Genomic DNA, 140250 nt, shown 5'->3' with positions numbered 1-140250 from the left:
AATGAAAAGAAGAAGAGAATGAATATGTATATGCACATGTTCGTGGGTATTGTTGGTATCATTAGCAACATATGCATTTAAATATCAATGAACTGTGTGTGCATCTTTAAAGAGAATGTGCTTTAAAATTGCATGACAGATTTCAAGCATGGCAATTTCAAAGTATAATTGGAAATATTTCTGTGGGTGTGCGTGTGTCTGTGTGAGAGAGAGACCGACAGACAGTCTGAGTGTGAAGGTAAGTGGTTGATAAACACAGTGTTGTTGCGGTTAGAGATAGAGATGAAGAGACAGGTGGAGTGTTTCTCTTGTCTTCGGAGTGAACTGTATATTAATGAGCTTCTTCGACTAACCTTCCTCTGCTGCTGCTCAGGAATATGCACTTCTTATACTGAAATATATACACCTGAGAACATAAATAGGAAATCACCTGACTTAAACCAACTGACCAGTTATAAGCAATATTTTATGTTTAAAACATGTTTTAAAATGTAATAAATGACCAACCTAATTGGAAATAAACCACTTTAGGCTATCCTAAGGATATGGTTAAGATGTCTGCGCGTGCGTGTGTGTGTGTGTGCGTGTGTGTGTGTGTCTAGTCTGATTAATCCAGATGTTGTGTGGCAAGGCCATTGATGAATTTAGGACGGATGTCATTTAATGGCTTTACAATGGATGCTTGACAGCTCTCTCCATCACTGAGACATTAGATTGAAACCTTTCTTCACCTGACTGGATGAGTGCACAACTTGCTAGGCTGTTTAACGAGAAAAACATGGCAGCTCTTATGGAAATCTCTATAACCAGTGTATCTGTAATACATAGATATTATAGCCAAAGATAATACATTTTTCACCAAAACCAGAATCAAAATGTAATTCTCCTTCATTTTCTGCATAGGAGCATAAATTAAACCAACCAATTTAATTGTCTTCAACTAAATTTGCATTATGTAGTTTGGCTACCACCTCTAAGCAAGAGAGAATATGTGAGTTAATAAGAAAGGAAGCTTTGTTGTATCATTATAAAGTCAGGCAGTTTGTGTAGTTGTGTGTTTGTTTCAAGCATCTTCAGATTCATTTTACTGTAAATCGGGCCACATGCTATGGAAGCAGGGAAGATCATTTTGAGGTCATTTTGTAGAAATTGCATTCTCTCATTTTTTCTTCAATTTATAGTTCAACACAGACGTTGCTAAATCACTGGCAGTTATTTTGACAGCAGAATTATATAATATTGAGACTACCTTACAGCACTCATTTAAGTAACACTACATTTTAAAAAAGTACACATACACACAAATACACAGGGTAGTCTGTTCCTCAGTGATACGCTGTGTGTGGCTTCAAGGCTGTACGAAATCAAGGAAAGAACAGCCCTGAGGAGAAGGACTTTGGGTTGAACAGAACCAGTGCAGCTAGAATTAATATAGGTGCGTGTGTGCGTGCGTGCTATTGTATTAGTTATATTGCCATGGCCCATGCATGAACCTATATCCAACATTCATAAAAAAGTGCAAATAGAATTGCACACAGAAAGAAATACATGCTAACACTCTCAGGGAATACTAACACCTACACACCAGCAGACACTTAAAAAAAAAAATCGAATTAACACATTCACTTGCTCTGTGACACTTGATTAACATAACATTACCAGTGAGAGGGAAAAGGGAGAAGAGAATGGTAAATAAAATAAAAAAGGCTGAACACAAGAACACATATTCTGCCCAGTCAAAAGTATTTTACGAACAAATTACAACGTTACTCAAACGTATTAAAGACTACAATCAATTTTTTCTCAAAAATGATATTAAGCAACCAGTCATGCCAAAGTTTTTTTTATTTGAACTGTATTGTCATACTATATCTTATATATTGTATTTAAGTGTATTTGAAGTGTACTAAGTATTCGTAACCTGTATTTAAATCAGGCTTTATAATTATTTGAGTGACCGAGATCATGTAAGTGTATTTCAAGTGTACTATGTATTAATTTATTGAGCTGTAGCCTACTTAAATCAGAAAAAAAAAAAAAATGGTCAATGACAATCATTTCATTTAATCATTTATTTGGCAGGGACAGTAATGTATACACAGTATTGAACACTTAAAACATTAAAATGTGTCAAGCGTAACAGTGCCAGATTTAGCTTTGAGCTAATTTCCATCCGCAATCAAAACTTGACCTATGCCGTAAGTAAATCAACCTTTCTCTATTTGTTTGGTTGGTTTATTTACGTATAAGAATAATGCAAGTGTCCCACTCGTGATTTTATAAGAAATGTTATTATGTTTAAACCGTAAAGAGAATGAATCACACTATGCTAAAAAAGAACAGACACATTGTGTGGTAATATTGACATTACTACAGTAGGTCATCTTTTAATGAGGAATTAGAAGACTGACGTTCCCTTGGTATTGTATTGTAAATGCCAGCCACTCAGTCAGTGTGAATCACAGTCTCTGTAATGATAAACAGTAGCACAGCTTAAGCATTTGGAGGTGTGTGTGGGTGTTTTCAGGGAACAGAAGGAAAGGTTGGTAGAAAAAAAAATTATGAAATGAGAAAAGTTCAACTCAAGAAAAGTTGAGCAAAAGAAAGAGTTAGGAACAACTAGTTAGTTGAGATAGTGACGAAAGGTTAAAGTTTTATAAAGATAAACTGAGAATATTCACACATGTTACTGGCATATTGCCCTGTACAGCCTCGCATAACATTTTCTACTTCCAAAAATAAGTTTGCAATTGTATTTTGCTCTGGAAAGTCACGCCATGATTATACTCTAATGGAAAAATAAAACATTGCTTCATAGTGGATGTCACGATCAAGCCCGGCTTTATTGTCTTACAGCAAAAAGAACAGCTGTTGATGTTGCAAACTGCAGAAGTTGCCTGCTGGGCAGAAGAGTACAAATTCATGTTTATTCAAACCCCCATTATGAGGAATAACCCACACAACTAATGTGTGTTCATTTAATGTGTGTCTACATGCACTGATATACACACAGAAATCACTTGATATGCTTAAGGCATTCTAATTTGGCCCATGCAGACACTAGGACACATGCACTCTGCTGGAAAACTGGAAGATAACAAGAGTTTGATGACCACCTCAGGATGATTAAAGGCTCGCTCACACACATGCACACACACACTTCCTCCTGTAGAGCTATGGTTATACTCTGTCAGGTGCTGGAAGGAAGCAGCACCAATTTCATATAATCTAAGTAAGGTTTTATCGCTAATCTGCAGTCGGTGCAGCAGGAATGCAGAATTAGTTTGGATAGAAAGTTAACTTTCTTGTCAGCTAGGATAATCTTCTTGGGTACGAGTTGGATTAAATATATTTTGAGTTTTGCTTGGGAATGTGGTTTCTTGATTGAAACGACATGTTTATATTTTGCTATATGGAGTTTAAAGAGCTATACGTGTATTGTACATGACACATTGTTTTGACACATGAGCTATGCATTAGCTCTCAGTTTCATGTAAATGTGTAGGAGGCTGTGATGTTCCTTCCACACTAATTTAAACAGATTTTCCATGAGTCCTTGTTTCCACTTCCTTCTTTTTAAACCTGACTGAGTAGGATTACTTAAAGCCCTAAATTGAAGATGATAATGTAATAGGAATGCCTGTCGTTGTTGTTCCTCTTGTAAATCCGTAAAATTGCTGCTCAATAAGTCGTTACATGTATTTACTAGATCATGTAGTACTTGTTTTAAATCCTCTAAAGCCCCAGCTGTGTCAGGGGAGACTCAAATCAAAATCCATGCTTCACAGTGATATAGAAAGTTCTTTATCTACATTAATGACCCATCTTGTATGTTAAGGGAAACAGATCTATTTACACCTAAATCCAAATATTACATTTCAACGGTTACAATTTGTCATTTCGCTATGAGCAATGTGTCCGATAAGAATATACACCCTGTGTTCCCTTCAGCCACAAAGTTTGTCCGTTGAATTGTACTAATATTGGAAAGCAACACAATCTCATTTTGAATGCACTGTTCACAAATTAACAAGACAAAAACAAAACCAGGAGATGGCATTTCAGAATAAATAACATTTCCCTTACGTGCCTTTGGATACTTTGCATACTGTGTGTGTGTGTGTGTGTGTGTGTGTGTGTGTGTGTGTGTGTGTGTGTGTGTGGTGTGTGTGTGTGTGTGTGTGTGTGTGTGAGTGAGCGAGAGAGAGAGAGTGTGTGTGTGTGTGTGTGTGTGTGTGTGTGTGTGTGTGTGTGTGTGTGTGTGTGTGTGTGTGTGTGTGTGTGTGTGTGTGTGGTGTGTGTGTGTGTGTGTGTGTGTGTGTGTGTGTGTGAATTCACAGGGTAAAGAGTGGCCTTCCTAATCTACTTTCCCCTAATTAAAAGCCTGTGACTAAATGGACCAGCACTGGAGCCGTTTGCCGGGGAAATTAAAAAACGAGAGATGATTAGAGGACAGAGGAAAGAGGGAGGTGGCAGAGCACAGCGGGATGGAGGGGCGGAGGATGAAAGGCATTGTGAATAGAGCGTGACAATGAGAGGGGAACGAGAAGGAAGGAAGGGATTGTAAAAGACAGAAGCAGGGTGAAAGAAGCAGGATGAGTAAGGGGATGAAAGGTAGGGAAGAAGGAATGGAGGGAATATAGGAAGAGCATAATGATGAGTTGAAGGATTGGGTAGTAGAATAAATGAACATCCATCTAAAGAAAGAGAAAGACGGTAGAGCTGCATCCAAGGAGCGGTGTTAGAGTCAGAAAGAGAAGCTTATAAAAAGAGAAACAACTCATAAAAGGTCTTAAAGTCTTCCGTCGTGCAAGCCGCTTTGAGAGGCTGCGCTTAAAATTTCGTACATCAGCATTTACGATTTACCAGGTTTACAATCTAAGGGACCAAAGATAGGGACATACAGTACCAACCATGCAATCTTGCTTTGCTAAATAGAGTGTAAGATCAAAAGTAGATAGTATTTTTGAATAATAACCAGCTTCCATTTTAATAAACCGAATTTTACAGTTACAAAAAGAATATAGATACTACATTACATTAAGAACTTAGATTCTGATTGGATCAAAGACACATAATAAGTGCCCTCTGGAGTTGCTGCAGAGAACTTTTGGCCTGCAGAACATTGATCTGAATTCTGAAGGATGCTGTCTTATGTATTTACTTTGCATCCATAAAAAGGGATAGAGGGGATGAAAGAGAAAGAAAGAGGTGATGGGAGAGAGCAAGGGATGAAAAGACAGACGAGATAAAGACAGAGAATCTGTGCATGCAAGACAAGTGTTTGATCATCCCAGCTGAATCAGCAGCGTACTATGACTGATGAATGTAAATATACTCGATGCTTATACTCTTGAGTTTGCAATTCCTTTATATTCATCACTCCCTCTTTCTCTCTTTCACTCAGACATGTCTTTTCCCTCTCCTCATTTTGTGCCCTACAGTGTCTTCCTCTCTCTGAGCACATGCCCATCATCTCCCTTGTGGCTTACTACAAAGAAAGTCAACCCTAAAATTTGCCAAAAAATGATTTACCCCACGGCCTTGACTTTAAGAATATGAAAATATACTGTAAAATGTAATGCCCACTAAGTGAATGTAAGTGGTTGATTTCATTCAAAGTGCCTGAAGGTGCAGTGAGTAAAATGGCAGGAACAGTCAGACACTAGCATTTGGACCAGAGAGCAATTTATCTTTTTCAGTGTGACCGCTTGCATGAAGGATTTCACCATCTTTATTTACAGTGTGTGTTTATTTGATGCCAATCATATTGCTCTACAAGCCTGAGAGGAATGAATAATTAGCTGCTAAATGATTGGAATATGAAAACTAGCAGTTGTTGCCCAGTTTGTTTGTCTCAGGGGTGGGACACAACAGAAGAACATAAATCTTTCCCATTATTCAGCAACAGTTTAGGCTTTGGCCAAGAAAGAAAACTCATTCATAACATTACAAATATCTAGCAAATCACATTATTCTTCAGGAAAGAACAACAGAAAAACCATCCTTATTTGGTCAAATAAATCATTTTTCAGGGACGACATTTGTATGGTGTTTTCAAGGGGGTGAAGTGGCATCATTGTTATGAAACTATTTGTACGCTATATCCTTTTACATTACATTACATTGCATTTAGCTGACGCTTTTATCCAAAGCGACTTACAATAAGTGCGTTCGTCCAACAAAATACAACTTGAAGAAAACAGAATCATATAAGTACATCAGGTTTCATAGAGCCAAAACATTTCAAGTGCTACTCAACTGGCTTTAGAAAAGCCAGTCCTTTATTAGTATAAAAGTGCTTCGTTAATAGTTCTAACCTTCTGCCTTTTGTAAATCCTCTGCAGGTGTAGAAAATAATCACTAAACATAAATCGTTCAATGTGTTGTTGTCTTTTGACGCACAGTGTGTAAAGGAGCCGTATAACATTCAAATCTCTTTGGGAATGATCAAATGTAACCCTGCAAAATGGTGCAATATAGGCAGGGGTGCACATAACTTTTTTGCCCTGGTTCTCAAAGGAGCACCTGGAGATGTTGCTTGGTGCTCATCCATAAAATGAAATAAATCGTAACTTTTGAGGGGGTCTTGACTTTATTTGCCAGACACACGGCACTGAACACAAATGCAGAGGTGAACACAGAACACACATACAGAGGTGAACACAAGACAACATTAGCACGACCAGTAATCCTACAAGCTGTCATCACTACCCTCCTGACTGTTCTCCTCACTGTCTTCCTCTCTGTCAGACATGGTAGCTGATGATGTAGGCCTACTTATTTCTCTCTGGTTGAGTCTGCAATTAGCTGCTTGCATCCACAAGTCAACAGCTGGTTTTGGGTAAGTCTCTGTTGTCATCTTAGACAAGTGGATGTAATCAAATAAGTATGTGAACATAACCAATAACCTACCATAGCCAATAACAAATGAATGTAACTTATTTTATTTGTGTTGTTCATTCATATCTTATTTTACCTTAACATTTATTTATTTATGCATTTTTTATCTCTCCAGTTTTAAAAGGATATTTTTGGTTACTGTCCTATAGTATACATTGGAATGATTTCAAACCTGTTTATCCCAATAATTATAAAGGAGTGCCTTGGAAATATGTGTTTACATAAATTGTGACCAAACCGTTTGAACTTAGACTAAAGTTAACTATCTAAACACTCAGAGTCCTTTACCTCACTGAGCTGTAGTATCAGCCTCTCAGTCTGACTGGAGAGGACTCTCCCTCCACATTATTGGAGACACATCTTCTTCTTATATCCGTTAGAGCAGCTAGCACCAGATTCTAATAACAACAGCGCCGGTACCGGTGCACCCTCCCTCTCTCCCTAGCTCACTCGCACTTTGGCTGTGAGCTGCGGGCGCCAGATAAGCAAACATCCCCCATTTTAATCACTTACAGCGCCCATCGTACAGGGCAAATGAAACGTGTAACCGGGGTGAAAAGGGTGAAATGACCCGGTGCTCTTTTTTTGGCGGAGGTGCGCATGCGCACCTGCTATGTGCAGCCCTGAATATAGGCCTAATGGAGGCTTATGGAAGGCAGGTCAATATAAAATATGACTCCATTTGCTATGATCTATCTTTTGATATTACATGTGGGTGCATTTAGATTATCAGTTTAAGGGGGGTGACACATACTCTTTAGAATTGGGTATGGTAAACACTGGCCATAATAGCTATAATCAAGAAAATGTCTTAAGGAGATCAGGATTCACCTGTTTAGCTTGTGTCCTTCTTGATGATGTCCATATATGTAAAGTCAAACTACATTGTGCACTGTTCATTAACTGAGTACCTGCAATGTTTGTTTATATGGGAAATTTAAATAATCTAGACATTAAGGATCGGCACTTAGAACACAGACACCCTGCCATGGTAAAGTTGTTATCTGTTTGGGTAGCGGTGGCCCAAATGTGAGAGAACGATGCCTTTCAGAAACGGATCATCGGTTTGATCTCTTGAATTGGCAAAAAACAAGCACAGTCATAAGCACAGCATTCAAACCCCAAACTTTCAATAGAGCAGCCCAGGGGTCAGCAGAAGCTTCCTGTTGTGAAAATACAAAAAGTACGCTTATGAATGTGAAGTAGGGCAGAAGAATCTCCCTGGATATATAAAGTTTAGAGACATTTTAAACTTAATGCAAAATAAGGTCACTGACCTGTATCCACTTAGCCCCAAAAGTGGAATACAGGATTGAAGAATAATTAGCGAGGATGAAGGGTTGGTGCAGTGTAGTCACTTTTCCTTTGCATATTTCTGCCTTTAGTTTAGTACTTCAGCCACACAAGATTAGTGGGTGCCTTGGTTACTTAACATACTGTGTGCTGTGGTTCATTATAATCTGTATTACTTACTGTAAAATATGTTGTTTTTAACATTACATTTTCTTTTAAACTTTGATTTATGCTGCTTTGATTTCAGTAGCATAATGAATTGAATAAGTTATTGTTAGTCAGTCAGTTAATCAATCAATGCCACACACAAAATGTTATGCACTATGGGAAATAATGAGTTTGTGGCTGCGTGATCAACAGATCCCAGCTGCTCCTTCTGCTGCTTATACTGCAGAGATGTTGCCGTTCACTTTCCTTACTGTAAAACTGATTCAAAAAGGTGGAGAGAATATAGCATTGTTGTAAGTGCTGGGTTATTAACATCCATACACTAACACCCGCAGTCATAGCCTACATGTAATTTTCCACACTATAATTAAAATATCTAAGTTATTGCATTTCTGATTGCAACATATTTTTTGTTTAGAAAGAAATACATAACACAGAAACGACTGTTCTTTTCCAGAGAAAACGATGGCATTGCAGTGTGTTCCCTCCCTTGGTTTAGGTATCTTGAGAATGAGATAAGCAAACAAAATAAGTGTTGACAGCCAGTAGCACGATTCCATCAAAAGCTACATGGTTATATTGAATTGAGTGGAAGCCTTTCAGGCTTGGCTTGATTTTGGAAATGTATACAACAGGGAATCCCGCACTCCTTAATCTAGACTCCGCACAGATGCATTTACAGTTGAACAGAAATCTCATAAACTACAGAGAATAAGGGAGGTAAAAAGAAAAGTGAGGAATGAGTCCTTATCTGAATGCATGTCCTTGTCTGAGCCGCTTCATTGTGTGTGCGTATGTGAGATGTGTGTGTGCATCAGGCTATCATGTCACGTCACATGCTAAATATCTGTGCAGACCACCAGTGAAACACAGGGATTAACGGGCCCATTGGAGACTACTTGACATTTCGAGAAACACAACCTTGGATGCACACGCACACACACACATACAAACAAACAAACAAACAAACAAACATGAATACACAAACACGCACAAACTTGCAGACAGCGTAGGAATCCTCAAACATACACTGCAGGGGAATATACAAAATACTTTTTTTGCAAACATGCTTCACTGTTATTTAGAAACAACACATACATATACACACAACATATATATATATATATATACTAAGATAAAAATACAAAATAAAATTGGCCTAAGGAATAACAGTAACAGTCGACTAATTATTCAAACTTCTCATCAACTCATCTTTGCAGTTTATCAGACACACACACGCATACAGTCCCATTTATTAATATACTGTAGTAGGCTAGACTATCATTTATAATGTCAACATCAGTTGGAAACTCTTTCAAGTCAACTAGATTATGCACAGTGTGTGCACTTTATAAATCATGATGATACACTGGCTGAGTTAAATTAGACAAGCTAAACTTGTAATGGAACAAACCATAATTGGTCATTCTTACGAAACCTCGTTCATCTTCTGCCTGTAGTGCAGGGGTGGGGAACCTTTTTCCTCTCAAGGGCCATTTCAATTTTTTCAACATCCTCCGAGGGCCGTACAAATTATTGACGTCTGCTTAAAAATACTAAAATCACAGCCCATTCATTTGGCCTTTCTTTCATGCTGTGCAAAGAAAAAGCAACCTCGTAATCCAGATAGTTTACCATGACACGCGCATGCATGCACGTGCACGGTTGTGGCATGACCACCAAAACAGAAAGATATGGACACAAGATGTGTGCAATTTAGTTTCCTATCCATGTGAACATGATTTAAGTGGGGGGGACCTAACTTCCTCTCGGGGGTCCGGGGGCATGTTCCCCCGGGAATATATATTTTTAAATATTGAAGTTAAAAGCATCAATCTGGTGCACTTTGAGAGCAACATTAGGAGCTCTATGGATACATCTCTCAACACCCATATGAAACAGAACTGGAAGCAGATTTTCTTTATGGATATTTTACAAATCACTCCCCTTTCAAACTGTATTCTTGTTTATTAATAACAACTTTTTTTACTGTCATATAGTATTTTATACCCGTTTACTTTATTCTCTTATTTTTTTATAACTATAATGATCATATAAAGATGTGCCTTAACCTCACTGGTTGGAGAAAAAGCTTCTTATATTCGTTAGCATAGCAAGCTAACCAGATGCTAATAACAACAAAGTTATTGACTGTATGATCAGTATGACAGATGAACAGATCGCCACTGGGCTTTCAACTAAAGACACAGCCACGCAAAAACTGCGGCATGTGTACGGCTCCTTATGGGTAATGACATTTGTGAAGTCCCGGCCCGGAGCGGCGTTCTGGTGCTCTGCTCTCCGGCAGCTTATCCCTGTCGGACGAGACGTATACCACGTGATGACACGTTAGGCTCGTGTTGTGTTCAAGGACCCTGACCTTGGCCAGGAAAAACAGGCACTCGCTTGTTTAATTATTTTGCGGTCTAGATTTCTTAATTTTGTTTCTTTTTTGCGTGTGTTACCTCGAGGGCCGTATCTAATTGTCTCGCGTGCCGTATACGGCCCGGGGGCCGGAGGTTCCCCACCCCTGCTGTAGTGCAACATAACTGGCCATTCAATCTATGCCACCACTCTTTAGTATGACTAGAATGTTAAATGGTCTTAACACAATAAAAACAACTATTTAAATAATAATGTGTCTTGAGATAGTTCGAACATTCAAATGGGGGAATCTATCAAAAGGAGGTAAAAGAGTAAATTCACGTACAAGTGGAGCTACTGTCCTTTTTAACATTTTTGGCTTCAATTTTACGGTTTCAGTGTGTATTTGTAGTGCCGTAGCCTCTGGTGCCGTATGAATCAAGGCAAGTGGCAACTGCACAATGGTTGAAATATGTGACAAATACGCATTAAAAAAAGAAAAGGCTCATTCTGTATAGTGTCAGTATGCAGAATCAGTATAAATATCCCATCCATTTTACTTCTATGAAACCAACTTTAGTGTGTTTTTCACCATCTCTGCTGTAATACTAACAATATTAATAATAACAGATATTATGGGTACCCGCCACATGCTTCAGAATTGTATATTTTGTATTTATATTTGTCATCTGAACTATTTCCCAAACACTTAAAAAATACTTCTGAATCCGATCCTTCTTTATTTATAACCCCCTTTTTCACATGTATTTCCCTGCTTTCGTCTATTCAAAATGTAAAAATTATTGGACCTCCTACAAGCCTCAAACTACCTTTCCCTTCTGCTACCCACACTGAAACCATTCACCTAACAGCACACTTTTCATTAAAACCATTATCTGCCCCTGTGAGTGTGGCATGCCACTCCTAACCTATACCCTCTTTTATATACTCACATTTGGATCTTAAGAATAGCAGGACCTCCTTGGTAAAACAAGTAGAAAGTGACAATGACAAATTATCTGATTACAGTGTTATAGATTTAGACATGATTAAGTTTCAGAAAACCATTGGAAATGTTCCATTTTAATGCACAATAAATTGAATAAACGTCCTGTTGAGAAAATGGTGTTGTGTTTTATTGTGGGTTTCAATGCTTAGACACTGAAAAAGGTGTTTTATTTTCTTGTAATGACCATAAAGGGTTTAGTTTAACATTTTATGACTCTGCTGTGTGCTTGATAATCAGGAACGAAGCCAATTAGTTATGGCAGGGACCGTTTTACTTGGTTTGTTCTTGTGTTGAAGTGGTGTATTAAACCATGTTTTGTTAATTTGAGAGTGTGTGTGTGTGTGTGTGTGTGTGTGTGTGTGCGCGTGTGTGTACTTGAATGTTTTCTATGTGTGTCTCTTTTTTAATGCAAGGTTGTCTCATTAATTTCTACAAGGCCAGCTTTTGTGCACTGCTGTTGTTATATTCATGTTGCTAGAGCATGTGTTTGTCCTGTGTGTGCACCTGCCTGATCCAAAAATGTATCTGTGTGTATGAACTGTCGTATGTATGCATGCCTGTGTGTATGTCTGCATGTAATGCCACCAGTTGACTTTATAAAGCCTAATGCAAGCATGTGATAGTAACCTGTAGACCTTGGAACTGTGTCGGTGGATCATATAGGATATCAGAGGACAGATAAGCTTGTCATAATAATCCTTCCTTTGCTTTGTGTATCAAGCCAGCTTAACACACAGACCCAGTGATAAACTGCCACAAACACATCAAACAACAGACAAGCACAAACACAGACAACCACACACTAAGAAACATAACTAACTGACAGAAATTCACAAGAAAAACCTGCAATTACCAAAAATATACCGATTACTTTCATCGTAAGTTACTTCTTAAGTAATATCATTTTGCTGTTCTACTGAAACAGCTGACAAGAGGATCCAAATTAAAAAGATAAACAAACAAAGCATTGTTAAAAGTGATTTTATGTTCTTAATACCCTGTAGTTACTACAGTAACGACAGATTCAGTTGCATGACAGCAAAATAAATATATATATCAATCAAAATGCACTACTCACCCTGAATAAACAAACAGATTTTGTAAATGCTTGGCAATGCATTTTATATAGTAGCAAGTTCAGGAATAATGATTGAGATGGAAATAAAAAAAAAAATTAGAATTCATCGGAACTATACTGACACCTTAATATTTAGATGCAACAATTAAAGCTGCCTTGTACAGTATGTGTATGTTATGTGTGTTCATGGTGAACATGTGTCACACTCAGATGGTCACAGGGTCACATCCCTCTAGACTACAGGATGCCGTAACTCAACTTAGAGATACAGAATCTCTAATTACTGGCGGTCGGGAGGACAACACAGCGGAACGTGTATAAAGACACACACGCACGCACCCACGCACACAACACACACACACACACACACACACACACACACACACACACACACACACACACACACACACACACACACACACACACACACACACACACACACACACACACACACACACACACACAATATGGTAGCAAAGACAGTCTTTCCAATATCGTCACAATTTGGCAAAATAAAGCAAAATCACATGTAAAGTAATATGATTTATTTTGCATTCATTTGCAAACTGCGCTGCCACTGAAATGGCACACACACGAAGACTGACATAAACACATATACTCCACAGACGTGCACTCACCTTTCTCCTCCCCTTACACAGCAACATAATGCAAGCCCAGCACATAAAACCTTGAACTGCATGCCTCATTGCTCATACTGCGACAAACATACATGGGTAGGCAAACACTCACGTGTTCCTACACACACAGATGATGAGCTCATTAAGAGATTCCCAGAGGGTAGCCAAGAAAGACAGACATGGGAACCTGGAGGAATCTGCCCCTCTGACCTGAACACACACATTCAAGACGTACAAGACGTACAGGAAATTAAACAATAGAAGAAAGCAATATGTTGTGTTGAAAATGTAGTCTTAAACTAAGTAAATTATCGGTTATTTTAAATAATTTGGAAATAGAGCCACGTCCTAATGTCTATCAGAGCATATTTTTTTAATCTTTCCAACTCGAACAAACCATTATTATTTTTACTTGGAATCAACATAGGCCAAAGCTTCTTACAACATTGTATCTTAGAACGAATAACATACAAGCACACACAAAATCAAATTGCATGGGGAAAAAATATCTGCCATATACAGTAGGAGCAAACATTTAAGGATTTGAGGTGGTGCTAGCCCCCCCAAAAAATATTATTTTAGTATTAAGGAGCAATTTCTGGCAAGCTTTGATGTGCCTGTTAAAGTTAGAGTTTCTCCCTTGAATATAATAGCTGTTGTGGTCAGCTCAAATGTGTGTTACTTACAAAAGTATGCAATACTAACAACACCTGTCTGAGTCCAAATAAACAGCTGTGGGATTTCAAGCATAGGAAAATACTGTAGTTTTACTATGCTTGAAATGCCACAGCTGCAACACTTGGAGTGCATATATTGTCCCTTTCACTTATTGTCTATTATTTTCGATATTGATTGCTTCTTTTAACTTGTCTAAAAGAAACTTCTTTGACATGGCTCTCAGGCTTTTGGTTAGTACACTTATATATGCCAACACACACACACAACAATCCATACTAAAACACTGCACACGTCTCCCTCTACCGAAGCTAATCCCCCCTTCATCTGACATTAAGCCAAAGGATGGAAGGATGAAGAGGTGAGCAGGGGATGAGACAGGGAGGACAAAAGAATAAATAGGCAGAGACATTTAAAAAATAAAATAAAAGAGAACAATGGTCTTTGCCCTGTCCACCTTTGACTTGTCTGGGCTATTAGTGGTGGTGCATATCTGAAATTGAGTGACTGCAGAATTAGTTTATGTTTTTTTTAGACTTTGTCTCTCAAGGGAAATTCCTCTCCACAGCACTGTAAACAACAGAAAACGATACATACAGCAGCAGAAAATATACAGCACAAGATGAAAGACAACTGTGGTGAGGTGGTGATTCAGAGCAGGGGTTCCCAACCTTTTTTCCCAAGAGCCCCCCCAAATGACTCCTGTTGGAAGTTGCTCCCCCCCCACACACAAGGGAGGGGGGGGCGCAACAGCGGTAATTAAAGTTTAAAAGTCTCAAAAATGCTACAACTACTGTCACAAACTGGATGAATGTGAAGTATTTTGTTAAAGGAGGATGAAAGCGGAATTAAGGAGCACTATTGGAGTAACTTTGATGGTTATTGGACTCAGGATTAATTCATTTGGATTACCGCTGTATGAAGAAATTAAAGGACGGCGCAAGTGGAAACAATTCACAAAGGGATTAAACTGTTTAAAACACATGCTCAAAGTAAACCGGATTTTGCCGATGTGTTTATGTGGATTCAAAAGTCGTAAATAATCTAAATGGAGGAGACCGATCTGATCGGAGTAACTGTGACAAATAATCCAACTGAAACCGTCATGGACAATGACTATGTTTTAAAAATGCGCTTATCGAGAAAAGCCCGGTTTGGACACTTTACGGGCAGAAGAAACATTTCTATTAAAGAAAGAATTATACATTTCTGTCTTTTTATGCCTTTAATAGCTACTAACTTGAATTGTTATTCAAATTAATTAATCAATTATTTTTTATATTTTATTGTAATGTAGAGACAAGGCTTTTAGTGACAATCATGTATTGCCTTAAAAATGTCTGACGCCCCCCCTGCGATCTTTGGCGCCCCCCCAAGTGGGGCGCGCCCCCCAGGTTGGGAACCACTGATTCAGAGGATGTGTGATTCCCTGTTCTATTAAGGTTGCAATGTGTAAAAAGGCCTTAATGTTTACCTTTACAAGGTTCGAGGCAGGGAAATCTCTTGGAATACATCGGCTATCGGTCATACAATATTAAACCTCTGGGTGCAGGGGATATGTTTTTGGTGTTCTGGTGAAGCCAGTGGATATCAATGCCATGTGCTTTACTGTTGTTTACAGTCTGATTAGCAACTTGAAGCAATAAGGGAGTTGGAGTTCAGAAACCACTTATATGAAAAGATTGTATAAATAGAAGCCAGTTTACAAGATCATTTTTAATCTAATGAAAGCTGTGTCATTGTCAGATAGCTAATGGGGTCTGTGATTGCATTTAGGCTAGTGCCTTCTGCCTCTTTTGCTCTCTGCATTGACTGTTTGCTTGCATTTAAAGAAAGCCCACTCAAATATGTTCAAATCTTGTCCCCTTGCACATTTGGGGACTAATTATCCTGCAGCCCCTGTGTTGGTTATGCTTGTTACTTTAGCACGATGGCAGCGGATAAGACATGATTTTAACTTTCAACTTTTACCCACATTTCTCATCTAAAAACCTTTTAACACTAGCAGTTTTCATTCAAATATACTGCAAAGCAAATGTCTTACACCCACACTCCATCTGAGTCATTCTAGATCAAAAATAAAACCAAGGTTGAAGAATTAATAAAAAAGGAATTTGCATATGTATTCCACACAGGCTTGCATGAATACAAGGATTTAAGGAAATGTCCAATTCTTATCATGTCCTTTCATCCTACGAACAAGCGAGATACTCAATTTGATTAGTATGTGTATTTCATTACTAGATGTATCTTTTTCCTACTCTGTTAGCCAAAGTCTTCCTATCATAGATGAAACAGACTGTCGTCTAAAACAGTACCTGAGGAGGTATTTTATTCATATAATAAGTATGGCTTTAATCAGTCTCAGTCTCAGTCTCAGTCTCAGTCACACACACACACACACACACACACACACACACACACACACACACACACACACACACACACACACACACACACACACACACACACACACACACACACACACACACACACACACACACACACACACACACACACCACACACACACACACACACACACACACACACACACACACACACACACAGATATATCATCAGGACCACACTAATTCTGGGAAACCAGCCCGTTTGGGCCAAAACCAGAAGCTGTATTATACAGTAACAGCATGTTTGTGTGAGTGTGTGTATTAAAAAGAGAGAGAATAACATAGCATATACAGTATGTCTCTAAAATATGCCTTGTTTGTGTGAAATCAAAACAAAGTTTGTGAAGCTGTGTAGTGAAAGGAACATTCCTTAATGGATGAAAAAAAGATATACTATATTAAAGGAACTTTTCACGAAAACAAAAATGTCCTTTTTGTTTGTATTACCCTGAGTGGCATATTGTGATTCCCATAGTCTTTTCAAGGTATCTGTTTTAAAAATGTGACACTCATGAGAACTGTTGAAAGTGTATTATGTGGAATAACAGGCCTCGGAAGAGGTCTGCCCTCTTCACCTTTATTTTTCAGAGTCCAAATGTTTTCCTCAGACATACAGTATACAATAATACTGAAAAATTCATTTTTATGACGTTATTAAATACAAATACAGTGCAGCTGTATATCAACCACCATTGTGTTGCATTGTTAAAGTTAAGGTTGGAAATACATAAACTATTTAAGATGCAGCGTAGATCAGTTGTCATACCACAACACGAACCATCATCATTATAATTGTAGCCAGTCTCAACTCAAAGAAGCCTCAGACACCTGCCATGTAGAGTTAGTTTACCATGGGATTAGGCATTGACTATATTGATCTGCTTCTCCCAACATCACCTTGTTAGACAAATGAAAACTACACGTTTCTGTCACGTAACATGTCTTTCAGAGTATTATTTATCAAGCAATATCGATTTAAAATCGTATTCGAAATATTCAGAAATCATATTATTTTCTATAGTGCTGAGGTGTCCTTACACCAACGTACTGTATACTGTGTAGAGCCCTGTTCAAGGGAACTTCAGCAATTACAACAGGTCTATGAATGATGGAGATCACACCAGCGCCTTTTAATTTAATGGTTAACATTCTTGCCGAAAGACAAACCTGCCGTCCCCATATGCACATACACACACTAGACATTAAGGTTACACTGCAATACATCTATTAACTGTGGAGTCTCTTCAGGGAATACAAGACTAATGCAAGATCATTCAAGCAGGAATATGCTGCAACCCACACACACACGCACCCACACACACGCGCACACATACGCACACAGAAAATGTTCTTCCCATTGAATAGGCAAGGCAAGGCAAGTTTATTTATATAGCACCTTTCAACACAAGGCAATTCAAAGTGCTTAAAGACATTTAAATACACTAATTTAAAGCAAAGATATAAAATGGCATTTAAAAACACTTATTTAAAAGCAAAGGTAGTAAAACATGGATAAAGAAGGTACATGAATACAAGTTACAGCGCAGTGTGAGATACACACATCTGAAATGTTTAGGTCTGCATTGCTAACTTTTTAGCAGAAGTAGTTTTCTATGACCTCACTTTCTTTCTACTTCCTTTTTTAACTTATCCTTGAGTTATTTCAAGTGTTTCACGCTAAACGAACCCCCCTTTGGAAAATTCTAATCTGACCCCATGGTACCTTTTAGTTTTCGTCGAAACTATTCCTCTTTTTTAAATGCACATTAGTTAAGTTGACCTTGTCTTTCTAGGCTAATACTCCGCGAACCAGGGTCTTGAAACCAAAACGGATTCCTGTACCCCATGGTACCTTTTAGTTTTTACCCAAATTACTAATAGTATAGGGGAACGGAAAAGCAGTATCTGTACATCCACAAAACTAATATGTTATATACAGTATTAAGAAGTATATTTAGGATAAGAACAGACATAGAGCAGAGAGAAGTACTCTAAGTACTTTTAACATTTTGTTTGGTGCTTTAATATACTCTAGCATTATTACTTGTCAGTGTATTACAGTGTCAGTAGCAGATTACATCTATATCTTACCTAATTTTCCACTTGTTCTGCACTTTTGTGTGTGTGTGTGTGTGTGTGTGTGTGTGTGTGTGTGTGTGTGTGTGTGTGTGTGTGTGTGTGTGTGTGTGTGTGTGTGTGTGTGTGTGTGTGTGTGTGTGTGTGTGTGTGTGTGTGTGTGTGTGTGTGTGTGTACACATGGAGGTGTGTTCATGACCGGCATTAATGGCATATGATACATCTGTGCCCACCAGTGATCTTTATGTGTACTTAGAAATTCACTCCTCGGGTGCATTATGCCTTTGAAGCTCACCAGGGTGGTCTAATAGCTTTTAATTATAATTAATTTCCCCTCTCTATTAATAACCTATATCATTCCCTAAGTGGTTCAGAGATTTAAAGGTGCTGCTTTACTCATTAGCCAATTGCTGGGTAATGGGATGGCTTTTGCTGAGTCAGCAAGAACCTAAAGTTGGCAAGTTCAGCCAGTCAAAATAACTCTTAGAGCTAGATGTGATGAACCACATGGACATGATTGACAAGAAAGGAGAGTAAAGGTGAGGAGCTACAGTAAGTGTGAGGCAATGAGTGACCAAAACAGAAGACAATATGGGCGATGAACACATATTGCTGCAAATATTGCATGTAAACCCTTGACATTTTATAGTTGTGGATAAAATACTCACTAAAATGATCCCAAATGTTACGACTGTCGGAAATGACTTTGGCTTACACAATCCTTCCTATTTAATTATTCCCGGCAATTCATTTCACATTATCAGAATCCTCAACAAGTGCTATCATGTCCTCTGTGTTGTGTTAAATGAGTTGGTTTATAAAGTGGGTGATTTGAAGAAGAAAACAAATATCAGTGTCGGAACAGACAGATGGACGGCTGCATTAACTTTATTCATTTAGATTAAATTCATCTAAAATAGGACTAATAGTGGAATGCAATGGCCTCCCTTCTGTCATTAGTTTACAAGTGAAGTCATGCCAGCTGTTTCCTCAGCTCTCTGTGTAATGACTACCAGGGAAAAGCTCACTCCAGAGACTTCCTCTCTCCAGAGTTGAGCTGTAGTGAACCTCCCTGTGCTGTCCTCTGAGGGTTTCCTTTAAAAAATGTTCCCTCTGTAATGCATTTCCTTAATCAACTCTAAAGGAAAAAATATACTAAAGTTCTTATTTTTAAATATATATTTAAATTGATAATATGAGTGTAATGATTTTAATAGAATCGTTTGTTTCTCCATGATTCCCGTGCTTTTTTCTGCCCCTCTAAACTCCTGCAGCAGCATCTCACTCAGTTACACGTACCCCTCCTCCCCCCATTGCACACAGACACAACGTGAGCGCGCACCACTGAGTTGGCAAAGTTTGACGCGCCGACTTTCACAGCACAGACTCGTCTGATAGAAACCAGAAAAGTATTCGGGATATTTTCAGTGACTCAACAAAATGTATGTACGATAAGAAGTTCGGCGCCTGTAAGCTCATGTCTGGCCGTGAACGGATCTATATCACCCCCCCACCTGCACTTAATTGTTTTGGAGTTCTGCTCTCGGTTTCTGTGGGCGCGTAACTTTTTTAGACCAGGATAAAAACTGGGATTTTTGTGGGCACTTTGGCAGGCGACAGGACATCGTGTGCGCCAGGCAGAGAAGTCAACAAGTGGCTCTCATTTACGGTTAGAGGAGAGAGAGTATGAGAGCTTGAAGTTGCTGAATGGAAAGTTAGTGGCTACTTTCTTGGTCGCAGGGTAGAGTAACATTTAGTTTGAACCACTGGAAGTTGAGGAGGACATTTATTCTTAAGACGTTTACGAGTTTGTTATCACAATGAACGGACCAGTGGTTTTCCAGATGTGGACGCTTTTACTGTTGGGGACTATCACCGGGGTCTGCTGGGCTCAGGTCGCCACCACCAAAGTGCTGAGAGGAAACATCAGGAGAGACGGTGAGTTCATTTTTAATTTGTTCTATATTGTTGCTTGTGTGGTTAGTGTGTCTTTACTGCTAAGAGTCTCTACACCATTCATCAATGATATACTGTAGTAGTGAGCGTTTGTAGGATAATTATATAAGAGGTTTTGTTTCTACAATATGTCAGTGTGTACAGTAAGTTATTGTATAGGCTAGTTGAAGCCCTATAGTTTATAAAGCTTAGATGAATTTTATGTATTCATTGGATCTATGTGTAGCCTTTTTATTTTCTTCCTAATCTTTAATACTGATTTGAAAAGATCAATGATATTTTAAGATATTTTATTGACAGGAAATAGTCTTCTTACAATTAAGTATTGTCTTAGGGTGGTCAATATCATTACTTAAATATTCAGGAAGGATCAATTGTTTGTACAAGAGTATCAGTTAACTAGCATGTTTTGCTGTAGTGAATGATGCAAGACAGAGTGGAAATGCTGGTGAAAGAAGGAGACAATGTAAACGATGTAAAGTGGATACAAAAGAAAAGGAAAAGCAAAGTCTTTTAGATGACAAGCTGCTTCACATTTTCAGACTTCAAAACTAAAAAGGTAGCATTCATATTTCAGACAACTGTACTAAGAGTGAGACTCCTGTCATCGGTGCCGTTTGAGTTTCTTGCATCAAGCTTTAGATTCCCTTAGCCTCTTGCCTATCTGACTTCCTGCAAGTGCGCCATGCTTACTTTTAACTTGGCCCTGAGGCTAAAGTTGCAGTGTTAACAGTACCTTTGAACACACCCACACACACACCCACATATACACACACACACACACACCCACATATACACACACACACACACACACACACACACACACACACACACAACTGTAGGGTTGCTTTTGGCAGGGAAACATGAAAATACCACTGTATTAGGTTCTAACCTGGATGACTGCCCCTGAGGCCGGTCTCACCTCTCACTCCTCTGTGCGTGTGCGTGTGCGTGTGTGTGTGTGTGTGTGTGTGTGTGTGTTCATAACAACATATTAAAATGGAGGTCATGACTTCCAGTCTTACTGTTTACACATAAAGTAGCTCCGGATGAAATTCCTCAGAATTTTCTGAAGTTCAAATAATGTTTTGCTACTGCAGTTACCTTTGATCAATAATGTTATGAACCAAGGCAGCTATATCATGCATGCAATTAGCATATAGTCAGACATGCTATGATATGTTATAATCTACAGATGTTGATTGCAACCTGCCAAATAACAGTTGTGGGTCTTTTTTAGTCACAACAGCATCTAAAGTTAGAGTATAAATCACACAATTGAAGCCGAAAGTGACAGCTGTGCTGCAGCACTTAATGTAAGACGGGATAAAAAAGCAACAAGTGATGACAAATAAACATCTAGTTACAAAATAAAAGTTGATTAGTTGTTAGAAATGATAATTGTTTTATTATTTATAGAGACAAATCTAAAGTGCATCTCAATCTTAAAGAAAGTCTCCAAATTATTATCAGTTTTTTTGAACTTTCACAATAAAATCACCAGATTTCAAATTATACACTGATTCTCATTGTGTTTCAAACCCACACAAGGCCTTAAAGAAATACTTTTTTGTTATAAACACATAGTAAAGTTTTATTAGTTTGGTTACTTTTGAACTTAAAGAGGGAAACTCACTGCAGCACATACAGTATAACTGAGCTGTTTATTCTTGCCATCTGTCAAACTAATCCATACTGAGGGAACTCCCTGTGATGATGTTGCCAGGAAATGATTGGTTTAGTGCACTCACTCAAGGAAAAGATGGCCATTAACATCAGAGAAGAATTGTTCCTCACAAGCAGTCAGTGAAACTCATAGTTTTAAAGATGAGATGGTATTTTCTTCAACACTGCACTCTGCTTATTGTTCTCACAGAGTTTTCAAACCACCTTTATGTCCTGTTTCTAATATCACATCAGATTGCTTTTATCTGTGATCTCCTATGATCTTTAGTTGCACAAAGGCTATGAGTGGCTGTGATAGTTGCTATTGAGACAGACTGGTTGTTATATGCTGCACAGCCTTTAAAAATCGTTTTAATCCCCTGCAGTCTTACAACAAATATACTGTGCTCAGAAGTTATTTTTATGTGTGTGTTTTTTTTGCATTACCAGGCGGCTTATGCGGAATATGAGAGCTTAGTTCCCTTGTTTGATTGACTGCTGCTGATTAGCTTGAATTTCCGTGTGCAGGGGTGAACCTCAAGCTGATAGGGGCTCTGTAGCTTTCACTCATCCATTTATCATTGTGGATGTGTGTGGGTACAGTGTAACTGTATGTGTATGCATGTACAAGAGTGCTTTGACAGAATGTCTTAGCTTTACTTAGCGGAATTCCCCCCAAGGTTTCTTCTGCCGTGTTTGTTCAAAGATATACTTATTTTGTTGTTATAGCATTCAATAGGTTTTTTTTTGGGTGGGGGGAAGTGTGTTCTTGTAGCATTGTAGCATATTTACACAAACAACAAAGTAAACAATACCTGGCCAACAATACCTTTAGTTTAAAGTTTCAGGATTTTCCATTGGATTGATTTATGTTTAGGACCAAGTACAGGGATGCTTGCATTATAAGTCACAATCAAAAACAGAAACTGTCAGCAGTCCTTCCTAATTAGCTACAATATACTATTTAGATGTTGTATTATCTACATATATGGACACATGCCTTTCAACGTTTAATTCCCTGGTACACTTACAGTAGGCTACACAGTGTTTCAAAATGCCAAGACCAAGATCCAGAGAAAGGTGTTGCACAACATTCTTTGTCTGAATGTGTGAAATACTTTTGAGATTTGAGTGCACTGTTATCTTTGTTTTTGTTTTGACCCTGTTGACTTTCAGATGAACTAAAGCTAAGCAGAAGTAGTACTCCCACAGTATATTCTACACACTCACATGCATTTGTGCGTTCTCGGCTCACAGAATAACGAAGTTCAGGTACACAAACACAATATATTTTAGAAAGGCCTCTTTCTGATTCCTCTTCTTCTTTCTTCCAGTACTCTTATCTGTTGCCTTCCTCTCTCATTGCTGTCTTATCAGTCTTTGCCTCGCTACGTATCACTCCATCGCTCCAGATCCTCCTCTTTCAATCTCCCTCTTTCTCATTTCTTTCTTTATCTCCCCATCTCCCCATCTGTTTCAGCTGTTTTTAATCAAAAGCTTTTTCACCCTGTCGGCTCTACGAACAAATATAATGCGGCAAACATTTTCACAGACACGCACGTCAACACATCTACCTGCAAAAAGACAATACTTTTAGTCACCCTTTCTGAACCAACAGAAACTTTATCATATATCATGGATACACTTAAAAGATTGACATTCACACTACTGTAAATAAAAGTGACAAAGAGAACTAAAGGAACAAGTATGTAAGTAATACACACATATATAAATGCAGACAAGTAATATATGATTGGCCGTGTTAACAAAAGCATGTATGTTCTCATACTGAGCTAAGCTAGGCGTTGGTGCTATCAGGCGGTGTGATGTCATGGTCCTTGACTGTGTCTGAAAACTCAAGGTGGCCTTGCCTCTAAAAAAACACACACACGGTCCATTTATTAACAGAGCTTTTGATCATATCAATAAATAAACGTATTATATCACACCACCTCTTAAATTTAAACTGAGACTTAATGGCAGACATTAAAGTATTGTTTCTCTGTGTTTTGAATTGAACATACTGTATATTTGCTCTTGGGATGTGTAGAGGGCCATCACCCTGGTCACTCCATCCAGCAACCTATGATTAATTGTAATCAATGAGTCACTCTCAGGCCACCCGACATGGAAGTACTCTCCACCCGCCCACCCAGGCCGACAGACACAATTACAGGACCTCCCTTCCAAGGGAATCCCCAAATAAACAATGTCCACACACACACACACACACACACACACACACACACACACACACACACACACACACACACACACACACACACAACACACACACACACACACACACACACACACACACACACACACACACACACACACACACACACACACACACACACACACACACACACACACACACACACACACACACACACACACACACACACCACACACACACACACACACACCACACACACACACACACACACACACACACACACACACACACACACACTATCCAAGCAAGGAACGAGCCAAACTTACCCCACCCCGAAACATTTGGCAGACAATGTTTTCTCCTGCAAAGAGGAAAATGGGGTGGTGACCACTTGGACAGGAAAGCAAAAAGTGAGATGATGCCTTGGAAATGAAATGGAGTTAGGGGGAAGCTCAGTTGTGCTTAGGTTTAAGGAGGAGAGGGCAGCAGGACAGAAGTGAACGTTTAGAAGGGATCTTAGAAGAGTTAGAGGGCACAGAGGAAGAGGATAGGGAAAGGTGTTTTGAGAGAGATATGCCAAGTTGAAAGCCCTGTCCCTTCACTTTTCTGCCCTGTCAGCTCAGAATGAGAGATAGTAAGACCAACGGCAAGCTAAATGGACAGAGTATAAAAGAGGAAATGGAAGAAAGCATCACTGATAGAGGAGTGGAGGGGAGGAAAGATAAGGTATTTCTGGAGAGGGAGAGCGGACAGAGTCTAGTGCCGAACATCAGCAGATTATCTGATCTCCGTATCTGATCAAAGCTTAAAGCATAAAGAAAAAAGCAGGACAAAAGAGGGCATGACCACAGCTCTATCAGCAAGCATTACTGCACCACTGATGTACGCCCCAGACAGATCTGGCTTCCAAGATGTGGAGGGTCAGGCTACATGTGTGCACACCCAGAGAAGTGGAAACATAATTAAGCTTCTTCACCTCATGCCCCAAATGTGATTGTACAATAGAACAATGAATTCCTCAAGATTATCCAAATACACAGAAGATCCTTATTCAGGAACACTTTGAATCTTTAATGCTGAAGCAGTTAATTCATCTAAAGCCATCATCAAGTGTGTTCTCCTAGAATAATTATTATAATAAGGAGTTATCGATTGAATGAGGCAAAGGCCTGACAATGGCACTGTGAAAAATGATATTGTTCCCAAAAGCTTTGTGCTTTAATTAACTGCATGTAAATAATTTAAAAGCAAACTACCTCAACATGACCACAACATCTTACACAATTTGATTTAGTAGTAGCTAAATCAACTGCTTTAATTACGGGGAAGCAAGGGCTGCTTAGCTCCCCCCAATACAACAAAAGATCAAGCTTGGGCAGACTGGCAGTCGTATTTTGCTGCCTTTGTACAGAGCCATCTTTGTGTGTTTATGTTTATGCTAACTTCTGTAAGCTGTAGCATCTTACAAACTGATGTGACAGTAGATCTTCTCATTCAACTATCAGAAACAAATCCAAGAATTGTAAGATTTGCTTTAGGTTGAACATGGCTGTGTAAGTTAACTTTGTGGGTTTGTCTACTTTGATATTTTTGAGTATGTACTTAAATTACAAAGTTTTCTTTAACTTACACTGAAAAAACTGAAGCATTGATTTGAATGAATTATTATTTAATTATTGGCATTCAACTAACCTCATACAGTGATGTGACAAATGTTGACATAAAACATGTAATTAAAGTCAATACTTCAGCTTTTTCATTGTACTTTCGGTAAAGATCATTACTTTCCTCCAATGTACCATTTTCTTTTGGCTATACCAACTCAATGTGTAAGGCAACACATCTCTTTTTAACTTGAGCTGAGTTGGGGACACAGTAGAGGAGAATTATAGGGCTTGCTTGATAGAAAGAGAAAGGGAGACAGATGTTTAGCCATTGGACAGTGGGCAGTTTTGTAGCTCTGCCATCTGACTTGCACAGTAGATGCATGGTAGATAACGTCAGCAGAGACAGAAAGAAAGAGGATGCATGGATAAATAGATAGAATAGGAGAGAGATGCAGGGAGAAATTAGGAAAGAAAGTGGATAGATAGAATAGGATACGATAGGATAAGATAGTGTAAATGATAGTCTTGGAGGAAGGTAGCAGAAAGCTTGTAAGAGAGAGAATAATGAACAGTGGTAGAAGTAAACAAGTCAAAGTTATAATTGAAGGGGAAATTAGAGGTCAAGAAGGATAAGATGGAGGAAGAACTGAAGGGATGGAGAAGAGAGATGGTGTGGTGTGCCAAAATGTAATTTAAAACAACAACAGCTGACAGGGAGGGTGAAGAAAGAGTTGGAGAGGGAGAGAGTGTGAGAGAGAGGTAAGATGAGGCAAAGTATTATGAGAAGAGATGTGAGAAAAAGAGTGATCGAGTGCATGGCACTGCATAGCAGGAACAGGAGTGTGCTGAATAAGCAGTGACTGTGAAATAAAGCACATCAAAGTTTAGAAGAAAAGGTGAGAAGGTTTGTCAACACAGCCAAAAACTGAAGGAAACACCTATGGATTTAAATGAAGGGTAATAAGGGGAGAAAAAAAGAGTGTGTTGATGACCGTATCGCGAGCTACGTTTCCTTTACTTTTGGGGGGTGACTCAATGTGTGTTAACAAACCTTCTCACCTTTTCTTCTAAACTTTGATATGCTCTGTCTTAGTCCTCCACACACAGAGCTATTGTCACTTAACATTAAGAAAAATGAGAAAACGTATGATCCATTTGTGTAAATGTGGTAGAAATATAGAGATATTCATTTCATTTCAAACCTTTATTTATCCAGGTGTATCACATTGAGATCATTGATCTCTTTTTCAAGGGAGACCTGCTCATGTAGGTTCCACATGAAACATAAAAACATAAACAGAACAACAAAAAGGACATTTTACAGCATCATTACAGGGATTACAATTTACATAACTATCCACATGTGCAGGTACAGCTTCCGATTGAGTAGCATCCAACCGAGCTTTAATATAATAATAATAATATAAAATAGATGTGTGCTTGTGTTTGTGCAGGAATGAAAGTGTACTTTTGTTTGCAAATGAAAGTGCAGTTATATTTGAACACTGAACTCAACTGTGTAGTAACACAACTGTGAGTACTAACATTAGCCATTTCCATGGTATACGTTCATCACGCTAAATTAGCAACTTTTGGAAGTAATACTGCCAGCTACTTTGATTGGAAATGAGTTGGAAAATTAGGCTGGGTCTTTTCATTTGAAACGGTTTGTTAAGCAAAGCAATGCGCTAAAACATACAGGTTTAAAACATACCTGAAAAAAACTACTCGGCTGTATTAAATACTTTCAGTTCAACAGTTATTTATAATGTAGCCAATAAACACTTAAACATAAATGGACCCAAACAAAGTCACCCCGGAATCAAATCACAAACATTTGGGTGGCAGGCAACATCAACGTTAAGTAATGGTAAAGTGTTGGACCACCAAAAGCGGCCAGAAAAGCTTCTAGTAATTATAACAATACACTTCATATACAGTACACATACAACTGGTGTGTAGCAATGCCACTTTAGCTGCAGCTGGTGGGTTAATAACATTGATATCCCCTCAGGCAAGGTGTTGTATTGAAACAGGACTTCCAAGGGGACATAAGGGAAATTAAAAGGATCTCCAGTGTAGCTATTGGCAGTTACTTGGATTTAAGTTGGATAATAAAAGAAAGCCAGCCAGCTGATCTTTTATCAAGCTGCAGGCACATTATGTATACAACAGCAACGGATTGGTGTAGCAGCTACATCAAAAGAAAGGGTGTTCATTTCGGAATTTGCAAACATTCTCAATATGGCAGAAAATATCATTTTTCTGAGCCTATACAAACTGAAAATGTGTTGTCTGTTTGTGCCAACTGATGGTAGCTTTGCCAATATGTCACAATTTGAGAAGAGATGTATCACTTTTGTCCTCACATGACTAGAAAATGAGTTGATGGTTAAACAGATGCTGAAAACAATCGTTAAGCTTGAAGGTATTGATGCAGATAACATAAATGCACTGCACCTCACACATAACTTACTGCAACATAAATCTAATGAGTTCTTTCCAATAGGGCTGTTTATGCAGGCTGGAACACCTGCTGCTGCACTAAAGCTGCACCACACATTCACAAGAAAACTACTGTAACTTCTGCGTTTAGCAAACATCGCTGCTGCTGCCTCCAACTACACATCCACCTGTTGCATGTCTAGGTTACCCTGGGAGGGAAATTACCATTGTCACTCTGTAATACCTTCCATCAAATCCACCAAACATCTGTCTTCAAGTAATGCCTGTTTGTACAGACCAATCTGCATCCTCTATGGAAGTTTATATTCTAAGTGTGTGTGAGGGGACACCGAGAGGAAACCGTTCATTCAACCCAAAACTGGCCAGTGCGCGTTTCCATTGAAATGAATGGAAAGGAGCGTGCAAGAAATGTTCACGTGTATGGCCCCTAAGAGGTTAGCGTAGTTCAAAAACCTGAACTGTAGGCTTTTATCAATGACAAATATGTTTTGTGCTTGTGCTGACTGGCTTTGACAATAATTTGATTGACAGATGGTTAATTAAATAAAGTATTTTTTTAAAGGTACCTGCCCTATTTCAAAAAGTTTCAAATGACAGCTTATAAGATGGTTATGGGAAACCTATCTTATGTGTCATGTTGTTGGGTGTATCCATGAGGAGTTTGACAAGGTCAGAGCCACAAATCTATTCTTTATGAATTATCTATAGATATACTATACATATACTATTCTGGGTTTTGACTGACAGATACAAAGTTATAATAGTCATTTTAGACTTTGCCTTGTCTCTTGTAACTTTTGCAAGCCTCTTCTTTCATTCATAATCCAGTCCGCCAAGAAAAAGCAATGGGAAATAGGCCAGTAAATAAAACAAAAGCCACAACACTATAGAAGTCTAAATTCTGCACTTCTAGTGGAGGATATTTAGGGTGCTTTTGCGAGAAAAAGACAGCAAAGAATCAAGTGCTCCAAATGTTTTAAGTGCCTACTAAAACTTTTGAAGTACAAGATACAGAGTGTTGAAAAAAGAATGTGTGATGTCAGTGAGTTTCAGCCTACACGGGCTAAGTGAGGGTGAGAACATGACAAATGTCAGAAGTGACACTGCAGAAAGATGAGAGCAGAGCCGCTCTCACCCCAGGAGATTCGCCCCTGCTGAAAGAAAAAGATAAACGCTCTGTGTATTTATGTTGTGTGTTTTATACGTGTGTGTGTGTGTGTGTGTGTGTGTGTGTGTGTGTGTGTGTGTGAGAGAGAATTCCTTTAGTGCACTGTGAGAGCTATGTCTTTGTTACCCTGACAATGGTGCTCTGACACAAATGAAAAATATTATTTTCCTCTGTCAAACACTTTTATCTTCCCCTCTCCAACTGTCAGCGTTTCCCCCCATATTCCCCTCACCCTCTCTGATTCTCCATTTGTGTATCTCAGCATTTCTCCTGCTGTCTCTCTCCCTCTCCTTCTGTCTCTTCTTGTCTTCATTAGCTTCCCTTCTCCTGTTTTCATTTAATAATGTTCCCTTCCTGAATTTGGTATCCGGGCAGCAGAGGGTGAGGAAAAGCAGAAAGAGAATTAGAGAATACAAATATAGAGGAGAGAGGGAGAAATTGGTGTAGGGGACATAAATAGGAGCATACAGAGTAGGCTTGTGAAAGGGATATCAGAGGAGAAAAAATGCAGCTGAAAGAAAAGTTAACAGTCAAAAAAAGAAGCAGAAGAGAGACAGAGCATAAAAAGGAGAAGTGAAATGTCAGGAGGATGGTGCTATGTGCAACTGTGGAGCCGGCAGCAGGATAAGTGATCCCAGTGGTAGATGGAAGGTCAGATACACACTGACAGTGAGACCACTGCGTAACCCTGCGCTCTGACCACACATGCACACACACTGACTGACACTGGCACATATACACAAATGCACACTTCTAGACACACACAGCTGATGTGAGGCAGACAGACTGAGAGCAGGATGGCTGTCAAAACATCAGCAGCTGCTCAGCATCACACACAACGCTCAGAGCGAACACACAGACATACATCTAGCAAACAGCGTCCGAGCAGCCCTTAGAGACATCCAGGCTGATATTTGATAAACTTGTGCTACCCCAGCTGGAGCTGAGCAAAAACACACACGCACAGACACACACACACGCACAAACTCTAAGACCAATACACACAAACACAGAACCACAACAGCCAATTTCACCCAGTTTTTTCTGAAGTTATGTAATGAAACATAATAATAATAATAATGAATAATTCCTTATATTTATTATAGCGCTTTTCAATGACTCAAATCGCTTTACAGATACACATACATATCATACATACATGTAATGGTCATGTACTGTGGACAATACCCACAGGAGCAAATAAGGCTAAAGAGATATAAGGGAATTTGTATTTCATTTGTATTTCATTATATTGAAATGTTATTTTGAATGTTTATGTACTTATATAATATACTATATTGTAATATAATATTGTGATATATTATATTGTATTTTATATATACAGTGTGTGTGTGTGTGTGTGTGTGTGTGTGTGTGTGTGTGTGTGTGTGTGTGCGCTAATTGATTGTCCTCATCAGCCCTGCTGTTTAGACTGCAGTAACTGTCAGCAGGAGCCAACTGCTACTCTAACAAGCCTTACAAAAACACAAATGTGTACACTCACACACTTTCATACAGTACTCCCTCACAAGCACACAAGCACACACACACACACACACACACACACACACACACACACACACACACACACACACACACACACACACACACACACACACACACACACACACACACACACACACACACACACACACACATCGCAGTAGCCCTTAAAAGAAATGCAGTAACACTTGAGTCACCTGTAGAGCAGCTCAATACATCTATAAAATGCGTGGGGGGTGATTGCGTCTATGATGGTTTTCTTGATAATTAGCAGTTTGAATGACAGATGTTTGAACTATCCAAAGAATCCCCTGGCAGTTCTTGGTACGAACAGAAATGCACCCTCCATTGGTTTAACTAACAAACTCAGTTCATCTGATTATTCACATTCCTAAAAAAAAGAATGCACACGCAATGCAACACTCTGCAACAAGCCCCACATATTTTACAGCCACACACACGCACACGCACGGAGGAAATTGCTAATAAAGTGTGGGTAAATACACTCCATCACAGTGTAGGAGGTTACACAGGACAAGCCCCTCTCATCCCTCATCCTATGCTGCTCTCTATCCTTCCCCTCCTTTAAACCCGCCTCACAATCTGTTGTTACAACTTGAGCCGGCTTCCTACACACACCTGCTCTCTCCTCTCTTCTTTCCTGTCTTATCAATCCCTTCCTTGTCCCACCTCTTCGCTTTTTCCTCTAAGTCTTCCTGTCCTCCTCCCTGTCCTTTTTTTTCACGTCAACTTCTCTCATCAATTGTTTGTAGTAATTTGTTCTCCACCTTCCCATTTAGCCAGAGTGAGCTTTCTGTCAGACTCTGTCCTTTGACGCCTCCTTCACATGTCCCTTAGTGCAACACTGTCGCTGTGTATGACTCATGAGCGCATGTGTGCCTGTAAGGCCGTGCAAGCAACAAATTAATGAGTGTGTATATTAGGACTGGGCAATATATCAATATCAAATTGATGTTGTGATATGAGACTCGATATGGTCTTAGATGTACAATATTGTAAAGTTTTTTTTTTTAAGATTAAACACACCAGACATTTTTCTAGCAGATCTAATATTTGCCTCTTGCCTCAACATTAGACTTTACTTTGTAACATGATTCGTTATATCTCCATCCATCCATCTTATATCTTCCATCGTTATATCTCAATAACTGATATTATATCTTGACTGTGCAAATATATGATAAATATATAGTAAATACTACATTGTCAATATAAGTATTCATTGGATGAAGTTAGCTTTTCTCCATATTGCTCAGTGTGCGTTTATATCTCTGTGACTGAGAGAAAATGCGTATATGTGCTTGTTTGTTGTATACTATTATTGCGAATGTATTTTATTATGCATGTCACCATTTGTAAAAGTTGGTTAAAACCATATAACATGATGTTAAATCATCATACCTCAGACTACAGTATGAGGCATGCTGTAATCTGCATTGATAATGCATTTCCTCTCCATCTCTTTACCTTAAGAGCTCAATACTATACGCAGATCTCTACTTACCTGGTATGTGCCCCGGGCTCTTTCCCTTTCCTATTGTTTACCCCTTTCTCTTTCCTTATATGTGAATGTGCTACTGCTTTTCAGTTTAACTGACACCATGAATATGTATACATTGACTTATAAGCAGCCATGTATCTGCTTGTGTGTGGGCCACCCCTCTATTTGTGTTAAGGCTGCTCAAGCCTTAACCACAAACCACAACGTCTCCACTGACCTGTCCTCAGTGCTGACTCAGCAAGTGTTGGTCCCCTCTGCATTATTCAGCAAGCTTAGCCAAGGCGTTAAACAGGAGCACATCACAGCAGAGGACCGGAGCATGCTAAGTGGACTGGCACAAGAAAGGGGGAATGTAGATATGTTAGCATAGTGCGATACACAGATTAGCTTGTAGAAACAAGCCTTAAACCGTGTCCCATTTCCATTCACAAATGACTTTGATTTGAGAATGTAGTGTGGAGTTAGTATACATACTAAATGTTATTGATGTTTGAGTGTAAATGCTTTGATACCCACTAGTGTCCCATAATGCAATACACAATAAATTAATCGTCACAGTCAAGAAACATTGATTAAATATGATCCAAGTCCATTATAGAATATAGAAGAACTGTTATGCTTTGAACAGAATTGCAGTAATGTAAATTAATGTGTGGCTAACATGTTCAAGTCCATGGCATGGTCTTTTAATTGCAGTTTAAAAAGGTGTGAATATGGTTTATGTGTGTGCATGAAGAAAAAGGCATGTAGTTGTTGAAGTGGAGAAAAAATAGCATTTGAATGCTTTATGTTTCCTAAACAGAGGATTGTTACAAAGTTAGACTTTCATCTATTCTATGTGTTATATGCTGGGGTTAATATTCAATGTTATCAATGTGGTATAAAGGTTAAGGAATGACTTGTGGATATTATATTTTCAATTTTTCCAACACAGATTTTCCACCCGAGTTGGCAGAGAGTTGTTCATCCCTCTTCTTTTTACCAATTAGGGTGATTTGTCCCCATCAACAAGTGTTGAGTCATAGATGCCTGAGAGGCACTCGTGGAAGCTAAGTGGATGCTAATGCTAATCAAAGGCCCAACAGGACCATTGAAACTCGATGGTAATGATGTAAAAGCAAAAAATCTCCACCACCAAAGAAAATGTCAAGTTTCGCATTCCAGACACATAAACTCACACATGCACGCAAAGCAGTTATAACCTTCTCTTATTCATGATTGCAACTCAGACATTCCCTTTGTTTGCCTAAGCTGTGTTTGATGTTTTCACAGCACAACCTGTGGCATTTTCTCTGTGTCTTTCCACTGCTCCCTTTTGTATGTATTGGCTCAGTTTGTACATGAAGTTTCTCTTCCTGTTTCCCTTTCATTTCTTTCTTCTCTCTTCTCTGTCCTCCTTACTTTACTAAATATATCCTCCATTTCTCTCATCCATTGCACCCTCCTTCATCTACTGTATGCTTGAGCTCTTGGTTCTCACCTTCATTTTTGCTTTCTCTGTATTTTTGTCAACGTGTTTTTTCTTCTCTGCTTACACTGAGTTGTGTGTAATCAAGAGGAAGGTAAGCCCAGTGAACAGTGTTTTGTCATGTCTGTGGCTGTTTGTCTAACCTTCTGTGTCTGTGTCAGAGAACATACCTTTGTGTAGCTTCAAAGGAACACACACACACACACACACACACACACACACACACACACACACACACCATTTTCTAAGTCCTTTCAAAGTGGTTTGCTCATCCAAAAACCCACAGAGCACACACACACGCTCTCATGCACACTGTCACATACTGACGCTTTTACAATTCATTTTTTGTTTTATATACTTGTGGGTGTTTTTTTATGCAAAGTTACACAGGTTTGCATGAAGTTTTCTGAAGAGGATTGCAGTCCGAGTGTGACTTGTCAATATGTCAATATTGTGTCAATATCTAAACCTTCTTGTCACTTCAGTCAACTAAAATCTTGAACATTCTACATCATAAGGTCGCCTGGCAACCTAGATTTATTTTAATTAGATGTTTTAAAGGAAACCTCATTATACAAATAGACAAGTAAGATAATTGGAAGTGGATAGAACAAGTGATAAACAAATATAATTTCAAGTTTTAAAAGAGTCTTTTTTTAAACAACCATCCATCATTTTGCAAAGGGAGTTAATGTTGTGTGTTTTTAATCTATATCTTCCTTGTGGTTTTTGCTATTTAAATAGATTTCCAAAAGTAATTCAGATATGCATTTATAGTCATGTTATCCTGACACTTTTCTTACAACAGCTCTTTTGCCATCAAACTATACAGCAGCTCTTTTGTGTCCAACTGAAGGCACATGATGCATGTGCTGAGTTCTTGTCTATAATTATATATACAGTCCGGCTGTTCTCTATAATTCATTGGGTATGTAAGCTCCAGCTGCCTCTACACGTATGTAACACTCCGATGAATGCCTATGTGGCCTGCCTAATGCACTGAACACACTTGTTCTTAAAACATGTATTCTGCTTCCTAATCATCACTTCAGTTAGTCAGACTGGAGAGTGACTGAAAGGTCCCGTCTGTCTATCCCTTTAATATGCTACTGTACATTCCCCTCCATGCATTAGCTACACTTCATAATCCCAATTCCCCACACTTTTACGCTGACTGCGAAAAACATGCTCTCGTGCATAAAATAGACTGATGGAAGTTAATTGGATGCAGCAAAGGTGGGGCTGCAGCAAAATCGTAATCTGAAAGAAAAGAGTAAGATATCAGAAGGGGAAGACGGACGCAGTTGTGGCTATTGCTCCAACATTTACTCCAATTAAATACATTTTCACACATTTCATTGATTAGTGGTTAAATCCCAGTTACATTGAGACATCACAAAAAGAGATGTTGTAAAACATTTGTATGCCATAAGTCAGAGACAGGTATATAATATATATCTTAGTTTTTACCCTTTACTCTCATTGCATGACTGCATCCCCCAATGGCCATGTATTCAATCTGCTGTTTTTTTCTTGCTGTAGCAAAAGACAATTTCAAAAAAGACAAGGAATACCCCTTTTATTAAATAAAGCGCTGTAAATATGACCATTTTGCTTTTATCTTTTTATCCAATGAATAATCGATCAATCAAATGAATAATCTTTTACCAAATAGTTGTTAGTTGAAGCCCTTGAAGTGACGCACTTGTATTTTTGGATTATTCTCAATGAATTAATATTTAGCGCTGCAGAGAGTAAGTTAAACCTTGGGGTGTGTCTTGGTCCCTGAGCTGTGAAATATTAAAAAACATGTGAAAATGTAAATCAGGGGTCAATTTGATGTTAACCAAAAATAAAAATTGAGCTTAAGTGTTTTTGTCATGGTCAAAAAGAGAGGGAAGCAGATGTAGAGAAGATGGTGCAGGATGGAGGGATCAGAGGACGTGAAGAGAGAGGAGCAGAAATGTGGGGAGAGAGCCGATGCTGACCAAAGCTGACACCCCTCGGAATGCAGTGTTCACCTCCAGTGTGTGTGTGTGAGAGTATTTTGCATGCCTCTATGCTTTTGTGGGTGTGACTGAGAAGCAAGGGAGAATATTTAAAGCTGGTTTGTCATGAGAGAGTGGTAAAGCAGTAGAGCCAGCACAGGCTTGATAAGGATGCAGCATAGTGATGCACAACACACACACACACACACACACACACACACACACACACACACACACACACACACACACACACACACACACACACACACACACACACACACACACACACACACACACACACACACACACACACACACACACACACACACACACACACACACACACACACACACACACACACACACACACACACACACACACACACACACACACACACAGTGTTCAGCAGTCGTTTTGCTGCTAATGGGCATTGTTTTACAATCTGTTGCCAAACACAGATGAATAAACAATTTACCAGATAACCAGGGATGGCAGCAAATGGGTCCGTTATAAAGTATATGCAATAATAACAGCAGTAGTGTTGTTGTTAGTAGTAATGATCATTTATTAGAGAACTGTTTAAACTACTAGTCTCTTTTTTTAAGGAGGGTATTTTTGTAGATTATTGAGGTATTCCTCAAGGTTTTTGTTGTTTTTAATTGTCTTGTCTCGTACTCACAAAAATGCATTATCTTCACTATAAACTAAAACCCATTGACAGAGCCAGTTACTGTCTCACGATATGAATTCATTTGAAGTAATTAAAAGTTGCATACAATTACGAAAAGTTTTTCCCTTGACTTGTCTGACTTTTCAGATACCTGTGTTTAATATCAAAAATATTCCCCCCTCAAAGCATTCATTTAACATTTTGGAAAATACAATTAAATCCTTTGGTTGCCAGGCAGTAAGGAGACTACAGGTATAGTTACTGCTCCCAACCAAGAAATTCTTGTTTTCCTTGAATTGGTAGATTACATTATCTGTGGATTTAGCCAGAATAGCTGTTTCAAGTCATTGTGCTAAATTTAGCCAACCATGAGCAGCAGTAGCCATATGGTGCATTCACACCATATGCAAAACAGTCTTTTGCGAGTCGCAATTCAAAAAGTTAATGCAAAGGCATGGAAAGCTAATCGTGTACCCAGAACATGTATGGCACTTTTACAACATGCCCAGCAATGGTGCTTGTTTTGGTCGTTATCTAGGCATCTGCACTGAGATAAGCCCCGCCTCCTCTCTGGCGCATTTAGTTTGAGTGACACGAGTAAACACAAATCATGCCGCAGTCAAACAGGCGAGTAATGAGGTCAATCTTTACCCCGGTAGCACTGTTAGATTAATCGGACATATACGAGTGTTTCCAATCTTTTATCTAACTCTCTGCCAGAATGCAAACCAGCCTATTTCCTAACATGTCAAACAGTGACAAGGTAAGATTGCTTGCATCTAACTAAACTGATGTTGTTACTTCATTTCACCATTTTATAATTCCTAAAAACAGGAATTCCCAATTCATGATGGTTTAAAACACCTTCTTTTTAGACAGAATCTGGGAATGCCACCAAAATCGAGAAGAGTAACATTGCATGTCTCTGGGGAGTTCTTCACAGCTGAGAGTGAATGTATTATGTCTGTCCTGTTAGGTAGTGTATGGGCTTATGATAATTCATTTTGAGAAGATGAAAGTCAAACAGGAGATGTTAGACGGCATGGTGGATGTAGGAAATGGGGCTGCCTTGTTATAGGTAAAGTCCTGTGGGAGTGTGTCTCTGAGTGAGAATGTGTCATAAGCAAACTGTCACTCAAGATGCAATAGTTTGGTTCGGCACAGAATGGAGACTTGGATTTCAAAAAGTGAAGTTTAATATTGGGAGTGTTTGCACACCTGTGGCACTTTTAATTATGAGAGAAATATTAAGAATAATATCTCATCTACATTGTCAGATCTTTTCTCCTGAGTTCTTTGGTTTCTCTTCACTGGTTGCTGGGTGATTAGAGTGTGATTGGCACTTGGATCAGAAATAGATCTCAGAGCCATGAAGAACATCACACCATGGTACTGGAGGTGGGAGAGACACGTTTAATTTGTGAGAATGTACCCACATACATCCAGGCAACCGTGCATCTATACAAATAAACCTTAAACACACAAGACTCACACATCACACAGTCACACAGCATCATTGTCACGGTTATTTAAGTGTCAGATCAGGAGTCTGAAGGCTTAATTGCCAGTGTGAGACATTGTGTGCGTGCGTGTTAAAATCTAGGCATGTGACTCAGACTGTCAGTGATATTATTATCGTCACATCTGACATAATTTCCTAAGAGACTGCAGAACTTTCTGTTCAGAACAGATCTGCGTTATTCGACTGGTTTAAAACAGGTTTTGTGGCTTAGATGGAAAACATTTGATATCCTTTTATGCTAAAATGGTATGTTTCAAAGGATTAAAAAAGACCGTGAATCGATCAGGGAAAAGAAGGATCAAACATATAGAATGAAATAAGTTGCAGCAGTACATTCATAAACAGTGGTATTGCATTTTTCCAAAGATTTCTGACTATTCGTGCAGATGTGCCATCCTACTACTTTTTTTTTTATCCTAACAAATACAATTATAATTGCATTTATTTAAAAAAAACACCTAAGAAATACATTGTAAAACATCAATGAGCCATTCAAAAATGCATCAAATTAGCTTGAGCTAGATTTTGTAAGACTTGTTTTTTATCAATTTCCCATTGAAAGCACCAGATGCTGAGACCTCATACATCAGAGCAGCTGGGATAGTTACTATTTGGAAAAACAATAGCAATTTAATTTAATGTTATAAGTGTGTGTAACTGACAACATGAAGGGTTTAAAATAGAGATGAAAAAGAGAGAAGAAGTGATGGGTATAAAAAAAGACATATTTAATTAGATTTGGTTCCATATTTCGAAATGATTTACTGGAAGAACATGTCTTCCCTGAACAGTAATAACACTGTCTCATGAACTCAAATGTGTTATTCTCCCTGTTCCCACACTGCATTGATATAGTTTGGACAGTATCACTTTCTTTATTTTGTATTGGTTCCTGTGCTCCAGATAATTGGATCTGAATAAAGCCTGGCATAGGTTGAAGTGCTGACATGATGGTGTTCACATGTCATAAACAAGTAGAGCATTCTTAGCCTTTTCTCCACTTACTGCCTTTTAGAGACATTTAAAACATAGGCTAAATGTAAAAACTCCAAATATGTTTTGTATTTTGAAGATTTTTTTCAGTCAGTAATTGTCTTAAGTCTATAATCCACTGAAAATAGCTTCCCTAGTGAAGCACTGTCAGGCATGTACCGCTGGCATCTTCGCTGCTGTCTAATTCCTGGCCTTCAGCTGTGAACACACACATTTAGGTGACATGCACAGTTAGGTACATGCCACTGTTTTTCTCATTGTTATGGTTGACTCTTCTGTATGCTTAAGACAATCTGCTGTATTGTGCTTAAAATTGGAAAAATGTAAAGAAAGCTTTTGAATCTTGCCCTTTTGAATCGATACAAATTTGAAAACCTTTATACACTCAAACAATAAGTCAGTTTAGTCAAATATAGGGCAGTAAAGAATCAAACAGAAAAAACATAATGTGTCACTTTCCAAACTGCACAGCATCTCCCACTGCGCCTCCAAAGTATGTGTTGGATCTGGGATTCTGCTCTAAACCTGATTCAATATCAGATTTTACCCAAAATAGTATCATTGCACTTGTTGGTATAATGAAAGCCGGCACAAAGCTGTTGATTTCTCTGGAATTAAATTGTAATGGAGACATGTTTTTTCGTCATTGAATCTATCATTCCCAGAAATGTGCCATGGTCTATGTCAATGCACACAACCCTGTGTTAATGTTTGAACTCATGTTAATTTGTTTGTTTTTTTATTTTCGAGAACATTTGTAAAAAAGTTTAAGCCCACCTGCTGTTTTTATCCAATCAGCAAACAAAGCATTTCGGGAAGATGAAACCATTAATTGTATGCCACAAAACTTCCCAAGGACAAATAAATGAAAGAGAAGTTGGATGTGTCCCTCATCCAGCAGGAAATATTATATTTTTAGTGTCCTTTACAAAACAATTAAATTGGCAAGAGCTAGGCCAACATAAGCAATCAAACCAAATTAAATGTGATGACCCGGGATGGTTGGAGTTTGGCTGTTAATCCACAGCTGGCTTCCACAAATTCACTGTAATACAGAACTCTCTTATTCCAGCTTTTCTTTCCACTGGAAATCACAATACATGCAACAAATGTTTAAAGACAAATCTAAAAGACAAATGTGTCTATTGTTCCTTTGCTGCAGGTACACTTGTCATTATAGAGGCTACAAGGGCAGAGATAGGAAACACTGAAACAAATTAATTCAAATGCAAGTGACAGCAATTATATATTCTCTTTTGGCTGTCCCAATCCAGGGAAATCGATACAAAAGCAGTACAATTATAAATATCCTGCAATTTTCAAGCAAGATTAGTATGAATTAATATGACCTTTTACTCAGTAGAACAATTATCATTCACTAACCCTCCACAGCCAGTTAAAAGACAGTAGACAGGACGGCAGATAGCTTGCACATCTTCCGGCACAAACTGAAAACTCATCTCTTTCGACTCCACTTCGAGCGTTAGAACTATTAACGAAGCACTTTTATACTAATAAAGGACTGGCTTACCTAAAGCCAGTTGAGTAGCACTTGAAATGTTTGGCTCTATGAAACCTGATGTACTTATATGATTCTGTTTTCTTCAAGGTTGTGTCTTCCTGGTCGAATGTACTTATTGTAAGTCGCTTTGGATAAAAGCGTCAGCTAAATGCAATGTAATGTAATGTAATGTAGTGTAGAGAAGGGCAGCATAGTTCAAAATAAAAAGCCAAATTAATGGATGTGACATTTTGAATTAGCCATTTCTGTTTGCCTGACATTAAAACATCTTTGCATTTCTGGGGAACACAAGGCAGAGGTTATTGATTCTTTGCAGAGAACATAACTGCTAACAACTGCTGCTTTGCTGTATTTTTTTGAGGGAGTCCCAGATATAGTATGACCTACTGTGTGTGCTAGGCAATGAGCATTTACCCACAAAAGCCAACAAGAATGTGTCAACATTGAAACTAGGGGATTTGGACAGTTGTTGTAGCTGTGCTATATCAGTCACAATTGCACACTGTATAGATTTGAGATGAGATTGCAGTGGCTGCATGTGGGCTTTTATTTTTCAATAGTTGTGTGTGGAAACAATAGAGTCTGAATCTAAGAAGATGCAGTCACCTCAGACGCATGTGTGTGGGTGTCAACATGGCGTTATACACTTATATGTTACCCAAGATCTCAAATAAAGGTGCATCTCTAACACTAAACATGCTTTTAAAAGAAGTGCTATGCATATTTCTTAATATTCACATGAACAATTGATAATTGTCAGTGGGAAACACTCTCATACAATGTTGACTTCAGATCAATTATCCACCCACTCCATATGCAGAGAATTGATAATGGTTACATAAATATGTGAACACAACCTTTCCACAAATATGCAGGTACTATGCGACACTCAAGCATGCGCACACACACACACACACACACACACACACACACACACACACACACACACACACACACACACACACACACACACACACACACACACACACACACACACACACACACACACACACACACACACACACACACACACACACAGTGACCTTAGTGGGTGAAAGTTCCTGACACATAAGCTGAATGAACCTTCACACACAGGCTTCTGATCATCAGAGTGGAAGGATTCCTTTACAAATAAAGCCCACACTCACTCAGAAATGCACATGCATGCATTTTGACATTCTCACACAAGCATAAATGCTCATAGGTGAAAGTACACACACACTCTCACACACCCATTCTTACACAGAGCCCCCTCCCTCTATCTCTCTCTCCCCACAAACAAACATAAACACACACTTAGGGACAGTGTTAATTGCTGGAATGACTGATGAGACAGAATTACTGACTGAAGCAAAGAGGAAGAAGGGGAGAGACGGGATAGGACCGGTGGAGGAATTAAGGGTTTGCAGTGAAGAGGTGGAGGAAGGGGCCAAAGCTTCATCATCATCTCCCAGGGGTGCAGGCTGAAGTGGCTTGATTATGCATTCAGCTATTTTTGCAAAAACCACACACCTCTCAGAAAATACAGCCCTGTCAGCCTACTGCGGCACACAGCCTCACCTTCAACTATAAAATGTGTTGTGTAATTCTAATTTACAGAAAGTAGGCAAAGGAAAATGTATATATTGATTATTAAATATAAAAACGGTTTATTAATTGAGTTGATCCATTATGATTTGACATCTGGTTGATTATGATATATAATATTGAACTTAAAACGTGACTTTAAACATGTTTATAGTTTATAGTAGCCAGTACAGCAATGAATCTCAAAAGCAGATGTTAGGTAGGAAGGTACAATACATGCTGTGTTTTGTGCACAGTAACAGCAAAGATACTCTGTTTCAGCACAGCAGTGCAATAGACTTGAGCATATAGGCAGACACTGTTATTTACACACACTTCTAAGCATCCTTAAACAAAGCACACCGTGTTGTATGTGCTATGTTCCTTGTATAGTACATACTGTACCTTACACACTACAGTATATTGCCTTTGTTAAAGACTATGTATTACTTGACATGGTTCTTGGGCACCAGAGAATTATTCCTCAAGGTTTTAGTTAATCCTTCATTCCTATTTGAACGGTATGTTGGTCCATGACCAGATTTCCTCTCATATTTGCTGTTGATATTCTTGATCATCATAGAATGAATCTGACCATACTCGTTGATACCTTGACCTTTTCACTAGTACCCCAGTCAGGATAAATGTGCTACTTGTACACAAGAGGTATCAAAATCAAATGTGTGATAAGTTCAGACTTGTTAGACACAGTTACACAAAAACACGAACAAAACAAAATCAATGATAATTTCAAATATAACTCTACCTTTCCTAGAATCATGAAAGAAGTGAGTTTTATTTATTTTGTCAGCTATCAAATATAACTATTTCTACAAACCGTGCTAGAATGGACTAGAATGGTAAAGGAATAGCTCATCCCTTTGCTCTCTCTAAAGATTGACGAAAAAAAGCCAAGAACCATTCATAAAGTTTTGAATCAACACATTATATTTTGTTTGTCTTATCAGTACATAACATCAAACTGATGTTTAATGAGGATCTGTTTACCTTCTAACGGAGCCAGGTTTGGCGTTTCCAGTCTCACAGTTAAGCTAAAAGGAATTATGGCTGTAAATTCATATTGAGGGGACATACCGTATCTAAGAGCTGTATCAACCTCTTATTTAAATCTGAAAAGGGAATGTAAATAGGCATGTTTGCACAACTATTTTGTTAGGTATGTCTTTATACATCAGGCTGGAAACTCTAGAAGTGCCTGAGGAAATGTGCTGTCTGTGTTTTTGTGCTTTTGTCTCTCTTATCTATACATGTATTGTTGTTTTTGCATGTAGCATTCTAATTTGTGTCTGTAAACAATCTGCTTGAATTGCTTTTACTTATAATTGGACTAACTAACTGATAAGTTGTAACCACTAACAGACAGCAATCGCCTCACCACAGACTTTTACCGCAAAGAGGAAAACATCACAGTGACGCCGGTGAGAGGAGCCATCTACAGCCCACGCTACCCCAACGCTTACCCCCGCAATCTGCTGTTGTCATGGAAACTGCTGTCCCCACCTGGGAGCCGCATACACCTGGAGTTCGACGGACACTTCGGACTGGAGGAGGCTGAGAATGGGATCTGCAGGTAAGACACAGGATGGAGGGAGGGATGATCTCAGCAGAGATGATTCGAGCTTAGTAGCAAAACAGACAGAATGAGACACGGACAATGCCTGAGTGGAAGTTAGAAGGATAGAGGTACTAAAGAAGAGCAAGTATTGATGAATGACAAGCTACGGTAAAGGAGGAAAGTCAGATGAAAGTAACTAATGATCCAGAGTGTGAGTAAAGATATGATGGATTGGACTGTTTGGAAGATAACAGGAAAAGTTTATGGAGCAGAAATCTCGAGTTGAAAGGCTGTACAACAACAACAACAACAACATCAATACAATATGTTAAAATGATCTGATGATGTATTCACATTAGTGCACCAACTAAGGATGTAAGGGGAACTAATATAATGAAGGTGTTGGGAATGGATGGATAGTTGAAGTTTGCTTTCTTGGCAGGAAGAAGTTTGTCCTTGAGGTTTGAGGGTAGGAAATAGACTTTTTAATCCCCATATGCAACTCAGCCGTCTTCGTAAGCACCTTGCTGAAAAGACAATAGGGAGCAGCAGGGGGGAGAATTTGGAAAGGGTTAGCCTTACCCAGTTTTTTTAATCTTGTGTGTGTGTATGTGTGTGTGGTGTGTGTGTGTGTGTGTGTGTGTGTGTGTGTGTGTGTGTGTGTGTTGCACTCACTAATTGACTGTAGCATTGATTGCTGGAAAGTTTTTCTCACAACCTTTCCTACAAAAGGATTGTTTGCCAAGGTGGCTTTTAGTGATTTAACATTTTGATTACCATAGTTGAAGTATTAAAGACAATACAATCAACATCAATTGTGCTTAGCAGTGTCAGAATGAGCTGAACGCACACAATAACTTTGAGGGAAATTAGTTTAACAAAGTGGGTCTTATTTTATAGTGCACATTTTTGTTTTTGTAATTGTCCACTGAATTCCTAAATGTCACAGTATTTTATTTTCAAAAGGGATACAAAGTACAAAGATAAGCCCCCTGTTTATAAGCCAATTAATTTCCCTCAATGTTAATTTCTTTATTGGTAAAGACACATTCATGTTTAACCTTTTCTTTTTGTTGCGATGTGACATTTTCATCATCCATCTTTTGCTCTTCCCTGCCACACATTCATCTTCTTCTCCATCACCATCTCTCGCTCCAGGTATGACTTTGTTGAAGTGGAGGACCAATCAGAGACCAGCACTATAATTTGGGGTCGCTGGTGTGGGCAGAAGGCACCGCCTAGTCTCAACTCCAAAACCAACATGCTCAGAGTCACCTTCAAGTCTGACGATTACTTTGTTGCAAAGCCGGGATTCAAAGTCTTCTACTCCCTGCTGGTGAGAACACACACACACACACACACACACACACACACACACACACACACACACACACACACACACACACACACACACACACACACACACACACACACACACACACACACACACACACACACACACACACACACACACACACACACACACACCACACACACACACACACACACACACACACACACACACACACACCACACACACACACACACACACACACACACACACACACACACACACACACACACACACACACACACACACACACACACACACACACACACACACACACACACACACACACACACAGACAGAGTGATGAATCATGATTTGTTACATGGGACACAGCTTAAAGGTTTTATTATTATTTTTGTCACATCGGGTTCAGCCCAAGTACCACTGTAATGCTTGAGGTAAAGTACTTCCTTCACTCTTTTACCTCCACAATAAAAATGAGAGATGGGATCATGGGAGCAGATATGTCGATGGGAGAGGAGGAAGAGGGAGAGGGAGGATCTAGTTACACTGTCAGTGTAATGCCAAAATGCATTAGCCAACTGTTCTTTTCTCACACGTCCACTCAACAGTAGAGGAGAGATGCAGTGATAGGGGAAACGGGGGAGGAGGGGGGGTGACGATGAGAAAGTGTTCGCTTAAAGGTTGTCAAACAAACGGATAAGGAGATTAACTTTGTCTTTCTGTCAGGGAGAGAAAAGAAGAAAGAGAGGGACTGATTTGAAGATGTTCTCCCACTCTATAATCCAAAAGAAAATGGGGAGAGAAAGAGCAGCTGTTGTAATGTTCTCCGGTTTTCTCTTTTAGTGCAGGAGAGAGAGAACGGAAGAGACATAGAAACACAGACAAGGTTGAACCGGTGGCATCGCCTATTATCTGAGAAAGAAAGTCGAAAAAAGAAATGTGTACTAAAACCTCTACACTTCCCCAGCAAAAACATTTATTTTCTCTCACCCGAAATACAAAGTTCCAAGACTTTTTACTTGAGTGATAAGCTGTCATCATTCCTTGGGTTTTTGTTTCCGACAGACCCAATAAAAGGACGTGTTTTTTCAACACTTTATAAATTCCCTACCCTGTCAGATAAATTCATTGGTTTCTGTAGAAGATGTTAACATTAATATACTTTCTTTCTTTTGTTTTTAAGCAAATGCCACTCAAACTGGAGTAAATCATTCATTTTTGGAGGATATTACAACTGCAGATCAATACACATTTGTAGTTAACTAGTATTTATGGCAGAAGGGCGGTAAGGGATGAGGGATGTAATCACCTACAGTCAGGGGCGGACTGGGAGTAAAAAGTGGCCCGGGGATTAATTGACAGACAGGCCCACTTAATGCGCGGCATGTATCGGCCGGCCGGCGACGAAAGTATGTTACTTAACAAAAAACCCTATGCATTTAATGTTATTTTGGACCATTATTCATATAGTAATCACATTACCTGAGCCCTTGAGTTGCCTAGAGCAAAATAGTTACAGCATATATTTAATGATTTTAATGTTAACAGATAATTGATGCAATAACATTTGGACCCAATTTGCCTGACTTGACGCATGGAATAAAACATGGGCGTACTGTAGGAAGCATCCTCAATGTGGGTGTAACGGAGGTGATCTCTGGGCCTATAGATCTCGGCCTCCGTTACGGGTAATATAGCACTAAAAACATTGCACAGGAAGCATGGGAATATATGCAATTTATGTAAGTTTGTCTGTCTCTGTTTCCTGGTTTCATGTTAAAAGTGTTCCCCTTCCCCCATGTCTGTGGCTGTTGATTGTGTGCACCTGGTGCCCTGTGTTGTCTCCTCCCCCCCACCTATGTCGAATTGCTGATTAGTGTGTGTATTTAGGGTCTGTTGCCCTGTCTGTTTGGAGGCTGGTAGTGTGTGTGAGATCCTGGTGGCTGCAGGCTGTGCCCACGTGAACAGCAGCAGCAGGATTGAGGCTGTGTGTATTGTGTTCATGCTGTAATAAATGCCCACACCGGGTTATATTTGGGACGTGCTGCCTCTGCCTCGTTGCTTGGTCTGGGCCGCTCAATTGTCAGCTTCACAATTGGTGTCAGAAGTGGGATTGACCAAGTGAGGAAGTGAGAGTGATGGAGGAACTGCGGGAGATGATGAGGTCACTCCTGCAGCCGGTGAGCAGCAGTTCGCACGGGAAGAGGAACGGAGACTCCGGAGGCAGGACGGCAGATTGGCTGGAGGCTCGACGGGCGCTGGCTCTGCCGCTGAGGCATCAGAGATCCTGGCGGAGAACCAGAGATTGGTGCAAGAGCAGAAAGAGGAGCAGCTCTGGTTACAGAGGGAAGAAGAGAGGAAGGCAGAAGCATTGAGAATGGTTGGAAAGATGGCGGCGCACACTCAGAAGAATAACAAGCCAAGGAAACCTGGAGGAAAGGAGTCGCAGCTTTTGATAATTGCCAAAACTCCGGAGTTCGTCCGGGAGGTGATGGGTTCCAGCGCCGGGGCGGGCAGCGGGGACTTCCACGTTTACCGGCACCTCCGACGCAGGAAGAAGCGGGAAAAACTGAAGCGCAAAATGCGGATGGCAAAGATAGCCGAGAAGGTCCGTCAGGAGAGAGAGCGCGTCAGACCGCAGAACCAGCAGGAGTGCATGGAGAGGAAGAAGGGAAGCTTCTTTTCGACTTCACGGCCCCCCCTGAGGAAGCCAAGATTCCTAAGACATTGTATTTCCTGGGGAGAGGGGTAAGAAAATGTAACAGAGGTGATCTCTGGGCCCATAGATCTCGGCCTCCGTTACGGGTAATATAGCACTAAAAACATTGCACAGGAAGCATGGGAATATATGTAATTTATGTAAATTTGTCTGTCTATGTTTCCTGGTTTCATGTTAAACGTGTTCCCCTTCCCCCATGTCTGTGGCTGTTGATTGTGTGCACCTGGTGCCCTGTGTTGTCTCCTCCCCCCCCCCACCTGTGTCGAATAGCTGATTAGTGTGTGTATTTAGGGTCTGTTGCCCTGTGTGTGTATTTAGGGTCTGTTGCCCTGTCCATTACAAATGTGGGCTGGTAGGATTTAGGCAAAGAAAAAAAAAAAAAAATCCCGATATTCCCAACTGCCAGTCCGCCCCTGCCTACAGTGAATAAGCCTTTGTAGATTTTAAACATCAATATCAGAGAATAATAAGTTACTTGTATCACGCTTAGCTAACATAGTTATGCATTCTCCTTTAAGCAGAAGTAACAATTCCACAATGTAAAAATACCCAATAGAAAGTCTTCCCAGTTTTAATTAACCTAAGAAACAGAAGTATTGGATGACAACCATAAGATTGCTATTTTGGGTTAATATTAGTGCCTGTATTTCCCCGTATGTATGTAGTTCACATAATTTACAAAACATTAAAACAACAGCAACAAATCCCTATAGTGTATTCTTAACGATGTCCAGACACCAAGATTAAGGTGGCGTCCCTATTGAAGGCAAATCAAATCAAGACAATCACAGAAATGCAGATGACCTCCAAAGCCCCACACCACAACAAATTAATGGTTTGCCATAGCAACATGGCACAAAGTTCTAAGGGCATCACAGCCACAAATGTGTGTGTGTGAGACAAATGAGAACGTGTGTGTATGAGACACATGAGAATGTGTGTGTGAGATAAATGAGCCCCCAAAGAACCTCTGCTAAAACCACCAGCAAGCAACTTCACACTGTTCAACCCAACATGATGACAACAAAGTAAAAGTTCCCCAAACTATAACTCCCTTATCTCTCTCTCTCAGATGTTCTCTCTGCTGCCTTCTCGTCTTCCCTCCCTCCCCTCCTCACCCTTTGTTATTCCTCCTCTGGTCAAATAAACGCAACTCTGTGTAGAATCCAACTCCTGAGGTTTATCTTATTGGATCCGTTTTACCCATTTTTCAAAGAGCCCCTGTTTTTGAGTATGTGTTTATATCTTTCACACACACACACACACACACACACACACACACACACACACACACACACACACACACACACACACACACACACACACACACACACACACACACACACACACACACACACACACACACACACACACACACACACACACACACACACACACACACACACACACACACACACACACACACACACACACACACACACCCTTTAGCTAGACTGGAGCTGTATGTGTGGCTTAATTTAGCAGGTCTAATTTGTTCTCTCCAGACCTGTCGAACAGATAAGAGGGAGGAGGAGAAGAGGCACCTAGAGGAAAGGAGGAAGAGCGAGGCAGAGAGAGAATGAGCAGAAGCAGCATTGGAAGGAGAGAACAGGTGTCTAAGATGGTATCAGCATGTCAGCTAATCACTGAAACAACCTGAACTGAGAGCGGCAGACAGAGAGAGGCATGTGTGAGGTAGTGAGATATGGAATAGACTGTCGTTGACTAAAGAAGAATACATGAGGGGAAGCAAAAAAGTGTCAGTGTGAGATAAAAAAAAAGAAAGGAGAGTGGAGTCACATGAAAGCATACGGGGAAATAAGAGTAAACCCTTGCCATGTCAAAATGTGTTTGGGTCTTGTTTATTTTTAAACCAGAGCAGCCACACTATGAACTCTTATCACGGGTGTGTCAAAATAAGAAAAGTGTGTTATTTGAGGCAAAGCGGAGGATGTGAAATGCAGTAAAAATGGCGTTTATTGCTGCCGTTGCTGACTTTTGTGGCTGCTTTAAGAGGAGCATCGTGTCACCGGAACCGTTTGCTTAGAAAGGCTCAATGAAACCTCAAGACTGCACAAAAACATTATATTTATTGTGTAGAGAAGTTGCTCTCAGTTGATCTTTGTAAGGCTTCACAATTGTATAGATTTTGTATTGTGTTTGTTTGTCTCCCATATTGATTTTGGCTGTGTTGGATCATACAAGTAACAGTAATGTATTTTTGATGGGTATTCCAGAGAATTGCTGCTAGCCAGGTGCAGCGGGAAATTACTATTGATCAGGAAATAGGATCCAAGCTAGTTCCCGGAATCCCATAGTCACTCAACATGTGTGATTCTCATACTGAATGGAGATTCCTCAGAATTTCACACAAAATGATACCAACAACACCCCATTGTGTGAGCATCTACTAACTTCAATGTCCTTTGGCACTAAGTGAGATAACCGGTCATGCGGAGTAAAGTGGACAGGGATATGCTCTTGCCTTCCTCCCCATCTACCCCACACCTAATCCTCAGACGCACAAGTGTCCAACTGTACAAAATGGGGGTTGAAAAGGGCAGCTCCCTGGTGTCCCCTCCACTAGACTGCAACTGTAAATAACAATCTATTCCCTCACCACCGGAGAATATGGCAACATTGCCAGCAATATTATTTTTCAGCCTCCTAAAGAAATATTATACATGATATTTTTTTCAAAGTTGATTCAAAAACAATTCAGCTACAGAATGAGCTTCTGAGCAACTTCATTGTGAAAGCACTAGGATGGGTTAAATGCAGAGGTCCAATTTCACTGTGTGCTGTGTGCATGGACATGTGTGTGACAATTAAAGAGGGTTTTATCCTCCGATTCTAATCTAATCTTCATAAAAAATCCATTTATGACTACTACTATCTAAAATATCTAAATGCTACATTAACATTTATATACTGCTTGGTTTAGCAAAACTGTAAGCAGTGAATCTGAGGTTTAAAAGGGTTTCCTCACTCATAGCCTGTTTTGTCTGAAAACTCTGCTTCACTAAGGCTTGTCTATAAACCTTAAGCCTCAGACAGGTAGAGAGCGGCTCAGGCCCAACCCATGCAAGACAACATTTCCATTCAACTAGAACTAGAGATAAAAATGTGATTGTAATTTGAGAGGGAAAAAGTTTGGTACTGTAGCTGGCAGAGACTTCAGACTGATTAGAGGTTTACAGTCCTCCCTCTTAATGTTCTGTCTCATAAACCTTTTTCCAACCATAAGTGTCCCAGATGTGCTTGATGAAGCATTTAACCTTAAAAGGAAATGAGACAAGGAATCTGTAAACATGCATTTACTCGCACACACACTTAGGGGAAACCTTCTGAACTCAATCACAGCTGGCTTGGATGTACACGTGCATTTATCCAAAGGCTACATGGGAGAATCTGTTTAACAAAAACTTTCTCACACACACACACACACACACACACACACACACTGAGGGCACGGTGTCTTTGAAGTGCATTTGAGAAAGATTTACTGTTCCATATTGACCGTGGATGGTATTTAAGACTCTAAAAGAGATTGGAGTGCCAGTTGAGTTGATGTACTGTGTGTGTGTGTGTGTGTGTGTGTGTGTGTGTGTGTGTGTGTGTATGTGTGTATGTGTGTATGAGAGAGAGAGAGAGAGAGAGAGAGAGAGAGAGAGAGAGAGAGAGAGAGAGAGAGAGAGAGAGAGAGAGAGAGAGGGCAATGGAGACAGTAAGAAAGAGATAGAGGAAGAAAGAAAAATACAAATAATGTGTGCATGTGTGCCAGATATGTAATAATAATAATATGTCAGTCTGATGTGTTTTTATAATCTAAACATGCTTTGACCAGAGTCTGACTGCTTCCACAAACACACAGAAAGGCATGCTGGGACCAGCTTCACTGGAAATTATTTTATGATCATACTGACAGTCAGTCAGTCAGCCAGCTACAGACAGATACCTGAGAACCTTGGATAACCGTACATAACATGTTGAGCTCCACCCCAAGACAACTATTTTTGAGATAAAGGGAAAAGGAGCATTTGAGTGATATATAGAATTAATTTGCCTTAGGCTGCACCTTGGAACTTTTTACATGTGGATTCATTTCTGTTTTTTAACCTCAACGTCACTCACAGTAACTGTTATCAAATATTATGTACCATATGAATGCCATGTCTGAGAAATGAAAAAACAAGTGGCTTAATAACTCAAGTGCAATAATGTTTTTGCGTCAGTGGGCTATCTAATAGAACAGATACACTTTTACTTTCAAAGCAGTTTCAGCAACAACAGGACTTTTATGCATAGCAGAGCAAAAACCCGTAGGTCACTACACCCTAACACAGGATCATGATTATATTATTCTCACCTAAATCATATACACAGTTGCTTTGGGAACTATTGGCAAAAGCTTTATTTGACCTTAAGTCGTCAATCAATCATAATCTCAAGTTATCTGAAAAACCACTTTAAGGTACTCAATTCATTTGGTGGCCCTGAGTAGAGACCCCCTCACCCCATACTCCCGCAGCACCTCCCACAGTAACTCCCTGGGAACTCGGTCATACGCCTTCTCCAAGTCTACAAAACACATGTAGACCGGATAAGCGTACTCCCAGGCCCCCTCCAGGATACAAGCGGCCGAGATGGGTTTTCTCCGCAGGGTGGCTGGTGTCTCCCTTAGGGATAAGGTGAGAAGTTCGGTCATCAGGGAGGGACTCGGAGTTGAGCCGCTCCTCCTTCGCGTCGAAAGGAGCCAGTTGAGGTGGTTCGGGCACCTAGTTAGGATGCCACCTGGGCGCCTCCCTAGGGAGGTGTTCCAGGCACGTCCAGCTGGGAAGAGACCAAGGGGTAGACCTAGGACCAGGTGGAGGGATTATATCTCTTTGCTGGCCTGGGAGCACCTTGAGATCCCCCAGTCAGAGCTGGTTGATGTCGCCAGGGAAAATAAAGTTTGGGGCTCTCTGCTGGAACTGCTACCCCCGCGACCCGACCACGGATAAGCGGGAGAAGATGGATGGATGGAATTCATTTGGTTTGATTTCTTGAGTGTCTCAATGTCTGCTCAATCGACCAACTGATGAATGGTTATTCCTGTGTTCCTCTCCTGCAGTATGAATCTCCCCGGCCTGCGTCCAACACCAACTGGGAGGCCGTCACCATACTCATCTCGGTGAGTCATGCACATTCACACTTTATAAATAGTTATATATTAGAATTAAAATTTTAAATGCATGATGATCTCAGCCAAATAGGAGATATTTTTTCGGCAAAAAAAAGAGCCATCAAATTAGCCATTTAAAATACAAATAAATATATTGATATAAATGTGTCTTTAGTAGTTATATAAAAACATAAAAATAAATGTACAGCAAGGAAAATGTTATCACCCTCTTAAGTGTTTTTTGAAAACCTTTCATTCATTTGTTCCAAACTATGTTTTAATAACTGCATATATTATTATAGAAAAAATAACGTGATATTTCAAAACCAACAACCTACCTGCCTTCCAACCATGTCAGCTCACATATAAATGTGTTCTTAAGCACATCAGGGAACAATGGCTTTACCAACAGAATATGACATAATGCCATTTGCATAGGCTAACCCACACAGAATGCATTAATACACTTGAGCATGAAGCCTAAGATTTAAAATGGCATGCTTCTATAGTCTAATGTTTTTATACATCATTGTAATCTGTGTGTGTTCGTGTATAAGAGTAGTGGGGTCCAGTGACATGTGACCGTAATAATTAGTATGCATTGGGCTGTGTGGGTGTATGATTTCCATGTTTATGTATGTCACTGCCAGTAGAGATGGGAGTCACATGTAGTCTCCTCCATTTTATATTCAAATGGCCCTGAACTAATCTGTAATCATGGGTTTCTCCCTGGGATTTGTGACCATTTTACATTAGGGTTCGTGGTTGCAACTTAAATCAGAAAATACAAATAGCGATATATTAATTTTTTCATCTCTTCGCCTCTCATTGGTTTTCAAAATTCCTGACTCATAATGTAAAAACAAACAAAAACATTTAAAATTTATGGTGGAAATAAAAAATAAAAATTGTATCAGATGGCAGTATGTCGTTTATTTGAACAATAATCTAATTGAGCATTTGACTTGTCTTATGTGGTGCCATAACATGGTTTACATACACACATTTATTGCAAACAATATCATAAAACGTTCATTTCAATGTATACTTATTAAGTCCATGTATTGAAGCTCTTACAATAAATGTTAACTTTGAAACTAAGTCGGAGTAAACTTTAGTTTTCATGTTAGTTCCATCTCAGCTACATCTGTGTATACAGCTGCTGCGTGAGTTGTCCCCTCGCTGTCCAGTAACTTTTAAATGAGGTTACACTTTATTTCTATAAGCATAATAATGGTGGAACAAACCAACACATTTCAAGGAGCTTTTGACACATAGCTCTTTCATATGTGCTGTTGGTATTAATGTATGAATGAACAATTGCTAAAGTAAGAATGTACCTAAATGAATATTATAATTGGTCATTTTGTCTTTGACTTTTGTTATCTGCAGGACAATGTTGGAGGGCAGATGCCAGTGGCAGTCACCGAGGTTCCATTCTCATTGGAGGATTTGGACCGGACCATTGCTGCCTTTGAAACTGTAGAGCAGCTGTTCAGGTCGCTCAGCCCAGACACCTGGAGACAGGACCTGGACAGCATCTACACTAAAACACACATACACTATAGATCCAGGGCCTATCATCTGGCAAGCAGACATAATAAAGGTAAGATATACTTTATATCTCCAAAGTTTATAAGCCATACATTAAACTGTCCAACAAATAAATATAAATAATCTTGAAGAGATTCAGTTTAGACACAATGAAAGCAAACATACACTGTCCTTGCATGACAATAATCAGTTTAACCATCAATAATATAAGTGCTAACACCAGAATTAGCTGACACATTACAAGATAGTTTAAAAAACCAAACTGAAATTCAACACTATGCAAAAAAGTACACATTTGTTGGATAATATCAAACTATAAACAAATACAAAGTCAACATTTAAGGAAGGCTCCAGTTCTGCAGCATTTAAATAGTCATAAATGTACCATGTCCCTACAATATGTGTACATCCAGCAGATTTGCATATCACCTACTATACAAAAGATGAAAAGGAACAACTAATTATGCGAAATGTAAAATATGACCTAAATGGTGAAGTGTAAAAAGGCTGTAAAATGAGTGAATGCAGGTAATAACGCAAAATGTGGCTTTTAATGTGATTGAAAATCCCAAAGATAATACCAGGGAGAAAATTGTTCAGACATAAAAATGTAATTTGGGGTTTTAGTTTTTCACTTGATCATATGCATCAATCTGATTCTCAAGCACATGCAGAGATTTTTTTCTTTGAATGTAATGAGACGTTCAATACAAATCCTGACTACAGGTCCAGTATTCACACAAAGTCAGTAAAGTTCATGCAGGACGATTTAGAGTGGTGTCTTTGATCCCATTTTATTGTGCTACAGATGGTGATCCTCCACAACTCTGCTGCACTCACAGTATTTCGCTGCAGACTGGTACAGTCACTGGTACAGTAGCTGGTGTAATAGAGGGGGGGAGGGGGGGGGGAGAGCGTGATGCCTCGTGCTGACCAAGAATGAGCCACACAACATGAGGCCCATTCTTACATATTGCGCCATACATAAAACTCAGTTGTACAACATTGCAGCGGACAAAGTTAACGGCTCTGTAATTTTAAGGGAATTATGTCTGTGATGGAGCCATATTACTGCTTTGCGATGAAACATTTACAGAAATGGAGAAAGAAAATTGACTTAAAAGAACATTCAGATGATTCTGGATGTGAAAGATAGACATATATAAAAGTAAAATGTAAATGTTTGCCCTTTTTCTAGTATGTAGAAATATAAAACATCAATAGTAAAAAAAAAAAAAGGAAGGAAGCAGCTCCTGCTGAGTGGTGATGCAACAACCTACTGTAGCCTGACTGCAGTCGTTGCGTCATCAAATGAGCAGTTTGCCCTCCTGGGTTGAAAAGTGAGTCACTGATTGATTTAAGGTGACACGGAAACAGCGGGTTCAAGGCAAGTCTGGACCTGGAGTCACTGACGCAATAGATGTTGCCTAGAAATGCACATAGTCTTCGCACGAATATGCTTATCACACACAGACGTCACACAATCATGGGGCATGAGTGTGTCTACAGTAAAATAACTATAAAGCTTTTAATCGAGTGCTTTTCACTCCGTCTCTCACCTGTTCCTCCGTATCTCTCTCTCCCTCTTTCTACCCAGTGGCCCTCCTGTACCTTAGTAAACATTTGTGCCTGACAGCAAATCTATTTCTATTATCAGTGCATGCGTGTGCTGGCAGGCATTAAAAGGTCTATATATTGGGAGTTTGTGCGTGCTGCAGCACTACAGAAAGGTGCATATGGTACAGTAGGTGCTGCAGGTATTTCATCCACTGTACGGCGTAGCTTTCTCTAATTGGAAATTCAACCTGTGCAGCGAAGCAAAAATTTGCCTCAGTCAGCAGCTTAGCTTTGTTTTCATTAGGAGACACACACAGTCGCTCACGCCCACCTTTGTTCCCATGAAGGACAGTAAGCCTTATTATAATAGGCTCAGTCATTGGTACATGTTCATTTATAAAGCCATGTTGGGTAAACTACCTTTTTATATCTGCTCTCTGATCTCTCGACGAATTGAAAGTACATATTGCCTTAGATCTCATGATGTTGTTTTATTAAACGTGCCAAGTGCTAGGATTGTCTTAGGGAAGAAAGCTTTTAGTTGTGCAGCTCCACTAACTTGGAACAGTCTGCAAACATGTTTAAAACTGAGCACTTTGGTTCCCCTGCATCATTTTAAAACTCAGCTGCGTGACATGCTGTTTGATACTCATGGTACCTGTCACTGTAAATAGAGTTTGTAAACTGTACCCTGTACATTATGTTGTTTGTCATCCTTATTGTTGTTCTGTTGTTTTTATGTTACATGTGTAACTAATGTCCTGGAGGTCACCCTTGAAAAAGAGATCTTTTGATCTCAAGGGGCTTTCACCTGGTTAAATAAAGGCTACAAACAATATAAATTGGGACACTTTTAAGTCCAAGTAACTAACACATATATAATTCATGAACAATAATAACACATACCCTTGTCGACAACTTTAGAGCAGAAACTTATTTGATAATTTTCCCTTTTTCATGTTGGTTGCTGTTTGAGCAACATAGCACTTTTTGCAGTCTTGCTTTCTCCTGTCTGTCGTTTCTCCTCCACACTCTGACAGGGTTCCACGCCACTGCCTTTCTGAGATTACACTTATTCCCCTTAAAGAGACACAAGCTCGGCCAAGCAAGCGCAGGAACATGAACAGTATACACCCCAACACATTCAGGCATGACGTGTGCCTTTGTCTTCACTGATACAGCGTACAAATGCATCCTCCACCACACACAGACAGACACACGTACCTGTTGTTCCCTGCATTGAATGAGTCTGTCTCGATGATTCAACGCTCTTTTGAATCTGCTTCTTTACATCAAGCCTTTCATCACCTTGGGAGAGGTAGGCAGACATTACAAAGGTTAGAAACACGCGTTATGATTTCTGCATCACAACTCTGCCATCAACAATATAACCGTCGCTTGTTGAAAGTCGGCTATTTTGCTTTTCACTAAAATCACAACAAAAACCCCAGCAAAGATGGGTCCACTGCCATCTATATTTTTCACAACAAAGGAAAAAGCAGCAAACAAAAATCTAAAATTTGTTTTTGAGCCAAAGTATTTCGCTGCATTTGCTGTATTTTCAAGAAAAACATGCATTGCTATTCTATTCAACATTCAAATGTCTTCAAGCCTATAAGGTTGTTACGGTGGCCCTGAAGTGCAAGACACCACAGCATTTCACAAAACACAACAGCATTTCAGAAAACACAACAGCATTTCACAAAACGCCACAGCATTTCACAAAACGCCACAGCATTTCACATTGGACGGAAAGGGTATTCCTTAGGGAGAACACTTCTTGTTTGTGAATGGACAGAGCCAGCCATAGAAGCACTGCTGTGATTGGTTGTTTTTGCTGCCAGTCAAGAAATGACGCCCAACACATCAGCTGTTAGCTGTTAGCACACACTCAGAGCTCCTCATATCTGTTCAGAAACTGGACAAAAGTTAAACCTATACAAAACACAGACTGTCTGTGTCATGGCGAATACAGTCGCTGCTTTATTTATGTCTGTCTGTATGACGTTGTTGTGAGTGTGGACGGAGCAGCTACAGGTTCGTTTAGCCTGATCGATCCGATTCCGATAGGATTTACATGGAGATACGGCCCGCCCCCTCTCCAGCGTCTTGTTTGAATGACAGGAGTAAACACATAATTAATGCTTTATTAATGCATGGTTTTTAAGGGGCTTATCTCCATGTAAATACTATGGTAGACTACCCAATATTCGCATCGCTCTAATCGCTCGAGTTTCACCGGCTGTCAGCTGTGTTTGCTCCTGTCATTCAAACAAGAGGCGCTGGCGTATCTCCATGTAAATCCTATGGGAGATACCAACTACAACAAAATGAACATATTTGACCGTGATTTAATTGTAATACACGTTTCAAAGTGGTGCCGAAGTAACAACATACTGATAACGGTTAGTAAAAAAACATGAATTAACGCTTTGACAAGTCTGCAGATAAGACGGCAGGCGAACAACTTTTAAAATGCGTGTTTTCTGAATGGAATCGGATCCATCAGGCTAAACTAACCTGTTGCTGCTCCGTCCACACTCACAACGTCATACAGACATAAATAAAGCAGCGACTGTATTCGCCATGACACAGTCTGTGGTTTGTACATGTTTAACTTGTGTCCAGTTTCTGAACAGATATGAGGAGTAGTGATGTGTCGGTCGCGAACAACTTTTAAGTGAACGACGGGAGCCGGCTCGCGCCCGCGAACGAGCCGGTTTTTTATTTTTTGCGGAGGGATCTAGATCGGCATGAAGGGATGAAGGCACATTATGCAATGTGCACATTATCCCGCTTATTACATGGCCACATTCTCAACAAAGTATCGACATGACTCCCAATATTAATTGAAATGCTTTTATCGATTTAGAAAATGATTTTATTGATTACAAAATAGTTGTATGTATTTATTTAAATTGACATGCATCCGCTAAGAAAAATAGTCCGTTGTTACTGTTTGAACTAACGTAGCAACGGCAGGAACTGCTTCGATAGTGTTTTTGAGGAGCTTTTTGATTACAGATTTGAAAACATCCTTGCTTGCTTTAAAAGTAGCACAATTCATTATGTCAAACCTTGGAAAGTATCTAGATATCCCTGCCCTAATGCCAAAGTAACTGGCAACTGAATATGTGTCGCCGTTTGATGTCTATGTCTGGACCGCTGCGTAAAAAGGAGGGTTTCTGCCCCATTACTTCTCTTCTTACTTCTATAAGAATAAAACACGGAGGACGAAGATCTCTTTTTCTCCCCCTCTTCTGAGAGCCCATCAGCTGATCTCAGAGCACGCTCCCCTCTCATGCAGGGGGGCGTGGTTTCTATAGCTAATAGTTACTGAAATAGAGCCCTGCTGTTTTGTCAGGACCTTTTCTTTAAATATAATTTTAAAATGTCGATACAGTAGCCCCTTTTTTTAAATAGCCTAGTTTTTATAGGTGTTGCTATCTGTTTTGTGTAGCGTGCTTCTACAAGCAAGTCAGTGCATTCATTGGGTGGTATCAGAGAGTTACAAGGGTCTGTAAATGCATTGAAAACATTTGGCCACAGCAAATCATTTATATTAAACATGTAATTTTCACTTTTGAATACTTCAGTACAAAGGATGTATTGAATAATTTAAGTGATATATGTGTACACATATACATCATTAATTAGTCAAAACAGGGCTACATTTGATTTAATTCAAAGGTATAATATGAGGTAAACTGAAGAGCCGTTTGGGAGCCGAAAGAGCCGGCTCTTCTTGGTGAGCCGAGCCAAATGATCCGGCTCACCAAGAAGAGCCGGAATTCCCATCACTAATGAGGAGCTGTGAGCTCTGAGTGTGTGCTAACGGCTGATGTGTTGGGACATATTTCGCTGTTGGGTGTTGACCAATCACGAAGCGTCATTTCTTGACTGGCAGCAAAAACAACCAATCAAAGCAGTGCTTCTCTGGCTGGCTCTGTCCAATCACAAACAAGAAGTGTTCTCCCTAAAGGAATACCCTTTCCGTCCAATGTGAAATGCTGTGGTGTTTTCTGAAATGCTGTGGTGTTTTCTGAAATGCTGTGGTGTTTTGTGAAATGCTGTGGTGTCTTGCACTTCAGGGCCACCGTAGATTGTTGCCCATACATTGCATCTATCTGTTGCTACAGTATATGATGGAGTTAAAACCAGGTCATACAGTGGAGTTTCTACATTACTAGAATAGTATAGCAAAGAGTCAGTATTTTCAGTTTCTCTTAATATTATTTAAAATGACCAGATTGATATAAACTCAAAAGTGATATTTTTCCAATTATCCAAGTACACACCGATAAATCCCCTGATTTTGTTAAACCTGAAAAACATGCTGTTAAGTATCAGTTGTCCTTTTTGAACCTGTTATTACTCACACAGATGCAGACATGAACTAAAAATGTATTTTCTATCAGCCCATTATATCTAATATTATTTGTTTGTAATCTGCCATGCAACTGTAAAGGGCTTGAATGAAACACATGTTGTAAACACGGGTAATGTTACCACTGAGATGGAAGCACAATCAATGATGTTGATAAAAAATAGTGCGCCTTTTACCTTTATCTCTTTATGTATTACTAAAACAAATGATTATATTGCCTGCTCTTATCTTTTCATTGTTCACCGGCTTCCCACATGTTTTATGTCGTGAATTGAAAACCCTTCAGCAAAGACTTCTTTTTGTGAACAATTGCTTATTGATTATCAATGCCATTATGCTCCCCTTGACCCCATTGCACTTCCCTTTGGTTCCTTACGCTCACTCTTATTATACTAATGCGGAGGATATGCGATTTCTAGGCAGTTTCTATTGCATGACTGATCTTTATTGTTGCAGCAAAGCTCAAAAGCCAATGCTCTAGTTCACCTCAAATATCGATCTAGGCAAGTCTTTATTCTCGTATTGGGTTATAAAAGCCCTTTCCACTTCATTGAAGGGAAACATTTAGCAATGACCAAATAAAACCTAATTCATCTTCACTTCAAATGAACTCCTGTGAAAAAATATTTAACTTGTTTCAATAAATGAATATCCCATTTCACACTATTTAGCTCTTTGCTTGCTTCAAAAGAGAATCAAACAACACACTCCACCTCGTATCTGCAGTACAAATGGCCCTCATTTACAAACCCTGCTTTTCTATTCTTTCAGTCTGATAATGCTGAAATGTCTCAACACTGCTTACTCCAAGCCAAATTACATCACATACAAAACAATTGGTGATGAAGCCACTTGCACCCCAGTTTTTGTGAACCTACTGAAATAAGAAGATACCATTACTTGGGAAGCCACACACACACACATGGTATGGGCACTAAATAGCTTCAGACTCAAAATAGCATGTATTGTAAATTGACACAGTCCACTATCAGTCTCTAAAGGACAAGCTCTACTCACTACTCTGTTCAAAAGTCTAGCGCCATTGACCTATTCTCTTGAACAGGGGACACTTGCATTCGACCATAACGGTAAATGCATCAGCAATTGGTTTTCTTGTTTCATGTTGCTTTTGCTGAGAGGTTGTTCAGTTACTCTCTCCTAAAGTGAGGCACCAGAATGAAGTCCAGTGGATGTCTGCCCTGGCCCTTAAAACTGTCTTTTATAAACCTCAGCAGACCATTAAGGGAATATCCTTGCCTTTTTACGTGCTTTTTTATAAGTGCAGTAAATAAAACAAACGAGGGGGAACAAATAGAGCTAGAATCAGTTCTGCTTACACCGAAGCTTCATAAGTAAAGCACTGTGATCAAGGGCTTAGAATCAACCATTCATGTTGACTAATGACTCTACTCACAATCCACCAATGTTTTGTTATGTTTTTCTTAAACTTAACACACATCAAGTTTATTGTGATAGACATAATGTGGCTCACGCCTATATTGATTGTGTGTTACTTTGTCATCAAGCTGTTTTGAGTCCTAATGGGATCCTCCTCGAAAAAGTCTGTAGAGCTTATTTGTAGAACAAGCAGGGATCAGGAATACCTATCATGGTTAACGTAAACTTTATTCCTCCATGCAGCAAATGAGCAACTTCACAGTGATAAACAATGCTGTGCTTTCACATAAGTAATTCCTTATTATTGGAATGTATGCAGAAGTCACTACCGAATATAAAATCATGTTGTTTAGAGTTTCCAAATTCAGAGCCGGATGCATTTTGTTATAAAAAAATGCTGCCATTTTGCATAACTTATATATTTATTGTTCTATCCACAGATGAAACTAAACATCTTAAAGCCTAGAGGTTTAACTAGTATTGTAAAATAACTTTTACAATGGCATTGTGTGATCACCACCCATTTTTTCCCATATATTATTTATGCCCTCTATTTAATTTATTTTCGGTCTCCAAAAACCCATTTCTCTTTTAAACCACCTGAGCAACAATATGTAATTCTGCTGATATAGTTAGTGGTCTCTAATGACAATCCTAGTAACATAGAATCAGGACATATTTGAATCAAGATGATGGTTCAGGAGCTCCTGCTTTCCCCTCTAGACTAGTGTGGACTCTCATAATCCCCTTCAGCTTGTCCTGTAATCCTTTCGGTTCCCTTGAAATTAGTTTTGCACCATTACAGGAGGCCAATGAACAAAGGTCCACACACACACAGAGTAATTTTCTCCAAAGTGGTGACAGGAAGACTGCGGTCAATACATTCAATGTACTGTACAATCAATTAATGACCCCTGCGTCCTTCTATGGCTTATGTTCTCTCTTTCTGCATCTTTGTGTCTGTCTTCTCTCTATCTGTTCCTGAGCAGTCAATTTCTGTTGCAATTGTACTCGTATCTAAAAAAAATTCTCCCGCCTTTCAACCATTTTCATTCAATCAATGCTGGCCATATTTTCTACAACAATTACTGCTACTTTGCTTTCCTCGTCCGTATAATCCTTCCATCTCTTGCTCCATCATGTCACACATTTGTATTATTGATGATGCTAAGCAATTGGCAACCAGGAAATAAATCAAAACGGCTTTTTGTCTCCTTCACACTTCCTTTAGTGGAGTCCAAAACAGACTCATCAAAAGGGAAACTTAATAAACAAAAACTGAACTAATTGCCTTATCTGCTCTCTTTTTCTGACGCACTGTCCAGTTGATCTGAACCGCCTTTACGACGACGTCAAGCGCTACAGCTGTACGCCTCGGAATTACTCTGTGAACCTGAGAGAGGAGCTGAGGGCCACCAACGCCGTCTTCTTCCCCCGATGTCTGCTGCTCAAACGCTGTGGAGGCAACTGTGGCTGCGGAACGGAGAACTGGAACAACGGCTGTACCTGTCAGGCCTCCAAGACGACTCTCAAACTACACGAGGTAGACACACACACACACACACACTCACACGCTTCTGTCTTGTGTCCTGGGGTATTTGGTACATGGTGTGCGAAAGGAAGCATCATCAAATTCTCCAGCAGAAAATTAGAAAGTAATGAAATGATAAATGAAAGAACATTACCAGTGATTCTGTAGCTGCTTTCATAATTAAACAACATTGTGAGCCTGGTGGATCCCTGACCTTGCTGAAGCATAGGAAACAAGTACAAGATGTTAGGTTGTGACCTTTGCTAATTCATATTTGCTGACAAGAACGTGGTTAGGATGCATGATGATTATTCCCTTTTTTATCCTTCGCCTTGATAGGGACAAATAACCTCTGATCAACTGATCTGGCATGAGAGCATTAATTCAGTCAAACAGCCTTGCTTTTACAGAAGGTAGTTACTTTTTGCTTTAGATAGCACTCCCGACAACTGTATGCTAGTGCGAGCTGAGGCCCTTTCATTAATGTGCCAGTTTATAGTTGATTTGTGCTGGAAGCGTTACAGAAAAGTGATGCGTGGGCTTTTTCCAACATGAGCCTTACATGTGACATTTCTGGCACATTTTAGGTGTACTTGAAAGGGGCTAAAAAGATGGTGTGAGAGTTAGTGAGTGAGAAGGAGAGAGATTTTTGGGTGTGCAAAGGAAGGCGCTGCATCAACAATGAAGCAGCAATGCACCAGAAGCCTCACAAATTCTCTCTCATTGCATTGTTAGCATTGTATCACTCTCTCTGTCTCTCTAGACTGCCATCATCCTTTCATTTTCCCCAATTCCCATTTTCAATTTATCCCTTTGCAATGCACCATTATTGTTCTTTAAGCCTGTCATTCATTCTTTTCTCACTCTTCCCTCCATCTCTTTGTGTCTTTGTTCTTGTATAGCTTCATTATTGAAACATGGTCCGCAGGGTTTCTCTCTCTGTCTCTCTCTCCGTTGCTGTCCATACTAAATAAATGTAGACAATAGTGGGATTCGGGTTGTAATTGTATGTGTATGTAAGCCGGTGTGTATGTAAGCGTTGAAAATAGTGTTTTGTATATATTGTACATGCGGAAAATAGCTTACAAGTTTTTATGAGTGTGTGGTTTTGTGTTCTTGTGTGTGTTTGTAAGAGATTTCCGTCCTACTTTCCTCTCCCCTTGTAGGCTGTTAGATCTGTACCTGCTTCCTTCACTGACTTCACTTCTTAAGAAACACATTATTACTCAGACTATTGTTTCAGTGCCGGGAAGCTCTGACATAAATCATGGGCAGTTTTGCTTTCACTGAGCTTTGGAGAACAAATTGACTGCATCAGTTGTGGAACAATGTGTACTTCTAGCCAACAATATGGCCATCAACACAGTCAGTAAGAGGGAAACACTTAAAGACTTATTCTAACTATAAAATTAACTCCCTAGTACGTATATAGACTCTCTTTGCACAGAGAGCCTTATAACCTCTAAGGTTTGTTATGAAAATGCCAACTTTTTGATATATTGTAAAACAGCAAACTGTTTGTTTGTATCCGTGATTCCTGTGCACACTGTAGCCTACATATGTTTGGTGTGTTATCTGAGATACTGCAAACCATTTTCTATTTCACAATCAGCAGGTTCCTTGGCAACCTGTCCTGCATTTTCTCCCAATGGGAACAAGTCCAAGTTTCCCTGATAAAAAATATGAAGGAATGAATGTTGAAATAGTACAGTGTGGTGATGTATGATTAACAAGATAAAGGGTGGATGTGTAATTGTTGTCTCCTGACCGCCACTGTTTCACAGTACAACAATGCACTTTAGAAACCTTGCCTGCTATCTAATCTGTATTTTACTTGCTTCGGTATGAAGTTATTTGTTCTTATTTTCATCAGCATTTCTCATGTCCTTCGCTTTTTCAAATTTGATTTTTTGGCGTCAGCTACAATGAGCTGATAAGTATTGTCAACGCCTACCTACCCACCGACCCTTCCCGTAACACTAACCCTCCAGGCAAAAGTAAATCAATGTCATCACCGCCCCTCTTCATCCTTGCTCTCTTATCCCACTCCTTTAGGTGCTGAAGTACGCCCCAGAGGTCAGTCTGCATCAGCGCCATCGGAGGCCGGTGAAGGTGCGCTGGGTCATAGATGAGATCTTCCTCACACACCATGAAAAGTGTGAGTGTGCGTGTCCCTCCCAGCCCCCCCGCTGAGACACCCAGCCTGGGAGGAGCATCAGGAAATGATGGACAAGTTTCTTTTTTATACATTTTTGCAAACGGACTACTTATAATTACAGCAACGCAGACACACATGCAGCAAAGAAGAAGGCAACAATCTGACTGACAAACGCTGCTCGCATCGTAAACAGGGACATTTGTTCGTGCATGTACAGTTCATGCATTTACAGCCACATTTGTAAATGTTTTTAGACAAATATGTTCTTATTTAACTTTCCTGGAACTTGGAGTCTTAAGTTTTCCCTATTGTTTCCTCAAAAAAATGTATAGAGAATAAATACCATACCAAACTATGTGAAAATACACCAACACTGCATCAAATTTACATTCTGATTTACGAGTTTAACAGATGCCAATTTGATCGAATTTAAATGTAACTGTATGCAACTGCTGTGTTAACAGTATTCATTCCTGTTTCATGTTTATGTGTGCATTTCTGCGTGTTATCAAAAGGGTATTTGCAGAAACTTCAATCCCTCTGCCAGGAGCATGCTGAGATGAGTGAGCGTAAAACAGAAGGAGGGAGGGAGAAGGGTTGGAGGAAGCATAAACCAAAATAACACTTTATCTCAATGTGAAATAAGGCTAACCACAACCCTCCAGAACCTACTTGCACTCTAGCACACTCACACACTCCAGGCAAAAGTATATTATTTTTACTGTATTCTTCACTTCACATTTCTTGTTTTTTTGTGCATACATTCCTGACTGCATACATTCAGGCTTCTCTTTGTCTGTCCTTCCATCCATAGGCTCTGCTCCTCGTGTTTCTTTCTCCATGCACACACACTTTCTCTCCCTTCATTCACAACACATCAAAGGAGATGTCAGATGAAGCTGCTGCGCTTTTGCCTACTTTTCTATGCGTTCCTGGCATTCCCACTGCTAACCGGAATTCTGCTAACACGGATAAAACCATGATCTTCAAGCTCTGAAAACATGAGGGGAAAGAGCTATTTTTTTAAGGAGAGGCTGCTCACAGAAAATAGACAATCAAGCCAGCTATTTGTAGATTACCAGCACTTCTGGATGAGAGATGAGAGCGGAGCCACTTTGCAGATGCAACATAAAAGATTGCAGCTACTCTAGGTGTTTCAATCAGCATGTTTATATATTCAGCTAGCCTGATTTGAACCTTCTCACAAAGAAGCTAACATGTATCACAACCTGATTCACTGCTTTGCAACGGCACCACAGTGAAAAAGATCTGTGGGAATTAGACTAATGTTCTTGGTCTCTGCTGAAAATATATCTTGAGTGTGGTGGTGAGAGAGGACTGTGTGTTACCGCTCAGGAAGAGGTCCTTTTGTTTAAAGGGTGGGGGGTTACCAACAGTCTGCGAAAGCTGGCAGCCGATACAAGCAGGGGAATGGTGAGCATGTGACCGTGTGCGCAAGTGTGTATGTGAGTGTGTGCAGGTAGCTGGAGTATCAAAGCAATAGAGCAAGAATTCAAAGTAACTGCTTATCATTTCCAAACACATGATCCAGCTGTGCGGAATCAAACACAGCGGCGTTAGTCATCTCTCCATCATCATCCCCCCATGTGTCACACGCTCAGGCCCCGCTTACAGGACTGAACTACTCCGAGAAAATTGGATTTTACACACTTCTTTTGTTCTAAAGAAAGACACTGGACAGTGAGACAATCCCTCAGTCACAGTGAAACCCGATCAGCTGTGTGCCCGTGCCACTTTTATGTGCATGTGTGTACTGTAAGTCACGGGTATTATTCGGCAGGTGTGGGATACATAAACGCTCTTAAATATTCCAGATGTTTTTCGGGTTGTGCAGTAGTTACATTACAAGTAATTTGGCCCAGACATCACACACACACTTGTGCATTGTTTTTGGATGTTGCTTCCCTTTGTTGTAAAGCTTTTGACTTTTGTTCTCATGCAAAGTTTGATTTCAATCCTCTGGGTTGCATTTTGAAACACAAAGATAAACACACAGATAATACAGAGTTGGCATGAAAATCATATACTGTTACATTTTTAGTAGCTAACAAACCAAAAATGAATTGAGGTATTCAGTCATTTTTCAAGATACCTATTGCGAAATGCATAGTTACGCTAGTATTTTATGAAATCTGCTGCAAACGTATTATTTAGTTAATTATTATTTAAATATGTGTGAGGAGTGTGTGTGTGTGTGTGTGTGTGTGTGTGTGTGTGTGTGTGTGTGTGTGTGTGTGTGTGTGTGTGTACTTCCTGTGCCTGCCAGTTTGTTGGTGTTATCAGCACATTCCATTGTTGCGTGCTCAAATGAATTTCCTCTTTTACTTATTTTCTCCTCTTGTCTTTGCAATAGAACCGCATGTATTTCAAGTTCATACTTTCAATCCTGCTTGTGTAGGTTTTTGGATTTCTCATGTGCATCAAAAACAAACATTAGACCTTTGAGAAATCTTCTGACTATCATGCTTTGGATAAGATCAAATCCAGAGTTTCACCTCCCCTTCTGAGGACTGTGGGGATTGAGGAATGTTTGTTTTAGCCAACAACGTGCTCTGCTGTTCAGAAAAACATTCATGACAAAACTGTACGTGTGCTTATCCTTAATAATTTATTGTGTCTTTCTCTATTGTTTTATTAAAAGATATTAGCCGTTTGATCTTGATAAATAAAATGTTTCTAGACTTGCAGTACTGTCTCCATTGCTTTTCTTTATGACCTAAATGCTTTTTCAGATATTTAACTGTACTCCGTTTTTCTATGATGTGGATCAATTGCTTTTGTAGAGTGTTATAGCAGATGTGTTATGTTTCAGTGGATATTGGAGAGTAAAAAGAGAGAGATAAAGACCAACTGGGACAAAGTAACTAGGTTCGACACAATCCTGGGGTGCTTTGCTCACTTTAAAAAGCTTCATATTCAAGATATTGACATTTAAACATTTAGATTTCCATTGATTCTCTAACTGAATATGTTTGCATGAATGTAGAGTTTTATGTCAGAGAGTTAAGACTTGACTAAACGTCTTGTTTAAACACATTAGTTGCTTTGGGAAGCTTTACTTCGCCACAGCAGTGCTTGAAGCTAGACGCTAATGTCAGCTTGCTAACAAGCTAATGGCATTGTTGATATGCTGATGTTAAGTGTCTAAAATGTTTACTATGTTCAGGGTCTTAGTTTAGCATGTTATTATGCTAGTAGTTGTTAATAGCTCTAAACACGAAGTGAATATCACTAGCGGAGAAGTCAGGGGATCAGCAAGGCAGAAAGCTCCATCCTCCGGATTATCGTGAATGCCAGCACTTCTGCATTTCTGGCATTTAACAATTTGTTCAGATTTCACAGTCAGTACAGACATTATAAAACATTTGCAAGATCTGTCATTGATAATATGGGACAACATCTGTTCAATTCATGTTTAAGGACTTTTTGCTATTAATAAATGCTAAGTTAACATAATGTTCCTAACAAGTTGTCCTCTCATAATAATATCAGAAAATAATGTTAAAAAAAAGCTACAAACAGGTAATTAATCCCATAAGATATAAACACATCACTAGTCCATAGTTAAGAATATGGTGATGACAATGATCATTTTTCTTTAAAAGGGTTCACTGTATCAAAGGAATATATGTCTTTTCATTCAAGTCCTTTTCTATATCTCTCAAGGCTGTTTCCTGTCCCTGCGTTGCTGCGGCAACCCTTCCTGTGCTTCTATCATTACACTGCAGGCTCCCTCCTACAGCAGCCAGTCACATCCCGCATCATCCATCCATCCATCCATGGGCCCATCCTTCCATGCGTCAGTCCATCTATCCTTTTATCCAAATTTCTCCACTGACTAGTTTTTGCATTATTCTAAAAGAAAAAGATGCAAGAAAAAAACAACATTCTCTCAGTCCCCCGTGGAGTTGACAGACACTCAGAAACCTCCATCAAAATAAACAAGAGTGAGAAGAATTAAGATTAAGGTAAAAAAAAGAAAGGGAGATATAAAGAGTAAATGGACTATAAAGAATGCAGATCAATCATAAAGGAGAGAGAGAAGGTGAGAGAGAGAGGGCTTGCTTTTTGTTTAAACCCAAATTCCTACAAGGCTGTTTTTATGTCTGTCAGCGGCTTTTTATCTTTTCCTTGCAGGGCAAACACACACACACACACAAAATGTCAACTCGCTATGTTAAAATATGTCCTCATTTTGTATTTCCTTTTATATATATATATGCATACATATTGAAGATATTTGAGGATAGAACCACTTGTTTTTTAACTAAGTTTTGCGGTCCCCTCAGTCCCTACTGTGCTTCTCATGTTAGTCTCCCTCGTTCCTTTTCTTCAACTTATGTTTCACATTTCTCTTTTGCATTATTTCCTTCTTCTTTCTCTAAACGCTTCTGTCCCATGATGTTCTTTATCAGGACAAATCACTTCCGAGCTGTTACCCGAGAAGCCAGGAAATTAAACCATAAAGGATGGAGGGAAACCTCGAAGGACATTTTTTCAAAACTTCTGTCACAATATCTCTCTCTGTTCCTCCTTATATCTTCTTCAACCCATTTGTCATTCCCCCAATGTTAAGGGGACTTAGTATAAATCGTACTATCATACATTAGTCATGGGGATGGCCCTCACTATGCTTCTCTAACCATTTTCATATCTCTTTCTTTGGTCTGTGGTTGAGGGCAGAGCTCGACATTGCTCAGAGGGACCAGCTGCACATTAGATGAGCCACAGCTGAGGCAATATTTGAAGAATTATTTTTGAAGAATAACTTATTTTTGTTAGAATACCATCGGATTGCCATATTCAAATTTTAAAGCTTCATTAATCAATATTTTGACATAAAATATAGATCGATTTATTAAACGTAATGAGATAGATGACGCTTGTTGTGATGAACCAAAAGAGAAAACGCCCACACTGGGACAGACTTTGTTATTTTGGTTCACTCTCATTGCTCTTTCTATACTGTTATTTATAGATTAATCAGGGAACTTTTAACATGAAAAAGGCTCTGATAAATCCACAATATTCCATCATCCCAGATTAAAGGGTTATACGAAGAAATAAAGTGACTAAATGATACACTTGTTGAGCTGAAAAAAAGTGAAAAAAGTCAATAAATAAAACACATGAATAAATATTTCAACTAAATAAATGAGGGACTCACAAAAACATTTTAAATGAATGAATTCAAATTAGAAGAAGCAAAGACCAAGATATCTTAAACCTAGTTAAACATAAAAATGACTGAAACATAATTAAATATACTTTTCAAATGTCGGAAATCTTCCCCCAGAGATATGATATAACTGTTTTTGTTTTTCATAGACAGGCTTTTCCTTCTCATGGAGAGTAGATGGACCTTTAACGGTGAAAATCAGTGATACCATTTTCTTTTTGAGAGTGTGTAGTTGTAGCATGGATTGTAAGGACGACAACACCTTTCAATGAGACTGTAATAAAACAGCAAAGAAAGGGAGGGAATTCAATTAAATGTGAAATGCTGTCTCTAGTTTGGGTGACCTGACGCTTTAACCACAGCTTAGCTCAGCAATTGTTCAATTTAGATACAGCTCAGAAAGAACCCTCGAGAGAAATCTATTTTTATTCTCCTCTTTTCAGTCATCCACGGTCTCTGCAGTTGCTTTAATATGATTTTCTTTATCATACACCATTATCAAATAGTTAAACGCTGGTACAAATATGAGCTGTGATTGAATTTGGCCAAGTTTAGCATGTTACCAGCAATCGAAAATGAAAACTGGGTCATCTTTTTTGGCAACTGGCGACATAAAAGTGCAAAGAATGATCTAATTTAGGGTGTAGGCTCATCAAACTTAAACAGCCAGGACAATATTTGGGATGGGAAGGGTTGGACGACAAACAGGCACAATTGAGAAGGAGGAACTGAGAAAGACAGGAAGAAGAATGACACTGTGATGATGGAGAGAAGTAGAGCCAAACACAAAAAAATACCTAAAAGACAGAAAGAGGGTTTTAGAGAGACAGACAGGCGTAGAAAGAAAGCGACACACATACAGATGATGAGGAGGTGGAGGAGGGCTGATGAAGTCATTGAGGCGTGTAGGAAAGTATGGTGAGAATATGACCCATAACTGAGACATGATGTAGCGAGACGGCGCTGCCCTACATCACACTCTGAGCTGAAATGTAGCAGAAATTAATATGAGGAGCACTGTCAATCTGTCCTTTCATTTTTCTCAAGCCAATGTCGAACACAAGATAAGAAACATGCTTTACCGTGACAGCAACCAATTGAACTATTTACATAGTCCCTCTAACATGGTTATTTCTTTCTCCATTTGCTACGCTGTTTGAAACACCAGAAGTCTCCTAGGATGAGGTCTGAGGAGTTTGTTTACAAATGTGTGGGTGAAGATTTGACTTCATCACTTCAACCTACTGTAGCTTCTCTCACTTTTGGCAGATTCTTCTCCAGTTTTTGTGTTTTTTCTTCACTCATTCGCAAAATTAATTGAACACATAGAGAATAAAGACCCAAAATACACCCACACCCACCCCCACACACCATCATCATTTCTCCGTCCTTCCCGACCTCCAGGCCCATCCTTCCTCCTTGTCCCTTGCTCCCATCTTACCCGGTCTTTCACACTACATTATAGAACAGCTTTCATTTAGGTATGAATATTAGATATTGCTTTTGAATAATGAAGAAAGACCTTATGTGAGGAATCTGCAGACATAAGGAGAAAAATGACAGTGGTACTTGTAGGTCTTCACTTGCACATTTAAAATAGTCCAATACAAATGACATTCTCAGATCCAAACTGTTCCATTAAATAAATGATTAACTTAAAGTGCAAGTCAAGAAGTGAGGTGTGTGTGTCTGCCTTCGTGTTAGGAGACGGAAAGATTCTCCGTATTATTATTCCAGGAACTACTGCAAATCTGAAATACTGCAGAAATGAGCTAATGTTTATTCAAAGTGACACATTTGCTTTTAAAATATAAAGGCCTTTTTTTACTTGAATGCGATGTTATTAACCTTCTTAAACGGTGGTGCTTTGACGTATGAGACAGCAGTTAAGGTTTTTAAATGTTCCACGTGACTTCCACAATAGTGGAGACAAGCACAAACACATATATGATGTTTTTTCTTAGTTAGTTCATGGAAGGTCAGGTTTTGAAATGTATATAAATAGCTGTGTCATATTGAGAGATAACAGGGTAGAGGGAGAAAGGAAGGCTAGGTTGAGGAAACAGGAAGAAACAAATAACAGAAGCTCTGAGGTGCCGGAGTTACTTTAATTTGATGGAAGTGATTCACTACTGTGCGTGCGTGCGTGCGTGTTGTGTCAGCTATACAATAGTTTGTTCTGGAAGCATGGAAACCTCCTGGCACACTTTATACTAAAAGACTATTCAATTACCTGAATTACTTGGTGCAGAAGCTGGGAGCTTATCTACACACAGTCACACTGCCGTCACAAACAAAGCATGCAGAGAGCGTTACAGACCCACACACCAAACATCAACAAGTCCGAGAAAACACAGATTTGAGTCGCATTTAAATAAGATTAAGAGCTTTACTTCCCAAGTGACTACTGTAGTAGGGTTTGCTTTGTGAATCTAGTGGATCTTCTCTGGTGTGCACAGACACACAATGTTGAGTCACAGCTATGAATGATTGCAGGCATGATTCCTGTTTGTACCCTGTGGTTTTCGTTCCACATATACCAACATGAATATCAAATCATTCACTAGAATAACCTTACTTTCCTTTCCCTAAGCTACGCCTCACATTTCCATTTCATTACTGTAGATTTCTTGTCCGGTCTTAAAGGTTGCCTCTATTTGTAGTCTATTTTTAAATTACACTCAACAGTTACCACCTACTGTATGGGTGCAGTCAGCCAACAATGATTACCATGCAAACAGTTTCTAAGAGAATGCACTTGTATCTGTAGCATGTATAAACATTATATACAGCAGGGATATTTACTATATGAATCAACAGATCTATTGTAGGACTGAATAAGATTCTTCAGCACAAATAGTATTAGCACTATTAAATAACTGGACCAATTTTGGGATGAAGACGCTGAGGTGGTACTTTTCCTGGGGAGGAAAAGGTTCCAATTTCTGATTGTCTGGGTGAATTGCAAACCACGCCCCGTAAAACTCTGAAAAGTTTTGTGAAGCCGCCATTTTATTTGCTCGCATTAGCATTATTAGCATTAGCCCAGCGCACCAATGGAGAGAGACTAACTTATGGCAACACAAAAGAAAACATGGGAGCGGTGGAGCGTTGGAGTGATGAGGAGGTGTCGGCGCTTCTGGCGATTTACTCGGAAGGCTTCGGTAGAAGCTGCTGGGAGTCCCAGCAGCTTCTACTGAAGCCAGTCCCCAACTCCGGGGACATCCGGCCGGGGATTTCGGGTGGCAGTATACGTCGTGAAGTTGTTTGCGGCCTGCCAGTAAACCCAAAGCAGAAGAAGAAAAAGTGACGTCAGCGGCTTCATTTGCGTAATCCTCCCTCAGGGACTTATTCCGGTGTGAACGCGATCTACTAGATAGTTCCGAAACTAAAGATTTCCGGGGAACTAAGTTCCTGGAGCTATTCCTGGGAAAAGTACTCACACTCAACCCGTGCAGCAAATAAAGCTTTACGCAAGTTCAACCAGGAAGACCATCCTCCGTCATTCATTAACATATTCCCATTTTACTACTCTCTCTCCTCTCAATCAGTGATCGGGGGCCATTACATGCATCTGTTTATTCCCGGCAATACAAATATATCGTTATATCAAAGGAAACGTGTCTCTCCTGATTGAAACAGAGTTGGCAGAGCTCAGCAACCATCATGCCCTGGTCTCTGACTCGTACAGGTTGATCAGGATGCCTGGTCAGCAGGGACGGTGCAATCTGCAGAGAACAGCATGAACCTCCCAAGGTGAGCCTCCTCACTGTGTACACAGGGAGGCAACTGGGGGTTTCCTGGACCAGCCATGGTTTGGCAGTGACACACACTGCATACACAACGTGGAATTGGCAATGAATGAACAGTCTGGCATATCTTTCTTATTCCTCTGCCCTCTTTTATCAATAGCTATTGAATTTGTGTTTTTATGTACCAGTTCAGGGTGGCTTTTTTTGTATGAAGGGACTGCAGATTAAAGATAGCTATGTGTCTAACCTTTGCACATTTGTACTAGTAATGTCTATTAATGTTCACTGTGCCCGTAACTCTATTTTCTGAAATAGGCTCTATTAATGAATACAAATATTATTCTGATTTGAAAATTGTTTTAAAAATAAATTAATTAATAAGAATAAGAATAATGCAACAAATACAACATTGGAAAAGAAAGGTTGATACATCTTAAATAAAATATCTACCCATTCACATTTCTCATATCTAACCCTCCCCTTCAACAATTTACCACTTTTTGCTTGCCCAACTCCTTACAATTCCTACGAATAATAACAATTAAAAAAACAACTGATGTCATATATTTCCCAAAGCCTTTAAGGAAAAAAAGAAAGAATACCATCGAAGAAGATTGATGGAGGAAACACAATAAATCTATAAACAGCATGAGTAGGAAATAGCAGATCCTGGAAAACAGCATTACAAAGTGACATATTTACTGACCGCTCCAAGCAGGAAAGTGTGTCGTCTGCGGTTTGTCTCTGAAGTATCATTCATTTTGTGTGTGAAAGAAACCTGTCTGGGAGATCTGGGTTTAGTCAGAGCAAAAAAGTGCAAAAAACAGGAAACACATGGTAGAAAGGCTAAAAAGCTCACCTCAGACCAACACACACACACACACACACACACACACACACACACACACACACACACACACACACACACACACACACACACACACACACACACACACACACACACACACACACACACACACACACACACACACACACACACACACACACACACACACACACACACACACACACACACACACACACACACACACACACACACACACACACACACACACACACACACACACACACACACACACACACACACACACACACACACACGTTCTAGGGTTATTAGAGTTGGAGGGTTATTATTATTATTAGCTATGGGGTGAGTAAGTTTGTTATCACATAATTGAATACCAAAGTTTCACTGGAGCAGATTCTACATACATTATTTACTTTGAAAAGGTACGTTTACATGATATATACTTTTTACCGAATGATCCCAAATCAGATCAAACAAGCTGAAATGTGAAATTCTGCGACCATCAATTCAGATACAAATTTTTAGAAATGTTTCAATCGCACTAACTGATATCCAGTAAACTGATATAGCAAATAGATTTGTTCTGTTCCACAACAACAGAACAAGATATTTCCACAGACAGTTAACTTTATGACATTAGCCCCAACAAAAGACTCATATCTTCAGAAATCATTCCAATAAATTCCTGCAGCAGGACAGGAAATCTTATTGTCTACTGGGTCGTCTGCTGTAATGCGATATTCATAAGGTAAAATGTAGGTTAGCCTGTTAGACTGCTACATTAGCAGATCAGTGAAAGTTATCCTCTGGGGACCATGAATGTCTGGACAAGATGTTGTGCCAAACCATCCAGGTGGCTTTAGAAGGAAGATTAAGGAATGACGAAAGTCATTACGATTTATCCTATGGGCAACATGGAAATCTGTACCAAATATGATGGCAATCCATTTAACATTTGTTGAGATACTTCAAATTGGACCAAAGGGGTGGACAGGCTGATTGATGATGACGAAAATACAGTTATTCAACTCGTATTTTAATCCTAAGCACTAAAATAGTCTGTCCTATTCAAGATTCAAGGCTTTTCTTGCCATTCGTACGTAGCTGCAGTGTAGTTATGTCAATGAAATATGGACAGAGACAAATGATTGTAAGGATCTAAGAATAACCAAAGAAGTATGCGCTGTATCCTTAAATCCTGAAGCATCTGCTCTGTTTACCCAGTGGCCTCCGAGTACTGTACAACTCATAAAGCCCAGTGAGTGTGACACTCATAATAAAACCTGAGCAACTTGTAAAAAGGAAACAACATCTACCTAAACCACAGCTGGGGAGGGATGTCTGTGGTCTTTGCACAAACACGCTTACCATCACACTTTATCTGTTCATTAGAAAACTTTAGCATTCCAAGGTTGTTTCCCTGAATTGCTGGATAAACACACAACCACTTATGTAACGGGAATGTGAACCACACTAAACACAATGTTTAACTTCAAGTTCCCCATGCTGGTGTTTAAACAGCTGCTGAAACCCCTTAGGGCTCACTTGTAGCTCAATAATAACTGCACTATAAAGTTTTAATGTAAAGGGAAGATGTTTGTAAATCTGAAGTAGGAAAAATCTCAGACTGATATTATCAGACGATCGAGGTAATACCAAAATAAACCCTGCTTGTGTCATCCAAAGGTGCACCTGGGTTACCTGAACACTGCATTTATACAGCAAAACTAACAATATTTGTAATGAAAGATAATATAGATGTTACTGGGGTAACTTTCAAGATTAGAGTATTGTATCCTGTATGAGTGTAATGCCTTGGTGCATTGCAGATAAGGTTTTTTAAGTGTTAATCTGTTACACCAACTGGACTTCCTGGATTAACATCAGACCTCCAGCATAGCAGTGTGGCGCTGTGCTGGGCTGTTTTCAGTCTGAATCTCCATAACATAAATATAATGTTCTGCACCCCACATTGTGTGGAAGGGTCATGTAAGTTGCAATAGTTAGGGAGACGAGGACAGTGTTATTCACCTTGATAGAGTATCTATTCACACGCAGCAATGACACAAGGTCATATCACCATCATACATACCTCTCACCACTGTAGAGCAAGAAAATATGCAGAAGGTTGAAAATTGAAAGTTTAATTGATTCGAAACATACTGGAAAATATTTCAATTTTCAATTTAACATAACAAAATAGTTTGCAAGAAAAGTCTACATAACCTTATTCACCCAAACATACAATCCTTTTTTAGAAAATCTGAGGCTTTCAAGGCCAAACAAATCAGACATGACTGAGCAAACAATCCAGTGTGAACCGCTAACCTCTGAGCAACATTTCCCTCTGCAAAACAAACCGCTCATACAGATTATGATTCACCATCAGTAAAAAGTATTTTGACAAGGAAAACTCAAAAAAGCAGTCCATTAGCTAGTTCTTACTGGAAAAGAAAGTCATTTTAAGACCAGCACAAGTTGGGGGAAATGCATTTTGAAGACAAGGACAGAAGAAAAGACAAGGAGAAAAAAAAAGTTATTTTCTTTTCTGCTTGAAAAGATGCACACGGCAGAGAAGCCTTTTAACATCTGAAATAGAGTCTGAAAAGCTTGATTACCTTACGTTATGTAACCATCACTTGAGGACAATTTCCTGAATAGGTAAAGTGGAAAACATTTAGGTAATAACAACTGTTGAAGGTCTACCCTGTACCACATGGGGTCACATCATTGTTAGTAAATAAAGATATTAGAATCCACAAATATATGTCTTTAAATGCATTTGCCATTTCATCAAAAACATATTTGGAAAGTGTAGCTTTTATTTAAATCAAGAAACACACTACGTCTGGATTAGAAAATAAATACACGATAAACATTTGTGAAGCGAGAAATGTACATGTAAATCCTGAATTAAATATGTGAATCCTGCATGGGCATTTGGTGTATTGAAACTAATCCAACCGCATAGTGACATGAGTGGGACTTTTCTGTCTTTTTAATTGCATTTAGAGGAATGTGTGTGCATTTTTAAAAGTGTGATCGGCAGTCCATCCTTCCACAGTAGCAGACACACACTGACACACACACACACACACACACACACACACACACACACACACACACACACACACACACTCCCTAAATGAAGTCCACACTGTCTGCCCTGATGGCCCTCAGCTAAATATTTTAAAGCGAGTGTCTCACAACATCTGACCTGCTTTTTGATGATGTTGGTGGAAAGTTTCAGACCATAAATGAAGTCTGAGCAAAATCCTGACTCAGGGATACACTTTTTTATATATTAGTGTGACTTTGCTGAAGGTGGGGAAAGGGACAGTTTGGCTCTTAGCTGCCTATTTATTGCCTCTAATTTGTTTTATAAGACAAAAACAGCACACAGCTGATTCTCAGTTGTAATCCGCAGTAGGCTACTAACGAATACACATACGACATATAATTGATGTTACTTTAAGACATTTCACTGTAAACATGTCATGCTTGATATATAATGTAAGCGTCCTCTTGGGGAGCAGTGACAAGATGCATCGTCTCTCCATATTTTATGAAAATTGCAATTATGGTGAAGTCACAGTGTCATACTTTTCACATTGACAGTGTGTCATACAGTTTGTCAAACAAACGTCAGATACTTGACATCAAAGCATCAGAATTACTTTTTTATTAATAATATGGTCAGGAGGATATAAATGGATTATGATTTAACTTCACAATAATGTTGCTCGTCTATGAAGCACTGAATGGCCTTTCTTTCTACTTTTTAATAAAGCATAATCTTAATAATTGAATACTTTATCTAATAGGTCAAGCACCATGAGATCTGAGGGAGGCAGGAAAAGTATGTCTAATCTTATATCATTTAGAAATATGGGAGGGACACAGAAAGCCTTGTAAAATAAATGAATTGGGAGATCTAAAATATGCCTTTTTGTGGTGTCTTTTCTTCTGTATCTATAATTTATTTCGCAGTTTACGTGTTTCAACTTTGCACATGTTATTGGTACAGTTTGATGCATATAATAAAAAGGAAGCTTATCACCTTTAAATAATTAAGAGAAGCATTTATCAATAAGGTTGTCAAGTAGAAGTCAATGCAAAGTGGAGGCTTACTGTAAGTTTTTGTCTCTGAATAAACACTGCAGCTTCTTAAAACTAAAGAATATTTTCTGTGTCTTGCTTCCAAACTCCTGGGTAACATAAAGGGGAGAAGAGAGGATACACTTTGGTCCTCGCGAGAAAAAAGCAAAGTACGCCCTGTCAATCTGGGAGCTAAAGCAAACACGTGGACTCCTGTGATGTTGTATTTGCATTGCCACTTTACCTCAGAAATGTGTTACTATGCAGCATGTATTACCGAGCATTGGGTGTGGTGTTTTCAGCTGTTGGACAAATAGTGTTTTCAGTGTTTCCATAAAACTTACATGATATGACAGTGTGGTCATGTTCATAGTTGTTATTGGATTCAACCCAGGTCTGTCTGTTCAACAAACGCAAGCCAGGAACTGTTCACTGCGAGTTGCCTCTTTTGAATTTGTGGGCGGTGAGCAGTTAAGGTTAAATCCTGCAACAGTTAATAGTTATTTTGTGCTTTCCAACAATAAATATTTACATAAATGTATAGATAATATACATTATTGTATTATCAGTTCATGTGTACAGTACCTTCCCATCCAAAAGCCACGGTTTGATTCCAAACACTGTCTTTATTCCACACGTGTTAAAGTGAGATCACATAAATGTCAATGAACATAGTTTCATTTAGTTTAGTGGTTTAAACATTATGCTGGGTTTTCATAAAATGTGTAAGGTCTAACCTGTCTGCATTCACAAATGAGGATCAGAGCAGTATCGGTTTTAAGTGGTTTACATGCTGCGGGCTTTATTAAAAAATTGCATCTTAATATGCCCGCTAATAGACTCAAGCCCATACCCACCACCCACCTGTTTATATATTTTACTGTCAATGCCGTTTACACTGTATATATTCATCTGTTTATAGCCTATTTATAATTATTCCATTTATAATAATTCCATGTATAATTATTCTTATTATGTAGACTCCTGCACTGCTATTTTGCACTTCTGGTCAGATGCCTAAACTTACATTTCGTCACTAGTACATGTACTACGTATTGACAATAAAGTTGAATCTGAAGCTGAATCTTGCCTGACGAAACAAACACTAAATACACAAACTGTCAATGTGTACAAAAAGAAGAACCAAAACAGAGGTAAAACATACAGAGGTAATGTTCAGCTTTCTATAGAAAACCTATTTGCGTATCTGTCACACATTTCCAGCGACCATTTTGTGCAAATGCTGTAATTGGACCAGTGAAAGCAAGATGGAGAAGGTAAGAGTCTGATTTGTGTGGGTGGGAGTGTTAAAAGCCTCTTCGAACCGTTAACGCCATTTTCTCTCCTTTCACAGCCTTTAATAGCAATGCAGTGTGACAGTCTCTTTCAGAGCAGGGCGCTTTGACTGTGGATCTGTCTCTCAAAGAAAAGGGTGAAATCAAGTTGGATGAAGATTAGTTAACCTGGCATTCCTCCCTTGAAGAAGTTCCATTAGAAGAGCACTCTCAGATAGGTATGGGCTGGTTTAGAAAGCAATAAAAACAAATAGATGATCACAGTAGCTTTATCGTAATGGATTAAGATGAATATCCTCAGGAGTGATTTTAAAAAGCTGTCTAGCTCGCGATGGTGGTAGTAAAGTGAATAATGTTGCACATTTTGTATCTATATTTATGCAGGGGGACCATATGACTATCAATAACCCCATTTGATTGTATTTGACTAAAAGGTGTCCACAAAAAAATTCCTATCTGTGATGTAATGCAAAAATAATATGCTCTTTTTACCTGCAAACCGTATTTCAGTTTCCCTTTGAAAATGAAATCTCCAGCTCTCCTTGTAGTTGATTCGTCTTTGTGTAAATGCATTTGTTTATATATTTAAATTTCTCTCTTACTTCTCTCCACCTACAGTATAATCTATTTTCTTCTATTCCAAACTCTTTTCCCGTCTCCATCAGTCTTGCCTTTTTCTTTACAGTATGGGCTTTTTTCTTTAATATTCGGCCAAAACAAACACCTTGGCTTTTTATCTTCCTCCCTTTTTAATCTCGGTGTCCCATATTTTGGTCTTTCCTTTTCTCCATCTCGTCCTAAGCCTCTTTCTCTGCCGTTCTAATTTTACTTTCCCTACATTTCCCATTTCCAGAGTCCTGTCTTGAGGGCCCAAACCCCAGCTGCAATTCTGTCGGCTTTTCTATTGAATTTACTCTCCAAACATTTTCTTCATACCATAGATTAACAGTCAAATGATAACATATATGGACTGCACACATGCAGCATTACAAAGCTTATTAAAAATGTAGAAATGTTGCTGCTAAGGATTAACTGACCTTATCCAACCTTCACCTCACCACCTGTCCCCCTCACATCTCGACACACTCTCCATTTGTTCAGCTGTTGTGTCTTTCTGTCTGACTGCTTGGCTGACTTCATCTTTACTAATGAAGCATGTTAGTGAAAGAAACACTGCGCTAATCCTGCCCTGGCTGCAGCACTTAGTAGAATTACACACACAAATTAACAGACAAACCATCCAACAGGCATTCAAATATACTGTAGACAATGTTCCATTGAGTCACATGAGAGCTGGTATGATGTTGGAGAAAGTGTGTGTCCAATTAGGATATTTAGTTGTTTAATTTCCCCTTCCGAGGGAAAACAAAATCAAAAAGTTAAAAGAAGCCATGTTGCATCAGCTGTCAATCTTTTCAAGACACATTATTTTGACGGCTTAAACACATTTTCATCATCAAGTATTTACAAAAATTCTGATATTTCCAGACCACTGGGGCCAGAGCTACAGTTGTCTGTTCCTCAAGACGGAGGATTTTGAAGAGCTACTCTGAGTCAAACAATCCACAGATCTTCTGATGCAATGCTGATGATATAGAGGAAATTCAAAGATAACAGTCTCTCTTATAGGCAAACAAAGAGGAGCGTACACAAATGTTTCACTGCAGGAACATCATTTGTTTTTTCAAAAGTCCTCAGCCAAGTGAAATGAAAATGGGCTTTGCAGAAGTTGCTGAAGCTAAAAGTTGAGTTTTTTTAGGTGTCCGGCAAGACACTTCATTCGTTTTGCCAAAAATATATACTACTCAAAATAATCTATGCGACAGCAATTATCAAAATATTCTTGTGAACACAGTGACGGACTAAAAGTGCAACTGTTGTTTGAATCTAAAGAGCCTCATGCGTCTTTTTAACAGACTCATTTGACTTTTTCTTTATTTTATTAATTAAAACATTTCTGTGAGATTGCAAATTGCAATTTATCCAAATATAAATCATTTTGGGTTTTAAAGCAACATATTGGTAATTTTTGTATATGACTAATCAAAAATCTTCACTTGATTCACTATAAAAAGTTATTGTGCTCTTTGAGTGAAGAATAGTTTAACTTTTAGTTAATATACTTGTGAAAGTGGCCTGTGTTGAAACAGTTTTTGATTATGAAACACATTTGGTGCCACTGAATGGTTGTGTGGCGAAAGCAATGTTTTAACAATGATAAAAACCAGCCGCAGCTCAAACTGATCATTCACTGCCTAATATTCAGGAAAAAAACTGCCTCTGGGTTTAGGATACTGATGCTTCTATTTGAAAAATCAGTAATACCAAATGCATGGAGTAAAATGGTGAATTTTGGTTCTCTATTCTTCTTACGAATTTATGCGAATCAAATTGGCCAGTGTCAGCCCACACATAGTCTGAATCTGAAGCAGTCGCTGCGTGATTGTTACTGACACTTCCCGACTGCGCCTCTCCTCCCACATCAGTGACGCCAAGGTCATGATGAGTCATCGAAAACAAAATGGATACAGGTGAGAAGAAACTGATGATAAATGCTATTTTTCTGAACCCTCACCATGAACAGTCACACACACAAATCCCCTTTAAAAAAAACCAATTCCTGTCAAAGCCTTGCACTTTTATCTCAAATCCACAGAATTATTAAGTTCCCTCTTTTTCACCAAAGCTTCTGAAAGTGCATCCCTTTCAGCTGCAGAAACAACAAAATGAACTGCAAAATACTAAAAAAGGATCTGCACTTTCTTCTCTGTATTTTACACCTTAAAGCCTCTGGGGCTTCAGATGCCAGTTATAACAAAAGCTCCGAGATGAGACATCGCGCTGTCAGTCAGGACTACACAGCGCTCTGCATGTAAAAGCAATTCTGCAGAGATTTGACAAAAAAAGCTGCATTTGAATCATCTTTAAATCTGACAGTGTGAATGTTTTGTTCACAGGTTTTAGTAATCTGAGGTTGGATGCTAAACTGTGATTGATAGCACACACACACACACACACACACACACACACACACACACACACACACACACACACACACACACACACACACACACACACACACACACACACACACACACACACACACACACACACACACACACACACACACACACACACACACACACACACACACACACACACACACACACACACACAGAAAAGTAGGGAATTAGATAAGGACTGTATAATGAAGGTTCCACTCGGAATGACGAACGCCTTGGGGTGTCGGTAAGAACACAGGAGTCTTGGTAGCGGTTAATTCCTTTTACTGAAGATATCAACACAACAGTCACAGTATTACAGCCTTGGAGCAGGTGTAGTGTATGTATATGTGTGTGGTCTATAAGAGAGAAATACAAAGGTACAAGTATAATTAGAATCTATTATTCCAATATATTATACAGTGAAAATAGGCATAACTTTCGCATTAACAGTACTAAATGACATATTCTACCAGGCTAATTGACTGCTCAACAGGCAGGTTCTAATATAACCCTTCCACATAGAAATGAAGTATACTGCACGGATAATTCCTTTAACTTACAGTATAAAAGGTTAATATGCCATCTAAACATTAGATATTGCCAACAGGGTCAAACATAACATTTCAGATGGAGAGAAGTACAGCTACGTAGTGCTAAGTTAGCTTTGTTAGCTTAGCTCAACTTGTTGCTAATAACCGGAGTTAGCAAACTCCAAAACAACTAATAGTGAAAGGCTTAATACTGTCCAGTCCCATGCGAGTAACATTAACTTACTGTTGGTCAGAGACCAGGGGCGGCGCTAGGGGGTGGCTACTTGGGCTCAAGCCCCGGATGTTTTCTGAAAAGCCCCGGATGTTTCACTTAAAAAAAAAAAAACGTCTCGGGAGTAATGTGCAGTACCGGAGTCCACCAGAGAGGCAGCCACTGTGGGACATTAGCCTGCGTACTGCGTAGCCTGCCCTGAAGAAGAAGTGATCCTTCCTAGTGCCTGACGAGTTTTAAGCTAATAGCCTATAAAGTTATGGATATTAGAAAGTTATTGTCATTGAAGCAGGCGCCACAAGCTGCGGCAACAGCAGTATCAGCAGCTGACAACAATGTCATCACCAGCAGTCAAGAAATGGATGATATTTCAGGTTTGTTAATCTAATGGTGATATCTGCACTCTGGCTGACTGAGTAAGAAGTGAAAAAGAGTGATGTAACGTTAATGTTATAGCTAGTAAACATGGAGTAACCACACTAAGTATACCCTTATATGTTAGTATGTATACAGAACATGACTAAAAATTATCCTAAGATGTAACGTTAACCCTTCATAACTCAGTCTACTTTTAAGACACTAAAATAATGTATTCCAAAATTATTTTGTTTTCACGCGTGGAATTATACCGGCACTCGTTTCAGTACACATAACAACAGAACTGACAGGCAACCCTCTGAATCAGACTCCGATTGGCTGTGACTGCATCCACTCAGAGTGTCCGATTCAGAAACGTGACTCTTACGGCCCGTCCACACAGTGGCGTGCGTTGAAGCTTCCAACGCTTCTGCCCATTCACTTTGAATGGGGTGACGTCACTTTTAGCCGAACTGCATCGTGGGAAGCGACGCCAGCAACGCTCCGCTGCAAAAGTTGAGCAATGTTCAACTTTTGACGCCTCGACAGAAGCGTCAGCCAATCGAATCATATGCCAGTACAAGCTCTAGCCAATCAAACCGCTGCTTGTGTGTCAGGGGCGGGAGATTCATGTGATTGGTTGTTGGTCGAGTGTCAGACACGCCTGCCGGCAAGCGTCAACGCACGCCGCTGTGTGGACGGGCCGTTACACTCTTTACGTCACAAACAAAGATGGTGGATGAGAATAGATCTATAAAACGATAAGCAATGCGCCAGAATCAAGGTGAGACTATCCACATCCTTTAAAACTCTACGCACATTCGTTTCACCTTAATAAGTAAACGACTATTTGAGTGAGTTAAGGCATTAATTTGCTTCATTAAAGGGTGTTAATGAGTGTTCTCCAGTGCCTTTTGTCCGCTTTAAGGTGTTATTAAGGTAGGGTGTTGCTCTCAAAGTGCACCAGATTGATGCTTTCAACTTCAATATTTAAAAAAAAATCTTCCCGGGGGAGCATGCCCCCGGACCCCCCGAGAAGAGGCGACGACCCCCCTAAAGGATGTTCGGTCCACCCCCCACTTAGCAATGGACCCCTGCAAACCCTCCCCCCCCCCAAACCCAAATACTCCTGGGCTACGCCCCGGATCTCCTACAATTCTAAATCCGCCTCTGTCAGAGACGCACAAAGCTCACACACACTAATTTGCCACTGAAGGTCCAGGCTGCGCTCCGTCGACATGACGTGCTTCTCTCCCTTTCTCCTAATAGCTGCGCTCCATGTGCTTAATAATTACAATTGCGCATGCCGCCAACAGAGGGCGCTGGAGTAACAGTCAGCAGGCTTTCCAACATTGCCGCCCCCCAATTTGCGGTGCAAATTTGCTTCCATGGAAAGGCTAACTACTCAGATGAGAGATCTGGTCCCTTGTTGTCCTAGTCATGGATCTCTTGGAGGACAATAAAACTAACTATAGGCCGGGTGTAGGTTTTGTCCTGTATCTTCACTTCTGCTGTTCTGATGTGACCATCTGGCCCAGGAAATATTCTGGTCACTTGCCCAATCTGCCATAATGCTCGTGGAAGCTGTGGGTCGACAAGCAGTACAACCGCTCCTACTTTGATGTCTTCTGTTTGTCTCTGCCACTTGCCTCGAGTTTGAAGGCTAGGCAGATAATGTCTCACGAAGGCAGACCAGAAACGATCAACCAATATCTGTGAATGTCTCCATCTTCGCCGCCCTAGCAGTTCTGATGCAGGATATACCACCTGGGGCAGGGAGCTGTCAGCTCGACCCATGAGCAGGAAGTTAGGGGTCACAGGATCAACATCAGCCACGTCGGAAGAAACGTACCCTAAGGGTTTTGCATTTAGGATGCTCTCAACTTCAGTAAGAACTGTCATGAGCATAGGGCTGTGCGATTATGGCAAAAATCATAATCACGATTATTTGGGTCAATAATTGATATCACGATTATTTTGACGATTATTCATTGACCATTTATTGAACTTTAAAACAAATAATATTTTACCAATAAACAAGATCAACAAATATGTTGGAGCGCACTTCCAAAACCATACTAAACATATATTATTAATATGATAAATAAAAATAAATTAGACCAAATTAAATCAAATATGATGCAGTGCACTGTCACAACCTACTGAAAACTCCTTAACATATAGCCAACATTTTGGTAAAACATATTCAACATATTCCACTCAGTTAAACGTTGAAGGCTGGCCAACCGTCATGGTCCAGAAGTAACAGGAAATAAATGTTGAACTACAATTTAAGACCAAATAAAAATGTTTAGGCCACCATGGCAAATGCTGGTAGGACTGCTCGTGTCATCTCTTAAAGATTTTTTGCAAGAAACACCAGCCTGTTTACATGGTCTGGTTTCAGAGATGAGCGCAGGCAGGTGACGATATTGCCACCTGTACTGAATGTGAAGTTAAAACTTCTTTGCAGCAATGTTGAGCGCATCATCAAATGAGGGAAACTGGACTCGCCTGTCAATACACTGATATTTATTGAGAGACAGACAATTACACACGGCCGGGAGATCATCCTAGTTTCACACTGTCCTTGTGCTCCACCAAGGTACTCTCTGAACCAAAAGACAAAAAACCTCTAACCAACACGAGGAGAGGCGGGCTCCCAGAAAGCCCGCGTATAATCAATAGCCGATGCGAGACAATGGTCTGCTTGTCTCAAAGAGATGCTGCCAGGTCAACCCCCCACGGACATAGGAGAAGCGTTTGACCTGTGACCTCAACATCACAGAGGAGTCTCTGACTGACTACAAGCAGATGTTTGCAGTATCACAGATTCTATAAAACAATAAGAAACTCTATAAACAGATCAGATGAAAATATTCTCTTACAGATTCACTCTTTTTATCAATCTATTGATAACCAATTAACATTAGTCTAAGAATATTTCAGTCAATACTTTAAATCAATAGGCGTCCTCAGAGTTGGGTGGGCTCAGATACATTCATTACATTAAAAATAGAACAAGATTGAAAAACACTTCAATCACCATGATTGAACACAGTCAATCATAATAAAAATCATCTCTCTTCAGTGCTTGGCATCTTTTGTCAAAAGGCACAATAATAAACACATGGGATACAAAATATTATAGCAAAATATATGTTTCAAGAATAAGATATTTTATCATTTATCACTCAGTTAATCTCATTCATCAAACACAAATTCTAAATCATCTTACATCTCAAAGATTTACTTTAAGGCAATTACTTATTAAAACACAATTAGAATTTAGGATTTATAATAAATCCAATTGAGGTATTAAATCAGAATCATGAGAGATCCAGCTAAGGTTCCTAGTTAAGGTATACATTCACAGTGATTAATCGATCAATCTGTAATCTGTAAAGTTACAGTGTCCTCAATCTTTAACATTACTTTACGTTTACTTCATTACGCTTTATTCAAGAGTAAGGCATGATATTGAATTAATTACATTACTTCAACTATCAATCATTATGTCATTTCAAAATCTGAAGGGAAAACTAAACAATTCTCAAAATGTTTAACAATCTGAAGAATCAAACATTTTATTGTATAACGACCTGAAAAGGAAAAAATCAAAACATCTGTTCTTTATTCAGAGCATCAACTGTAATCAATATCAAAACATCTGTTCTTTATTCAGAGCATCAACTGTAATCAATATCAAAACATCTGTTCTTACCTGGTAATGATTAAGGATAGTAACATTGTCTGTTATAATATTAGAAATATCTTATTGTCCAATACCTTATAAATCTGAAAATATCAATTAATTAATTAGTTTAGTGTGAAAGTGTAATCTGATAAAATATATTTATCACCACTATTTAACACATATCTGTTCATTGGGAATACAAAAACAATCATTAATTGTACATCTGTAATCATCTGGTCATTCAATTCAAATGTTATCTTTGTACGAGAGCTAGAAGACATGTTTTCCTCCTCTCTTTTATGACACAGAATGTCTGGTGTGTAAAGGCATCCTGATACTGTAGATTAGCACTGAGGTGCTGATTGGCTCAAAACTCTTCTTCATCAGAGCGCCATAACTCAATTATCTGTAGATTAGCACTGAGGTGCTGATTGGCTCAAAACTCTTCTTCATCAGAGCGCCATATCTCAATCCCCCCCAATTGCTCTGCTTTTGTGGCTCAATTCAGTGAGCACTTTATGATCTCCCAGTGAAACAGAGGCTCATCTGCTTGCATTCCTTCTGCTATCTGCTTGAGAGCAGTGCACCTGCCTATTCCAAGTGGCACATCCAGATGCCCCCCCCGTGATGGGAGAGGTTATGAAAACATCTGCTCCTCCAAGAAACATAGAAACCTTGTATGAAGCCATCGCTCGTCCTGCGAGCGAAAATGAAGAAGCATCCCATCTCATCAGAAAGTTGAAGATTAGAATCCTCTCATCTCGAACGACCTCCTTGCCCGTGGATAAGTTGCTCTCTGCAGCCGCAGAGTGTGATCCTCTCTCTCTGACCCTTGGCCTTCAGAGCTGTCCTAGTTATTGGGTTAACACTTGATAGGGATGTTTTCCTGAGTGCAGACAACTCAAGGTAATGGAGTAGCACATTATCATTCAATTACAAAAATAGGATAGGCCCCCTCAGAATGATTTGGGAGCCTTCCTGAGACATGCACATTATAAATGTAAGGTTTGTGTTAGTCATTTAACATGCAAGAATCATATACTCATCAGTCCAAAGCAGAGAAATGTTATTTGAAGTTAAATGTGAGCTAGTCCCTGTGGAATAACCCTTTTTCAATGATTATAAATGTTATATTAATTCACCATTTACCGTTTGATCAAGGATTAGTTTATCAGAAGTACATTTCCTCTTCCATAAAACATAGGTTTGAGAAATGAATGTTCCAATATGAAATCAATTTCTCAATTTCTCAATATAATTTGACTCTTCCCTCCCTTTTCTTACATATTGTCACATATGAAATAATAACTTAGGAGTCTATCTAAGCATGGTATTGTCTATATAAGCTATTAATCGAGAAAACTCAGAGTCAGTATGCAACTCGCAAATATCTCTCCTCCTTCCTATCCCTCTTTACTCACTTTCCCATCTCTTTCTCTCTTATTTCTGTTAGATATGAAGGAAAAACATACAAGTCCATGTAAGCATCTGAGTTACCACCGTTACCAAACGGTGTGCCGCGGCACACTGGTGTGCCGTGAGGCAAGTCCGGGTGTGCCGTGGGATTTTGTGACAACCATACATTATTTTTTCAATATATAACTACACAAAAATAATCATTTATTTTTTCAATTTACTATATCAGTACTTTGTAGGTTTATGTACGTAATCTGCGCGACTTGCGCGTCCACATCTCCACGTGCAGTGCTGCCTAAACATGGCTGAGTCAGCGATAACTATCGAGGGGTGGAGGTATGCCCATTATTTTTATATCACGCAGTCTATTCTTCTTCTCTGTCTTCCGGTTGTTGCCTGTATTAAATGACAAATACACACTACCGCCATGGATTTGATATGAACGAGGCGGCAGTTAGCAGCTAGCGGCTAGCTAGTAATGATCTAGTGATATCGGTAATATTAACTCCATTTAATACAACATTTACGGTACAAGATTCTATCATACAGCCCATGTAGTATGACAATGAATTACAGCAAACATGTGCAATATATCCATTATTACAGCTCCGTGGGATGGCAGTAAGACGATATGGATCCGTTCCCATTGTGCATCCATGGGTAAAGATAAACGCAACTCACATTGGTTCCTCATACAGCATCTCTGTAAACTACGTGTATTCACTGAATTTCACTCTCTGCCTTTAACGCTCGTTGTAGCTCCAAAAGCTCCAGCCAGAGCCTGGCTCCAGCACCCTCCCTGTGAGCACAGTGTGCTCTGATTGGTCGGGACACGTAACATGAACGTGCCGGGCTGCGCGGTCCCGTGGATTAGATGCACGTTCATAATGCAGAGGGAAATAACTCTCAGAATAACGTTATTAGTAAATGTTTTACAACTTGAGGAACGAATGTTTTTTTAATAAGGGCTATACAAGTGTTCATACTGGGTAGTTTATTTAGTTAAAAATTATCCAACGAGTTACAGACCACTCTTTCCCCATGTAAGTCAATGGGAAAAGTGTTTTCGGGCCTGGCAACCAAACCGGAAGTGTAGTACCGCCGTTTGGCCAGCACGAATATTTTCATCTGAGTCCGGCGCACTACCTGGGGGCTTGATTACCGCCGCCTGCTGGTAAGGAAAGTTATTGCCACTCACGCATGCGCAGTTTGTACGTGCTCGGCGAGGAAAGTAACGAGTAAAGTACCGAGTTGCTTTATGTAGATAATAACGAAGTAGTGTAATATATTACATTTTTTAAAGTAATACATTTATAATTTGTAGTTCCGGACCATGGACAATGCAGCTTCCTTGCATTGACAGTTGTCTGTGCTGAATTTCTGCTGAGTTTCCTTTGCCTCATTTTCTATTTTGTGACCTGTCTGGTGTAAATGAGTGTGTTGCTGCTTTGATGAAGCCTAATTTGATAAAGTTTCAAATTAATTTCGGAAATATTTCGTAATATAGTTGTCTTTGTCACATTTTATTTGGCATTAGTAAATAATTATGCACATTTACAGATACTTTACATAATATGAGTGATAACACGTGTTATAAGGGCTATCTTTTCACAATAGGTGTGCCTTGAGATTTTTTTTTTGTCCTTTGGTGTGCCTTGGTCACAACAAAGTTTGGGAACCACTGGCATAAATGATAGTGGGCGTCTGAGGGTGTCATTACTGAGAAATTCAAAACCTTACATTTTAAAACAGGTTTGCATTCCTCCACTTAAGGTGACGTTATCATTGGAAACAATAAAAACTTACTATTTTGATGTAGAATTTATAAATTGAATCGTTAGAGCAGAACAAAATGGTTGTATTGTAGCCTGAGTTCCGTGCAGCCCTAGTTTCAACAGGTGTAAACATGGTCCATATAATGTGAATACATGCAGAAGTAGACAGTAAGAGGCCCCTGACATCAGGCGTATTTGTTAAAATAGTAGGGGCTCTTCACTCTGCATAGCAGTATGAATAGCCTTAAAAAAACAAACAACCCACTCCGTGGTAACGAGAGTCATATTTCTGACCCATATGCCCTAAGTGAAGCCGTTAGTCTCATCTAACTGACCCAAGGGTTGGTGCTGGTGTGACAGTTCCAAGTGTTCAGAATTCCAGCTTCCAGTTCATGGCTCGGTGGGGGGGAGCAGACCCACGTGAGACAGTGTCAATGGCTGTATTGTTCAGTGTGAGGAGCGTCATTCTCTCTGGGAGCAGGAAATGGTGTCCATTCTCGGACCAAACCATTAATGTCATGTAGAGCAGCCATAGCATCTCTGTGACTGCACTCAGCCGGACTGTAGCAGGGTAGAACTGGGTGACTCTTAGTGAAGCTGTCCAACGCCATTAGACAAAATGGAACCACGTGCTAACAAAAAAGACACAGGGTCATCAATGTCTCTCTTTACCATTGGCCTAATCATAAACAAATTAGTGGGAAAAATGTGGAACACTAATCCATCATGTGGAATGTTGAGTTAATTTAAATAATTACTTATGGGTTGAAATCAAATTAACATTAACATTAGAACCAAAGTCAGTTAACAAATTTGACTTGCACAGATCAGTAATCAATACACCATTTTTTTAGCTCCGTGATGAAAACGATAACAGGCAGGGATGCAAACTTGTCATCAATAAAATATTATTGGGGTATGGACAGGGTTGCTAACTTTGGGTACCTGGCTGGAGTGAGATTTTGATATCATGGGTTTAATTACACACATGCGCACGAAGTGACTGCTATCGTGTCCGTAGCGGGACCTTAGCATATATTTAGGATATATATATATAATATATATATACAAATACACAATATTGGACACAGACTATAAAAGGGCACACAGTTTCATTAAATAATGAAAGTCAAACACATGTTTGTTTCCACTGTTTTATTGTGTGCCTGTCGTGATAAGCAACTTATTGACTTATCGGCTCCCGAGTATTTGTGTTAGATAATCTATGGTAGGGCTAACCCATACAGTGGTGGGGCTCAAATCAGTATTTGAAATGTATTTACATACACGCTATATCGCCCCCTTGTCAGTGAAACGCCACGCGTGAGGTTTAGAATATTTCCCTGTCTCAATCCAAATTGAACTGTATGAAATTAAAATAAAATAAAAACATTTGTCTTGTAGTAAATAAAAAGGCGACCTGGAGCCAATCCTGCCATTTCCTCACAAGTGAAAGAGTTCACATGCTGAAAACCCAACCCCCGCAGGGGGTCTGGGGGGATTCTCCCCCAGGAGATTTTTGAAATACTAACATAAAATACACATTCTCTCTTGAGATGAAAAAAATAAATCCATCTATTACTGCACGACATATTTAAATGAAGCTGAACCTGCTGCTCCTCCCATAGGGAAGAGGCTGTGTGAATTACTTTGAATTACTTTGAAATTACCCCATTGTTCTTTGTGTCAAAATGGAAGGTTTCTGGCTAACGTTAGCTTAGGTACTCAGATCTTGTTCTTGAGTACAAGTAGAAGTACCAGAGTGTAGGAATACTAAGTTACAGTAAAAGTACTGCATTCAAAATGTTACTCAAGTAAAAGTAGAAAAGTATTGTCATCAAAATATAGTGAAAATAGCGACAGTAAAAGTAGTCGTTGTGCAGATTGGTTTATTCCAGAATACTATATATGATATGTTTTATAATGATTGATCATGAAAGTGTTCTCAAAGCTGGTAAAGGAGAAGCTAGTTTGAATGACTTTGTATACTGCATACGGTAGCTGGTGGATTCACTCCAGGTGGAACTAAAGTCTGATTAAACACTTGATTAGATTTCACATCATTCATCCACATCTGAAAGTAACTAAAGGTATTAAATACATGTAGTGGAGTAAAAGTACACCATTTACCACTGAACTGTAGTGGAGTAGAAAAATAAAGCAGCAAAACATTTTAGATACTCAAATAAAGTACCAGTATCTCAAAATTGTGCCCAAGTATAGTACTTGTTAAGTTTATGAACTTAGTTACTTTACACCAGTGGCTATACTGATAGAAAGACTAAGCCATGCACAGAGGCATGAAAATACATTTTGAAAATGCTCAACAGTACTGGCAAAATTATAAACTGACTGCTGCAATTAGATGTTCCTCTTTGTGCTGTGGTCATAAAACCCCCAATGGGTCGCGCCGTGGTCTGCTTCAGATTATCTTCTCCTTCCAGAGGTCACGCCTGTCTCTGACCCCGTGTCTTGCGTTTTATTTTATTTTCTTCTTCTGCAGCACCAAGCAGAGTATAGAAAAGGATGTTGAACTATATTTAAAACTGTAATTGAACTTCAACTCATATCCATTATCTGATTCCAGTGGCCAGTTGGAAACAGATAATGACAAAGTTTTCATTTTGCATCAATCGTGCAAAAAGGTTCAATCACCATTGTGTCTAAGTCTTGTCTTATCTGCTTTGTTTCGGAATGTGTTCAATACATTAGGTTATTTTATTTTCATTATTACCATACAATACATAGATTAAGAATAAATGAAACAAATAATACAACATTGACCTATTTGAGCAGACAGATGACCCGCAGTTATGCCTCTGAGGTTCCCGGGTGTAAAACAGAGGCTTTTTTTGCTATTTATTTTCCTTTTGCGGAAATTTAGATTCATTTTACCTTGGCTGTGGACTGATTAATTTATTAGTTGTTACAAAAACATGCACAAGACGGCAGGTATAAAAACAAACACGAAACAATTATACAAACAAACATGAACCCGCAACAAATATCAGGTGACAGCTAAACTCATCCAGTTTAATTGTAATCCGAATTAGGGAAACTTCAGCGGGGGTAGGGAAATATCAGTACTTATTTTTACTTATTGTTTTTTTATTATTTTTTTTATTTTTTTTTTTAAACAAAATCCAATTCAATAATCCGTAAGTTTATTAAACACAGTGTGAATGTAATATTCTGCCACCACCCTTCCCATTTAATAGCTCAATTTAGTTCTTGAGCTTATGGTGTGATTAACAGAAAATACAAGTCTGTGTTGTTAAACATTAATTCAGTTGATGAGCAATAAACTACCTTATTCTCAATCAAAACCACTATGCAAATGTAGTGGTAAAACTGCTCAACCGACCGAGAGCAGAGATATTAATTAATTTAATTAATTCTAAGAACGGAATCTGTTGAAGAGTAATAACCACATTATTCTCAGTCAACAACCACTATGCTAATTTAGTGGTGCTCTGCCCTCCCCGATCCGGAGAGGCAGAGACTTTTAATGAATTCAGTACCCTTTATTTTAACAACAGCCAAATTCAACAACCCCTCAGTTTATGAAACACAGCGTGACGTAATATTTCGTATCACGTTTCCCGTTAATAAGAGTTCTGTTTAGTTCCAAAACTCATAATGGTGCGATTTAAAAAGAATACGACACTATGCTTTGTTTCGTGTGCTGCTCCCCACAGGGGGGGGGGGGGGGAGCAGCAACAGGGTGATTTTGAGGCGAGTTGATTTAACTAGTTAAACCGTTGAAATCTCCAGAATTCGGCGATTCGTTTCAGTACAAATCTTTACATTGCTTTTAAACCGAAGTTCCACATTACTGATGCCCTCTTTAAGGTCTCTCCGAATGTTTGCCGTGCACACACACAGAGGAAACCAAAAATATTGCATCTATCTGTTCCACAGGTAATTTTATACCGTCAATCACAGAGTCTGGCGAGGCAATGTCAAAATATAGATTTGAAATTACACTCACCAGCTCGACGATTTGTTGGTAACCGTTCGCGACGCCAATTGTGAAGTTAAAACTTCTTTGCAGCAATGTTAAGCGCATCATCAAATGAGGGAAACTGGACTCGCCTGTCAATACACTGATATTTATTGAGAGACAGACAATTACACACGGCCGGGAGATCATCCTAGTTTCACACTGTCCTTGTGCTCCACCAAGGTAATCTCTGAACCAAAAGACAAAAAACCTCTAACCAACACGAGGAGAGGCGGGCTCCCAGAAAGCCCGCGTATAATCAATAGCCGATGCGAGACAATGGTCTGCTTGTCTCAAAGAGATGCTGCCAGGTCAACCCCCCACGGACATAGGAGAAGCGTTTGACCTGTGACCTCAACATCACAGAGGAGTCTCTGACTGACTACAAGCAGATGTTTGCAGTATCACAGATTCTATAAAACAATAAGAAACTCTATAAACAGATCAGATGAAAATATTCTCTTACACTGAAGACCCTCAGCCACGGCCAGACGCATGGGGTGACGCCGGCCAATCACAAAGCTTTGATGCGTTCAAGTGCATTATTCTGGCACAGGAAGATTATGTCACAGGACATTAACTATAAAACAGAATATTGTTGTTCTATTTTTAGACACATCTCGCGATCGACTGGTTGGGCACCCCTGGGCTAGACCATAGGTATGTTGTGGTAGCAAAGTAGTCAGCTGAAGCCACATCTCTCTCAACTTCCCACGGCATTTGTCATATAGTGCAGGCAGCGCAGACCTGCTGAAATAATACCGAGACGGCATCGTGTAACGCTTGTCCAACGTGTTGACAAGTTGCTTAAAGCCCTGGTTGCTAACAGTGCTAACTGGGCACATATCTTTAGCGATGTGAAATGTAATGGCACCTGTAATATCTCTGTGTCTCTGTGAGCTCGTCGCGTAGGCCGTTGCTCTGTACAATGCGTCCTGAATCCATGACTGTGATGATGTGGTGGATGAAGTCGAGCGGGCATCTGCTTTTTGTTGTATTACTGCCCGGTCGTATTGCACTTTGTGGTTGTATTTCAGATGATTAAAGAGATTGGTTGTGTTAGCGTGTGGTGCCAACACAACCTGGTAACAAATCCTGCACTGTACTTTATTTTGCTCCACGTCGGACTCCTGAAAGCCAAAGTACTTGCAAATAGTGGAAATAGTTGTACCCTTCTTTTTAACGAGTTGCTGCTCTTGTTCTGACATCTTCGCTCGCGCTGAACACTCACAACACATGTCACTCCCACGTGGCCGAGTGGGCTTTTAGGGAGGGGCGAAAGCGCACCCAGCAAAATAATCGTATTTTGTCAATTATGCTGTTTTCATAATCGTCGCAAACCATAATCGTAATCGCGATTAAAATACGATTAATTGCACAGCCCTACATGAGCACTTCACCACTCACCTTTTCAGAGCCAATGGTAGTGTACAGAGCAGTCTTGATGGAGCGAATTTCTCGTTCCCACACGCCACCGAAGTGTGGTGCTGCTGGTGGGTTAAAGCGAAAACTGACCCGTTGCTTTGCCAGAACGCTGCTGGAGCTCTGGACACATATTGGCGAATGCTTCCCTGAGCTCCCTTTCTCCACCTTTGAAATTGGTTCCGTTGTCGGAGTAGACTTCTGATGGCCTTCCGCGTCTGGCAATGAACCTTCTGAAGGCCATTAAAAAGGAGTCTGTATCGACAGAGGTAAGTAGGTCAATGTGAACTGCCCTTGTGGTGAGGCACTTGAACACAATACCCCACCGCTTCTCACTGCGTCGTCCCACTTTGATCAGAAAGGGGCCAAAGCAATCCATGCCAGTTGAGTAAAAGGCAGGCTTGAATAGCCTGAGGCGGGCCACGGGTAGGTCAGCCATTTGTTGGGAAGCAGGTTTTGCCTTCCATCTACGGCATTCGGTACAGCTGTGCTGGTGCCGCCTAACAGCCTCTCGTCCACGCAGGATCCATACTGTGCGGCGAAGCTCGGCGAACACTCTCTCAGGTCCAGGGTGACAGAGAAGAGCATCAACATGTTGAATGAGGAGCTTGGTGTACGAATGGCTGGGGTTAAGTACACTCTCTGGTTGTGGGGCTGGGGTGAATGAGTTGGATACCTGGGGTAGGTATAGGTGGATGGCTGACTCTGCTGGACAGGCTTTTGGTCATAGTGACCCATGGTTAGGGGACTAGAATGAGGATAAGGCACATGGTTAGCTGTAGGTTGACTTACTGAAGCTGCTAGTGTTTGCTCCTTTAAAAGCCGTAATTCACCCATCATCTTATCCAGTGTGTCAAGCATCACAGTATCCTTTGAGTAGACACTATGGGCTTGAGAGGTCAAGGTGTATGACCTCTGATGACCTTGGGGTAGATCTCTGTACTGGGTTTGGTCGTGCTGCAGAGACTGGCTCCTTTCTGTCTCTGGCCTGACTGCATAGGGAGTAGCAGTAGGGACACTGCCTGACTGCACATAATGTCTTGAGTCTACACTGTGTAGGGAATGAGGAGTTAAAGATGGTTCCTAAGGTCGATGATAGGGCGAAGGATCAGATTGAGGGGTTGGGTAGCTCCGGTGCTCACTAGCTCCTATAGGATGATCATCCTGCAGATGATGATCAGGCTCCTGAGCTCCATTAGCGGAAAGAGTCCATCCATCTAAGGTGAAGTTCCATCTGGCCTGACTTAAAGGGCTGCAGGACCGTGATGACTGGGCAGATACTGCTGAGGGATGAAGTCCTGGATCACTCAGGTTGTCCTCTTCTGGACCGACTGTGCTGTGTGTTGATAACTAGGAATTGTAGTGGCTTGCCTTTGGCTGACATAACTCACTTCGTAGTCACTGAAGTAAGGAGGAGGATGAACTAGCCGCTTAGGACGTGTAGATTCTGATGAGGCTTCATCGTATGTGAAACTAGGCTGCATCATGGAATCCAAGGAAAACGTCTCATCCGGCTCGAAGGACCAATGAAAGGAAACACACACACACACACACACACAAAACTCTACAAAGAACCTTTAGGCTGTCTAAGGATGTGTATCATCCTTAATATCTGTAGTGGCTATTTGTCAACAACAATAAAACTTCAAAATGCCACTGAGGCACCAGGTATAGTGGATCTTACGCAGATCATGAGTTGGTAATGAGTCCATTGTCCAGACAAGGCATCAACGTTTTACTGGTATTTATTGGCTTCACCTTGGCAAGAACAATACAGCAAAAGGTGTTGAAATGTTTGCTGAACTCAGCCCTGATACTGGTAAAAAAAACATAGACCTTCCCGGTGCCCACTGACTGCTGCTGTGCCCTGATTGACTTAAATAAACCCAGCTGTGTGCCCAAATTGACACATCACCTTCAAAATAAAAGCATTTTAGCTGGAACACAACTTAACTTAAATAATATGGCTGTAAATCAATTAATTCTACAAAACAAAAAATAACAAATAAATACATTAAATAAATGTGAAAAATACTGAATAGCTTCCACATTCCGGCCCCTAATTGTGAGAATCACAATTACCCTTATGTAAAACATATAAGGGAGCTATTCTCTCTATCCATGAGCCATAGTGTCTTCTGTGTCACCTTCTCTGTAGCCACTGAAAGATAAACAGATGGTAAGAAGACAGGATAGAAAGAGAAAATAGATAGAATTGTCCATGATCTTATTCTGTGGCCTCCACCAGCAGGCAGATCTTCGTCACAGGTCTCTCCAAGATGCTGGTTTTGGTTTGGATGCACACAGAGCGGACCAATCCTTTGGAGTCAGACTTGGTACTCACAACTCGACCCATCTTCCAGGATCCTCTTGGAGCTGTAGCATCGGCAATGATGACAATATCTCCTGGGGAGAAGTTTCTTCTTGGGGCTGCCCATCTCTGTCTTTCTTGCATCACAAGTAAGTATTCAGATGTCCATCTTTTCCAAAACAACTCTGCGATATACTGTACTTGCTTCCATTTCCTTCTGATGTACAGGTCACTCTTTTCAAAGAGTCCAGGGGGAAAGATGGGTTTTCCCTTCAGCAGAAGAACATGATTTGGGGTGAGGGCCTCGAGGTCATTAGGGTCAACAGACACTTTTGTGAGGGGTCTGTCGTTTAGTATCGCCTCTACTTCACAAAGCAGTGTCTGCAGGCCTTCATCATCCAAAACCTGTTGTCCAAGAACAGAGGTCAGTATACTCCTTACTGATCGAATGAGACGCTCCCAAACGCCACCTTGGTGTGAGGCTGTTGGCGTATTAAAGCTCCACTTAATTCCATCCTGAATTAGGGCATTCTGGATCTTTGCATTATTCAAAGCAGCAAGACTTTGCTTTAACTCCTTGTTTGCTCCAACAAAATGTGTGCCGTTGTCAGATCTTAAACTTGACACAGGGCCTCTTCTGCAAATGAATCTCCTCAAGGCATTAATGCAAGAGTCTGTATCAAGGGAAGGGAATGTGCCACCTCCAGGTGTACTGCATGGCTGGTCAGACAAGTGAAAATCACTCCATACCTTTTTAAAAGGCTTCTTCCTCTTTTCACTTCTATGGGGCCAAAATAATCAACTCCCACTGTAGTAAAAGGAGCCTTGTCTGGCACAACTCTCTCTTCAGGCAGGTCTGCCATCTTCTGTTCCCCAAGTTTTCCTCTATGCCGTCTACACACCATGCATTCTGTAATGGTCTTTCTTGCAGCTGAATTGGCATTAATTATCCAATACCTCTGTCAAAGTCTGTACAACATGTGGTTCCTCCCAGCGTGTCCTAGTTGTTGATGAATATGACGTAAAATGAGCTGGGAGACATGCAGGTCTTTGGAAAGAATAACAGGATGCTTTGTTTCTGATGGTAATGCAGACTTGTGCAAACGACCATCAACTCTGAGAATGTCATCCTCCAGTATGGGGTCTAGCTTGTACAGTGGACTGTCCTTGGAGACAATATTTGAGCCATGTTTGAGGGAGGCAATTTCACTTTTGAACCTGTGTTTCTGAACAAAATGAATGATTGCCTTCTCTGCTTCATCACAATCTTCTGAAGTCAAATGTTTTCCACTGAGTGTGGTTTTGAAGCTCTTAAGTTTCTGTTCAACTGTACTTTTAACTCCTGCATCCATGTCACCTTCGGTAGCTTTAAGTTCCTTTTTCTTTTGACTCAGAAGCAACTGAAGTATTTTAAGTTCAAGGAACCAGGCAGACGTTTTAAGCTTCTTCCAAGATGAGAAGTAGTTGATGAGATGGTCTGTTGGATTTTCTGAATCCTTAACAATGGCATTCACTGCTGCTTCTTTTTTTACCTCCGGGTCATCAGTGGGAATCACTGAATCCATTTCCAGTGTAGGCCACTCACTCTCAGGCAAATACAGGAATTCTGGGCCTTTAATCCATTTTCCATGTGTGAGAAATTATTCGGCTCTTAATCCACGTGAGGCTTCGTCAGCAGGATTGGCCTTGGAGCCCACATACTTCATCTGTAGCTTCTCTGATCACAGTGACTCGGTTGGCAACAAACGTATGAAAACGTCTGGTTTAATTGGAGATGTATTTGATGACAGTCGTGCTATCGGTCCAAAACACTGACTTCTCCAGTTGCCATTGTAGTTCCCTTTGAAGCATTCCATCCATTCTGACAGCGAGGACTGCCGCTGTGAGCTCCAAACGAGGAATAGTGATGTGCTTCAGAGGTGCAACTCTGGCCTTTCCAGCAAGAAATGAAACATGCACCTTATTGCCACCTTCCAGTCTCAGGTACGACACTGTACCATAACCAGCTTCACTGGCATCAGAACAATTATGAATTTGTGCTTTCACAGATGTTTTAAAGTTCAGGGTTTTGATACATCGTTCCACCTTGAATACACTGATCCTTTGGAGGTCGCTCAGCCAATCAGACCACTGTTTGGAGAAGGAGGGGGACATTTGTTCATCCCACTTCAGGTTTTGCCGGCAAAGCTCCTGCAACAGTAACTTGGCTGGCATTGTAAAAGGAGCCAAAAATCCTATAGGGTCATACAGAGAGCTGACCACCGACAAGATACCTCTCCTGGTCTGTGGGCGTGGCTGTAATGAAGTCCTAAAGCTGAACTGGTCGGACTCCACGCACCATTGCAGTCCAAGTGCTCTTTCCATAGGCAGGTGATCTGTGTCCAAATCCAGCTCTTTCATCTCTGTTGTTCTGATGTCACCTGGGATTGACGTCAAGACACAACGGCTGGTTGTCACCCATTTTTGGAGGTTGAATCCTCCCTGACTACAGAGCAGAGTCAAATCCTTTACAAGCTTAATTGCATCTCCCTCCGAGGCTGTAGACTTCAGGCAGTCGTCTACATAAAAGTTGTGATTGACTGTTTTGATCACTTCAGGAGGGAAGTGAGCTGCATTGTCCTCTGCAGTTCGCCTCAAGGCGTAATTGGCGCAGCTGGAGGACAAAACAGCGCCAAACAAGTGTACCCTCATTCGATATTCTGCTGGTTCCTGGTCAGTGTTGCCCTGAGGCCACCGAAGAAAGCGAAGAAAGTTCACATGTTTATCAGGCACCCGCACCTGATGAAACATGGCCTGGATGTCAGCCATGACTGCGACAGGCTCTTTTCTGAAGCGAATGAGGACCCCCATAAGAGTGTTGGTGAGATCGGGGCCCTGCAAGAGCTGACAGTTCAGAGATGTTCCTTTGTATGAGGCTCCACAGTCATATACAACCCTCAGCTTTCCTTTGGTGGGGTGATGTACTCCATGGTGGGGAATGTACCACACTTTTCCCTCATCTTGTTCCAGCTGTTCAATGGGTACAACTTCAGCATAACCTTGAACCAGCATATCATTGATGAATGAGGTGTACTCCTCTTTAAACTTGAGTTATTTTCAAATTTCCTCTTCAGGCCTTGAAGTGTCTGCTCTGCAACACAGCTGTTATTTGGCAAGACCGGTTCCCCTTCTCTGAAAGGTAAGTCAATGTAATAATGTCCATTTTTCAGTTCTGTAGTACTTCTCATTATATTCATGAATTTAATGTCCTCTCTTGACATTTCCAATTGCCCCTCTGATGTTTTTTCATTAAAATCATGGTTGTATTGCTTAATGAGCATCTCTTCCAGATGTTCCACAGATATGCGGTTTGTTGTGACAACAGAGCAGCCAGTCTTAACTCTGCCGTTACTTCCACTCCTAAGTGGTCCATTAATGACCCAGCCGACTCTTGTTCTGACTGCGTATGGGCCTTCATCTTGGCTGTTGATGGTTCCATCACTTTTGCTGCATCAGTTCCGATGAGCAAATCCACATCTGCATTCAAGTCGTGCAGCTTTATGTTACTCAAGTAAGGCCATTTTTCCACATCATCCTGTCGTGGAATTTTCACACGTGACACTGGCATAACTCTTTGGGTTAAGACATTGGGCAATTCCATAAAATCATCCGTATCCATGCCAGACACTTCCAAGTGAGACAATACATTGGTACTCACAATTTTCTTTTGCCCCATTGTTTGCAATAGAATACTGGCTGGCTTGCCACTTAGCCCCAATCTCTTTGCAAGGCTATAAGTGCAAAAGGTACCGGAACTCCCCGGATCCAAAAATGCATAGGTCTGTACAACTCTGTCACTCATTTGGCTTTTCACTTGAACTGCAACAATCGAAAACACAATATTGCACTCATCTCCGGCCCCTATATGGCCACATGTTTGAGACTGACCAGATGTTACACTCAGAGTGCTCACAGGTTCTTGTGCTTCATTAAAAGGTGTACTTATACCCTTCTGCTCAATGTGAAGGACTGAAGGATGCTTTTGCTGACACACACTGCAATCCAATCGACTCCTGCAGTCTTTGCTTATGTGTCCCCGTTTCAAGCAACCAAAACAAATTCCATGCTCCTTTATGAAATGTATCTTGTCCTTTTGTGTCTTTAACTTAAACTGTGAGCATTTTTCAAGTGAGTGGCTGGTTTGTTGGCAGAATAAACAGCATTTGTTGTGACTTTGGGCAGAAAAGGACTTGATCTTATTATCCATGTAGCCTTTGTTTCTTTCTTTCATTGCAGTGACACCGGTGGCAAAGGTGCCCTGTTTCCTAAGCCTTGGTTCACTGACAGTGGGGTGTTTGTTGCAGCTGGTACATTTTGAGTCCTGAATATTTCCAAACAGTGTGTCAGAGGCAATTCTAACTTCTTTTTCAACAAAGTTCACAAGGTCAATGAATAGTGCTCTGCAACCACGTCTCTCCTGCAAATCACATGCATGGCTCCTCCACTTCTCCCTCACCTTATAAGGAAGCTTCATCATGATGTTTCTGAGGTTTGATGGCATGTCCAATTCATTCATGTGCATGATTCGCTGTGTTACATTTGAGCATTCCCGTAAGAACAGAGAAAAGGATTTCAGTGATTTGACATCTTCTGCTTTAACCAGAGGCCAGCTATCAATTTTGTCCATATAAGCAGAAGCAATTTTGTATTCATTTCCAAAATGTTCAGCAAGCAGGGATTTGGCTCTTTGGTATCCTTGAACAGAGGGTAGGTGCTGACAACTTTTCACCAGGTCTCTTGGTTGCCCCCTGGTGAACTGCTCCAAGAAATGTAAACAATCACTTGCATTATCAGTTTTAACCTCAACACAATTTTCAAAGGATCTGATGAAAGAATGATACTGAAGAGGATCACCATCAAATGTGGGTATATTTCTCACTGGTAGGGAGGATGCTACATTTTGCTGTACTAACATTGTAGTGATGTCAGTTTGGCGTTGCATGATATTCACAATGTCATTTTGGGTGTCATTATTGCATGTCATATTCAAGGAGGATGCTCGTCCTGTCTGTTGAGCATCATGAACCACCTGTGTTGGTGCTCGAGTGTATAGTGGTCTGAGGTCCGTCTGTAAAACTGCCATTTGTTTAGGCCTGACAGTTTGTGATGTGTCTTTAAAGCTGATGGTCTGTGAGGTTTCCTTTGGTCTTACCGTGACAGCCTGGGCATTAGGGTGAAATTCATTTTGCATGTTATTTTTGTCATTTTTCTGTGGGACAAATTGATTAGCCTGAGGATTGAGTTGCCTTGTACTCTGAGCCTTGTTCCTTTCCAGATAAGAGTTCATTCCATCCCTTTTGGAGCTAGTTTCCAGAACATTGATTTTGGCATTAGTTGCAGCTAGCTCGACCTCCAGAGCAAACTGTTCCTTTTCTTTTTTTAGTTCCTCCTCCATTGCTTCCAACTGATGTTTTTAAAGCCTACATGCGCTCCACAATTGCTGCTTTATCAGCCTCTGCTTTTAGCCTGGCAGATGCGGTGGATGATGTTTTAGATATATTGGAGTGTGTTTTGTGTTGCCTTTCCTTTGGACCTGAAATGTTAGAGGCACTGTCCTCCGGATTGATATCATCAATAACAGCACATTGTTTAGTTTGAGTCTCAACATCAGTTTCAACATCAACATTGCTAACATCATTGTCAGTATTTTCCACTTCATTGTCAACATTGTCATTATTTTCAACTTCATTGTCAACATTTTCATTTGATTCCACATGAGGGTGCCCAGCAGCAGACAACCAATCCTTTACAGACTCAGTGAAATTACAAAATGTCATCATTGTTGCATTGAAATATGTATTTTGCCTTTTGACCTCCTCCTCGGGCAAATCCATATCTATGAAAGACTCATGCATGTTCTTAGCATCCTCATAACACTTGATGAAGTTGCACAAATGAGCTAGCACAGACTTCACATTGTCAGTAGATTTCATCCAGACACGTATTGGTTCAATGTATTTCTTGGCCTGCTTGATTTTTGCCGATCTCTTTTCTTGGCACGTTTCTATGTAAAACGCCAAGCCTTTTGGGGTAAACTTGAAGCCCCGTTTTACAGAGGGCTCGGGCGGAGCAACATTCTCCACACTTGAAACGTTTGAATCAACCACAGGCATTGTCTCGTTTGTCTCAACCAGCTGCTCCATATTGTCTGATTGAGTTCACACAGGCAATTATATTGACACTTCACGTCGGAGATTTATGAATAAATGTATTTTCAAGTCCAACAACTCCCAATATTCATCAACATGTAGCGAAACAGTAATTCAGTCACTCCAAATAAGTTTGCTTTTTTCCAATAAAGCTGACAGATTATCCTTCACATAGCCTACCAATGTTATGTTGTTGTGGAGTAGGTTTGTGCGGCGTCCATTTAAGCCGTGGGTGGTCCTCTGTTCTCCGATCGTGTCTTTAACAGGCAATTCAAAGTTTCACAAAGTCATGAGCATTGTCTCAGATCTCCAGATCAAACGCTGATGCGCCGGCGTCCATGTTCCTTTGTCCTTTGATCAGCATGATCATCTCCGTTTGAGCGTGGTGGTGATTCAAGTCTAAACGTCCATGCGGTGCAAAAAATCCAAAAAGTGTCCGCTTCAATAAGGAAGGTTTTTTACTTTATGTAGTGGCTATTTGTCAACAACAATACAACTTCAAAAGGCCACTGAGGCACCAGGTATAGTGGATCTTACGCAGATCATGAGTTGGTAATGAGTCCATTGTCCAAACAAGGCATCAACGTTTTACTGGTATTTATTGGCTTCACCTTGGCAAGAACAATACAGCAAAAGGTGTTGAAATGTTTGCTGAACTCAGCCCTGATACTGGTAAAAAACCATAGACCTTCCCGGTGCCCACTGACTGCTGCTGTGCCCTGATTGACTTAAATAAACCCAGCTGTGTGCCCAAATTGACCCATCACCTTCAAAATAAAAGCATTTTAGCTGGAACACAACTTAACTTAAATAATATGGCTGTAAATCAATTAATTCTACAAAACAAAAAACAACAAATAAATACATTAAATAAATGTGAAAAATACTGCATAGCTTCCACAATATCCTTATGTGTGTGACTGTGTGCGGGTGTGTGTGTGTGATCCATGGTTTGTCCAAGGGATGGTAGACAGGGCCGCGGTCATAAATCCGCCCAGCCGTAACGACGGTGATTTGCAGGTTCAGAGAAACCATAAACATCATGCACTGAGCGGCCCGCTGCCCTCAGAGGAGGCTGAATTAAGTGGTGAGTGTGTAGCTGTGTGTGTTTGGGAGTGCCAAGTGTGTGTGTGTGTGTGTGTGTGTGTGTGTGTGTGTGTGTGTGTGTGTGTGTGTGTGTGTGTGTGTGTGCCTCCCTGGTTTGAATGAGTGTCTATGAGTTTGCTCAAGGGCATCCCGTGCTGGGGATGAGAGCCCAGTGCGGTGATTGGCCGGGCTCTGAGGGATCATTAATCTAAGGTGCTCCATTGGCTGTGACGGCAGAGGGGAGGGGTTAGTGCAGCTGGACAGTTAGCCGCCGTCAGCTTTCTAATCGGCTACATTCTTCAATATTAGATGGAGTGCGCAGAGGTTCACTGCATGGGCCACACTACATTTCTGTGCCATTTAGTTTATCATCTTTTAAATAAAGGCGGCAAAGTCTCTTGATTTATTTAGTTGTTGGGGTTTAGAGGAAATTATTTAAACTGTGCCTTTAACTTGTTGTCTCTTTTTATAATCCTGATCACACCAGCGCTCCAGCATCAGCATTACAGCAACAATAAACTAGTGTGTGAATCCTAGGAAACATGTTCAATGGTACCTTTTAGTGCATTTGAAATGATCAAATTCACAGTAGAATCATTGCGTAGTGTGTTTTGTAGACGGGATAGTATTCCCTGTACATTCAAGCTTTTTCAAATAATCAATGTGCCTAAGTCGCTAGTGCTGTTTCCAACAAATACAGAGGAGAAGAAGGATATAAAATAGTAGGTCGTAAATGAATACAATTGAGAACATAAGAGAACTACAAGGAATAAATAGTGAGTAAAACCAACATAAGGGACATCTGAAAAAGTATTAAAACAACATGATGGTTCCAAAGGTGCATCGAAGGAAAGAAGCTGCCAGCAGGACGATGACGAAGAGAGAGGGCTGTTAGGAGGGTATAGTATATTTTCCACTTTAAATTATATTTTTATCTTCGTTCTGCCTCTCTCATCTCCTTCTCTTAATCATTTTTATGTTTCCCCCTCCTCCATTTACCCCCTCCAATCCCTTCCTCTTTTATAGGAGGAAGGATGGACAGTCCAATCTCCTACAAGATGGTTTTTGGTTCCAGTAGGATCCTACAGTGGCTATAGGGTGTCATTTTACAGCTGCTGCATTCTTGTTGAAATGAAAGAATATAATTCAACTTATATTACAGCCAACTACTGCTGGACAGTGCTCTACAGACAATTCAGGACAAGTCCATGAGATGTTGATAGAGAACAGAGGAGACACACACATATTTCTAGTATATGGTTTGACCACAACATTGCTCTGAATCTGTCCACTGGAACAGTGTACCACATACTATAACAGGAGAAGGAGATCATTTGTGGCCACAAGTTGGAATCTGATTGATCCAGACTGAAGGCTTCATGTAAAATCAATCCACAAAACAGCTTTGAGATGGTGTGTGTGGCCACTGGCCAGTGATGGTACATCGATCCACTATGGGAAAAACACTCCAAATAGCTTGCTGAAACTTCAATGTCTGGGATAAAATCCCTGTCGCCTTCAAGTGGATTTATAAACGGAACAAGATTAGAGAAAGAGCAAAGAAGAAAGAGGAGCTGCGCACAGGGAACAGTTCCTCTCAAAAAGCATTTAGATGATGTTCCTCTAAAGATGAATCACACAATACTATCGATGTATTCGTTTTTTCTTGTATAACAGATCAAACACACAATACAAATACGTTCTAGGTAGAGCAAGATGTGATTCCTACATCCTTCTGCATTGGGTTTATTGAAATTCTTGCGTACAAATTGGTGCCAAGTGATCTTTGCAAAAGCCTGGGCCATCTGTTGAACATCTGTACTGAATGAACACAGTTTTGCAAAGACTTCAGATCAATTCAGGAGGGACTGACAACTAACTGCTGAAGGCGACCTTTGAAAAGGCTGCTGGGCAGTGGCGGCGCCAGGGTACACTGGGGTAGGCTACAGCCATACCAAGAAATGGCTTAGCCCCACCATGAAAAATGATGTTTAAGTAAGCAAAATAAAGTCCGCCAACACGCGGAGTAAATTGCACAGACAGCAGTTAGTAAGATTTATTTCAGTAGCCACTTGTCTGGAAATACCGAAGACCAGAAACGGTTTTGAAAACTGTTGTCACGTAGTGATCGTCTTCTCAATAGAACATCTTTGATAATGTCTTCTACAATGTACTTTTATGTGAATTTTAAAAATGGTGCGTACAGGATGTCCTTGCCTTTGAATGTTCTGATGACCTTGTAAATTCAAAACGTTCTCATGTCCAGTACTCTATTTATTAATTGAAATAAGTCCACAAGCTATAAGGAATCTTACTTGAGAAAGGCTTTAGTTCTTCTATGAATACCCCTAACCTGTGTGGCACTTACATAGTGTTGTTCATGTTTGTATGTCTTCATGTGAAACCTACTGCTGCAGGTCTCCCTTGAAAAGGAGATCATTGATCTCAATGGGATTTCACCTGGATAAATAAAGGTTTTGAATTGAATTAAATTGACACAGTGAGGGAACACAATTGAAATGACTGTGGGTAAAGGAAAGGTAAATAAAATAAATGCAAAGGATTATGATGTTATAAGATGTACCTATTTAATTAAAGAACACTTCAAAATAGTGCAATAACATGTAGGCCTACATGGATGCAGACACACAACAAAGCCCTGATGACCAGATCAACAATATTCCTTGTCTGTCTGTGCACCCTATGATCTATGTGACTTTTCCTACTGTAGAATGAACCAGTATGATGAATTGGAAATGGGGGACCCTGATGTAAACAAGACGAAAGTCTTTCTCTGGTCTGCATCCCCTTAACAATTGTATGTTTTGAGCTGTACTGTACTGTACCCAATATACAAGCTGTTAATAAACTATTCAATCAATCAATCAAACCAGAAAACATACACAACTCAGACATTCAAATATTGTATAAAATAAAAATGACCAACAATAAAATGGACACTGCGGTGGGTAAAAGTCAACAGCATCAACAAAGCAGACAACACAAACAATATAAACTCCACACTAGGGCTGCTCAATTAATCATATTTTAATCGCAATTACGATGTTGACTTGCAACGATTATGAAAACAACATAATAGAAATAAAACGATTTTTTTATATTGGTTTTTCAATTGAATTATACTTAAAGTTCAGGGTAATCAACTGTTAAAAACATACTACACGTTTTTGTTTCAATAAATGGATGTTTTCAAAGTAAATGGATAATCGTTTTTAATAATCGTGATATCAATTATTGACACAAATAATAGAGATTATGATTTTTGCCATAATCGAGCAGCCCTACTCCACACTGCAGCACACTATCCAAGTAGAAAGCACTGCAGCAGCAGTTCCGGAACACAGAGACATTTGTTTGTACTCACCTGTCTGAACACCATTCTGCCAGTTTTAGGCACTGAAGTCCTCCACAACCTGCTTCAGGTTTAACCTCTCTGCTTCTCCGCTCTCAATCCATGATATATCTAGTCCACCAAAAACTCCATTGTCCCACTGCAATCCTCAAAGTATTCCAACATTTTGAACACTGCACTAACAGACAGCAGAAAGGCTTCACACACCTCACTGAAGGTACATCTTGTTTTTAGTGAAAGCAGGAGTCACATGGAAGATACCATTTTAGCATTTAGCGTGTTAGCCAGATCCAGCATGCACCTGTTAATCATGTGACCTCATGGGTGTGTTTGATTTGTGTCAGTCGGCATGCTGGCTGGGTGGTGTACCAGCAAACCAGTGATCAATTAGGATGGATACTGTATTTTGTACAATATTGCTAAACAAAACGGCTAACCTTATCTATTGATGCAACTTGAAAAGTAGCAAGCAATACAAAAAAACTCAAATTAAAGATAAATTGTTTATTTTTAAGAAAAACTTGTAAAAGTATAAATACGCAAAAGGGTGTGTGTATAGTTCAATGAGTTAGTGCGTTCACACCAAGCGGCAAACTGTGGGGTAGAGCCGGGAAGCCAATACGGAAGTGCCACACACTGCAGTTCATATATTGGCCGATAGGCGATGGCTGCAGAAAGGAGCAATGTTAAAATGCCCAACTTTACAGCAGAAAAAAACATGTTTCTACCCCTGGCTCCATACATTTTATTATCGATATAGTTAGATTCCACCTTCATGATTATGGATCTGTGAGTGAATTGTTTTCTAACGCGACCCTTTTATTTATATTAGGTCTTAAAGTTTGTGCATAAATTAGGGCGTGGTCACATTGAGTGACGGCTCTGTCAAGTGCCTGCCGCTGTTAGCTTCTTGTCTCTCTGCTAGCTGCTCCATGAAGCTAGCTACAGGGACTCTGCCTGCTCAGCTCATCCAGGAAACACAACTTGTAGCCGGCCGTGGTTGTTTGTTCTTCATGCTTATATATCGGACTATTGTGACTCGCTCTGCGGTTAAATCAGACGGTGCATGAATGCGGTTTTGCGGTAAGTGAAATTCTAGTGCTTTATTTATGTGTTAATGATTTTAATCAGCTACGTAATGAATGGTAAGGCTTGGGTTAGCATGTAAGCTAGTGGTAGCTACATCGGTGCTAACGATTGTAATCGTAGCCTCCAAGTTAAAATCATAGACTGTATATATAAAGGTTACAACGAAATAGACAAGTGTTAAGTGGGATAATACTGTTGAACAAACGGCTTCTGTTTAAGGTTGATAAAATAAGGTTACATCCTTGTAACTTAGATATATTTTATTATGTAGGTAGAACTGTATGCATCTAAGGTTAATTTAAATTGGCTATGCTCAAGTATGTAGACAAGCTAATGTCGAAGTAGTGTATGTGAAATCAACCTCACAATAAGATGTGTGTATATTACAATTATTAATGTCATATTTCAAGATGATTACTTAGATATTACAATATGGTTGGTTGAGCTGGAGTTCATTATTGAGCTTACACGTTAACGTCACAGTCATCTGAAGAACGAACCCAAACCTTGTTGTTTTTATTAATTGTATTACCAAATGGGTATCAAATAAACAGTAAGCATTGGTAACACAACTTCCAAAGTTACAGTAAAATAAAAAGGCCCCTGACTCGGACAATACACAATCCAACATGTTCAACAGAAGAGAATCAGTTATATTGTTTGTACACATGGTACTTTACATATATATATATATATATATCTGTTTGTTTAAGGTGTCCAGGTGATGCAGACAGGCTGGACCAGAGAGTGAGAGACAGAACTGGACTCCTCACAGCAGTGAACTTCAGCACAGGTACAAAGACTCTTTTTTCATACTGTACAAAGAATCAGGAAAGATATTGGTTTAAATGAATGAAGTATTGACTTGAATACACTGATATACATTCCATTAAACAATACTAAATACTAGATCACCTACACATCAGTGAAGTTGAGGGGTTTTTCCATGCAAAAAGTTACATTTAGATGATAACAAGCAATATGACTTTGTCAGCTTTCTAATGTAATGTATTGAAGGCAAAGATATTTAACACATAGTGAGAACTGCTGCTATTTATCTCTCAATATTGTCTGTAAAAAACGTGGTAAAAGTTATTCTTTCAGTGAGACAACAGAGCAAGCTTCTACAGTTGCACTACGTTTTGATAACAGTTAAATATTATTTTGATAATAACATATATTTCAATGTTGATGAACTTCATACTGTTCATTCATAATCTGATTGTCTTTGTAGCTCATTGTTGAAATAAAAAAAAAACATTACAATTACAAAATAATTATATCTACAGCCCCTAAACACACAAACACACCGCTTTCATAAATAACACACTTGTTCTGCAATAATATGTTTTATGTTTCCTGTCATTTTTGTTAGGAAAGGACATGCCTGAAAGACACAACATGTTCTCCTTCTCTGAGGGTCAAGAAGAACATCCAAGAGGAACATTAAAAGCTGATGTTATGAGATTTTAAGACCAGTACAGGACATTCATTAAGAAACTACTTTTATTGTAAAAACAGTCAGCTGATCGAATGCAGCTATTTCCACATCTACACTCCATCAGCTGATTATTTCTATTTGCCTCACTTTATGAGCTTCACAACATGTACCTTGTTTTGCAACGTCACAAATAAATGGGGCCAATCTTCAGTCAGATGTGAATGTGTAATCTAACATTTTCAGTAAGAATAATGGACAAAAGGAGTGCAAATACAAATACAATTTATTGAAATGTGAACCAAAAGTTAATCAAATGTTTTAAATATAAAGCACATATGGACAGAAGGTGTAAACCTATTAAATGTATTAAACACATTTAGTCAAATAAAGTGACCGACTAGGCCTGTGCTGTTGGTATCAGCTTTGCCCAGCATGGGCTCCTTCATCAGCCCTGGTCCTCCTCGCTGAGGAAAGACCCTCAGTCCTCTCCAAACCAACAGACAGGACGTCCATCACACGGAGGTTTCTCCCTGAAGTCTCTGCAGCTCTCTGGACACCATGCTGTCTCAATCCGTCCACACTGAATATGAGATTGGGAAAATGAAAATAATAAATGCTTTAGACAATAAGAAACATAAAGTTGACTGTTGAGTTGCTCAGTTTTTTTAGATTGTCAATAGGCTACTATTACTGTATAACTAATATCTCAGGTTAAGAGGCACATTCAAATAAAGATTGGTCTTTAAATACATTTTGTCTTTTGAATTGTTTGTCTAAAGTCAAGGATCTATAACTGGTACTTAGTTTTAATGATACAGTCTGGTTATTATGCTGTTTGGAGGAGGCCTCACAGGTAAGAGCGCTAACTAGCTACCATCACATGTACCTTAGCTTGACTTAAATGTATTAAACGTATAGTTAAGTGATATCAAAATATAAATAACTAATGTCATGCAAATATATTAATATTTGCTTGATTCCAGTGTTGAATTTAGTACAATTGCATACAAACGTTAAGGGGTTTTAAGATTCTGAAGTATTATGCTAAAAGCTCAATAACTTAGATTATTATTTATAGTTTTGCTGAATAGTTTCATGTCCGCTTACCTTAGAAACGTAAAATGCGACGGCAGCGTGCAGATGGGGAGCATGTTAGCTTGAGTTTAGCCCGTGTTAACGCAAACCGAACCTTCTGAACAATGTAACAAACTGTCGTCTGGTGCGCACCAGAGAGCGGACTAAGTGTGAATGCCATGGTGAATGCACCCTATAGTGTAGTTTGGGAATTACATTCTTGCACTGACAGCAATAAACACTGATAATAAAATAAGAGCAGAAAACCCAATTTTCTTTCACTCAGCAGCCTGCATGTGCGCTACATTCACATCTCAAATACAGACTCCTTTAATACTATGATCTCTTAAATCTGCAGGGAGATGCATGAGTACTCAGCTGAGACATGGAATTATACCATAATGACATACTTAACACATGTTTACACATAAAGGCTTTACACTATAATCACATATTGTAAAAAACCCGTTGATTTCCTATATACTTTTTTAACAAGTATCGTTTTAACACAACCCTAATCTTGTTTTATGCAGGCTACAATGTTTGTCGCTATTGTGACACTGACTCAGACGTTTCTTACTATTGTGCAGGGTGGCTTTCAAAAGAAGAAAATGGTATTCTTCAATTGGATGGTTACAATTTCTGAACATAAAGAAGAAACAGTTTTTTACCCAATCATTTCACCCAGTCAGTAGCCTCAAATATAGTGTGAAAGATGGCAGGAGGTCCTTAAGGAATGTTGTCTAACATCTAGCAATAATACAATAATCCCCTTAATCTGCATGGAGAGCATGGATTAGAGGAGGAAAGAGAGGAAGAGAGAGAAACAGCCACACAGGACGAAACCGTGAGAGGAGCAAAGACACAGAAGAGAGAAAGAAAAGTGAGAGGAGTGAAAGGGAGGAGAGGAGGAAGAGTGTGAAAATAAGGTATAGAAAAAGGTGTAAAGCTACGAGAACAACAGAGGAGGCTAAAAAAAGAAGCAGGATGAGGCAAAGAAAGAAAATGAGCAGGATATTCCCCCTGAAGTGTGTGTGTGTGTGTGTGTGTGTGTGTGTGTGTGTGTGTGCGTGTGTGTGTGTGTGTGTGTGTGTGTGTGTGTCTCCTGAGAGGATCAGCGATCAGAGACCAGTGACCTTGTGGTCGTCTGTCAGCCCTCTGACTCTGCTGGGGGCCGGATATCTCTCCAGGGAGGAACACACTGACACACACATCACATCGTAGAGAATACTGAGGAGAACATATGTGTTGCCACATTTCCACTCACACATCTAAACAAAGCAACGACAGGAAACAACTTGCGGCACACAAAAAGCTGAGATTTCACCTTAAACGGAGCGAGGAAGGTGTCAGATTACATCATGAAGGCTTTTACAGTAAACAGCATTTTCTGTTTTTCTTTTTTGACTTATCACAGAATGTCATGCTCACATAACACAGTGAGTATACTGTGCACACTCATCAAGGGAACCCAAAATATGAAGAAAAAAAAAACCTGCTTGATAAATAATTCTTCAGGTATAATTTTGAGAAATGTGTCAGAGCTTTCAGCCACACATCAGCGCACAGGGTTAAAACAAATCTCTCTGGACAAATCATACAAAAACTATGTCAGAAACACTTTTTAACAAGGAAAACGTCCTTTTAACAAATTGCTGGCAACGTGTTCTCCATTTGAATCGCTCCATAAGGCACCTACTCCTGAAACAGCACTGCATGATAACACCGGAAAGGGCTATAATAATGGAACGGTTTTTCTCTCCTATGATTACGCTGTCTTTATTCTCAGGACACAAGGCTGGGGCTTGTCACAAACAAAATTATGTGAGATCATTTGGACCTTCCATCTTTTCAGTGTGGGTAAAAATGCTCTGCAATTAATGTAATGTTCATTGGAGATCATATATTGTAAAGGACAGATGAGGATGGTTTAATCCTGGCTCAGGCAACGGCTGACTACTTGCCTTTATTTCATACATCGCCTTATTTAGATCTATATTCTCAGAGGACAGAGCTGCCATAAGGAGGGTTCATTAGAGGATGGAAAAATCATAGATATCACAGAGGCAATGTTGGGTAGTGCTTTAATATGTCAGGTCAGAGATGGAAGGCCAAACATGCTGCATCACTTTGATGAGATCAATTCATCTTGTATGCACTAATATCAATAGCAAGGAGAGAATCTATGTATATAATTGCAGTATGTCAGAAAACAAGCTCCAACCTTGATTTATGTGCATATGTTTGTTTGTCATTTAATGTTTATCACAAAAAAACATTATATAATAATGTTTACAACACATTATGTGCACTTCAATTGGATAGCATATGTATACATGTCTAATACAAGGATATAGCCCTGTAGCTTCTTTACATGAAGTGTCAATAAATTGTGTGTGTGTAATGTTTTGCTTATCAGCAATTTTAAAATGATGACGGTAGCAATATGCTGGACTTTATTTAATATCGCAAATCCCATTACAATATTGATAATAGCAGTATTTCAGTGCATTGCCAGTTTGTCTTTGGCTTTCAGACCAAAGCCCATTCGCTACTGCCTGATATATTAACACGTACCAATTGGTCAACAATATCGTTTTATTTTGTAAAAAGAAAATATTATCTGTTGATTTTAGTTTTCCATGTGATTCATTCACAGCAGGAGAAATCTAAAATACCACAATCACTATCATTTGATGTAGGTAGATAGCTGTAATTTCACGTGGCAACATATACATGGTAACCAGCTATCCCAGCATTATACAATCCACGTTTACTGAGCAAATGAGGGTCAATGGCACTGATCTCTGTGTCAATCAAACCTGCTGGAAACCAGGTTGATCCTGTTTGTCCTCTTCATCACTTTGCCCTCCAGCCAGTGAAGATCTGCTTCTCGCCCCTCCTCCACTCCGCTCCCTTTTCCATCCTCTTCCTCCTCAGAATCCTATCCATGATGTCCTCTGACCTCTTACTCTTAAAACCCCCCTACTGATGGAGGACTGTGACATCTTTTGTAATCCAGAGTGTTTATTGGGAAGACCGCACAGTGAAAGGATCAAATCTCACACAGAGTGAAGCAGTGGGAGAGACCAGAGGTGTCATCACTAGCTGCCCCCCCGACCGGGTTCAAGCCTCAAAGCCTTTCAGAATCCCTGACACAACCCACTCGGTGTGTAGTGAGAAAAAAATATCATTAGATTATGCATACTATAAATAGAGCACATTGATCAGATAAAAACTGCAAATGTGTCAATTTTATTCCTGAAGATATGCTAATACTATTTGCATTCTTAGTGAATTCTGCACTCACACATGCAGATGGCTGTAGCACTTCTGAGGTTGCTGTGGTTCTCTCTCTGAAACATGGCTAAAGTCGGAGGCAGCAGTAATTAACATTTTAAATCCGGAAACCTAAATGAGAAAACACATTTTCCACTCTTGTTTCATGGGGATTCACCAGATGTTGGCCTAGTTAGCATGCTTGGTGCCAAAAGTTAAAATACCACGATCTAACGTTTTAGACAAGCTGTGTCAGGACTTGATGTTGTTGAATGAGTGATTATAAATCTACCGGATAGGAAAACAAATGAAATGCCTGATTCTGATCTGTTTATACCGGCATGCTTTATAGTATTTATTTGGACTACATGTTACTTATGTTTGTTGGACAGATTATCAGATACAAATGTTCATGTCTCACATTTAAGCTTTACACAAGCATTGTATTCCATTGTTGGTTAAACAGAAGAGTAAATCCAAACACTGCATGATGGATGTCATGGAAGAGAGAATGGAGGAAGTTGTGGATGAATTGAAGGAGGGTCACATACGTAGGAGAATGGAGGAAGCAGTAGAGATTGATTTGAAACCGTAAACACAAATTCTGTGATAAAATGATTTCTCGAGTCATTCCCATTGACAAAATCGGCTTTGTAAGATCCAGACAAATTGCAGACAAAAGGAGAAAACAGATGAACATAATGCATTACGACAATTGACAGTTTAACCAACAATTTCAGTGACTGTCGAAACTATTTTATGTTTTGTCCATACAGTATGGAATTGATTATGTTTCCTAATAAAAGGAATAAAAAGGAAACAGCCAATTTTACTTACAAACCAAAACATATGATTATTTAAATTTCAGCAGTCTTGCGGCATTGTGACGTGTGTCATTGCTCTGAAATGACTCACAGTGTGGGTTTGTGATCAAAATAAAGCACGTCTCTCTCCCTAATGCAGCTCCTGGACGTCATCAGTCAGAAAAGTATCACAATAGTTTAAACCTGGCATGCTAATTTGAGAAATTAGACAAACTGTAAACACATTACCTTGGAAACAAGCTCCTGGTGTGTTTCTGTTTGCTGCAATTTCGATGTTAATTTCCACCTTGGGCGGCAGGATTAGTCAAATCAACACTTATTGAAGAGTTGTGCAACAAAACTCACTCTTGTGAATGTTGCATTTTAAGAAGCTTTTGGTGGATTCTTAATTCCAGGAAAAAATAATCAGGTTTATACATTTGTAGTTTATTTGACCTGCAGAAACATTTAAATAATATACCAAATATGCATGCCTACAAAAATGTTTATTTTTCTTTTATAAACAGTCATTTAGTATTGTTGAAAAGGTGAAGACCAATCAAGTCAGCCCAGTAGTGTAGCTAAACGATAAATATGATCTTTCACACTGCCCTCCTGTACAGTAAGTGCTGGAACAAATATTAAAGTAATTTAATTGAGTACTAATACCACACTGTAAAAATAGACTGCAAATAAAAGTACTGCATCATGAATGATACTTAAGTCAAAGTATTTAAGTATGAATTAAGGAAATGTACTTTGAGTATTCAGAGTAAAAGTACAGGGAAATATTTTTTACCAAAAAACATAGGCAATACATTTTGAACCCACTCTGAGTTTAGATACTAACATATAATGTTGGATGGTTTAATCTGTACCACATAATTATATTTTAATAAGTATTGTGCGTTTGAATTTATAAAGTAACTAGTGAATCCATCTGTCAAATAAATATAGTGGAGTAAAAAATGTACTTCTGAAATGCATATGTATAATATGTACTTCAGTAGTAACATTGAGTAAATGTTCTTAGTTACTGTCCACCACTGCCTCGTGTTCATTTCTCCATATAGCACATCTGTCTGATCCCTCTCTACCCAGCTCCACCCCTTTAACCCCGCTCTCCTCCAAACGTCTTCGGCGTCATTCTTAACAACTTGTTTCTCTACAATTTTCTCACACGGGTTTTATTGCCATTTTCTCGCTCCTTCACTCCCTGCATCTTCCTCTCTCTCTCCTCTTCGCCTCCGCCCCTCTGTCTCTCTTTCACTCTCTGACCCAGAAGGCCGTGTTTTGCCGAAATCCAATCCTCTCTCTTTTTTTTTTTTTTAAACCTGCTGTTCCATTTAATTCCCATTTTGTCACACTGCAGTGCACAAACAATACTCGCTCCCCCCTCATTTCAAGCCTTTCTCTCCGTCTCCACAAAAACACACATTCACAGAAGAGTGCACACACAGATATCCTCCATACATCTGCACAACTGCATAAACACAAAGGCGGGAAAAGGCAGATACAGGTAGAAATGCTTAATTAAGCCATCCATCAAATGTGATGCTCTTGGTTGCATCTTACACACTCCCTCGCACTTCTGTGGCTATCCATCACAGCTTCACTGACTCCACTCTACCTCAACTCACAACCAATCACAGAGGTTAGAGACTAACTGAGAGCTTGTGAATGTAGGTGTAGGTGTGTGTGTGTGTGTGTGTGTGTGTGTGTGTGAGAGAGAGAAGCACAATTTGCTTTGGGAAAAGACAGTGAGGGGTTTCACGCCTGTAGGGCCCGTTCAAGCAGAATTGAGTGAGTGGCAGATCAAGCAGAGTGCACTTTGATTCGTATTGTTTACTGTTGATCAACCGTGACTACTGCTAGTGGGTGGTCTTGAACACACACACACACACACACACACACACACACACACACACACACACACACACACACACACACACACACACACACACACACACACACACACACACACACACACACACACACACACACACATACACACACCTCTGTGTATTATTCTTAACTCTGATAATAGATGCTGAACTGAAATCTATTAAGAAGGGAGACCACCTGACTCGAAGGATGCAAGTAAAAGACTAAGAATGACAGCAATAATAACTTCAATTTCATCTTTATTTTGAATAAATATGGTCCAAAAATACACTTAGTAAACAGAATAACCATAAATCAAACATTCAATCCTAAGTTTATTACATCAAATTTGATATTGTTCTTCACAAAATGTTTTTTAAGATAAGTAAGAAGATAAATAAGATTTCTACACTATTTTACGAAATGTATAAGATATCTGTAGTGGGACTAACATTAGGATAATTCAGAGGTATCAAAGGTTATTACTTGATGTTCAATTCATATTATGTTATGTTACTGCTGCTCCATTTAGCTGTCAGGAGAAGAACGGGCTTTACATTCCAGTATTAGTGTTCCTATAAGCAAACCACTTCAGTCAGTTATTCCGTTTTCACTTCTGTTGTACCATCTAATGCAAATGCTGGTGGCATACTGTAACGGCTTGTTTTAATCTTTGGTCTCCAAGCTCAGGTGCTTCATCAAAAAAACGATGGTATCAGTGTTAATAATTGTTCCTGTTATTTGAAGCCCCAGTGATATCTGCCTTTCATGACAACATCATCTTCATCTGAGGCTTCCAGTGCTCACACAGTCCTCTGTTGTTAGGGTCTCTATGTGTGTATCCTACTTCCTTTCACTGTTGTTTGAGGAACAGAGCGGCTCCAGTCTGAATCCACTGGTTGGGGTTCACTCCACAGGGGAGGCAGATGTGTGTGACCACCTTCACCCTCTCTGAGCTCGTGTACAGAGGCAGCCAGATGCTCTCCTCTGAAGCAGCCGAGTCAGCAGCAGAGCTCTGGGACCAAACACAGAACACAACAATTAATGAGTGTATGCAAAACGACGGAAAATGCAAGTAGTTAACATGTATTAAACAGATGTGTTACACACACTAAGTGAAGTGGCACATTCTTGGATTTAACTTTCCTGAAGCCACTTGAGGTGAGGTAAGGTGAGATGAGGAGGTCAGCACATTTCCCCAAAAGTGGGCATAGAGAAGCTGCTTAGTTTAACCCAACGCAAAAAATATCACTATTCTGATCATGCTATCAAGTGTCCAAGATAATGTTGCCTGAAATAATGTAACAAAAAATGTGGTCGGTAAACATTAGGCTTTCCGCCAACTAAAACAAGACCAAACATTTGTCTTGTCTATTTAAAGACTATCAGCCTTCCCTCTATAGCTGGAGCCTAATGGTGCCCATTATTAACACATATTGATATAACTAGTAGACATAAGTATCTAAATATATATAACTATATACAGTATATTTCAAAACTCATATTTTAAGTCTAATTCAAAATATATATTTTTGTTATTCTCATCAGAAAAACCAGAAAGCTGAACATTATAGATGGCTTCAACCCTAATCAATGAATGTATCTCCAAAGATTCCTGTTAGAGCACACATGTTTGGTATTCTGCCATGGACAACGGCTTCATCCTGAATGCGTGTTATTTAATCATTACTTTCATATTAAATAGATAAACCGTCCTTTAGGATTCACACGAAGTTACATGGCCGATCAGACTGTAGAACGATCTAACAGAACCACAAATAGTTCTACCGTACACCATATATTACATTTTCTTGTATACATATTTCTTTCTTTTTTTTTATCAGATTTTATATTATTGTTATGATTGTTCTAATTTTTGCTTTTTGCTTCTGATTTAAACACACACACACACACACACACACACACACACACACACACACACACACACACACACACACACACACACACACACACACACACACACACACACACACACACACACACACACACACACACACACACACACACACACACACACACCTGTGCCACCCAGGCCATGTAGCAGGGCGGGACCGCGGACACACTGGGAGAGTCGTGTTGATTCTCACAGAGATGAACACCGTCAAAACTACAACCCTCCAACTGGAGACCCCCGACCTGGAAGAGGAGTACAAGAGGAGGCATGAGGCGCAAGGAGAGGCAGAGGAACACTTGAACACAGCTATTGAACAGTGATTGTAAAATGAGGGAGGATTATAACAGCATATGTCACCCGCTCTATCGAAATCAGTCGGAAGTCGCAACGGCTCATTTCAATATAAACGTGGATTTACGTAAAAAACAATTTTTTCGGGGTTTGGGTGTTTTGTTTGATTTTAAACAAACAAAGTCTTGGCTTTCAGAATATGAAACTTTTATTTCCAAAATCACACGATAAATACATTCTTTAAGCTTGTAAAGGGAAGATGACAGGCAATCTGCTCTTCCGCAGCGCCGCCCCCCCTCCCTCCGGCTGACATTATGAATGTAAGCGTATAGTAATCATAGATAACACAGCAGGGTCCGTTACAGTTTGTTTTCATCTGATTTCAATTAAACAAAGTCTTGGCTTTCAGAATATTAAACTTGTTTCGGCAAATTCAGATGATAAATACAACATTGAAGCTTGTAACGGCATAACTACAAGCGGAGAACGGAGTAACTTAACGTCACAGCAGGCATAACAACAGCCGGTGTTTCTCGTGAGGGTTTCCCCCGGGAAACAAACGCAATACACACAAACGCAAAATTACACAAACACACACACGTATACACACACACACACACACTCGTGAGCTTCCCTCAGACCAGTAATCCAAACGAAAATATCTTCCCTCCGTATTATTTTGATCATTTTCTCCGATAATCAATCAGATCGATGGATTCCAGAGAAGAGGAAACTTTGAAGGCCTTTTTCTCAAAATGATGACTCGGTGACAGTCATTATATAATGTGACATATTTCGCTTAATATTTGGAGAACAACAACAATCCTGATATCATTAGAAAGCTAGGAATCTCCTCTTTCCAGCAGTGTATACAACTCAAAATGTGTCTTCGGGTCAATGCGACTGATTTCGATAGAGCAGGTCACATATTAAACAGAGAATGACATAGCAAAAAGTCTGGTGAGATATAAAGAGATACACAAATAAAAAAGAAGACACAACTACATGTACAGCTTGAGAGAAAAGATGAACTAGCATGTTTTACACACTGTACATGAGTGTTTATATGAGTGAATTTAGCCCAGTGACAGAAGAGCAGACTATAAAGGGAACTCTGGCGTCAAGTCAGGCATGCACAGACAACTACTAGATCACCATCATCTGGGCAAGGAAAAACAAGAGAGGGAGCGAGAGACTAATCCCAGAAAAGCAGCATTGTGTGTGTGTGTGTGTGTGTGTGTGTGTGTGTGTGTGAGTGTGTGTGTGTGAGTGTGTGTGTGTGTGTGTGGGTGGGTGTGTGCTTGTGTGTAAGAGAGCTCATTGCTTTACAACAATTATCCCCTTTCACTTTCCCTGTCAGATGTCTGAGTATTCCTCTTCCCTCCCTGCAGCTGCAGTCTCCTTTTAACCACCCCGGACCCTTCCCTTCTCTCTTTGTATATGTTCACTAAGTGCAAGTCACGCCATGCCAATTCTCATTGGCAAAAAAAAAAAGAACATCTAGAAAAAGAGTATTTCAATTGTAGACAATACAATTACATCACCATTAAATCAGAGCATGCAAATGTGAGCTGTTCAAAGTGAACACTCGCTCTTTTTATATTGTATGACTTGGTGTCCATTGAATCCATGAAGAGAGCATATTACACCAGAGAGAGCCTCTAATGGATTTGCAGCAGTCGTACTCACTTGCTTCTCTCCTTTAGTATTCTATTCTTGCAGTCTACTACTTCCTTTCTTTCCAAGTATCACTGCAAAGAGTCTTCCTCCTCTATGCGTTGTTATGTTGTGTGTGCCTGCTGTCTGCATGCATGATCTGTAGCAGAGCTTGTCGTACCTTGACTTGCAGCTTGGCGTGTGCAATGGGACTCCTCCATGACGACACAAACACTAAACTATCCATAGAGCAACCCATGGATCTAAAACCACAACAAAGAAAAGATGGTATTAACTTCAGCACTGATTCTTTTTCACACAAATCGACTAGCATTCGGTGTCACCTGGCAGTTTCCTGTCTCAAAGCGTTGAGGAAGGTGTCAGGGTGGAAGAGCTCGGAGAGATCCAGGGTGTCTGATAGAAGAGCCTGTCTGCCTGCACGCTCCACCCAGCTCTGGATACACAGAATACAACACACATGGATGAACCAAAAACCTAGCAAATAATAACACATCAATCAGGCATGACATTGTATTTGTTTCACAGGAGAGAGCCAACACATTCAGCAGATCAATACAAGATAACGTTTTCTTCAGTTCAATTAGTGGCATTTGACACAGATAGAACCGGCTCTCAAAACTTGAAATAGTCGTTCTAAATCTTCGCCCTCTCATGACCATAATAGTTTATACAAATTCAGAAAGTACATTTTGATAGGGAACATCGATCTGTGAGTGGAAAGATCATCATATTCCTATTTGAGTCAGTGTGTGTTTGTTAACGAGAGATAAGCAGGGTTACAAAGAGTCGAAGCGAAACACAAAGTCAATACAAACGTGTGGCCAAGCCGATAACATTGGGACCCCAATTACCTGCTAATGGGAATACAGTGAGCACGCACGCACGCACGCACGCACGCACGCACGCACGCACGCACGCACGCACGCACGCACGCACGCACGCACGCACGCACGCACGCACGCACGCACGCACGCACGCACGCACGCACGCACGCACGCACACCATATCTAACAACAATCGTTTTTTGTACGCTTTCCTTTTTGGGGGCGAAATGTTACTAAGATGCAAAATAGCTGATCTCATTGTCTTTACCAGCGAGCTTATCTTGATATAAATAAGCCTGAATGGCTTTAGTGGTCAGATTTAAGCCTTGAGAGTTGACATAATATTTCCGTTTTGATCTATTGTGGGCCATTTATTTGCATTGTATTTAACAGTAGGCGTGTTTTCTCTGTCACACCGTAACAACTCAAGGATTTGGGAGGACAGCTTCAGAGAAATGCTGACAAATAGAGGCAGAAGTAGAGACAAACATCTGATCCAATCTTTATTATAAATGTATTCCCTTGTAGCCCAGCATCAGTCTTCACTGTCTTACGAGATAAATTGGGATGAGCATTATGTCAACAAAATGCATAAATGCAAGTTCATACTGATGCACAGTCACGCACACAGAGAGGCAGACATGCTCCGAGTCTTTTGGGTATTAATAAGACAGCCAGGCAGCGTGTCCTGCTATGCATAGTATTTGTGTGCATATTCTTTATGTGTGTGTGTGAGCAGTTCAGTGTTTTCAAGGTCGGCCTGCTCGTTTGGGGTGCTCTGCTGTGCTGTTAGCTCTTTATTCTTCTGCAGCTCCACACAGCCTGTATTAGGCTGATTAGCTAACAGGACACACTGCTAACAGAGATATCACTCAGTGCTGATGGGCAGGAATAGACAGCTAAGGACAGTGCAGCCTCCAGATAGACACACATGGAGACAGATGGAGAGCAGGTAGACAGAAAGAAAGGAGAGATGGCAGGCAGACACACAAACAGATGGGGAGGCAGACCGACACACACAGGCAGCGATGCTCGCCCACATGAATAACGAAGTGCATCAAATTCACATAAAATAAATCATTTCTGAGCATGTGTGTTTTCTAGTCTGCCAGAACATATTGAAGTAGGCGTACAGTCAGACAGTCGAGAGGAGTTTCAGCCAGAACCAGGGAAAAAAACTTCACCTCATGCTTCTATATAATGATCCGATTTAGTTTCTGAATGAGAAACACCAGAAAACAGGTCCAGGTTCATTGTGAGATATCTGAGGTGAAAATATTTATTTTTTACAATTTTGCAGCTATACAGACACCTTGTGTTAATATTAATCACAAATGGCTCCTGGTAGGGTATTAATGCATGATGGATTTAAATACATGTCTTAATCAGTGTACGAATGCTGATTAACAAACTGGTATGCCTCTTGAGTTTAATTCCTGTGAGAGAACAGAGGGGGCTGTTGGGTTTTTAATAAGGAGTTAGGTCGCCAGAAAAATATCTGGACTACCAGTTATCGCTCACAAATGTTACCACAAGTCCTCTGATAGAAGCAAGCCTGTATGACTTTCAGCTGCTGAATGACACTAAACTTAAGCCCGCGTCACACTGTCCCGAAATTGACACTCGATGGACACACGATAAAGGAAATGTTCAAATTCGGCTCTGATCGTAACAACATCTGGCCATTCGTGAGGGCATTTTAAGCCATCATATGACCGCCGGTGGAGTTTCTCAGGCTCCGGCAGCAACTTCGTGAGCGGCAACTTCGTGAGCGGCAACTTCGTGAGCGGCAACTTCGTAAGGCACTCGTGAGGGCATCTTGTCAAATCGTGTCATCTTCGTGTTATCATCGATCAGAGCCGAATTTGAACATTTCCTATATTGTGTGTCCATCTGGTTGTTTTATTGCACAACAAAATCATGTAAACATATGATGTAAATAACCCAATTTGTGTTCTATGAAACTGAAAAAGATATAATATATTATTTTGAAGGCGAGTTGACAGGAAGTTGTTGTTGCTATGGAAACAACATTACGGAGAAAACTTAATATCTTCTACATATAAAGACGGATAAAGTAAAGAACAAAGCCTGAAATTATAAGTACAGTATCATACAGTAGTACTTTAACATAATTGTTTTTGTTACTTTGGTTACAGTTGTATGTCTTAAATGTAATGTAAATGTTGCCTTCGTGTGTGGTTCGGGGCCATCTTTGTACGAAATTCAAAATTCCATATTCGTGTGTCCATCGGGTGTCAATTTCGGGACAGTGTGACGCAGTTCTCATTCATAACACTCCGTTCGATGTCTCACTATGGGATGCGCCTCATCGCGGAGCAAACAGAAGCATCAATCTCATTACGCCAATCCTGATTGGCTGGTGATCTTGACGTCAGCGTCAGGGAATTCACCCCCTATAAGTAGCTTGCGCCACGACGCATGCGTCATTCAAACACCACTTCTCGCTTCAGAGCACATCTCTATAGTAGCCGGACAAGCTTAACGCTCCACAGACTGAACCCAAATATAACCATTTCGGTCGACGGGCGCTCGCCGGCTACTCCTTCTGCTTCGCAAGAAGACAGTAATACTAACGCCAGTTAGTATTAAAATCGACCTCGCCGTTTCTTTCCCCGGAAAGTAAGGTAAGGTTTTGATTTTTCTCAAGCTAGCTACGCACCTGTTGCTAGCTAGCTTCCCCTTACTACCGACACCACGGTAGCGAGGACGCTTTTCTTTTTCTCTCTCACGGAGGAGAAAAGGATTAGAAGTATATTGACACACCAGTCAATATTCTTTGAGAACAAAGGACCCACACCGTCCCTTTTTCTCCGGATTAAGGACGGGTTGGTAACACTTTTTCTCTCAACGACGTACCTGTTACGAGCGGGTCCTCTTCACGCCACGAGGCGAACAAGATGGACGCCTCTCCCCCTCACACCAGAGGAGTCAGGGACTCGAGGGCTCGGCCATGCGGCTGCGGGTTGAAGATAGCAGGCACAGACTCACACCAGGTCTGCTCGTCCTGCCTCGGGCTGGAACACGCCCAGGAGGCTATCGACAACCCCGGCTCGTGCGGGCATTGTGCCCATTTCATCCGAAAGAGCTTCCACCGACGGCTAGCACACCAAGCTAGCTTGTTGGAACAGGACTCCCTCATGTCCACTGATTCGCCGTTTGGCAATCAAGACACGGGGGCGTCCGCCGCAGAGACTGAGCCCCTCACTGTGTCGGTCTGGGGCTCACTAACAGCGGCGGAACCGGGATCCCACGCCGTGTCAGGCCGGGACCCGGTGGCGGCAAGAGACGCGGGAACGGAGCCCCACGCCTCACCAGGCGGGAGCTCCCGGCGAGACCTCACCATGGTCTCGCCCGCGGAGGATGTCCTGGAATTAGACTAGATGGAGGACGAAGAGGACAACTCAGCGATGGCTGCTCTCCAGGGCGATAGCACACCAGCTTCGCCCTGTCTGAGCATGGACCTGCAGGCCGCGTGTCAGCGCGCTGCGTCCAGGCTAGACATCCCGTGGCCCGAAATGGCCAAGGAGACCGCCAGGTCCCGTTACGAGGGGAAACATTCTCCTCAAGCAACGAGGACAAGGAGGCAACTCCTCCCGGTCTTCCCGGAGATGTTGGATGAGGTGTCGGTTTCGTGGAGGGACCGACCCTTTAGCAACAAGGCCCCAATCCAGGGTGCCTCCTCCCTAGACTGCGACGGTATGGAGAGGCTCGGCCTGCTCCGCATACCGCCGATGGAACTGCTGGTGGCAGCCCACCTCCTACCGAGGATGGGCCCGTCACCAAGCAGGAACCCCACGCTGCCAGCGAAGGTGGACCGTTTCCAGTTGACCATGACTGAACGGTCCTACAGAGCCGCAGCGTTGTCCACCAGGGCTCTGAACATTTCCTCACTGCTAACCGCATACCAAGCGGAGCTCTGTGAGGATATGTCGAGTAATCCTGGACCGGCCGTTCTGGACGAGTTGGCCGCGGTCACAGACATTTGTCTCCGTGTCCAACGCTGCGCCGTCCAGGCCACGGGCAAAACAATGGGGATCATGGTGGTGCAGGAAAGAGCTAGATGGCTCAACCTCACCAACCTCCCAGACCGGGAAAAGGAGGATGTGCTTGACATGCCCATCGTTCCCGAGGGGATTTTCGGCTCCGCTCTTGCCTCCATGCAGAGGAGATGCGAGTCGAAAAAGAAGGAGGACGAGGCCCTCCACCTCTGCCTCTCTCGAAGGGCCCAGCCGCTGCCTTCGTCCAAGCTGCCCCGAACCCTGCTCGGTTCAAAATACCAAAAATGCAGAGGTCGCAGTCCGCCCCGAGTCCCCAGCCCAGGCAGGGGACGAGGGCGAGCTGGCCTAGAAAATCTCCGGTTCCGGCTGCAGCCCAGGCGCAGCCAACCCAGAATTTCGGCCAGCAGTCGAGGAAGAAGAAGCGAGCGGCGTGACAGCCCCTCCTTCTCCTCTCTGTGACAGAGCTGGAAGTCTATGGTTCCCCAGCTCTAAATGTGTTCCCGCCGCCTCGAGAGATGCCTCAACACCATCCTCAAGTCCGCATAAACACATGTCACACACTTATTGATTTTTCTGTCATAAAACATTTTCTGCTGACGCATCCAGGCTTCGAGCCAAGGGCGCAGCTCGAAAAAATGAAAAGAAAAACAATAAAAACAATAAACAGTCCGTCAACTGTTCCCCTTCTGAGAGCAGCTACGGCCTCTCTCAAAGGGCGGACAATTGACGGGTCTGTGAAGGCACCACCGTCGCGCGCATGCGCAGTGCCGGCTGGGGCTGTAAAGGCACCACCGTCACGCGCATGCGCAGTGCCGGCTGGGGCTGTAAAGGCACCACCGTCACGCGCATGCGCAGTGCCGGCTGGGGTCGTGAAGGCACCACCGTCACGCACATGCGCAGTGCCGGCTGGAGCTGTAAAGGCACCACCGTCACGCGCATGCGCAGTGCCGGCTGGAGCTGTAAAGGCACCACCGTCACGCGCATGCGCAGTGCCGGCTGGGGTTGTGAAGGCACCACCGTCACGCGCATGCGCAGTGCCGGCTGGAGCCGTAAGGGCACCACCGCCACACGCATGCGCTGTGTCGGTGGGGATTGTCGAAATGGGGCACCACAGTGCTCAGACACTGGAGGGCCCCATAACACAACAAATAGAGACTCAGAGGGGAAGATATGTGACATCTCAGCTGGCTCTAAGGAGCATACAGCGGGAGATGCTCACGACATCTGCTTGGGTTTCTCAAGACAGTTACACGGAGCTACAGACTCCAAGTCACCGTCACCCCCCCTCGCTTCTCGGGCATTCTGCATTCGCAGGCCCGAGGAGAGTCAGCCCATATTCTGGAGAGAGAGATTCTCTCACTCCTAGAAAAGAGGGCTATATCTATTGTACCCGCCGAGCAGAGTCAGGACGGCTTCTATTCCAAGTACTTCCTCGTTCCCAAACGGGGAGGGAACGGAATTCGGCCAATACTTGATTTGAGGGCTCTGAACAAATATCTAAAAAGATATAAGTTCAGAATGCTCACTCACACATCTCTGCTGCGGCTCGTGCGACAAGACGACTGGTTTACATCAGTCGACCTGAAAGATGCGTGTTTTCACATCCCAGTATATTACCCACACAGGAAATATCTGAGATTCGCATTTCAGGGGATCTGTTATGAATACAGAGTACTCCCCTTCAGTCTGTCTCTCAGTCCAAGGGTCTTTGTACGATGTACGGAAGCCGCGATAGCCCCGTTAAGACAACAGGGTATTCGCCTGGCGACCTACCTGGACGACTGGCTGCTTCTCGCACAGTCGCAGCAGGAGGCTGTTACGCAGACAAATTTCCTCATAAAGCACCTGCTCAACCTGGGTTTTCATAATAAACACAGAGAAGAGCATGTTGTGCCCCGCACAGACTATACTCTTCCTGGGTTTACGCCTGAACTCGGTGCCCTTTTCAGCTCGCTTGTCAGCGGAAAGAGTGAAAGCTTTCAGAGCTTGTCTCGCTCTTTTCCAGCTGCGCAAACATGTTCTCTTCAGATCATGCCTGCGATTGCTGGGGCTCATGGCGTCAGCCATCCTGGTCGTACGACTGGGACGCTTACACATGAGGGAGTTTCAGCGCTGGGTGGCCGCCCTAAAACTAAACCCTAAGAGTGATGGTTACTGTGAAATGCGTAATGGCACTGCGCCACTGGCTGCACCCGACTTTTCTAGTACGAGGTGTGCCTATGGGTGCTGTCCTTTCACGGAAAGTGGTCATCACGGACGCATGTCTGACAGGTTGGGGAGGTATTTATGAAGGTCGCCCGGTGAGGGGTCTCTGGAGCAGAGACCTCCAGCGGGCGCACATAAATTACCTGGAGCTTTTAGCGGTGTTTCTCACCCTAAAATGCTTTCTGCCTTTCCTCAGGGGACATCACGTCCTCGTGAGGACAGACAATACGACCACAATATCGTATATTAACGCCAAGGGGGTTTGCGTTCTCTCCAGTTACACACACTGGCGCGCAAACTGATCCTATGCAGCGGTAGACGTCTCCTCTCTCTGAGAGCGACGCACGTACCGGGAGTGATGAACCTCGGGGCAGATCTACTGTCCAGAGGTATACCACTTTATGCAGACTGGACTCTACAAGGATTGTGAGCCAGCTGTGGGTGCGTTACGGCAGAGCCGCGTTGGATCTGTTCGCATCGAAAGACAACGCTCAGTGTCAGCTGTTCTTTTCGATGCACGATCTAAATGCACCGTTAGGCGTGGATGCACTCGCGCACGATTGGCCCCCGGGCCTTCTGTACACGTTCCCACCGCTGGCTCTGATACCCCCAACTCTGTCCAGAGTGAGAGAGCAACGCCACACACTTATCCTGATAGCTCCGCACTGGCCAGCTATGTACTGGCTAGCGGAGATATATCAGCTGCTGTGTGGGCAGCCATGGCAGCTCCCACTACGCAGGGACATACTGTCCCAAGCGGGGGGGGCGATCTTTCACCCACACCCAGAGCGCTTGGCTCTATGGGCCTGGCCCGTGAGTGGTACAATCTGAATACAGTGTGACATGAAGCTGACCCTGGCAGCTGCCAAGCGAGCCAGTGGCACTCATGCGCTATCTGTACAGTCTTCATGCACTCAGTTCGCCCCAGGGCAAATAGAGTGTGGTTGAAGCCCAACCCTGCCTTTATCTTAAGGCGGTTGGTTCAGGTACCACATTTGACATTGAGGCATCCTCCCCGCCACTGTATTCCTCCGGGGAACAGCGGCCGGATTTGCCGTTTCCAACCCGTGCTTTACGCACGTACAGGGACAGATCAAGGGTGCTTCGTACCCATATCCGCAGCAGGTCTCCAAGGTGAACAGCCTCTGGCATGTTAGATCAAGGTCCTGGGCTAACCCTTATAAGGGCAAGCCTGTTACTAAGCAACGGCTCTCCCACTGGTTTGTGGAAGCAATTGCTTTGGGGCCCATACGAGTCAGAGTTCGCAGGCACCCTCGGGTCCGCGAGCTCTTTCGACTCAGGGTCTGGCTGCATCCTGGGCTCTGTCCAGGATGTCTCCCATCCAAGACATTGGTGCAGCGGCGAGCTGGTCCTCGCCGCTCACTTTTGTCCGCCTCTTAACAGGCTGGACGTTCTGCTCCCAGTGTGACTCAAGCAGTGCTGGGCACCTGGTTGAGTCAGAGCTCTACCTGTTAAGTTCTGGTTGGTTTGGTGATTTTCGAGATAAGCTCGTCTGACAATACGGGAGCTACAATTTCCCATAGTGAGACATCGAACGGAGTGTTATGAATGAGAACTATAGGTTACTTACGTAACCCCAGTTCTCAGAGTAACATGAAGTGAGATGTCTCACCAGACGGCCCTCCTTGCTATGGTGAAGCGAGAAGAGGTGCTTATTTTGAATGACGCATGCGTCGTGGCGCAAGCTACTTATAGGGGGTGAATTCCCTGACGCTGACGTCAAGATCACCAGCCAATCAGGATTGGCGTAATGAGATTGATGCTTCTGTTTGCTCCGCGATGAGGCGCATCCCATAGTGAGACATCTCACTTCATGTTACTCTGAGAACTGGGGTTACGTAAGTAACCTATAGGCTTTAACCATGACTAGGATCACATGATGATTAATGATTATATGACATTTTTCCCCATAATAGTGTCTTCTAAGGTTCCATCAAAAATAAAATGCACTGTACCATTACAACTCAGAGAAGGGGAGAGATGAGAGTACAGTTTGTTGTGTTACCTGTATGGCGAGAGCCCTGGTTACTACAGCTCGGAGGTACTGCATTGGCTCTTCTGGTCCCTCCCATTTAGTCTGCCATGTTAAAGGACACTGAAATAGAGGTAAAGGGATCAAGAAGAAGAATGTTTATTCAAAGCCATAATGATAAAACACAAAACACGATGTCAGCAAAATAGCCAACCATATTAGCTGTGGACTCTCAGTAAGCCAGTGATTCGGTCCTGCTGCTGTGTTGTTGACTGAACGTGCCTCTTCATCACTTACTGAACGCTGCTGACAACCCAAAGAGCCTCACCAGCAGGACTGCAGACTCACTGAGCTTTGTTGGAGATATTCTTCCAGGAGAAGTAGCAGTAGTGTGCAGAAAGAGTCACTTGATTTGTTTTTGCCTGTTATTTTAATTAGGTTGCTAGTGCAGTGTTAAAAGTCACTTAGTTGTGATGCTTCCTGATGGCATAGACCACAAACAGTGCTAAATAAAGTCTCCAAATCTCAGTGAGATTATGTCTCCCTCTTTCTCTATCAATATAGGGCTGCCACTGTTGCTAAAATGTCCTCGACAAACCTGACGACACTGGACCCTGCGTGGTCACCTAACACATTTAAACATGTGGTCATACACACTCCCAGGCTGGACTGCCACTGTGCTCTGGCAAACAACATGTCTATTTCGTCTGTGGTGTGAGAGGTGAGATCTCTTTTTAATCTCCCTGGGTAAAGGGTTAGAAGTGGCAGATATGCAGATGAATAAATATTGTAAGTGCTTGTTTTACTGTATACATATTCGGCTTATCACAAAATAAATGCTTATACAAAACTTCAGTGACTGAAGACTGATGCCCCTTTCACACCAGCGCTTTTTCAGCTCCGGCTCGGAGCTGGAGCCTGAAAAGCGCCGGTTTTTCCTGTTCACACCGCAGCAGCGCCGGCTCTTAGCTCCGGAATCCAGTTCACTTCCAGCTCCAAAAAATTGTCGGTCTAGAGGCAAGAGCTTTGGAGCTAAGAGGTGGCGTCGCTTACGTCTCTCTTACGTCGAGGCGTGCAGGAAACTAAACCCACCTCCCCTGAACATGGGTCAACTGTCATGCCTGCCTACAAGCAGTAGTGCTTATAAACACACTTTATAAAGTCAGGCAACACTAACCAGGCTTCGTGTGATTCTGTTTATTTGTACCTTACTTTGACCATCCGTTCACTGTTATTGATCATTGTGGAGAGAGGCAGACGTGTTGTTTTGTATTATAGCAGCTATCGGATGGAATCAATACATGGGCTGCACAGGTTGTCATGTCCGACTATTCTTTCACACACAGTGACGTCACAGCTACCCACAATGCAACGCGCGCCATATATTTTTTTATAAAGACGCCATTTTTCTGGAGGTGCAAAAATCCTGGCAATGCTAATATAAACAGCTAGCTTATGTTGCCAGGCAGAGCACACTAGGTTTTTTTTCTGAATTAACGACCGAAGAAATCGCTGCATGTCTTCGGATTACATCTCTGGACTTGAGGGGTGTGCTCTAGGTCGTTACCAGCGTAAACTAGAGCTGTGTGGGTTGTTGGATGTACAATGTATGGAATTACGACCCTCAAAAGTGGCCTTCGGTCGATTTTGGCTGCATCTACGTCTATCTTCTGGAAACACCAGGTGAATACCCCACTTGTCACAATAATATTATCATGCCAATGCATATATGTGGTATTTTAGAGTTGACTATATTGATTAAGGCAATCGACTATGATATTCTGTATGCACCTCGCGTGAAATGGTTGATACCGGAAGTACGGTGTCGCCCTCGGCCCAAAACCGAGTGTGTGTGAAAGAATCACAAGTAGAATCATTATAAAAATACGCCGGTAAAATGTGCCTGTAGAAAACGGTTTATGCCACAATAGGATAGCAATAGCAAGTAGTCAGTTTAGCTTCGGTTGCTATGCTAACATCACCCATTTTATACGAGAGAAACTTTCATAACGGCGTTGTGATACCAAACAGCGTCAATTCAGACTGACACACATTGACTTAGGCTAAGGGGAACTGGGGATATGTATCAGCTGCTTGTGTGAGTCGGACAGTGAATACTTTAGAGCGGCCGCAGCAGTGTGAGCTAACCGGGAGCTAACGGAGGAGAATAAACTCCCGTGGAAGAGCAGCCAACACTGCAGCGGTCGGTAAATGCTGCAGAAACACATTAATAAACAATGAACCACGGCACTCTGGAGCAAAGTATAAGGTTGGAGAAGTCGTTATTCAATTTATTCTGGCTTCGTGTGATTAAAAGCAACACGATCATCGACCCGACGCAGTTGTTGTTGTTGTGAGCGCCGTAATGCCGTTGGGGAGCAAATCAGCGATGTAAACGATGACGTCATGACGCAGCAGCGGCAGCACCAGTCGGGTGCTGGGCGGTGTGAACAGAGCGGGAGCAGAAAAGGGAAACCGGAGCTGAACCAGAAAAGCTCTAGCTCGGAGCTAGAAAGGGAAAAGCGCCGGTGTGAAAGCCGCATGAGATACAAACACATAAATGGTTTTCGGTCGGGCTCATCATGTTAGTACGAGGTACAATTCCTTTAAATCATTACACAGGAACTGTTTTAAAAGAACATTGTAAAAGTACAGTGCCTCACTGATTTGGCAAAACAAACCTCCACAGAACAAAACAATTGCTTTTTTTTCTTTTTTCGAGGCAGCATTGTTCATTTTATAAAACAGAATCCAAAGCAATGTTTTAAAGTGCAACAGTAAGCAACATGTTTGGATGAGGAAGGATGGGCTAATGTACGAGACTACAGTCAATGTCCTTTACAATCTTTACACATGCTTACTATGTAGTTTTAACCTTGAACAAAGAGGGGGCAGTTTACAACTTCGTACTATTTGTGTGTACGTGGCAAAAGAAAACTTCCCACCCAGGAGACAAGTGTTAACTCAGAGACTGTTAAACAGAGATCAAAGAGCCGTCTACATACTCTCCTCATGCATTAGCACACATCCTCACAGTGGGATATTAAGGATTACAAATTCGATGTTATTCAAGCTTGAAAATTCATAATGAGACTAAAAGGGTCCTTGCATGTCTCTCAGCTGCAAGTCAACTGTTCAGTAACTCTCCTGCTTCGTGTCTGTGTGTGTGTGTGTGTGTGTGTGTGTGTGTGTGTGTGTGTGTGTGTGTGTGTGTCTGCGTGTGTGTGCGTGTCTGCGTGTGTGTGTGTGGCGTGTGTGTGTGTCTAACTGATTTGAAATGAGTGGGCAGATTAGCGTGCAGGCTTAAATTATATCAATGACATTTGCTAATATTTGTTATACTTTTTTTGATCAATGTTAATGATAAGACACATTTACTTCCAGAGATATTAACACCCACAAAAAGCTTATCTGAGTATAGATTACACTTTTGTTTTAATATTAAGCAGCTTTTTGTGAAAATAAACATCTAAAGATCTGTTTTCAGACCAAATGATTGTTGACTTAAAAAACAAATTAAAAGACTAAGCAAGTGTGAGCTCTCTTTAGTTTGTAAGAAATTAAGAAATCAAGGAATACTTCCTGCATTCGCAAAGCAGTTTGTTGCCTGAGCATTTCATTAATGCAAATCCAGTCTCAGAGGTAACTGCATTTTTAAAGTAGCTGGTGGGGCTTGCTGTCAAATACAAGTTTTGAATAAGAAGATTCATCTGATCAATTATTTGCTTGGACGTCACTTTGGTAATTACGTATGTACGAATTGACATACCAATTATTACAACTAGCACTTAAAAAAATGACTGATCCTAGAGATGTTTTAACCTTTAATCAAAAAGCCATCTCTGCATCATGTCTCGATATTAATGATCTTTCCACTGACGAAAGGCAGTGCTGATATTTATTTCTCTTTTCAGCGCTGCTTACAACTTTCTTGTGACGCTTGGGTAGTTTCCAAGTATCTAATTATTTTTTACTGCACAGCTCAGGAGAGGGGCAATGGAGCTGAGCCCTCCAGAGATGTGCTTGCTATACTTTTACAATATTACACAACCCCAAATGGTCCGTTTTTCAAATATATAAATCACTTCAGCAGCTCGTCCTGTTCCTCTTCTGTGGCTGGAACTGGGCTAATCAGTGATGGTTGGTTAAAACGGACACTAATACATAATGGAACATGGCTGGAGACCGCGATGTGCAGAGTCATTTTACTTCATGTTATTTCTGGTAGGACATCTAATGTAATGAACACTGAGCAGTGACAACCACCTGTTAACACATGTAGAATTTAATGAAATTATTCTGAGGAAATGGACTTCATAAAGGCCAATCAATTAGTAGAAAAGAGAGGTATGTTTTTTATTGAAATATAACGGCATGGGATTAATGGTATTTAGCATACAGTGAAAAGATGGGATTCAGATTTATGAGACATAACTTAGCTCTCTTTTATTTTGTTTGTGAAGGTGTTATGGACCAGGATGTAATGTCATTATCTATAGAATCAAGCTAGACTTTACAATTTAACTGCAGATTATGAAAGGTCATCAAATAAATTCTGCTCTGATAGATAATGGAGGATTATCATATAGCTCTGAGCTGTGCAGTACTGAGTGGTGACCCAAAGAAGCAAGAACACGGCTTTTTAGTGTTAGTGGTTAAAGTCAAGACAATAATAAAAAATACATTCTCCATAACCACAGAAACACATTTAAAGGAAACATAATAATCAATCTAAATTTCATCTGTTGCTATATGTTCTTTTTCTCCTACTGCACAAGTGCTATCCTTACAACAGTGGTCTAAAACACTGGCAGTTATCAGGTGTTATAACTGAACCGAACCACGCCCCTTAGCCGTGAGCATATACCACGGCCTGTCGTGAGCTATTGCTTAATTATACAAGTCATCACGTTCTCAATTCAGCTGCTAGTAAATCTTTCAAATGTCTCAACATTTTCTGAACTGCAAGAATATACGACAGCATCAACAAGAGGTGAGAAGCGCCTCCTTTTTCCCAAGGTTTCGTGATACTACAGGCAATTTCTGTTCAACACACTGTTATCTGGGTCTGATTTTATTTTTAAACAGGCTATAGTCAAACTCTACAAAGTTGCACTGCCCCACAAAACACCAAATGCATAACAAATACATATATTTGATTAGTAAAACAACTCATTGAAATGCAGCATTTTGATTATTCGCAACACAAACAGAGAGAATGTCTAAAAAATGGGTCATAGAAATAATCATAAGGAACAAAAGCTTTGCTCACTCCTACTGGGTCACAGGAAGTCTTTTACCAGCTCAATTAAAAGGGCGGGGGACATTTATACACTTGTAAAACAGGAATGAGAGCTCATCTGTTTTATATACTGAGTAGTTACAAGAGCAGGTCAGTCAGAATGCACTACGATGTGTCCTCATTTGTGGCAATGGATGGATACTTCAAAGAAACAGAGAAATCAAACATGTCTTTTTTTGGCTAACTTGTTCTGTGACTGAAGAACTGATTCAGTAAAGGAGCTTAACATTTGATATGAATATGAATGTTTGAGGTGTTGTGATTTAAAATTACAATTGACACATTTTTTTCAGTGTCTTTTAGCTAACTGCATTATCTTCAAATTCCTCGTACGTGTAAACCTACCTGGTAATAAACCTGTTTCTGATTATGATTATTCATGGTTTTACATATTCCGCGTTTTATATTGTGGGAACTCTATAACAACCTACCTGGTAACTAACACATTTCAGTGGTATGTGATATGTGATAGGGAAGAGAGGGACACATGAGAGAGAAGAGTGGAGAGAGAGAGAAGGGGATGAGACTAAAGACATGCTGATTAATAGAAAAAGAGAGAGGAGGAGAGCCGTGAAGAGGGAACTCTGCCCAAGGCTGCTCTCAGGAGATTACACGCGTAGAAGAAGTAAAAGGTTGATTGTGCATCTTTCCCGCTCTACCTCATCATATCCCCTTTGTCCTCATCGCAGCCCGGGGACACACACCAGGACACCTGCAATGGTTGCTAGATGTCTACAAGTCTCTGTAATGTTCAGTATGTATGCCTTCTCATGTGGTCTCAACTTCAGCACAGTATGAAGGCTTTACCCTCCCCCTTTAAAACCACTCAGCAGAGAAAGTGACTCACCTCACACTGTGAAAATGCTTATTCTATGTGTTTCAATGCATGATTACTCCCTGTCTTCTTTCTCCTTGCTTACCTCTTGATTGAGCAGGGCGGTGGCCAGTTTCTGGACTTCAGGAGTCAGCAGTTGGGTCCCTCTGATGACTTTGCTCAGTGCAGCCAGGGATTGGTGGATGCTCTGTGACAACACTTACAGTTTAGTTGACATACTGTGCCAATATTTAGAGCAGTGGTACCTGGGGTTTGATTTTACATTGTGCCATTTAATTGCTGTTAACTAGTTCATTATGACAGGCCCTTTGATTGACTGATTGGGCTTCTTTCTCTCATCTGATTACCTAGCTCTCTGAAAAGACATTCTAGGATGTTAAAGAGAGTATTCAGTACATATGCACCTGTGGTTTATATAACAAGTTAAATATAGACTGCTGCTAAGGAACTGGAGAATATGAATTACATTTGTCTTACTGTTTATGATTCGCACTTATCTCATGCATCTTTATGAAGCTAACGTACCATAACTCTTATCATTCTAACATACACATCTCTTTACTATTTTAGGTAGAGCCAAATGTTATTTGATAAGAGCGTTGAGTCAAATTCAGTAAACAACACACGATGAGAACTTTTCTTTTTCCTTTTTAGGCAATGTAATGCAGGGGTAGCAATCTTTTCTGAGACAACGTTAGCACAGTTTATCGGACCCACCTGGACCAGGCGGATGGCGTTGAACTGCTCCAGAGTGATGAATGACAAGACCGGGGACCCCTGGCCTTCTGTGGGTGGGGCGACCTTCTGGTGGATCAGAGAAGAACCCTGAAAGAAAGTAGGAACATAAAAAGAAGACATATCAGTTTATTGACAGGATAGAAAGATAGCTAGAGTCCTTTAAAGATGTTATTTCCAAGACTGAAAGAGACAGGTTTGTATAATGGAAGGAGAAAGAGATGTTTTATTCCACAGACAAAGCATTACAAATAATTACACAATCCTCAGTCTAATTAACTGAGAGCTATAGATATTTCTCCCTTGGCTATAGGCACTTGAAAGATTGTTGAATAATATTGTTCAATTGTCCTAGAATTGCTGTATGTCCCTCTTATGGCTGGAACACTGATACACTTCAGGCTACCTAAGTTGGTCGCTTCACAGGAGCACAAATATGATGTTATTTACATGTAGAGTAAGGCGTTTATTGCATTTTGTAACTGCCGCTGTGCATCAGCATGCTATCATTTTTCTTTTAAATGAGTTCCTCCATTACCACTGTA

At 40.5% G+C, this 140250-nt stretch overlaps 2 protein-coding genes across 7 annotated transcripts in view; one reads left to right on the top strand and one right to left on the bottom strand.

The window, feature by feature from the left end:
- The first annotated feature begins 19956 nt into the window (after nucleotides 1-19956).
- Nucleotides 19957-68475, top strand: pdgfd (platelet derived growth factor d). 2 transcript variants are annotated; one of them, XM_034225620.1, is made up of 7 exons: nucleotides 19957-20551; nucleotides 43810-43999; nucleotides 45143-45320; nucleotides 53132-53191; nucleotides 54575-54788; nucleotides 63404-63621; nucleotides 65665-68475. In XM_034225620.1, the coding sequence occupies exons 1-7, from the start codon at nucleotides 20434-20436 to the stop codon at nucleotides 65800-65802; spliced, it is 1116 nt and encodes a 371-aa protein (XP_034081511.1). In that variant the 5' UTR covers nucleotides 19957-20433; the 3' UTR covers nucleotides 65803-68475. The 2 variants fall into 2 exon arrangements, with proteins under 2 accessions (XP_034081511.1, XP_034081510.1); XM_034225619.1 differs by having other exon boundaries at nucleotides 43789-43999.
- A 51699-nt stretch (nucleotides 68476-120174) lies between these two features.
- Nucleotides 120175-140250, bottom strand: part of LOC117552140 (cytoplasmic dynein 2 heavy chain 1) — a 150713-nt gene continuing 130637 nt past the window's right edge. For all 5 annotated transcript variants that reach the window (XM_034225393.1, XM_034225397.1, XM_034225396.1 and 2 more), the window contains 7 exons: nucleotides 139688-139795; nucleotides 139056-139157; nucleotides 132867-132956; nucleotides 124113-124222; nucleotides 123950-124031; nucleotides 121947-122063; nucleotides 120175-120921 (listed from right to left, as the gene is read on the bottom strand). In XM_034225393.1, coding sequence (XP_034081284.1) covers nucleotides 120760-120921; nucleotides 121947-122063; nucleotides 123950-124031; nucleotides 124113-124222; nucleotides 132867-132956; nucleotides 139056-139157; nucleotides 139688-139795 — 771 coding nt within the window. In that variant the 3' untranslated portion in view covers nucleotides 120175-120759. The remainder of the gene's footprint in view (nucleotides 120922-121946; nucleotides 122064-123949; nucleotides 124032-124112; nucleotides 124223-132866; nucleotides 132957-139055; nucleotides 139158-139687; nucleotides 139796-140250) is intronic.

This window comes from Gymnodraco acuticeps, unplaced genomic scaffold (genome assembly GCF_902827175.1).
Source record: "Gymnodraco acuticeps unplaced genomic scaffold, fGymAcu1.1, whole genome shotgun sequence".
Lineage (NCBI taxonomy): Eukaryota > Metazoa > Chordata > Actinopteri > Perciformes > Bathydraconidae > Gymnodraco > Gymnodraco acuticeps.
Note: the sequence above shows the minus strand (reverse complement) of the source record. Positions and strands in the feature narration are given on the sequence as shown.

Coding starts and splice junctions, on each gene's coding strand:
- pdgfd (XM_034225619.1), top strand. CDS start 20,434: ATGAACGGACCAGTGGTTTTCCAGATGTGGACGCTTTTACTGTTGGGG. Junction 54,789..63,403: donor GGCAAGCAGACATAATAAAG/GTAAGATATACT, acceptor CGCACTGTCCAG/TTGATCTGAACCGCCTTTAC. Junction 63,622..65,664: donor CGACTCTCAAACTACACGAG/GTAGACACACAC, acceptor CCACTCCTTTAG/GTGCTGAAGTACGCCCCAGA.